This window comes from Hyalella azteca, unplaced genomic scaffold (assembly GCF_000764305.2).
Source record: "Hyalella azteca isolate HAZT.00-mixed unplaced genomic scaffold, Hazt_2.0.2 contig7818, whole genome shotgun sequence".
Lineage (NCBI taxonomy): Eukaryota > Metazoa > Arthropoda > Malacostraca > Amphipoda > Hyalellidae > Hyalella > Hyalella azteca.
Window position 1 is genome coordinate 1 of NW_025937932.1, and position 129,227 is coordinate 129,227.

At 38.0% G+C, this 129,227-nt stretch overlaps 3 protein-coding genes across 3 annotated transcripts; 1 reads left to right on the forward strand and 2 right to left on the reverse strand.

Annotated features, from left to right (window-relative positions):
- Positions 1-1,291: 1,291 nt before the first annotated feature.
- On the forward strand, positions 1,292-77,335 carry LOC108679124 (glycine receptor subunit alpha-4; the record flags this gene model as incomplete). Its single annotated transcript, XM_047881396.1, has 12 exons — positions 1,292-1,356; positions 10,579-10,680; positions 17,802-17,920; positions 19,126-19,208; positions 33,478-33,633; positions 57,078-57,445; positions 59,730-59,768; positions 64,233-64,376; positions 65,838-65,852; positions 66,417-66,455; positions 68,663-68,778; positions 70,679-77,335. Coding segments are annotated over 12 exons (1,271 nt in total), but the record flags the coding sequence as incomplete, so codon positions are not given.
- Positions 77,336-77,504: 169 nt separating this feature from the next.
- On the reverse strand, positions 77,505-91,378 carry LOC108679158 (condensin complex subunit 3). Its single transcript, XM_018167742.2, has 25 exons — positions 91,119-91,378; positions 90,529-90,858; positions 89,885-90,113; positions 89,355-89,491; positions 88,721-89,079; positions 88,174-88,369; positions 87,542-87,689; positions 86,991-87,124; positions 86,089-86,265; positions 85,749-85,973; positions 85,420-85,515; positions 85,006-85,161; positions 84,707-84,839; positions 84,104-84,327; positions 83,647-83,814; positions 82,912-83,056; positions 82,339-82,439; positions 82,099-82,170; positions 81,195-81,274; positions 80,449-80,640; positions 79,536-79,640; positions 78,843-78,979; positions 78,477-78,567; positions 78,074-78,166; positions 77,505-77,888 (listed from the first exon to the last, which is right to left on the reverse strand). The coding sequence occupies exons 1-25, from the start codon at positions 91,272-91,274 to the stop codon at positions 77,828-77,830; spliced, it is 3,945 nt and encodes a 1,314-aa protein (XP_018023231.1). The 5' UTR covers positions 91,275-91,378; the 3' UTR covers positions 77,505-77,827.
- A 7,676-nt stretch (positions 91,379-99,054) lies between these two features.
- On the reverse strand, positions 99,055-128,039 carry LOC108679147 (protein Hook homolog 3; the record flags this gene model as incomplete). Its single annotated transcript, XM_018167731.2, has 13 exons — positions 99,055-99,611; positions 100,298-100,369; positions 101,146-101,351; positions 101,773-101,945; positions 111,201-111,362; positions 112,191-112,324; positions 113,273-113,437; positions 113,693-113,724; positions 114,224-114,346; positions 114,698-114,869; positions 115,475-115,689; positions 116,669-116,749; positions 127,935-128,039. Coding segments are annotated over 13 exons (1,883 nt in total), but the record flags the coding sequence as incomplete, so codon positions are not given.
- Between the last annotated feature and the right edge of the window lie 1,188 nt (positions 128,040-129,227).

The following is a 129,227-nucleotide window of genomic DNA, read 5'->3' on the forward strand; positions in this document are numbered from 1 at the left end:
CGCTCCCGAGCAGAGGATTACTCGTTCTAGAGGGAACGCCGAGAACCATCCCCATGTACAACCTAGAGTTCTCGAATATCGAAAATATACCAAGAAATGATTATATTAAGAATCCGGTTGATTGTAACGGTTTGCTTTAAGATGTAATCACATATTAGTGGTAAAATGTGTAAATATTATTGGCATTAGGTTTAAGTTTCATTGAACACATACGGCGTACTTAAATTAGTAAATAAAAGTTTTGTAAACGGGCGTCTGACCAATGTATTGCTTGAGAATGTAAATTAAGAAGAGTATATGGACGTCAGACGATAGACTTGTGTTGACTTATCGTAAAAAAAAATACACTGTTCATAACATGTATCCCAATCAATTTCCAATGCTTAATAGGTGTGTCAATTTTCATTAATAGGTGTGTAAAGTTTCATTGGTAATAGTAGGATGTCAAATATGCTTATGGATGTAAATGTTGTTAAACGATAGACACCATTTTGTGTATAATTTCAAGGTAAACATACGGATCACAGGTGTATAGGACCGTTACTTGTAATATTTGGCGAATAATAATAGTGTATGCAAAGCGAACAGATATAAGGATGTATATATATATAATGGCTCGTCTCGTTTTTGTTGGCGTGGATAAGTGTATCCACTGGTGGGGGGAAATGTTGTGACCGCCACAACATGGTAGAATCGATTTTCTATTTTCGTTACTTACTTTGCGTTTCATTCTGTATATATATTTACCATAGCTGTATTAAATAATTAGTTCAGAGTGAACTGAAAAGATGGTTCTCGTTGTAATAGTTGGAAGTAGGGTTCTGGGTACGAGTTAGTAAGAGACAGGCTGTCACGTGTGAAAGTTCTCAAGTTTATGCTCCTCGAAAAATAAGTGTATTCATTATCCTTCGCGTACTACCAAAACTATCGATTACATTGGCTTTGTGGTGTGGTAGCAGCGCAGAAAATTGCGGTAGCGTATGCGCCACAACATCGTGATTAATAATTTTATTAAGCTATGTCATACAAACGTTCCTGAAGCTTCTCTGAATAATCCCACTCTCTATGAATCATGAATGTTTGGTACATGACCTTTCCATGAAAAATTAGTCACATTTTTTTAGATGCGCGGGATGAGAAAATTAGCTATATTTTTCACGGCATCAAATATGTATATTTAGTAGAATATCCAATATTTGGTCGTTACTAGTCGGGTCATCGATCACTCTGTTTGGATTTGAACGGCCGAGTTGTGACTGGCATTGAATTAATGCAATGAATTTCATTGCAGGGCCGCTCAGGGTGAACGTCGAAGTTCTGCTGCTGAGTCTCTCATCACCTGACGAGTCTAGTCTCGTGAGTATCATTGCTATTGCTGCGTTCTCAGCTGTTAATTGGGTTATTTATTATTTTTAATCGGTTACTATTGTATATCTATTGATGAATTTATACTATTGACTTTAGAATAAGCACGATGCGTATCGCTTCCTAACGATACTACCTATACATCTAAACGATACTACCTACACAATACACATCCTAATGATACTACCAACATATCCTAACGATACTAATAATGCATCATAACGATGCTACCAACACATCCTAACGATACCACCAATACATCTTAACGATACTACCAACACATCCTAACGATACCACCAATACATCTTAACGATACTACCAACACATTCTAACGATACTACCAATACATCTTAACGATACTACCAACACATCCTAACGAAACTACCAATACATCTAAACGATACTACCAACACATCCTAATGATACTACCAATACATCTAAACGATACTACCAACACATCCTAACGATACTACCAATACATCTAAACGATACTACCAACATATCCTAATGATACTACCAACTTATCCTAACGATACTCCCAACGCATCCTGATGATACCACCGACGGTTCCTAAATTATAACTAAAATCACTTGTAGTGATAATTTAGCATTTCCCCTCTGTAAATTGTGTTGACACTGAAACGTGCGCATATTTTTATTCACCTTCGTTAAGTAAGCTATAAATTCTTGAAGCTATACATTCTATTCTGTGTTAATACCACACATTCACGGATATTTTCAGTCATATTGTGATGCCTTTGGCATTATGGCGTGAGTTAAAATTGTAATTGTAAATTATTAATAAGTTAGTATCAATCGGCATCAACAGAGTGTAAAAACCTAAAAACGATTGAAATAATTCATATTAGTGAGAAGATTTCCAAAATGTTTCTATGTCAATTCAAGTTTCAGAAGCATTTCTACTATGTGCGTCCTCGTAACCATCTACACTCGGAGAAAACGAAAATCGAAATTCCAAAATTGTTAATTAATTTTCCAGTGACCAAACGGTTAATTATATATATATAGGGAGTTTGTTGTTGATGCGTCCTCTGTTGTGATCGGGCAAAGGATATCTACTTGTTTTGCTCTGTACCAAATTTTTATTCTACAAAATTTTTCAGAATTTATAGTCCTTTGAGACTCGTTGTGACGATTCACGACAATTAATTAAGATTTTTTATTAGAAAACAAGAGGCTATGTTTCACGCTTCAACGACACAACAATGTTATGGAGATGACCTTGGCCTTTGTGTTAACAACAGAACTTAGCCCTTGTGATAACAATAGAACAATTATGAAGGATCGTTACTGCAATGATATTCTCTAGATTCCATTTCGCAGGTCGACGTGCTGTAAACCATTCAACTAGTGTAATATGTGTATGGCGGAACACAATTTTTGTGGATTATTATCATTATTATTTTTTTTTTAGAAAATTGTTTCGCTTCTGATTTTACTAAAGAGGTTCGATTTATGTATGACTAAGTAATGCATAAACATAAATTTATTTCATGACTGTAATATGGAATCTCGTTCAACTGTGAACTTATTTTCTTGATTCTTTGAATTTAGTTGTTAGCGTCTTGGGACGAGACTGAATGTTATAGCTCCAACGTGATTGGTTGAGCTGCTCCTGGCCTCGCTACGGTGCGAGCTTATTCCTCTTGGTAGTCATGAAACGATGGAGAGTTCGGTCACTTTAGATTTTAGAATTAGTTTAGGATTATTAGATTTTTAACTGTGATTAGTTTGTCAAGTGATTAAAATTATGATGACCTTATTGTATTGTATTATATTATTATTTTTTTGCACTTAGAAAGTGTTAACAGTCTGTCTTGTGCTCTTTATAGGCGGGGTGTCGTGTTGCCATTGTTTTGGTTGAGTCGCCCCTTGCGGGCGAGTGGAAGTTGTGTGTGTTCAGTGGTGCTGGGTTGGGGGCGCATCGGTTTCGACTCTAAGTAAGGAGAGTCAAATCTGGGCTTCCAAAAATAAACTCGTAGAGAGTTTCATTAACGGACTAATGACGGCATAGGTGGAGTTCTTGGTTAGTTCCGGATTTTGGCTGCGTTGGGCAGTTAACAGCCGTTCCATTCGCGCCCTCGTTTCGTAGCGGATAATTACCTCTGCGCTCGAGTAAATTGTCAGCGGCTTATTGGGTGGCACGTACCCTTCAATAGTCGTACTTTTGAGGCGTAACAGCCACCCCGTTCCTGTGAGGTTGTCGGCATCGTGGTGCAGCTCATACCTGTATCCTTGCTATCCGCTTTTATGGTTCTCGAGTTTATTAGGTCTCATCAACATTGTACCCCTGAAGTTGAGATCCTGTCTCCAGGAGCTTTTGGACTTATAGTGAATAATAAATTGTGTGCCTTGTACAGTGGAATTTGTGTATCGCCTGAAGATCAGCAATATATTACGAAAGGTCCTTCGTGTTCATTCCTCCTCTCTCCAACGCAAGGGAATTTAGAGCCGGACAAAAGAGCGACTCTTTAGCCCTTGTGTTAAAACCAATACGGAAGTCACCACCAAGTCGGCACGCTACCCACAATTATTTCGACTTCGCGGCGGTGTTTCCGGTTACATGAAATGAAATGAAATAGCGGTTTCAGCGTTTATTAGGCCGTAGGCCTGTCGCCGATTCTTAACATCGCAGATCATTCACAGCATTTCGCGGTCTTGAACTCGCAACTCACTGCTACAATTCTACTGTGCTTAACCGCCCGGCCTCCTTGCCGATTCTGACCAGAAACTGGCGCACAGAGCTGGGTTCGAACCCGCGCCTCTCTGCGCCAATCTTGGTACTCTGAACTTTAACGAACTTTAACTTTAACCACTGAACTTTAACCTACATGTGCTTATTATAAAGTTCGAGTACGCCAGTATGACAATTTAAAGAAAATAATTGATCAGAATTCAAGTGATGCAGTACAGTACCTATTTCATATAAATAGTGTCCGATCACTGCATAAATTCTGTCTCCTATAAATTGTATAATCCAGTACAACCGAAGCTATCATCAAAGCTCTGATGTATTTCCTATTTATTGTGTACGACCACTGCAGCAGTACAGTTTACGCAGCAGTGCAGCGTTATTGTTTAACGTCGGCAATTGATGCTCACGCCACGCTGGGGCACGCACGTCGTAAAAGCAATAGACCGCCTCTATTACCGCGACGGTTCGAGCTGTTATGACCTGTTATTAATGAGACCCTGCACTATAATGGCCGTGTGTGGTTATGAATTCGTCGCTCTAAACAAGAGCCATTTGTCATCCAAGAGAATTGCGGCCGTGCGCTGCTGCACTGTCTTCCACCGCCGCCTTCATCATCTACGAAGCATTGATCGAATACGAGAATAGAAATGGTGCATCGGCCTTGACTTGCGCTGGGTTCTTTGTATTTGGTTTAATTGACTTTCAGAATTCATTGTTATTTTTCATTGAACATAATGTGATTCCATTCTTTATGAAATTATTTTATTTTAAACTCGCATAGACCAATACTTTTTTCATTACTTCGTTCTTCCCCTTTTTATCCTATATTTTTCCTTACTTATCTAAATACCGGTAGTCTTCATTGTGTTTCTTTGATCCTCGATTTTGCTTTACAGCGACTCCGTCGCTGTGGACATTAAACCCAACCATTCTTCATTCTTTATGTGCTGTTGTATCTACTACGTGATTGGTTCTATTTACGTCTGATTATAAATTTCCGGGATTCAAAAATTTATTAATATTAAATATCATACGCCTCAATTTTAAATACATATACGTAGAAGGAGGTGCGTTCTTTGGAGTGAAAAGCATCTACTATCACCGTTTTCACTTGCATCGTTGACATCTGCCGTCACTATTTTCAATCGGGCTTGTCATCCAATAAATAACGAAATGAGCTTTTTATTGGAGATCCGATGGGTCGAATATTAAATTTTGATCCCTGAAAAGTCGAAAGCTGGAAGAAGTTCTTCGCTATTCGCTATATTTTTACCACCGGCTGTCTTTCATGATGATGGTAAACTGAAGGTGGCTGAAGATTAGCAAAAAACGACGCAATGTTTCACTGTTTTATGGAAATTTAATTCACCAACATTGAAAGAAAATTTCAAGACCTTTAACTAATTCTGATGTAATGATAATTCGTTTAAAAATTACCGCACGTGTTATTCCTGCAAAACTGTCTCACAATTGATGCACAAATGAAGTATGCTATTTAAGGAATTCATAAAGATGGCCTTATCTATTGTAGTTTTATTGAGAGTCAGTATTAACGACGCATTAACAAGGCCCTGTATAAATTGAACCACTTTGCGTTATCTGTGCAAGCGGCCCAACGTTGCATTGATGCATTACACCCTTGAAATAACTTATTAGGCTTAGAAATATACAAGAATTAGCGCAGGTGTCGTGCTATGAACATTTGCAAATTATCAAAGTAAACACGATTTATGAGAATTAATTTTTTCTATCGTTACGCCTGACCGTGGCGTGAAATTATTTAAGGTTTGCGTGCCTGCAGCCTCATAAACGTTGACGCGTTTTGCTTTAAAAAAATTGTTTCTGCAAGCAAATTCCTGATGTCATGGACTGTTTCTGTCTGGGGTTACATACTTGTAACGAAAGTATGGAAGTGTGGCTTTAATTTAAGGAACCTGCATGTACGAAGAGTATGTATATTTAAATATATATTGTTTTTAAACAATACTCAACCTTGTTTATTGCAATCTTGAAATTTTTTTTTCTCTACGAAATTGTTATAGCTACTATCTTATAACTCAGCATGATGTGGCTCATTAGTTGTCAAACCAGAAACTTTGGTTCGAGTTTGTTTTGTTTGCTCAAAGGCAAACAGAAGCAAAAGTATGGTATGGTAATTTTTTCTCATGATACACTTGCAGAGATCAAAATATACGCTTATTCAGTTCCTGCTGTATTCACAATGGTGCATTCAGAAATGATTTGCATACATACTACAATTTGTGCATGCTACAATTTCTGTAGTGTCTAATAATCCATGCAAACTATCCATGCAAGTTTAATGATCATCTCATTCATCTCTTCGAAGATTTATTCAAAACAAGAATAATTTTTGGACAAATTCCAGTTAAAGTTCGCTCAAAGTAAGCAAAACATGATTACGAGTTCTGAGGCCTAATAATTTGTTGGAATCAAATTATAAGGCTTCAGCTTCTGCGCCATTAACAATTCAGAAAAGTCGTCTTTCTTATTGGTCCTGCATTTTGCAAATTTCTATACATTTCGTTGGCTGCATAAACTTATATGAAAATTTTAATACTTGATCAAAACATTGACTAAATTTCATCCCTGCAATTTAGGTATATCTATCTGAGTGAGGTGCTTGTTGTTGACGCTTGTGTATTATACCACTCGTGCATGAGACCGAAAGTTGTTATAAAAACGTTAATGAGCATGTTAAAAGCATGTTATTGCCTGCAATTAAAGAAACTTTCATTTGACTTGATCATAACAGTACATTTTTTTACTCATTATAAGACTTTAGAAGATTTATAAGAAATGACAAAAGTCATTGAAAAAAAAAGAGATTGATAATGCTTCGATCCAATGTTTTCCCTAATATTATTTCCGAAAAATCTTGCTTAGGCGAAACTTAAATTTCACATGTATAGCCAATCAACAAAAATATATAAATAGCGTTAATGAAATGGTCATTGGATAAATGTTCAAATTTATTAGTTTTTTTCTAAAGCGACATTCTAGGCCATAAGCACTGCCGTGAAATAAAAATTGCATGCAAAGCTATTGCCAAAGATAGCTCTTAGGCTGTCTCTGCCTAATTTAACGGCGGTTGTGTGCAAAATAACTAATTTTACTCGCCCTTACATTACCTTGGCGTCAAGTTACTCTCTTCTCTACTGTTATTCAAGGCTGTAACGTCTAATACGGGGTTCATAAATGAAGCTGTTGCATGCTCAAGTTCAGTTCCTTGCGCTTTTATCCGGTTACAGCCATCGACCGTGTTCAACCATTCATTCCTCGCCAGTGAAAGCAAAGGTAGCAAAGGAGTTTCAGGACTTGAAGGTTATAGCTATCATTGAATGTGAGGAAGAGGTTGTCAATTTGCCATCATAGCATCACGAATATTGGTTGTACGATGTTTGAACTGCTATAGTGTGGGACTTGACTGCATGTTGCTCAATTTTCTGCCAGCCTGCATTGCGCCACATGGCCTACAAGATTATCTTTATCTTTGTTTAGGCTCAACATGTATGCGTGCACGAAAAAGCATAGTACTGTGTATGTTTTGAAAATCAAATATCCGCATTATTTTAGTAGTGAGGATATATGCTATTTAGTTGCGCGGATAAATCAAATAGTATTTAGAATGCGAGAGAAAAAGCCTGCGTGAATGAAGTCTAAAATAATTCCAGAATTAAAAATCATGAAATGCTTTTACGGCCGGTATTATTTATAAAATATATCAGCCCGCAATCTACAAAATTAAATTATACTAAATTTATTCAAGTTTAATAATTTTACAGATGTTCTCTGAGATCATTCATGGAAGGAATTCTGTTTCAGGTTTTAAAAGCCATGTCCTATTATTTTAACAAACATAACAATAATACCAGCACTAAATCATCCACGAAAAATTTTACAAACTAAAATACAGAGAAAAACAAAGCAATTAGTTAACTAATTCGCCTTTGCTTTAATTTAGTCAATCTGAAATGAATCTCTCAACTAAAGCTATGTCTCATCTACGAAGTTGACAGTTAAGTTAGTTAACAGTTAGTTCGTCTTATCTACATAGATTTCATTTGTTTTATTTATTTATTCACACAGGAGCACACGTTACAACGAAATATAGAAGAGACGTGAAATAAAATAGCAAGGCTTTCCGGTGAATGCCCATATAGGCTGTAAAAAAGCTTCGCAGGCAACACAATAGGTACGAAACTCAATTCCAATGATAACAAGACGACGATGAGAACAAACAAGTAACAAATTTCTAAAATAATCAAAACCAAATTGACAAAAGCCTTAAAAAATTGATAACCGCATTTCACAATGGAAAAATCAGCATAAAAGAGTCAATATCAACATTACACTTGGTAAACAGGGTACAACTGCAAACATCTAGCCAAAATGCTTAAAACTTGCATAATAATCGAAGTCAAATTAATACTGGTTAAGGATAAAATAACGGAATTGTATTTTAAAAAACATTTTGGAGCAATCTTGTTGAACTCTTCTGGCAATTCGTTAATATATTTGACACAATTAAAAACGGTACCGCTTATTCCTATTTCTAAACGAACCGGTGTTATGTTAAATCGAATGTCCATGGTGTTGTGAGAATGTTGGAGAACACGAGTGGCGAAAGCAGATTTAAAAAGACGTTCATCATGTTAAAGTGCTCTCTATTCATGAATTTTATAAGCTGAAATCTGAACATATCGTCAAGTTTTAAAATTTTCGACTACCTATATAATTAGCCAGTGCATGACAAAGGAATATTATTGGTTGACAGTTAAAGTAAATCTTTTCCTGGAAGTATTAAATTTTAAGTTTAACCGTCGCCAAGATGCCCAAGAATATAAGTAATCAATCGGCTAATTTTAATAGTAATAGTTAGGGCGCGAATCTAAATACCTCATAAACTCCATCAATGATGACCCAATCAATCTTGTTGACGATTTTCTTTAAAAGATGCAATGTTTTTTTGTCGATGCACGATGCTATGCTAATTTTCTTTCACGCAGAAGGTTGTGAGTCTGAAATCAAGAGTTAGTAGAATTTCTTTTACAATCGACTCGACCGGAAGAGTTCTTTGGTAATCTTAGACAAAATCGTGTCAACTTGCATAAATTTAGCATTGACACTCGCATTAAATGCTGACGTTTAATTTCAATTTTATCAATATTTAACAGGATCGTCGATGATGTTTTTGATGTGCTTCTACAAGGGGAACTGATTAGCCGATAGTGGTATTGGCAAGTACTTTTTATTTCCAAATTTGGAGTAATTTCTTGTATTTTCTGGCCTTTTTTATAATTTCTTAAAAGTTGATATTTAAAAATAAAAATTGATGATTTTTCTTCTAACGTTAGCCTGATATTCGAAGTGGAAAATACTTACCACTACCGTTATCGGCTAATACTTTCCACGTCTATATGAACATTTTACGATCATTTTCATGGACTCGAAGTGTTGGATTAATTTTTCGACTCAATTCTTACTATTTCAGCTTAGGCGGTTGCGCATGTAAAACCCGATCTTTATTAGATCTTGAAAAGATTACTCGAGATTATGAGTCCAATGAGTTTGAGTCTATTTTGCCAGAAATGAAAACAATTATATACGTCAGCTCTATGATTACTATTTTATGAAGAAAATATTTTTTATACTATTTGCATGATCTCAATCTAACATGTTGTCGTGCATAAGCGAAGCGACTAATCGTTTCGTGTTAATGGAGAAACAATTACGAGTCCTCTCTCTAAAATTTAAGAGAGCCTGGACCTCTGTCACAGAGCTCTTGCACGCAACAACTCATCCGTATTCCTAAGCGCAAAGCTCGTAGAACATTTATTTGAAGCAATATTTGCTAGAGTCCTCTTTTAGAGCTCGTTTTCAGAGTGCCCATAATGGCGAGTACTAGCGAGGGTCGCATGATTGTTCAAGCTTTATTACAGACCCGCCTGCTCAAAATTTCTTGGAAACTCTGCTAGCTTAGAGAAACTATGAGCCAGCTTCTTCCAAAAATGATATGCGTTACTTCGGCAATAGGACGAAAATTTCAATGAGACATTATAGTCTGATGTCATACTTTTTCAGCTGCTCTGGAGACAAAAACTTGTGATTCGGTTCAGCCGAACAAAATGTTCATTCGGGATTTCGCCCAAGCATGAATGAAAATTGACGACCGGAATTGAATGTTCTTGTACTAAAGTGTCATGTACTTTTAGCTTAACAAATGTTTCTTGACCGCTCAATTCACGTAAAGTGAATTGACATTTCGAAAATAGACTATTTAATAAACATAATTTCGAAATCTATTGTCCAATTCTTCGCTGTGAGAAAACGGTTACGGCCTAAAACTCATTATAGGCTTTGCATAAAACTTCTCGAGAGAAGGAATTAAGGAAAGTAAGGAAATTGAGCAATATATTCCCATCACTGCTCTGAAACATTTTCAATTATGCCTATAACATCTCTAAACATTTTTGCAGAAATACGAAGTGGAGTTCCTTTTGCGGCAAGTCTGGATCGACCCGCGGATGAAGCACGACGACAACGGCCGCCATTCCTACCTCAGCGGCATGCATCATGTTGTGAGTCTGCCTCATAATTCTTTATTGCTTCTGCAGTGTCTTGTTCTCACTCAGCTTAATAATTTACTATTGCTTTTACGATATCACTTTGTGAGTCACCTTCGTAATTCGTAATTGCTTCTGCAACGAAGTAATTGATTCGGTATTGCGACTTGAGTGGTTTCAACGAAGCCTCTCTTCACCCTCTGATTAGGTTCTATTCTGTAAGACATATTGGTCCTGTTCTAAAGTCAGCTATTTTCATGCGATCGTTTGACAATAGGATAAGAATAAGTGTGTTTCTGATTGGACTCATCGTGATTGAGATGGGGAGTTTAAACGTTCTTTGTGTTTTGAGAGTTCTTTCATTTTAAAATTTGTATTTTATATTAATTATTTGTCTATTCAAATTGTATATCTTCGTTGAAAGTTAATATCACGGTTGATGATTTTTGCCATATAAGCAAGGATTGTGCCAGCAATCCTTTCCACACCACTTTCCTCTGAAATTTGTGTTTTTTTTTTAATAATTTCTTCTCATTCAATTAGTTCCCATTTCATTCCTTCCTCTATTTTTTGCATTAAAATTTCAGGTATTCGAGATTGGTAGCTGCATGCTGCAACTCTTTCTGTTGTCACAGGGTATTTCAACTCTCGTATAGGCTCGCTCTCTCTAGACGGCAACTGTTACGTCACCACTCGAATGATGTTCCTCTGTCTCCTCTCTTTGTGGCAGCATGTTGCTCTTTTTGGCGCTGAACTCAACTGTCGACTCCTCAGTTTCTTTTCCTTAAAACGCTTGTAGCCTCTGCCAGGCATCGCACTATATTTCGGCCAAACTGAGTCCAAAGTCCACGGACAACTGTCGCCTTCCATCGGATGCTCTAGTCACAAGTGGACCGCTTACTTTAATGATTTATTAGGTTGCCTTGAACCGAAGAAAAGAGCTATTTTGATCCTATCGGAGTCATTCAATATTCTAGTCTATACTTTATTTTAACTTTGATTTAACTACAAAAAGAGTTTTTCGTGCATTTAAAACTACGGTCATTTTATACATCGGTTTCCCAAACATCCCAATGCAAACACTCCGTATAAACATTTGTGAAAGAAGTCATAACAGAAGTTCATATCTGTGACTACAAATGCATGCACGTATTTTCTCATCTAGTGAGAAAAAATGCATTTAATTATTTCATGTGATTTATTAAACCCGCACAGTTTGTCGTGGTCATAGAAATGCTTTCGAAAATCAGAACGGAGCTATTCGGCATATAAGTGAAAGCGAATAAAGGCAGTTATGTTTATATAAATTATTTACTCTGAGGAAATGAAAAGATTATCAGTTGAATGGATTATTATATTAGGATTATTATTACGCATTTTAAGCCCGAAATCTAGGCCTTTATCTGAGCAGACTATTGTCAGTTCATGAACGAGGAGACGTGAATTTGGTAAAACCATGGACATCCTCGAGGAATGATGTGTTGGTCAATCGGCTCCTTCGTTGCCGGTGTTTCGTCGACGACTAAAGACGGAACTATTTCGTAGAGCCTATCAATCTAGTGCTTAGTTATGTTATCCGTTCCCATCCTTACTTGTGTCTATTTATTTTTCGCTTACTATTAATCTTATGTTTGACGTGCCCTAAAAGTTCGTTTGAACCAGACGCCACGAAAAATGCTTCGTATAACAATAACAATAATCATGAGACTGCAGTGGCGTGAATCATTCCATTGTTCATTAAAGCTTGCGTGACGTCTATCATACACCAAACTATGTTTTTCCCATAACGCAACTACACGTAGACTTGTGCTGGACATAAGTTCTCAACTTGGTGCATAAAATTATCTGCTCCGATTTCTGCAGTTGCTTCATTTAACGAATTATTATATAAATTTGCGTTTCGTGATAGCGTTGGCACCCTGAATTAGTCGGTATTCGTGCTGATGGAATCGCTAACCTCAAGAGATAACTAATCCCGCTAATGGATCGTTACTGCAGGGAACGGCTTACCGCACTGATTGTATACAATTTAAACCGTTGTTTCTCGTATTTTAATGACACTTGTCATGTTTTTTTTTTTTTTGTGGTAGAAAGGGAATGAAAATATAGAATCTTGGTGTCCATCTAGATTTGAGAAACTAAGTTAAATTCCCAAAAAGCAATGCCTACTTATTTTTGACGTAGTATTAGTTTATACTTTAAACTATAGCTATACGTTAAAAACATTATAATGTTTGAGCTGATATTTATCATTCCGGTGTGAAAAAAGTAATCAAGTTCTTATTTTTATGTTGCAGTCGTAAAAGACATGCCAGTCAATGATTTATGTATCCACACATTATAGGACATTTCTTAATGATAAAATATTCTCAGTCATTGGATAAATTACAGATCTTTTTCTAGTGTGGAAAATACAAGTATTGGATAAGTATTAATGGATGGACATTGATACAAACGAGTAGATGAAAAATGAGTGAATGGTGAGGTGTGATACCAAGAATAGGCGCTAGAATATTAAAATTACACGACTTCAAACAGGAGTGGAAGCAACATTATTTTGATTGAAAATAAATGGACGAGTCTTCGATGAACGATTTGAGAATCCTGACGACGATCCTTGATGATTAAAAATTCTCATCCCGGGAACTCTACTGAGTTTTCCGATGAAGAAGAAGAAGGCTAATTGTTCTAGGCTTGTAGTTGCTGCACAAGAAACAGCAGTTAGTGTCGTCAGCAGTCCACATATAGAGATAGGTACGTAAAAATGTAATTATATTTATTTGTTAATCATCCTTCTGGTCTTCTTGGGTACATCAATTTCGCATTTTCTGCTTCTAGCATCGAAAAGTATCGATATTGTGTATTATCAGTGTATATAACATACAACTTAGTCCGAAAATGTTGGAAAATCCTTTTCAGCTTCCACGTCAGCAGTAATGAAAACTTATCAACTGTTTCTTTCGCAACCGAGTCGGCGAGTGGGATTCTTTGTTCATTTGGAATGTAGAACATTCTTTGGTATTATTGCAGATTAACTACATCCAAAAAAAAGGGTGTTTTTTTTTAATTATATGTTTTTTGGGGTGTAGATTACGAATCTGAAATCCATTTTTGGCGGTCGGCATCGGAAAACCGATTTTTTTCGAGATACATTGCCACATCGAGAGATCACACGTAGCGCACGACATCTTGAATGAAACTTACCCGTTGCACTGCAACGGGTAAAGAAGACAAAAATGTTACCCGTTGCACTGCAACGGGTAACATTTTCGTCTTCTTTGTCCATAAATCTGGAGATACATTGCCACATCGAGAGATCACAACCTAACGCCAACTATGGATTTCAGATTCGTAATCTACACCCCAAAAAACATATAATTAAAAAAAAACACCCTTTTTTTTGGATGTAGTTAATCTGCAATAATACCCATTCTTTGCGTTTTAATTCACGCATTAAAGTAAACTATTTCGATCTGTTTTTTTCTCGCGAACTTGCAGTTATTCATTATAGTTTCAATTTACATTGTTAGGGGACAGGTTGTATATTTGTCATTTTGTATCAAAGAGAATTTGACGTGACCTTTGCCGAATTGCCATAGCTAGTTTAGTGACTTTAGTCTTGTGGTTGCCGTCGATGTGTAAGGTAAGTGTTGTGTAAATAGGAACGGTGAAAACTGTGGATATTGGGTTTACTGTCGTTCGTCATGCGTGTAAATTGTGTAAATATATGAGTAATTTTAATGGTTAGATTCGGTGCTTCTGATAACGATACAGTATTTATGTTCAAGTCGATTGTTTGTTAGATATTTATTCTTGTTTATTTATTTCCAGGAGTCTCAGTAAAAATGTAATACCTAGTACCTATTCTAGTCATCATCTCAGTAATGGTACTAATTCAAGTCATCAACTCAGCATTAGTCATAATCACATTTCAGTGCTAATATTTGCCAATAAAGATTCTCAAGAAAGCTTAGTTCTCACCGTGGCTAAACCAGGCTAATGGATGGACCTATACGATCACTTGGCTGAATAATGCATGGACGAAGATGTCTTTATTTTTCCTTCCTTAAGTTAAGGTGTGCATTAGTTCAAATTTGTATGACCGTTTTTCGGGAACGTCAGCAATTCCTTCCATTTACGTTCAAAGATAATAAGATTGTAATGATACTATATCTGTCATGATACTATATCTGTCAGAGATCTATAAATGCCTTCCGTGACTCGAGTAGAACGCCGATAGTTTAGACTTCGAACTGCCTTTACCTATGTCGAGCATTAATAAATTGTTAAATTGTTCCCCATTTTTTTGTCAGGTCAAGAACGTTATTTCGTTACCAGGTCATTAACGTTATTTCATTTCCAGGCAACTAAATAGCATATTGATTCTTGATTTGTGTGTGCCCAGTGCCTGGACAATTGCTGATCTTGCCGCGACTATGATGCTTGGCATTTTTCCAACCCTGCTAACTCGTCAGAGATCTTCTGTCATAATTTTGATTTCTAGATTCCGGCTCAGGATACCTGTGGCTGTCAGGGGTAGTCGGAACTTGCTTAGGCAAGAAATGTTCATGTGACTTCATATTCATTATGCTTCTGGACATTAAAACTACTTGGCTGCCGCTTGAATAAGGACTGTCTCGGGCGTGTCCGTGTGTTCTGAGATTTCGCAGTACATATTTTTCAATCGTGTAGTAAGCCAAATTCCATTTTGCAATAACTGCCGCAATGTTTACTCGACTTACTCGATTCGTGGTTGAATATTCTTAGTTTGAAAGTTTCCATTTTTGCGCCAAGTCTACTCGGCTATATTTGACTCATAGCCATTTAGTTTTTTAGTGTGGCCAATTCCCAGTAAAGATTTTTGCATCTTTCCCCGACATATATAAATGCCACAATTCCATTATTTTCTAACTTTTTTTTCAATAAAAAGTGATAACAACTTCAGTTTTGCTCAAGATTGTCCATTAGTGTGCGAGCACTGTGAAGTGGACATTGCATAAGATTACACCAAAGATGCTCCGTAGAAACTAACTTCCATATTCTATCGAGCAGCTTCTGTTTTAGTCATTTTCGTAGTCTGAAGTTAACGCTCTAAAATTATATTCCTAGTTGTAAATTTTTAGATCAACGTCCATGAAGAGATTTGATGAATATAAATTCTTCGAATAACACTTCGAATTCGGAGCGCATTTAGTTCGAATCAAGTTAGGTTCTCCTTGTAATTAGGGAATTGCTCACGCGCAGTGATTCTCCCTCTCCGGCTTCTCTAGTCTGCCATTGACTTGGTAAGGACAAGCTCATTACTGGCTAGAGGCCATACGCTGCACTGATCCCTTGAGTTAATTACGATGATCAATATTTTTCCTACGCTTTTTAAATATTTTTCATACCATGAAGACGTATTTCTTGTCAGTGATTAATGTGAGTTGTTCACACCGCCACTGATGCATTACGGGTTAATTAACGACTTACATCGTAATTATTTGAGTAATTTTTGTCTTCAGGTTATTTCCATCAACTCCCTCTTAAGATTTATTGCTAATATGGTCAAACCTACTCCTAGGCTGTAGGGATAGATAAAATTACGTGGCCAGAGCACGGGATGGATTGTTACTTTGAAATATTGTAACAAACCTTGCTTAATTTTAATTATTGAAGATAATAATTTTACGTCCATACCAACTTGGAAAGCAAGTTGCATCAATTAAGGATAAATTACTGTCAATCTCACTCAAATAATTTTAGATGCATACTAGTTGGCTATCAATCGCATATTCAGGATTAAAGGTTTCAATTAACTTGTGCAAATTTGTGACCAAGTTAAAAATAAATTTCCTTAAGACATGATATTTTTTTCAAATATTCCTGCTCATGGCAGACGGAATTATTTGTAGCAGGTGAATTTTAATGTTAATATCAACTCTATCTTTTTCAAATCATTTTCTTTCCTCGCGTGATGGAAATAATTATTTTGCTATATTTTTTAATGTCTAACAAGTATGAAATAATCAATGAAACGACGATTTTTTTAGCGAATTTATGTTTAGTAGCGAACGATGTTTTTGTAAATCCTATAGCTTGGTAGTCTGATCTAGGTATGAATAAATTCATCATAACAGTTTTTAGAATTTTAATTGTTTGAATGGTTTAATAAACTCAAGTGAAGTCAGACATATGAAACGAGGCCTGCGATCAAAGATGTAAAATTTGCAAGAGGATGAGTGCGTCTCATGATAATTACTGCTACCAGTTTCAGTTCAAGGTAAAGAACAAGGCTTTTTGAAAAGTTTTTTCTACCTATGGTCTAGTGTGACATGGCACTCGAATAGTTCATATGCCTGGAATTGTTCTATGCAACCTATCCGGATTCATCGATCGAAATCGAAAAGCTGCTTATGCAATCTTGAATCACAACTGAACTAACTCCGTTTTGACCGGAAATTAAAAATCCTCCAAATTTGGAAAAAAATGCTCTCCATTTTCCTAGTGCTACGCTCGAAATTCTGCGCTGTTTAGGCGCTGAAATCAACCGGGCAGCATCTCAGGCTAATTGCAGAAGCTCGAGTTGTGTCGGCGACCTAGGAAGGCAAGCACTGAGGTTATTTTTGAACTTGTGTTTGTACACCAATGAGGGCCACAAAAGGCGCAAGTTTCAACTTTCTGGAATTTGAAGATTTTCATGAATATTTCCAGCGCGCCAAGCGTTTTTCACGTTGAGAGGATGAGCGTTTGTGTTTATGTTGGCTACTAATTAAATTTACGGGAGGCTATCCAGTTTTGTATCTTGTTTATTCCCTGTGAAAAAATTGTGCTGTGTAGATTAAAAAATTTTGAAGTCCGTTTACCTTAATCTAATTGAATGATTAGTTTCGATTTGCTTATTATTTATGGGTCTCTAACGGCCTTAATAGCATTCATTACTCATTATTTATAATGCGTTACTATTCCAGTCACACTTTGTAAACTTGATACACTAAGGTGAAGCTTAAACATTTTCAAATTTCAACCGCCCTTTAAGGCGGAAATTTTTTCTTTGGTCCTAATGTTGCGCCGTTTGAATAGATTCATTGTATAACCCCTTTTCATGAACCGCGCTGCTTATCTCTTGAGTAATGAAAATTTCTACTTTTTTCCAGCATGAAATTTGGCTGCCAGACCCTTTCTTCATCAAACATGGCGACTTCAAGGAGCCTCTCTCGCCTGATCACATCGCTCTCAAGATCTTCAGCAACGGCACAGTGGATTACACGAGACGGTGAGTGACTTCGGATAATAATGCTTTGTTGATCATCGCGTTTTTCGATGATGCAAAAGAAAATTATTATTGGAAAACATCGCGTTTGGCTGCCCGGCATATTCCGTGCGTATAGCGGAATTTGAGGTAGGGAGAGAAAGATAGGCTTGTTGATAATCAGTTCTCTAATAATATCAGGAATGTTATTGCCAGAAGGCACGCCCTGACGACGCTAGCACCATACGCATACAGTTAGTCCGTGTGTTTGTTACTGTAAGCAAGTGGCTTTCAGCCCAACATTTCAGTTATGAATGTGACTACTTTTGAAAATAATGATGACAGTTGAAGTATTTTTCTCCAGCTGTTGCAGTTGCTATTACTTTTTTTACTATTAAGTGTAAAATTTTCAGTGCATTTTGACTGTGGGATGGATTGGTTGGAATAATATATAACCGTTGCAAACTATTGGTCTTTTTCAATCATTTACAGCATAAAAATCTCAGAAATGATGCGTTTATCTACGTATTCTGTTGGTCGCCACGATTTCACTGGTCAAGATATAAAGTTTACGATATTAACTTGAGGAACGAAATTTCTGCATAAGAGATACGTTACGGTGTACTTATAGGTTTATGTTGCAGCTCTCGTCCAACAGCGCCATACGGAGAGCTTTAACCGAATTATATATTATTCCTTCAATTTAGAAAAAATTATTATCTAGTCTCGTCTATGAACATGCGCCTATCAATATAAGGTAACGTTTCTTGATTTTGGTTGTTTCCATTAAAAGCTGTTGGGTCTAATTTAGACTACATCATTCTGGCTAAGTTCTAGCTTAATTGTCTAATGTCTTAGGCATTCAAACAATCAAATGCCAATCGACAGGGATCTTGCATGAAGTGTTAATGACATTACATTGATGGTTGTAATGAACATAACATTTCCCTAATCTCGCCGAACGCTGAGAATGTCACATCAATTACTTTCGCTCCACTGAAGACTGTATATCAATTTTCCCGTTGATTTATTTCTTAGAGTAAAGCTAATTAGATTAGATTCACAAACGCTGGACGAACTCTCTAGCCAAGGAGAATATTTGCAATATGTCTTAAGGGACCAAGTTGTCTTTCCTGATGGTAGCGCATTCAGCGCTCGACTGCTCCTGCGAAGCGTTGTCACCGAACGATGAGACTCTGATGAGCTCATTTCACGGTCTCTTCTTGCAGGCGTCACCTCATCTTGTCGTGTATCGGCAACCTCAACATCTTCCCCTTCGATGACCCCGCTTGCACCTTCTCCATAGAGAGCAGTGAGTATTTTTTCCCCTTCGATGATCCCCGCTTGCACCTTCTCCATAGAGAGCAGTGAGTATTTTGGCACGTGGCTAGAACTGTTTCCGAGCATATGCAGATTCGGTTTTATTGTATTTTTTTTATGTTTCCATAATTGCGTCGGGTGTGAAAAGAGATCATTTTCTTAATCAAGCTTACGATTCGCCCGTAGTTCCTTTGTTCTAAGAGGATTTCAGTTTAAATTTTTTCCCTAAATTTGTACTCGTCTACCCTTGAATGCATGCATCCTTCAAATGAGGATGATGATTTCAACTGAATTTACCTATTCTACTTCTCTGCACCTGCTACCCCTCCCCCGACGAGCATAGAAATTTTAATTATTGATCACCGCGTTTTCGCCATTTATAATAACAGTCAGCTTGGCAAACGTTATTTTCGCGCCTACTTTTGTATCTTCTACTGATTCATTTGAAGAATTTTCAATTGTTTCCTACCTCTTGTCGCTTTTTTATCGCGTCACATCTAAATTGATAAAATTTTTCTTTTCATGCACGTGATCTCGTGCAATCCAAACGAAGTTGCATCTCCTTACGACCCTCACGTCAGGCCGCTCGCTCCCAATGATTCGCGGCGTCGACGAGCAAACCAGACCGATCGATGAGACTACCAATCCAAAAATTCAAAGCATAAGATGCGCGCAACGCCTCTTGCACTTGTTGCGATTGAATGGGCACTCTCTTTTACAATCCAAGTCATATAGGTAGGTATTCAGAAATGCGTTTATTAAGACATGAATCTGATTGATTTGTTTGTATTAAGACCTGAATCTGATTGACTTGTATTCGTTAAATTCCATTTTACGGTTGTATCAATGTTTTTTTTTACTTTGAAACTCCATGTATTTGTAACTTCCCTCATAAATTATGTTAATTCCAACAGAAATATTGTCTTTGAATTGAAATTTGAATTATCTTTTGAAAGTAGAACATTTATATTTGCTTTCATTAAATTTAATAGAACTATCATGCTTAAAGCTTTTTAAATTTTTGCTCTGTGTTCGAGAGACAAAATTTTACGCTTCATATACGGCCAATCTCTTACAAACGAAAAATTAATAAGTTACACTAAGCGACAATGTATGTGTGGTTTAAAAAACGTTGTAGCTCGTTTTATGGTAGATACTGTGTGATTCATTCAATAACACTAGGTACGGTAACGACGTAATTGATGTCGAGCCTGGAAAAGCCTTCCTCAAGAATAATCTGAAAGTGCTCATGTTTTAGCGAAAATGAGTCGGCGAAATGACAGCAACTTTTTTATCGTAACACGAAAGAATTTTAAAACTCTTCCTAATAGTTTTTCTTGGCTATAAAATATAGCGATATGAGATTATTTCCTATAAATTTCTCAACCAAGAAGGACAATAATTTCAACCATGAACCATTCATTCTTGAAGTTTTTTGTTGCATATTTTAACTGTACGAGCGGCGAAATTACTGAGAACTTTAACTTCGAGCATGCGATCACATGATGATTTTTTCAAATGTTATACGACCAATTTCGTTCCTCATGCCTTAAACCAAATGATACTCAATAGATTCAAATTTTTAACATTTAGCCTTCATCAAAATTAAAATCATGTTGCTCGTTTGTAATATTGCCTCATGTTCTTTTGATGGCTTTGACACATAACCTGCATATACTTTGTCGTGCCAGAATTTTTATTCTAAGATAACTGACGATTTTTCTCTTCGCGAAGAATAAAGAATATCCGTTTTTTAGCTTCGATTGCACTCATTCACGCTCATTCCCACTTTTTTGCATTCAAGGACGCTCTAATGTAATGAGCGAACCCAGAAAATTCCTTAAATTATCCGTTGAATAAGAGAAGATGCCACCAGAGTAACGACCCTAAAATTGATATTTTTCGGACCGGCTTTTACAATTGTATCACTAAGACATTACTTTCTGGTCCGAGTTATGTACGGGGACGATATCGGATTTTAATTAGGTTGTAAGTTAATGCTGTCAGGCCGAACGCCCTTCGTCTGATATTTCATTTAATTTTACGAGCAAGTGAGAGGTCATGTCGGTTTCTCTTTGTCGAGAAAGGATTTTTTTTTTAATTCGGTGACAATTGTTCTGAAATTTCTGAAGTGACGCTAGAACCAGTTGATTTTATTTTGTAGATGAAAAAGAAATGAGCGATCAGTTCGTCGTTAAATCGCTCTAGATATTTAATTATAATTTCAAACGAATTTTTCAGGTATATTCAGATAATTGCTTTCACCATTTAAATGAAATTTTGTGCAAAATTTACGTGACGCGAACAAAATGCTGAGTAATTTAGTTGAATTCGATTGTGGATACTGACTGTGGTTAAGAAACGCAGCTGTGACAGTAAGGGATCCGTGCCGATAACCAATTCACTGGATGATCTTTGTTTTCAGTTCTTTTATTCACTCTGAGCCCAAATTTCGACTGAATTGCCGTACGAATCTGGATAAATTTTACATAAAATGCATTATTATTTATATTTCCGAATAAAAATTTTCAGTCGGTAAGTCGCCCTTAAATATTTCATTCAAAATCTGATTTTTCGGTAAGCAAATTCTCCCTCTTACGTGCCAAATTTTTGATCATGTCGCCGGTAATATTGGTGACATTGATCATCACAAGGAATGCGTTAAGAACGTTTCTCTTGACCTACAACCTGCAAGTATTCGATGATTGAAACGAAAGTTGAAGCATTGTTGTGCCGCAAATCCTTCATTTTTAATAACTCGTGGAATTTCGTAAGGCAGGTAAAGCTTTCGACGAGCGCATGTGGAGTTCATGGAGGAGAGTAAATCTCTCGGCTTTGTAGTCGGTCGCTCATTTTGCTTCATGAAGAAATGTGCAAAATTCTTGTTCGGTCGCACTGTTTTTTTTTTTCAATAAATTTGGGTGGATATCGTCTATATAGGGGATGAAATGCCCGGCATTCGGGACGACTCGGAAGCTGAATCGAACATTTATAAAACTGCATGGCATTCGTCAGTCAGCAGTAATTTTGTTGCTAACCTTAACGAAGAAAAAATAGTCTATCAATACCTAAAAATGGCTTTATAACGCGTGCCTCTGATCTTCAGAATAAGTCCTTCTAGCTGCGCGTTTATTTTCATTCAGAAAAACCCGCCACAGTGACAGTGACTGCTTGGTTTCATACAAAATTATTTAACTGTGACAGTGACACAAAAATTATTTGCCTGAGTCTTGATTATTACTTTATTAGCTCCATGTTAGGCAGTCCGTCTCCTTGCCCGTTTCTGTCACGTCACTGCGGGTAGCCTCATTGCACTTCTATGCTCGTTCCTATAGCGAGAGTGAATGTCTTGGTTTGTTGCTGCGCACTTAACCTATTCTTCGAGTCTAATTCAGATGCCATTGCTGTTCTTTCTAACCTTCTTTCAGCGCTCTTCAATTAAAAGATTATTGTTGATTATTTTATTATTTAATATAATAGTAAGCAATAATCTTGTGTATTATTTTTATTTGAGTATTTAATATCACGATAAACAATCTTATTATATATTATTTAATTATTAGAAGATTATTGTTTCATATAACGATGATTTATTTGGCTCTAGAAAGGTGCATATGCTAGCTTTATTTGCTTATTCTGAAGGTCCTGAGAACATTCTGCCTAACTCATTTCCCCTCGTTTATCACGGTGCTTTTAAGAAATTTGCCACTAATCGTTCGTTGCCTGGAAGCTGGAATCGACGTTGTATAAAATGTTGCGGGCCAGAGCGTAACAAAACCCTGCCCAAAGCACTTAATTAGGACTGGGGGTCCACCTCTGCTAGTGTTTCATGAATGTCTTTACTTGCTCCTGCAAATGATGCGACCGCTTCCCATATTTTTACCCTGAAAATATCTTGATAGAAACCGGAATGATTTTAGTGTTATATTCTCTTTGTGCAAAATACGGCTCAACTTTAACCTAAGTCATTGTAAAGCTGTTCTTAGAGGGTTGATTGATTCACGAACTTCTTTTCTCTTCCAGGAATGAGGTCACCAAACTAGTTTTGGATGTGTGACGTTGTGATGTCGTTTACAAGGGAAATACAAGCGACGTTGTGATGTTTAGGTGCTGTTGCTCTAAATCCGATTGAATTAATCCGCGTCGGTACAATTTTGCTGTTGGGTGACTGTTGATGCATGCACTATCACTTTTAAAGCAAAATTTCTAGTGGTCACCTTTTTCTACATGTATTGTTCGACTAACTGATACGTCAGAATTGTGTAAATCAACTTTCATGAGAAATTCCACCACTTAACTGTGTTATCTGCGATCAAACGGCCGTATGAGATATTGTTTGTTCTTGAGTTTTCCTATAGTTAAGATAACAGGCCGCTACTTGAACATTTCTGCTCGGTCGACAACCGTGACCATCTCGTGTATGATACAATCCTTCCAATTTCGAATAACCTGCAATGTAATAGTACGTAAAATCTCGCCTACTGGCTGGTTAGTTGAGATAATTCCCAATTTATGCATTCCAATCAGAGCAGTTGCATCATAATGCATTCTCATTCTTCTCACGTACTTGTAAATTTTTTCTTATTGTTCGCACCACTCTTTTTCTTTTTCTCACGGGATTATCTCTCAATTTACAAACTAACGGCTGCAAAAATTTCGTGGCCTGAGCCAGAGGCTGATCTCATCGTTTTTGGCTTGTCATGTCGCAGCTGCTACTTTAATTTCGACAACGATTTATGGAAAGATGCGCTTTACCACTTTTCTGACTTGAGTTGGCAACAAGCTATCGTATTGGCTGAAATTTCTAGCAATAGTTGATGTAAGAAGCATACCTTAGGGCACCTAAAGCATACTAAATATTTGAACATCAAACGTCAGTCCTGGGACTGTGACTTCCTTTTAAATGTACCGAAGTAGGTTCTGTCAGGAGTACTGCAAAGAAAGCGCTATTTGATCTTCCGCTAAAATGTGTGTTGGCGATTAAATTTTATTTTGGATGATTTTGTTGGGGCAATAGGATAGAAAATATATTTTTTATTTTGTTACTCATGTTTTTAGTACGAAGTCATCCTAACATTTGGAACACATCTTTAATGCTACTTTCATAAATCCGATTGATGTCAACATGCGTCACTCATTGTTTAGTTTGCTGATGCTCAAGGGTTCACGCACTCCGCTAAATCCAATTTGAAACCACCATGTTTACCTCGTTTAATCCGCACATTTTGGACTCTCATGTACCACTGCACATCGAGGTTTCTCGGTTCTACAACCCTTTAAATTACGGCTATAGTGAACAAATCTTTTTTCATCACGACCCTCATGGTTATTTTGAAACACTAACGCCCTTCTCCGCGCAAGGGCCACGTAGTGCCAGAGTTGCAAGTAACGCCGACTAGAGGTTTATCCCTATAAATACACCAGTACGACTAGATGTTGTAGGTTTTTCGACGAAGGTGCAATCGGAGCTTCAGTACGTTTCAGTACGGAGCTTCAGGTCGTTTAGCTGCATTGAATTCGTTGTACATAATGCCTTCTCTGAAAATTTTCGATTGATGATGTGGAGTTACTCTTCTGCAAATGTACCATTACTTTTTCGATTTGTGCATTTTTATTATTCGTGAATTACGAAAAATCCTTAGGAATTACGTCGTGACGTTTCGTGCTGTTTAAATTAATTTTACTAATTTAATTACTTTAATTACTTTACTTTGGAGTTTATACCAGTGTGGTTTTTTTTGACGTTGCAAAAAAAAATGCACGCATGTCGGCTAACTATATGAACTCAGCACGCGAGAGAGCAACACGCAACTCGTATCATATATCCATGGTATTCCCTCAATATGTTGTATTTCATTTATGGCCTGGCTTTGTTATCACTGTTCTAGGTCGGTGGCAGCGTAAAAATTAGACGATGTGAAGTTATTTTTGTGTCAGACTTAGACTGGAGAACATGTTAGTCAAATATGTTGGACTAAAAGCAGAACGAACGAAAAATAGTTTGACATATCATGCCGCTGATGTTTGTGTTTGCAATAGACCGCTAGGTGTTTTTCTTTTCACTTCTACAGCTTACGGAGAAAAATAAGGCTACTAATCCATCCCTTTTATTGATCAATATTCTTTTTACTAAACTTTCAGGTCGGTATTTTCCCTCGATCAAATTGGTTATTTTTGGCACATTCAATTTCAAATTGATCTTTCTGTGTTTATGATGCTTTGTTGTTCGATCAAGGTACACACACGGTAGACGGATTTTCCTGCGTGAATTTTAACGTTTATATCGGGAAGCATTGATGTGATTTTCATCCTTTGATTTAGGTTGTCATATTATCGGTGTATACAAATTTCGTACATGATGCCACCATGATCGAGTACTCGTTGTGAATTTCAGTATAATTTAGATTTTAGATGCCTTGGTTATCGTTGAAATGCGAAAAATGTTCCATATATTACCTACTCATTAACACTCCAGAAAAAAATTTCGGCGAATATTGCAACAAATTTAAAAACAATTACTACTAGCATTGTAGCTCTCTATTTCAGGGTGTATCTGAACATAACCATTCTAAAAGAAGATTTATCTATGTGTCATAGCGTCGTTTATATTTTTAATTCCGTTCATTTGTCATGCACGACGCATGCTGAGCTAGAGCAAACTTTAGTCGATACCTCGCTCTGACCATCATTTTTCATGCAGTGTGGTTCGCCTAACATGCACGATTTTATTATCTCTCGCCAACACGAAACTGTTCTATCTTCAAATTTATAGCCTCCATCTATTAATTAGGTGGCGAATCCAGTTAGCTTCGAGTGTAACGTTAGAACTCTTTCTCTATTTAAAGACGTCATATCGTTGACGCTGGATAGTAGAACAGTGCGTGTCAGTATGCTGCGTGGGGTTATAGAATAGAATAGAAGTGTCGACACTGAAGAAATAGGCCCTCGTTTGCCACATTTGGACCAGCAACGTGACCTCCATGAACTACTGCAGTTCTGAAGGTTGTTTAAATGAAACAGAATGCAATTTTTTCTATGGATTTAATCATCAGCTCTCAGCGGTATTCTCTGGTTGTACGAGTACCGTAAAATGGGGTAACTTAGACCGGCGGGGTAACTTAGACCACTTTTCGTTTTTTTAACAAAAACCCCCACAACTCAAAAACTATTTGACATAGAAAATTACATAAAGACTATGAGAGGCAGGAGCCAGCAATTTATGGTGAGTGAAGCTAGAGTATAGACCTGTATTTTGCATGTTTCAATTCAAGTTTAATTTAGCTAATACAAAAATGGCATCATTTATAAAAATAAAAGTGGTCTAAGTTACCCCATTTGGTATTAATGTTGAAATAATTGCTCGCGATATAAAAATAATGGTCAACATTGGTTTACAAAGAAAGTAAGAGCAATGTCTTGTCGACGTTGTAGTCAAATAAATGATGTTGCACGCACAATGTTGCAATTTAGTTTAAAATAGTGAAGTTTGAATACTAATTTTTTGTTACCGAACAGGCGTTCTGAATGGCTCTTCGAAAGCATTTAATTAATAAAAGAAATGAATTCATTACCAACGTTTGCACATTTTTCGGTCCCCCTACCATATGCTCTCCAGACGATGCATTTCACCGCTTGGGCGTTGCGACAATGCCGGATGATAAATTATTGACTTAACATTGTTTAATGAAATAGAAAGTAGAATAACCAATTTTTCGCTAAAATTTCTAGTCTAAGCAACGTTGGTTTAAGGTAAAGTTGAAATTTTGTTTTTGATCGTTGCTATCTGGATTTCGTTTAATTTTAACGTTGAAACTATAATGAAAATGTGATTCAAATCTCACAATTGAAAATCGAAGTCCTTTCAATGGGAAACTCCGGTTACGTGCCTCACTCTTTATTGGTCACTTTCCAACGTCAAATTTCAGTTTTGCTTGCTCTAATTTACTATAGCTGACATCAACACACAGAATCGTCATTATTTCTCTCCAAACACAGCGAAGGAATAAATATGTTTAAAAAATAGTTTCTTGCGTTTTAGATTAAACACGCTTTGTGAAACGGGAATCGTATTATCAAGTGATCTACGTTAGATGGCGTTGCTTTTTGAGCGTCAGATGGTTGAATTATGTTATGTTATGACGTAATGTGTCATGTTATGTCATAAAACGACTTGTGCGTCATGTTTTACAAATCAGTTGAAACGTCTTATATTTATGTCGTGGACAATATCGACCTGTCTTGGACAAATATTGAAAAGTAACCATAATTTTTTTAATAATGATCACGAAGATTATTCAGTTGATTATAATATTGCCAAAAATTTCTACCGATATTATTACCTGATTGATGAATTATTTGATGCCGTAAGAGAGAAAATTCGTGAGCCTTAAAATAGGGTTTAGACTCAGTATGACTTAATAAAGAGTATCTAGCTACTTTTTTCCTAATCTTCCGACCTTAAGACCGTTTTCCTATCCTAAACACCCGTACAAAATTCAGATCTTCTTTGCCAAATCTTCCGACCTAAAGACCATTTTCCTATCCTGAACACCCGTACAAAATTCAGATCTTCTTTGCCAAATCTTCCGACCTAAAGACCATTTTCCTATCCTAACCACCCGTACAAAATTCAAATCTTCTATGGCAGTATTCCCCTTCGGCATTTATTTTTTGTCTAGCCCGGCTCATCCAGCGCTGTTTTTTACATCCTCTTTAACTTCTTACTATTCTGGTAGCGAGCTCATTCTACGATCGAAGTTCCCGAGCATTGCTTCTTCTTTTACTGCAGTAAGACTCTAAGCGTTCCTTATGCATACGTTAGATGAAGGGTTTCGAAATTTACGCAGAATAAATGATGAAATGTAACTACACGTATAGTTTCATCTATTTTATATGTCTCTTCACAGAAATTAACAATGCAAGTATTCCTTCACATTTGTTTCAGCCAAATTCCTAGATCGTCAAAATAAACTTGGTTTATGTTGGACGACGGCATGTACATCGCTTTCATTCGTAAGTGATTTCTCTTGTTATATTTAACATTTCTTTATAATTTGCCCCTCTTATCAGCTCATTTGGCGTAAAACCAAAGCTAAAAAATTTGCTCATTATTCGACAGATGCAGGTGATAAATTGAAGTGTTCCAGCAGTTTCATTCAATTTTCGCTGCTTCTGACATAATGTTGTGGTATAAATACATGCCGTATAGCTGTGGTTTAGGGCTTTGTTGGTATTAGAAAATGCTTGTGTAAAAACATTGCATTGTTGCAGTTTTCAAAAAAATATCTATTACTCAATTTTTACAGACAATGATGCAATATCAATAATTATAATAGGACATCAATTTTTCAGTATCTCGTGTGTTAGTTTCCTTGACAATCATCAGATCAACAAAGCAGCATTGCCTTATTAAACTTTAATAGGGTACTGTTCATGTTTGTCCCTATACATGGCTGCGCATGTGACTGTTCACACCTTAATTAACTCCCCGGATAGTTTTCTCCTCATCTCTGGCAACCATAATTGATGATCCAATTATCTCGGATGAGAACCGCATGTCGTTTTTCATGATCGTTTGTCACCGCAAATTTTTCTCAATAGCGCCTGCAGCTTTAATATCATACATATTGCTTTAAGTAGCGGGATATTTATCAACGAATTCCAAAGGCAGCAGTTATCGCTTCGGATGGTCTAGAACAGAAAATTAACAATAGTCAACACGTGATAGTTTTAGCCACTCCTTCTCGTCTTGTTCCGCTGACCTTCTTATAATTTTTTGTAGCTCTATATTTACAGACGGATCTAAGAGGCCAGGGCATTTATCAAATCCTCTGAAAGATGCTCGGTCTTTTTTTTTTTTGCGACGTTGCTGGTCTGATGTCTCGATCGGGGTAAAGAGTGGAGCATCTGAAAAAAACTAAAGGTCACTACTGGGGGCAGTGAAAGCTGCCCACGCAATAAGTATTTTATTTAGAATTTGGCAGGAAGTATGCTGAGAAATGCAAGACTACTCGGTTTTCGTACGATATGCTCGAACTAGGACCGAAACAGCCAAATTATAATGCTCTGAGTGGTCTTTCCCACTCACTAACCTTAATGCACTGGGCAACGAGCTTGAAATTTTTGGCTTGAGAGGCGCTGGTGCTGGGACTTGGTCGGTTGAATTACACCAATTTTGGCTATCGTTGAGAAACTCAACTAGCTCAGAGTAAACTTTCTTAACTCACTCGAACTTGCTTCACGTTTTTCTCCCCCTTCTGCACGTTGATCTCAACTTGGAATTCATCATCTCTTCCTGCTTCTGTTTCAAACTGTGTTCTGTCAATAGCCATCATGCCTCCGGGTCCTTCCTTCTTACTGAGATTGTAGGAAAGGACACTTTTTGTCATCTTCTATTATTGCCTTGGCATCTGTAGGCATGATGTCTAATGGCTCCACAATGTCTGAGAGACTGGCTCCGTTTGTTCGCTAATTTTGTGTCCTATTACATTTAATTTTTTAGCTTTCGCCAAGCTTTGTAGACATTTGTGCGATGTTTTAATGAACTTTTCGTGACGCTTTCCTGTAATTTTTACATAAAATCATTTGTTTCCGATTTGAAGAAAGGTGATATTTGCTGCTGCTCTGATGTCTGTAGGAACGCTTTGATATTGCGAATTTGCGTCGCCGATGGCGGGTTACAGCCGTCCTTTGCATCTCTTCTAACGAAGCTGCTATATTGTCTACTGAATGAAGTGTAATCCATACAATGCTGTTCCAAAATTTTAGCTTGGACATTACGAATTCCAGTACAATTACTGCAGTTCTTGAATGACCAACTAGAGAAATGTAGATGCCCCTCACGATTATCAACACGTCGCAGCTTGTAGAGCAAATCTCCACAAAAGAATTTTCACCCCCATTGATCGATCTGCTTTTAAGTATTGTAAATTTTTCACAAATTTCGGCATTATTATGCTACAGAAGTAGCCAGATACGATGATATCAATGTGCTCAACCTGGTTAACAACTTGGCTCGCCCAACAATATTTGCGACCCACTACCTCGAATATCGACGATGTTCTAGATTGTTCATCCAGTCTCTTCTTGGAAACTCGAGACACTCACTGAAGCATTGAACTCAGTCTATACCTTCGACCAACGATGAGGCATAGACAGACTCAGCCACACTGCATGGAGTCCGTTACGTCTCTTTGATGATCTAAGAACATGATGTCTCCAGTGGTGCGTTTTAGACCAACGAACGCTCGGGCCATGAGGTTTTGATACTCCAGTGCAATGTCGTGCATCAACTGCATGCACTTGACAACAATAATAATAATAATTGACCCATAATTGTGCGTTACCAAGTTCAAGCGCGTTTTAAATGTTTTCTCCTTCCATCTTGTACATCGATTGGGGTAAATTCAGTATATGTGTAATGGTATATTCTGTGTTTCAAAATCGTATTCTGATCTGCTGGATATGCAAATTTGTTAACCAATTTTCTATTCTAAATTGGCTTAAATAGAAAGCAACATGCAAAATACCTCCTCCTTAGCTATCGCGAAATTCTTATTCATAAATGTTAATAAATGTGATTTATTTGACGGCTTGATGAATTTAAAATTCTACCTAGTGTATTCTTATTTCTTACGTTTTTGCCTGATCACCTGTGAGCCTAAATCGTCTTATTAAATGACCCGAGCTTCAGTTTAAAGTTTTTTAATACGAAGCCCCGGACAAAGCGAATGTAATTTTCTTTTTCCCAGCCCTCTTAAGGGAATAAGAATTTTATAGAAATGCCAACTGAAACGAAATGCTGAAATATTAAAATTTGACACTTAGGGAAAATTTTAGATGAACTGCACGTTGATAACAATATCACAATTGAAATATCACGTTGATAGCCGTATCACTATGAAGCTTTCCCGAATAAGTTGTTTGGTAAATTTTGCTGGAATAAAACTTGACCTAACCTAGTGCCTCAGCAGTTTTGTCTTGCGTAATACACAATTTTTCCTTTAAATATTTGTTATGAATCGTATTCATCAAGTGTTTTAAAAGATTCATTACATTAAGTATCATTTCGTAAAATAACTGTACAGACTTTCAACATATTTTTCGTAATATTTTATTATATTGCGTGTCCTTCCATGTTAAAAAAGTTATGGTATTAACAATGTCAAGGTTTTCAGCGCTTTTTTTACCTGGATCTTGGATGTAACCTGGATTTGCGATGTGCATGGCACGCATGCCAGATGTCGGCGAAAACACGAGGCGTCCTCGGCACTAATTTCCCTGAATTCTTCTTAAATTTCTGAAAATTAGAAATAATTATGCCCGATAGTTGTTGCGGCTGGCCAATTTTCGCTGGCCGTGTGCTAGAAATGTTTTGAATATTTCGGAGAAATTATATTACTTTGACCTCAGAGAAAATTATTTCAATTTTTACCCAAAATATGTTCATTTTATTGTCTGGAACCAACACTGTTTTCCTTGTTGTTTTTTCGGTTATGTGACCACGGCTGCGTACGTCCGAACGTCGACTCGTCAGAAGGAAGTGCTGTAGCATTCATAAGTCAACGTCACTTGCGTCAGCTTGGTTGGTTTATTTCAGATTCATTGTCAGTGGTTTTTACCAATGGAGCTGACGATTCAAGTGTACGAGTGCGAATTTTGATTTGAAATTGAAGAGAAGATGTGACTCATTATATAAAGCGTTGCATATTCATCTCATTCACGATAGCTCACCAAACCTCTTATTTTTCAGCAACGATTAGTTCATTTTTCAGTTGTATTCGTCCAATTATTAATGGATTTTCAATTATGTATCGAAGCCATTCATGGTCAAAACGCAACACAAATAACGAACGAAAACTTTGGCTTTGATCTGGTGAAAATGTGCCTCTCAATTTCATAAAGTCGGTTTTCATTGTGGAATAATTCATTGAAGATCTGTTGATGCGTGTTATTGTATAAAAATTAACGTAGCGTTACAAATTTCTCCAACTAAAATTATATCCAAACATCATGCGTCTCTATAGATGAATAGAAGGCCCCATTACATGCAACACGTTTTGTTTCGGGTTGGAGCCGTTATTTCATTATTTCAGAGCCCCGTTGCTGCTATATTGTTCTCCTTTGATGCCATATCAGCTCAAGAGGTAATGTATGCAATTTACTATGTTATTCTCACGAAACGGCAAACTTGATCCTCGATGCAATAAGATTGTGGGCTGCCGTACAATCTCGAAGTTCGACAAATGCTTCGACATTTGTCGGAGTGCCTTGGGGAGCAACCTTGTTCAATATTGTCTGGGAAAAACTTGACTGCAAAGACAGCGTATTATAAATATTCAAGCTCGGATATTTTATTATTCTGTCTCGCAATTTGGTTTTATTGCACGTCATTCCTCATCGGTATTTTGCTAGCGTCATCAAATTCCCTTTGCAGTTAAATCATTATCCTTAGATTCTCAAAAAATGCACCCAAGTTATGAACTGAAGCTATAATTATACGATGTTAAATGACTATGTGTTATTGCGGTCGATCGTGCTTCTGACGTTTTAAATGCTTTCGTGTAAGATGTCGACTTTTCATATTAGAAAAAATTTCGGTTAGCCTTTGGTACAGTGTAACTCCGACTCTCGAACGTCCTGCCTCACGATCAATTAAGTCGCCTCACGAACCGTCAGACCTAAGAAGAAACGTTCCACCATACGACCGTGCTTTCTTGTGCGACCCCGGGCAAAGCAGAAAAGCATTGGGTCGGCATAAAAAGTATCTATTTCTATCGAAAATAAATTGTCAGCATCGAGAAATATGCGGCCGGCTTGCGGGTTCTTGACTTGGCCAAAGAGTACGGCTAAAATAAAAGTACGATCTCACTCTCTTCACCTAGAAACGGTTCGCTTTCACGCCATTTCCAGTACAATAAATACGTTGAGAAGGTATCATTATGACAGGTGCGGCACGGTTTGGATTTCTTTCCATGATTTTAAATGGAAAATATGTTTTATGAACTAATCTTCATACGAACAGAGCGGGGAATCAATCAATCAATCAATCGTGAAGCGGGGTTACACTGTATTTTTTTCCTTGTGAATATCTTTTTGACTAATCCATTTGCTTATCTAACAAAATTTCTTCCCCAGAATAATTATAATACTCAAGGAATAACACCTAGTGAGCATGTTGTGGTTGTATAATGTCTCGAAATTATATTTAAGCATTTTTATTGCCGTTTATGTATAAAACTGTTGAATAAAAATTCTTGCAGAATCGTACGAAGAACACGAGCTGGTGTTCGAGTGGAGGAAAACTTTGGGAAGCAACTACGGCAAGCATTTGGAGAAGAAGAAGAAACTGAGCTCCTTGAACGCCTACATCATTTCCAATGAGACGCGGGTGTGCGAGACCACTTTCACGTGGAGAGGTGAGCTGTAACCTTAAGTTTTCCTTCAGGGATTTTTCCAAGCAGCTGTGCTGGGAGCGAGATTAAGTCAAACCCTTGCGTTTGCGAAGAGAGAAATTTGCTTTTCCTAAAGCTATGGCGGGAAAGATTGTTCTCCATATGCGGCGGCGGCAGAGGAAGATTGCTTTTCCTTTAGCGGTGGCGGGAGAGAAAGATTGTTTCTCCATCAACGGAAGCGGGAGAGAACTATGGTTTTTCCTTTAGCACAGGCGGGAAAGAAAGATTGTTTTTCCTTTAGCGGTTGTAGTAGAGAAAGACTGTTTTTTCTTTAGCGGTTGCAGTAGAGAAAGATTGTTTTTTCTTTAAGCGGTGTCGGGCGAGAACGATTATTTTTCCTCCAGCGGTCTCGGGAGAGAATGATTTTTTCCATAAGCGGTTGCGTGAAAGGAAAATTGTTCTTCCATATGCGGTTCCATGACTGAAAGATTGTTTTTCCTTAAGCGGTTGCGCGAGAGAAAGATTGTTTTTCCATAAGCAATTGCTTGTGAGAACGATTGTTTTCCACTAGCGGTGATGGGAGAGAAAGATGTTTTTCCATAAATGGTTGCGTAAGAGAAAGATTTCTACTACAAGGAGTGGCACGCCTATAGGAAGACGAGCTGCTGTAGCGAGTTCTAAATAAGCTCTTACGTGCAAGATGAGCTGAGACTGTGAGCTTTATGTGATGGATTACCTTAGCGATGAGATGCAATTTCAAGCTTTACAAGACCGATTGCGTCGGGACACGAGGCTTAGTTTTTTTTATCCGAGTGATGAAACGGATGCAGGTGTTAACAAAGTTAATGATTTAATTTTAAATACTGTTTTTTTTTTCTCTGGAAGTGAAACCTTAATTCACCATTTTGAAGCATTTCTGAGCAAAATGTGATTTTGAATTCTACTTGAATTATGATCGCGAACTTTTATGAGTGGTGCTTGTTCATTAGGTGGTAAACCCTGAAGTAATTTTGAACTTTATTTTAGCTCAACTTCAACTTGCTTCCCCACTTCGCTATTTTTAAATATGATATAAATTAAATTTTAGAGAAATTCTTTCGGCGACCGAAAATGTTGTAGAAATGTGTGTGCTTCAATTCTCTCTTAAGGAGCTACTTCATAGAGAAAAGAGCTTAAATAAGGAATGTATTGCGCTCACTTTCAAGCCAAACAATGCATGCTCCTTTCACTGGTAGTTTGTTGTGGGTAGTTAGGTTGTGGGTAAGACTAATCCTATTCTCGGTGTATGACGGTAGACGCAGTCTATCGATTTATCGCATGTGTTGAAGGGCTAACGCGGCATTAATAATTCAAACACTGAAGACATAACAGCGAACTGATAAGATCCATCATTTACGATGAATAAATTATTCAGGGTACTCTAAAAATAGCCTGATAGATTTTTCACAATTTCGTTTTGTCTTGACTCTTGCTGGTTTACAGGGCGTTGTATATAGGAATTAATTTCATGTAGTGCAGTGGTGGTCAACTTGTGTTACGCGAGGCTATTTTGGGAGGTACGCGAAAACTCTCGAGGGCATGAACAGTTTTTTATTATTTTTTCTACCCGCAAATGTATACTATACTGTAAACATGATAATCAGACAACGATTTGCGACTATTGCCCCATATCATCCTACTTGTCCCAGCAGCTTAATGATAAAAAAAAATGCTGCCGGACTTTGTGCGCTAATTATGAGAGCATAAAGTAAGATCATATGTTATTTATACTACGTATTATAGCTGCTAAAATTTAGAGGAAGTAGTCTTAGATAGCCGTACGCGACGACTGTACGAAACCTCCGAATTGTACGAACATATTCTCTTCACCATACCGTTGAGGTGCAGCGTCCGAATCTCGAAAAAATTTATTTTTGCTTAACTGAAAATTAAATTTTATTTATTAGGAAAAAATTTAATTGGCTATTGCATTCCGCAATAAAAATTGCAAATTTTAACGTTATATATCAATCGTGTATTAACTCTTGGTAATGAATACAATAGCACAGTTTTTCCCCATCTTTTTTTCCAAAATAACATTCAAATAAAGTCAACTGATAACGATTAGGTACTCGTTTCACTGATGTTTCAAGCACTTATTCACTTTATTTCACAGCTGTCTTGCCTGTAGCAGTCCTTCTCGGCGACTCGTTTTTATTGTCTAGTTAAATGCTTGTTGACTATAAAAAAAAGCTAAATAAAATTTAACCCGCCCAGTTTACCGTGTGCCATGGCACCGTGGGCGTGTCTGGCCGTTGCCGTGCAGGAATGATCGCTCAGAACTGGCTTGATCTTGTTCACGCCAGACTCGCGAGAGCCGAAATAATGCGACAAAAGCACCTCACGAGTGGCCCTCGCTCTAGCGCGCTACCCCAACAATCCATACTCGCTTGTCATAGTTAGGGAGGCGAGACTGAGGGAAGGATTCTGCGTCATACTTGAGAGGGAAAAGAGAGACTTGGGTGAAGGATTCTGCGTCATACTTGCGAGGGTAAAGAGAGACTTGGGTGAAGGATTCTGCGTCATACTTGAATGGGAAAGGAGAGAGACTTGAGGGAAGGATTCTGCGTCATACTTGAGAGGGTAAAGAGAGACTTGAGGGAAGGATTCTGCGTCATACTTGAAAGGGAAAGGAGAGACTTGAGTGAAGGATTCTGCGTCATACTTGAGAGGGAAAGGAGAGACTTGAGTGAAGGATTCTGCGTCGTACATGCGAGGGAAAAGAGAGACTCCAGTGAAGGATTCTGCGTCATACTTGAAAGAGAAAGGAGAGAATTGAGTGAAGGATTCATCGTCATACTTAAGACGGAAATGAGAGACTCCAGTGAAGGATTCTACGTCATGCTCGAGAGGAAAAGGAGAGACTTGACTGAAAGATTCTGCGTCACTCTTGCGTGCAAAAGGAGAGACTCCGGTGAAAGACTTGAAGCTTCTGAAGATGGCCTTCATTGCAGGTCCATGCAGTCGCATTGCTAAAGCAAAGATGAATGACGAACGATGAATTTTGAGACTGCCAGACTGTTGAGCGCGTACTACCAGTATAATTTCAATTCAATAGTATAATTTGGGTCGTTTTTATCTGCTGCGAGGCTAATGGACTTATAAAAGCTCCTGTGGTCATAAAAAATGAGGATTAGATGTGGTGAAGATCTAAGAATCATGTGGTAAATCCATGAGTCATAAATAAATCGAGATAAATTCTCGTGCAAAAATTCAATCGGTAAGCTTCGCACGGATAATTAATTTGACCAATGTTTTCGGTTATTTCCCAAAGTTTCATTTTTTAGGACTCGTTTTCCAATTTGTGAATTTCGCCAACTATATGTCGCATATTCACACAAGTCTTCATGATTTTTCTCTCGGTCGTTAGAATTTTTCCCTAAGAAGTTGTATTGCTAGGTGAACGAAATTTTTTTTAATTTACTTACGTATTTTTAATTTTCATCTGTTTGTTTAGCATATTTTTTGACCACTAATTTGTGCAAATGATAATTTTTTTAAAGGAGAGCGAAACAATGTGATTTCGTTGTAATTGCTTCTTTTTCGCTCGCCTAATAAATCAAAATCTTTAGCCATGGTCCCAGCTTCTCGTCAGAAATTAGATTGACGAACACAATGTAATTTTGATGCCCTTAGACACCACTACAAAAAATTTGAATTTTCTGCTGAAGTTGCTTAAATTGTATTCGTGCAAATAGGAATTAATGTAAACGAAGCTTATGCTGGGTGAACATGAATGATGCACCAATTAACCAATTGTTTAGTAGTCTAATGCTCCAAAGTTTTGGACCCAATGCCCTGATTTTTTTTTCTTCTTGCTTGTCTAGCGCGCGAAAAAAATGAAGGAAAAAAAACAGGAACCGCTGGACAGACCAATTGCGAACCAGATTTCATGAAAATTTACAGGATTTATCTAACGCTGTTGAATGGCAGGAGGGGAGAGTTCTGTTTGTTTGATCGAACTGATTGATCAGATTCCGTAAATCTAAAATGTGCCATTTGCTGTGCGATTTAGTGGGGCAAAATCTGTTCAAGCTCAATCATTAACCAATATAATTGGTCCTCTTCCGTACGCGATTCTCTCTTTGAACATGAATGTATGGAGGCGATGCACCACCTACATCATGGTTGTAGTCAAATATATTTCTTTTCACTGACTCAACTATAGAAATACTTTCAGACCATAGAAATACTTTCAAAAAGTTTGAAATTTTAACCGCATTTAATTAAGCCTTCAAATTTGCTTTACTTTTCTCACGTTCAACTTCTATCGTCTTTTTCATTAACTTGTTTGTATTTTTTACTTGAAATATTTTATTCTGTAATCGCATCAGTATTTTTGGATATAACTTGAAATATCAACGCTGTGGATATACACATGCGGAAATGGCTATACGATCACCCATTTTTTTCTAAATATTTTTTCTTGCAGAAAGAAGTACGGGATTCTAATAAAACGTGGTCAACCTACGTTGAAAAACTGTTCCAACGCTATACGAACAAATTTTTTAAATGTGGGAAGAAATGATGAAATTAAAAAAAAACCTAGGTGGAAACGGTTATAAGGCCAAGATATGTTTTTCTCCATTTTAGTATTTTTATGCAATATTTTCACGTTAAAAAGTACAGCACCATAAAGAATATCCCGATTTCCGCCATGTAGGGTACTTTTGGTGTACTTCTGGTGTAGTTCGGTGTGCTCATTTCTATTTTTTCTAAGTAAAAGTGATGCCAAAGGGGACAAGCCTCACAGAGGCAGAGAAGGCGCAGATTTTGGCCATTGCGAAATGCGGTAGAATCCAACATGATATAGAAAAGGAAATAAAACGCTCAAAAATAGTTGTACAATAATTTCTTGCTAATCCGGACGGCTACGGACCAAAAAAGCACCCTGGACCAACCCCAAAATTAACCGACTGGGATCTTAGGCCGTTAGGCGACTGTTTTCAGAGGCTTCTAAAGCTGGCGCTACCTCTACTTATATAAAATTGGCCTCTGCAGTTGATGTGACAGCACAACGCATCCGTCAGATATTGCACGACTCGAAGAAATTCAAGTACATGAAGCGGAAAAATGCCCCCTATGCTTATACAAAAGCATATTATCAACCGACTAAAATATGCTGAACAAATGTGCTTATTGGTGAGGGATGGGACAAGATTATCGTTGATGATGAAAAAAAGTTCAATCGTGATGGTAAAGTTGGATGGCAATGCTGTTGGCAAAACCTGGACGGTGAGCCTGAATTCTTTTCCAAGCTGCAATCTAGTGGTGGTTTGGTCATGGTTTTGGGTGCGTCTAGCCGAAATGGAAAATCAACTTTAGATATTTTACGTACGAGACGGGATTCCGAGATTTTTTTTTTAGTTTTCAACATTCTTTCTCATGTATTTTGAAGAAAATTTTTTTTTCGAGTAGCGTTGGAACGGATTTTAAACTGAGATTAACCTCGTTTAATTAGAATCCCGTATTTCTTTATAATGTAAGAAAGAATATTCAGAAAAACTAGGTGTTCATATGGCCATTTCCGTAACTAAATGGAACTATCGATGCTGTGGACATGACTGGAACCATCAACGCTGTAGGTATTACTGTAACTATCGACGCTGTGGACATAACTGGAACTATCGACGCTGTGGACATAACTGGAACTATCGACGCTGTGGACATAACTGGAACTATCGACGCTGTGGACATAACTGTAACTATCGACGCTGTGGACATAACTGTAACTATCGACGCTGTGGACATAACTGGAACTATCGACGCTGTGGACGTAACTGTAACTATCGACGCTGTGGACATAACTGGAACTATCGACGCTGTGGACATAACTGTAACTATCGACGCTGTGGACATAACTGGAACTATCAACGCTTGGACATAACTGGAACTATCAACGCTTGAACATAACTGGAACTATCAACGCTTGAACATAACTGGAACTATCAACGCTGTGGACATAACTGGAACTATCAACGCTGTGGACATAACTATCAACGCTGTAGAACCTAAGGCGGCAAAGGCGAAAAGTTCCAATATTGAGTCGCTTGTGTACGTACTCGTATTTTTTTCCAGGCCAAGAAGTCTTCGTGATTGATGACCAAAGAATTGGGATGCTATACCAAGCCGATCAAGAAAATTAGGCTTCACCACTAAAAGCTGCGGTTATTGTTTGCTGCGGAACAACATCATTAGGCTTTGAACTCGATTTTCCGCTCATGATTTTAATCCAGGATTAGAGCTGAAGCTAGATTTCAATAAAATTCTACGACAAAAGTTTCCTGTATTCCGTCTAGTTCATTAATTTAATTTTTAAATTATTCGCTTGTGTTATAAAATTTAAGTTATTCTTTGTGATTTATTTATGATTATGCAGCTGCCTTTCTATAAGAATAAAGCCTAAATAGACTCATTTCCTACTCGAAAATCTTCTAATTATCTCGGTTTTTAGTGAGGTGTATTGTGGTGGAATTCGAATAATTTTCAGCTGATTCACTGGAAATCAATGTGAATGCTTCAAAAAATGAAATATCGTCGAATGCTTCTGTGTGATTTATCTCAAGCAACATATAGACCCTCCGATTCCATATGGTATGTTCCAATAAAATAAGCATTTGAGATTTTGGATCTTTTGTGCGCAACCAATTCTTGTTCTAAACATCTACCATATCGAGAACAGGTACGGTACCTAGATGATCGTGACTCGAATATATATGCATATCAACTATTCTTCCTTTAAATTTCATCCGTTTACGGAATACATAGTTGCTATTAACCTACAGCAATGGGAATCTCTTTCAATGCTGCCAACCTAACTGGGACGCGGCAGATATTTACAAGTTTTATTCACAGTTGAATTTTCTTCATCGCTCTGAGCGTAAGCAACTCCTCTTCCACTGTTCAACCTGTTTACCTTGGGCAGTCGCATGCATTTTTAATGGAGCATAATTAATCGAAAAATTCGTGTTTTTGAATTAGTGCAGTTCTCCCTAAATAAGGGTTTGATATTATAATTTATTTCACTCGTTTCGTTTATCTCTATCCATCTTGTTGACTTTTGCGTGCTATTGCGTAAAAGCTACTTTTCCAGGGAAACCTGTTCGTTGAGAATCTCGGTCAAATTGAAACGACTTCAGCTCCTTTTTTATATGACTGAAAAGACAGGAAACAATTTTCACAATAATCTTTGTATTGTAGCATGCTCTTAACGAAAATATTAATGAAAATATTTGGAAGCGTCCAGTTTTCTAGAATTAATATTATTTTCTCTATAAAGTTAAATGGATAGGGTACAAACGGTTACCTTGTCTCCGAATGCTAGCTTAAATATTATTGAAGGGAACATCGCGTCTTACCGCCCTCGACATTTTCTGGTGCTCGAGAAAGAGAAAGTTACGCCTCCGGTGCCCTGCGTGGAAATATTTATACGCTCTTCTTTTTCGAGCGGTTCTTGGAATTTATGGGACGGCAAAGAAGAGGAGACTAGCGCTGAAATTCTCTTGAATGGGAGAACACGAGAAATACAGAAACATGGTTTAAAATTGTCTTTGGAAAAAGATATGATCTAAATTCAAATTTTGGTTAAAGTTCGGTTATGTTTTATTTAAAAAGGGCTATTGGAAATAAGATTTAAAAACCTTGATGCATATCAACTTTTGTACTTCTATTATTTTGACATGATTATTTCATGCTATCATTGTAAAGGGTAATGAAATCAAATATTGGATTTTTCATTAGTAGGAATATTTTTTCTTTTAGCATTAATTTTTAAAAACTGGAAAATGTCGGCAAAGTGTTATTGATTCCATGTAAATTATAATTTGATATGTGACACATTAAGAATTTATTTTTTTTAATTTATTCATGTTAAATGATTAATATTTTTATTTATGCATATGTTGCGAATGTTCTTTTAAATTTGTAACATGTGGTGTTTCGTACGTGTAGGCAAGATCCGTCTTGTCTACACACACCGTGGTGCCTCTATGAGGTGCTGGTGGTGCCTCTATGAGGTGCTGGTGGTGCCTCTATGAGGTGCTGGTGGTGCCTCTATGAGGTGCTGGTGGTGCCTCTATGAGCCTATGAGGTGCTGCTGGTGCCTCTATGAGGTGCTGCTGGTGCCTTTATGAGCCTATGAGGTGCTGCTGGTGCCTCTCCCTCGCCAGCCTATATGTACGCCGGTCATCTGAGACTTTCCGCCCTGTTGGTGTTGAATATTTGGCGCTTGCAAAAAAATTTTATGTTCGAGTCCTTGCTCCTTGATCACGGAGAAAAAATGTAAGATTATAAGTCTGGTTAACATTGTACGAGAAAATCCTAAGGTTGTTGCGAGACAGAAGCATGTCTTATTATTACATGTTGGTTCTTCGTTGTGATCGAAACAAACGTTGATAGACACTGCAATTTGATATGTTTAATAATTAAAGACAGCAATTGCAGTTTGAATTTTTTTGTTATTGTTCAAGGTTAATTGCAATAATTGCCTTCTTTGACGCCTGTTCGGTATTCAATCAATGTCAATAGAACAAGATTCAAGTGTATTTATTTCGTTAAAAGACCTAGCGTCTTTATAGATTACATTACACGTTTCTAGTTGAATCTGTCAGAAAATTTTTAATTTGAACTTTAGAAGAGTCTTCGTGTAATTTCAACTGATGAAATCTCGTGCTTCTTGTCAGCAAATTTCCTTGAAATCAGTTGCCATGACAACAGACTATCTCTGTTGCGACATTAACTGGATTTTCCTAGGAAGTGATGCATCTGCAACGTGCATCCTCCATCACGCATGGCTGCTCAGGTTGTAAAATGTATTCGAATTGGCGTTGAATGACAATAATTACTTTGGTTTATTGCTCTCGGAAGGGTGCAAGAATGAAGGTTGTAAGGTGCCTTGTCTGTCGAGTTTGTCTTAAGAATCGTCGAGTGCCAGTCGAGAGATGGCTCATGCGATGCTCGATGTTGGCTTAAACTTTTGCTTTACCCAATACGTATATTAGATAATATACTCATAATATAATACAGTAATATAATAGCATGATATATTTGAAATAATATGCTCATTACTTATATTAAATAATTTATTATCATGATTAACGGTACCACTTTTTAAATTCGTAAAATTTCAAGTTTTTGCTGTGTAATAACGTGAAATGGCTAAAATATCAACGAAGTGTTCTGCCCGAAATTTGTGGTTGTGGCTAGTAGAAAGTAATTATATTGTCGAGACAAGTTTATGCCGTGGAAAGTGTTTTTTAGGTAAAGAAATCGGTGTAGATCTGAGAAGCGCGAGACATTTCAGCTAAAAACTTTCGGTAACTTCATTTTATTTCTTTGTACACTGTCGTCAAATATTTTTTCCGTGAAACTTGCTGTGAATGTTCATTTCTGAGTCAAACGAATTATTTCATACAAGTCATCGAAAATTGACACATTACACCCGTTTAGTTGATACGAAAACATAAATTCGCCCTACCACGACTGTGAACAAATAATTATTTATCCCTTAACTTGTGCTTGAGGTGATGGGTGTCCTTTGAATTAGGCATGGTATTTCTAGCAATTTGAACAACATATTCATTCAAAATTTTTAGGTTTCTATAATTCACTTGAGTATTGCGATAATATTCAGATTTATACTTTATGCATCTTAGTTTAAATTTCTACTTTTTACTTGGAAACCAAATTTTCTGAAAACGCTTATATTCGCACCACTCGTGTTGACGTTCATAAAATTAAGACGAGCCCACCGACAGTCTGTAAGAATTGACTACGCTTTCGATCGGGAAATTCATTGCAATTTAGAGGAGAATAATTGTTCATAGTTTACTCATTTGTTCAACTAAAATTCCCGTAATATGACTTGATGTATTTATGCCGTTATTCGTGGTTTATTTTGTTTAATTGATATCGGAATTCAGGATTGTCTTCGAATAGTTACTTTCAAGGTGATGTTATTGAGCGTTGGTTATTCCTTGTCGAATTTCAGTCGGTTCGAGCAAAGAAAATTTGACTGATTTACTACGCGCTACTTAGCAAGACGTGAACAAATGCCGATGCACATGTCGATGTCAATTGTCTTGCAAGCAATCAGCTTAACAATGAAGCCTTACCATGCAATCATCTAGAGCTCTTCTTTTTAAGCCTCGGGAAGACGAATCGTTGTCGTGATGACGAGGTGACCATCCCACTTATCCGAGTATTGAATAGACCTGACGCAAGTTACACAATGCAGTTTTCATAGAAAGTTTGTGATCAATCATTGTGATCTTGTTTCGATTAACAGCAGTTCGGTTCAGTGTTGTGCATGCCCAAATGTTGCGAGTTTTTCGCTCGATTAAAAGATTCATGCCGTTCAACCTGCTTAAAACATGAAATGATATCTTGGATATCTCTCTGCAATAGAATGAGTATTCATAACTGTATAAATTCAACTCGAAAGTTTGTTATAATTTCGCTATTATCAGTTCAGCCGTTTCTAAATAAGGATTATTTTGAATGAATCGTCTTTCGTGACAGTGCCACTGATCGATCAGTGTTTGACCTTGAGGCATGAATTGAAAGCGTCTTTTAACTGAAAATTTTATTACCATAACGTCAATGTGGAGCTGGTTTAGTCCAGTTCCTGTCCTAATGTTGACATTCCAAGGCTAGTTCGAAGAACCGATAATGGATGTTCTTGCAGAGTTGGCTTACGTGCTTTTCTCGGTCACTGGAAGCGTCCTATGAGACCATTAAATAATTTTCAGACCAATAATCATAATTTAAGTATGATATTCCATAATTATTTTCTGTGTGAAAATTCCGCTGAGAATTGTTTGTGTGATGTGCTGTCTCACAGGTCCTGCCGGAGGTTGGGAGCCATGGTTCTTTCAAGCTCTTCTCATTTCACAGTAAGATTAGGAATTTTGGACATCATAACCTCATGATCAGGGTTCCAATCGACACTTTGTGCTGAAGACCTCACCGTCGCTGCTATACGTTTTCTTATTGCTCTTTTATATTCACGCGTTCAGTTCCAAGTGATGGATCAAAGTGGCACAAAGAGCTTCACATTCCACGGCGTACATCGATTTTCTATGAATTGCACGCTATGAATTTCTATGAATTGCACGCTTTCACGTAGATATTAAATATAATGATTGAATGCCTTCATATGTCGAACAAATAATCACTAACGGTATCACTTAGCGAATACAATATTTTTGCGTTAATTTATCTTACTTTGATGAAGCTTGAACGGGATGATTGCTAAATTTTTTAAATGTAATCTTTTCACTCGTACATTTTCAGAGTGTACATGCGCGGGTGTAGAGAGTGTGCAGTATATCTGTGTTATAGTTGTGAGTTGGAATTCTGATTTGTAGTCCAAGCATTCGAATGCGTTAAACGTACGATTATGATCATGATGCTGAGCTATGCATATTGACCTGACACAGAATTTCACCTCGATCTACTTATTTCAATTCATGGTTTTAGTTTCTGAGAAAAAAAAATTGTCCAATTTTGCTGCTGTTTATATTGTTTCTGATGCTGAACTTCAGACAGGATCCACAGCGAAAGTGACATACCTTCCAACTTCGTTGATTATGCAAATTTCGACGATCCTTTCCGGAATCGTTGATTAAGCGTATTACGACGATCCTCAAGACGATTTATCGATATAACGATACTTGGAGTGCAACCTAGTTTGGATTCGCAACGGATTATTTTTTCTTAATTAATGCGTTCAAGTAAGTATAATTTGTTTGGTGAGACTAACATTATTTGTCGTGTAATTCCGAAGCGTGCCCGGACCGTTCTCGTTTCGTATGATGATTATTACCAACTTGAATAGCTATAAATATACTTGAATTACATCACTCGTTTCACTATTCAGGATAAATATTTGTTATTAATTTTTCCGAAATTTCTTTTACATTTGTTTCGTAAACATTATTTGATAATCAGACAATTTTTAAGGAATGTTTGAGGTATTGATAAGTAATTAGGGTGATAATATAGAATATTCGTAATAGCTACTTCTTTACCACGAATTCAATACTTAGAAATTCCTTGCATGCGATCGAGTTAATCAAGTGTAGAGTTCAACCATTAGACAAACCTATGCTACCGGCACGAAGAGAATAGTTACGAAGAGATTTCTAAAACTAGAATAAATAAAAGTTTTAGGTTTATAGATTGAATTTCAGGAGCCCTAGATCGCAGCTCAGAGCCACTTTCGCTGCGGTATTGTCCTATTGACAAATAATTAGCTCGATCTGATGTGTTTTTTTCATACAGTCCAAAAATATTTGCTAGTCGATAATTACAAATTCTATTTCCGATTTCTATATGCGTTGGGTTTAAAGTTTGAGGATGCCTAATGAAAAGCAGAGCTGCAATCCTAATGATACTAGATTTTAGAGCTTCCATGAACAAGTCACGAAAAGTTCAAGATTCGGCGACAGGCCACATCAGGCCTACTCTTTAGCGCCGACATCACAATATGCTATGTTATATTTATGTTATTTCATTAACAACGCCATCTTGAGCAAGTACGATATAATGTGGAGCACTGTGTCGATTCGTCGGAGTCACGTGTACGTTCCCGCATATGCACCATTTCATTATGCGGTTTAATTTTACATTATTACCATTCATTTCATTTTGGTAGAAATTGTACGAGTTTAACATATGTCATGAGTTGAATAGGTAAATGAAGAATTCGCTCCATCTAGAACTAAAACACAGGAGTATGCTGAAATCTAAAGCGAAAATTTGTTTTAATGGCCCTGAAATGAACCAAGAGACGACCGTGGACGTTCATTTTGTTTCAACAAACTTTATATCTCCCAATGCCTTGAGTTAGAAATTATGAAGAATATACTTCTATTTTAGTATAAAATGATTTATTGGTGCGAAACTCGATCGCATCCTACTCGCAGCTACTTTAAGCAAACTTTGCCGAACGTAATAAAAAAACACTAGGAATATTTGATCAATTTAGAACCCGATCATTTTATTTCAACTGAAACAACAGTGAAGTTTTTGGTGCTTCCGGGAAGCACCTTGCAAAATTGTCTTCGCCTTTGCGCTCCCAAGTTGATGAATCCTGGTTCAGTTTATCGATCAGGGTCTTTTCAGTGATTGCAGCCTGAGAGCACGGAAGCGCTGTCTTGTCTCTCAAAGATGACACTCGCTTTGTTTCTTTTCATTGGACGTGCTCTCTAAATTTTTCACGACAGACGTCAATGTGGTATCTTCCTTTTGAATGTTTTTCGTTTAAGAGTCAGAGTAGTTGTGTAGGTACTTTTTATACACGGTATTTTTCCTGAGTGATATTATACTTCTTCGATACGTAATTAGTAACGCTGTTCTCACTATAGGATTTCTTTCAGGTGCTATTTTAAATAGTATATGTTTTATAGTCGTACGTTTAATGCAATTTTGCGCGAAATTAATTATGGAATTTTCAGGGCATTCAGAATAATTCATTGCAAATAATATCTAGCCTAATGGCATTGTAGCCGTTGGCCGTTCATTTAAGTTAGGTCTTTGTCTGACATGTTCTACTAGAATTCATTTCTCATTAATCTGCTGGAACTGAATTTATAGAGTAAAACGTTTGACCTTATTTCATTATGTTTCGCTAACTGCTTTTTAATTGCTTATAGTTGATTGCTTTGTGCAGTAATGATTTTTCCATTGCAAGACGTAAAGGTTCGAGTAATATTCACTGTACATTTTCCGTTACAGTATAGTAATCTCTGCTTAATTCTACATTCAGGAAAATGCCACGTTGTTTAAATGGTGACCCAATTCCTTGCTCACTGAACGAGCAAAGAGCGGACGTAGCATTGAAGCACCTTTATTTAGTCGTCCCTAACTGGGTCAGGATGACCCACAAAAGCACAATGACTTGCATTGACCATTTCTCTGAATGTTTTGTTCAAATGTGATGTAAATCTATGCAGATTTGTAACAACTATCAGTTAATTAAAATTGAGCATATATTTCTTGACTGGTAATTGAGCATTTATTTGTTGATATATTCAGCAAATAATTGTGACAGCTTTTTTTGTGTGTGATGTTTTGTTTTAAAATTCACTCTACAATGTCTCGATTTACTTCTGGATGACACAACGAGAGGCAATAAAAGCTAATCTTTTCAACTATAAGATAAGATACAAAAGATAAACTGTCATATCAACTACGGTGATAAGACATAACTAAAGAGCGAAAAACTTGCTCTTGCTGTGCAACCTTTTTTCCCGTTCTCTCACTAAAAACTCCAATGTTTTGTTTCGCCCGACGCGCTACATCGGGAGCAAGAAGTTATAGCTTTCCATTACACCTCGTTGTGTTTTCCCTTGAATTTTTTTATCACTTTGCGTTTGCCGAGGGCCTTCGAGAAATGATGCTAATTCTAGAAATGGCTATTCTCGTCGCTGAATTATGGTTTTAGTGCTGATCGGCATCGATAATCGATTGAAGTACTGAGTTAGAATTAATTGATTTGTCACGTTCGTATAGTAATCAGTCTTTTATAGATGAAGCGTTAATTTAACTTGTAATACAGGGTGTTCTATGTAAAAATTGCAATCATTTGTTCCTTCATAACACTGTCGTAATCCATATTTACATTTAACCTTGTTTTCTCTCTCATTCAAGTCGCTAAGCATAGTCAAGTGAATACCATTCGATTGCATACTAATCTTAACTGCGAATATTTATTTCATTCACTGCAGATTTTTAATTTCACTTGTTGAACATGATTTAAACAAGGAAATTTTTCCAAGTTTATCCGTCACGGATCTCGCGGTCTCAAGGACTGGGATGCAGGTAACACCTGCACCCCGGCAATCGTTGTGATGCCGGGATGGTGTGTTAGCATTTAAAGTACACGCTAAATTAGTATTGTATATATCCCTTCTCCGTCTCTTGACGGTCTCGCGTCCTCTTGTACGAGTACCTTTATTTGTTGTTCAACTGTCGTTAATTCGTTTTCTCTACGAAACGGTAAAGTTCGGAGAGAAACGGTTTACTGAAACGAATGAACCGTTCAGTAAACGAAGTTTACCGAAACTTTTTTACAGACCATTTTACATTGAAATGTTGGAAAATATATAATGTCAGTTTACACGTGACGTTTGACCGTCGTTTCCATCGTACCAGATATATTAATCTGGTATATTTTTTTGTATTCAATGGAGAATTTACGAGTTATAGCACTTAGGCTTCCACCGAGCTAGTACTATCTACCTTGTGAATTAAGCTTTACCTGACTTCAGATAAGAGCTTCTCTTGAACTTATATTCTATTCTTATCAAACTCTTCTGTGTTCAAAAATACTTACAAAATATTTGGCTTCGAATACTTTAGCTTCGAAATTGTTACGAGCGGCATGAACTGAACGAAAATACTATTGAATATATTATTCGGTACTGCGGCATTTTTCGGCTGAAAATGTTTGTCATTACTGGTTTTTGGATTTTTTTTTTTTCAGTGTCGATTTTTCGGTGTCTTACTATTGCATATCGTATTTTTAGTCGTATTTTAAATTATTCCTCCTTTCATATATGATCGGAGGCAAAATTATGTTTGCATGACAGTATCATATGAGTTTTGCTAAAACACTTCACAAAGTTTCGCTTTTGGTTAAGAATCTCCACTGGAAGTTGTTTCAACCTGATCATTTAACACGTATGGGATCTGAATAACATCTGAAAATTCTATTGTTTCCATTTAATACCTTATTTAGCATGAATTAACTCTCCCCAGCTGTAGTCATGTAATACAATTTACCACATCCCGAGCGATTATATAGTGGCTAAATTTCTTCCTGACAGTTTTGAATTTGCCACTCTATTCTACTAACCTTTGATGCCAGCTTGTGCTTTAATTAATCTTCCGTCGCATTTATTGTTCTCAAGCCAGTCCTTCATCAAAATTTTGTCTTAGAAATAAGCTAATCTATTCCTAGCATCTTTGTTTCGTAGCCACCTTTGCTTTCAATACCCGAGAAAGAGTTTTCTATTGTCGCTGAAGCCCTTGATACCGCAAGTCCTCGACTAGAAGTCTATTGTCGGTATAAACAGCGCCCCCTTCCACCAGGAAGACTTGGATGCTACGCCTCCTGTCGAGTACCTCTCGACAGGCGAGGCGTCGTGTTTATTTTCACGCCAGTGTTCCAGCACGAGGCTCGTTCAACCTTGGCTAATCTTGATACAATGCTGTCGTAAAATGAAAAACCCATGTTTTTTATGCTATCAATAAATAAAAATTTTTTAATTGAGAGCGCTATACTGCATTTTTTGGCGTGTGTGGAGGAAGAAACCAGGCAAGGCAGTTACTCACCAACGTCGTTACTGACTTATGATTACTCGATTATTCACTTTGCGCATCACGATATTTCTATCAACATTTGGGTTTATCTAAAAACTTGCCAATTTTTACCCTGACAGCCCTCAAATCAACTACTCTGCTCACGTGACGCGCGATCATGCTGCGTGCAATTCTACAAAATTGTCCAATTTTGTGTACAATTTTTGCAGTAATGCAACTTAGAACCAGAAGTACAAGAAGTGACAAAACAAAGATTTTATCTCTTGCAAAAATTTGCAGCAAATAGTTTCGACACTCACATGAAAAGCTTCTGAGTAACTTGCTGGATCGTCCTGTAATAGTCTTTTGGGAGCAGCCATTTTGAGTCAGCAACCGTAATCAATTATGGAGAGGACGAATTGCTGCAGCCGGAGAAGCTTGGTGATTTCGACTTTATCTCGGCGAAGCTGGATTAACGTCTGAGCTCGTCGTTCTCAATTTGGAAATCGAGATATTTTACTCGTTTTTTTATCAGCTGGTATCGGGATAATTTTCAAAATAATTAATATAGGTCTGCTGTTTTGCAGTCATTTATGGTCAGAATTAGGTATGATGTCTCATCTGAAGCCGGTTTGGATGGAGTACTGAATAATATATGGAACTCATTATTCATTAACCCAATACATTTCCAGGTAATATTGTTGAGAAGCCGCTTGTTTGAGAACAGAATATCCTCAAATGACAGTCGTTTGACTTGCTTACTAAACATTCAATATACCATGCAGCGCTGAAAAACGTGCTTGAAACGTTTATGGATAGGAACTACTATGGATAAGTTTAATGCATTTTGGCGGTATCCACAGTCATGGCAGCCAAGATTTCTGAAAGCCTGCTGCCGAGCTGCGCGGTGATTGATTATCTGACGTCGGGCTAGAGATTGATTGTCGCGTTAGTGAGTATATCATATTTTGCCTGACCGTGAATTCTTGTTTGCCGTGAAATAAATCATATCTGGTTGGCCTATTGTCTTTGATTCCAGAGTGCGCTGTGACAGCTACTGTTACGAGGTATACGAGTACAGATCAAATTCAGTTGGTTTAAATGAATTTTTTGGAAGCCGTTTTGAAAATCGTATTATGATAGGTGTTGATTTTAGTGATTTTTTTAGTTTAAAGTAATCTTTTTGAACCAACGAGATGTTTGAACAAACGGTAAATTCAATTATACGAAATGGGAAAGGGGGGGGGAATTCGCAGCTGCGGCTCGCTGTTAATTCCCACCCTCCGAAAATACGGACATTTTAATATAAAAAATTGATGCTGCAAAATTCTGTTATGTTCTGCATCACAGTCTAGGTTCTGCATCACAGTCTAGGTTCTGCAGCACAGTCTAGGTTATCATTTTCTGTGTTGATTTTCACAGAATCTTGTATAATGACTCCTAGTCGGTCTGCTGTAAAAATTACAGCACCAAACGACCTCACCGCCAAAACAGTCCCACTTAGTAATTTAATTGCTCTTTGTAGTCAGAATTTTCTGGCCTATGCGATCATGCAATGGTTTGGCTGATTCGCTGGCTATTAGTTTCCCGATACGGATAGTCTTGTATCATCGACTATGGCGTGAAGTCTTAACGATCATCAATTTCGGCGCTGGTTCAGTTTGTAAATAAATTTAAGCTGGCGAAACTTGCAGTACTTGCATTGAATTGCTGAGATAAGATCGTTTTTCATTAAGACTTTCATTTAAAAAATTTCCGTTCATTTTTCACTAAATCAAAATAAGAAGATAAGGCACAAGTTAGGATGTGTCGTGCAGGAGAACCAGTCGTGCACTTCAGCCTGCTCTAGGATTCTTCCAATTCCCAATCAATACCGGAATGGTGATTGGCCGCAGTTGTATCATAGGCACAAGTTTGCCTACAGTCACAAATACTTGATACCAACATTCCTGGCAAAATCGATGAAGTTTACGAGTGCTATTGTTCGTTATTGTGTAATAGAATATTATCGCGTGAATAATTCTCTACCAAAACAGTCAATATATTGACCTTTTTTATGCATCAACGAAGAAAATTATTGTTCATTTGTCTAGTATTATCACGGTATCAAGTCTGATTGACAGGTCTAGAGTATCATGTACGATATTTGCGGGTCGTAGTTGTGATTATAAATAATATGTAAACGTAGGCATGACGATTTAATGTAATCCTTAAGTATAAATATTCTTTTGCGGTTAAAGTATTAAACATGATAGTATTACTTGATTTGTAGTGCATTTTCTCATTTATGGAAAAAAGGCGCTATTGTGGTAGTCATGTCCGTCTGTCTGTCCGTCTGTCCGTGACTTCACGTTTTCGTCGACGAGAAAATGCGCTCGCAGTCACTCACTGCAGCGAGTACCGAGTTAAATTTTTTGTCTATTCCATTTCCATCTCACGGAAGATATTGCGTGGAATGGTGAATCGTGATTTTTACCGACATTTCGCTTCTCACGTACCTGACAAATTTTACTATCTATTTAATTGGCTGCCGAAATGCATACGTATAAGTGGTTGTACTGCACACGGTCTGTATTCGGTGTTCACAGCTAATCGATTGAGAATACACATTTTCAATCTCGCGTTAGGGCAAGCGCTTGGTTCAATGTTCGTGGCCAAGCCTTGTGATGTCCTATCTATACTCTTGGCTTTGATAACTTATTTGTTTCTTTGTTTCTGAATTATTTGCAACATTGTGATTGGGTCGCACGTCCTGGTTAATTTGGTTCAGTAACTTCGCAAAGAGACAGTTGAAAAGACTCTCCAGATTCAAACTGAGTTACACGTTCACTAACAAACCTTGAGACAAGGGCAGCAAGATGCGACACTACCTGCCAACACTTCCTCAGCCAGCGAGAAATATGTTAAACTGAATAAAAAGCAAAATAGTGTAAATTCGACTAAACGTATATACTTGATACATCTAAGAAGAAGGAAAATTACTATATCCAACTTAGACACAAGGCTACACGAAATTGGCGTAATTGGTGATATAATACACAAAAATGTAGTACAGAAAATTTCATAATTCTACTTCAGTATGTTTCGGATGCAGCAGTCTCAGATCACGATGGATGGCCGCCTTTGACCATCGGGCATCCGCCCTCATTTTGGCCTGCTGATGCACGATGCTGTTGCTTGCTTCTCGCCGCTGGTAGTGGTGCAGGGGCGGTCAATCAACGATTGTGCCCAGCAGGAACACGCCTAGTCGTCTCTTGAAGGTTTCCAGAGTGAACTCACCCTTTCGTAGATCCTTTGGTAGGACGTTAAACAGCCTCGGCTCTGCCACGGAAAGAGATCGTTCCCGCAGGTAGTGAAATCTGACTACGGATCTGTTACGTAGTGGGGGAATCCTGCACAGTCTCTCCCTTCTCTCGTTATAGTAAGTTTCAATCATAAAAATTTCGCTTTTAAAATTTGGCGCCATTCCGATAATTATTTTCAATTTGTACACAATGACATCCCTCTCCTGTCTCCCCTGCATTGAGTACTAGCCCTGGCGCTCCATCCTCCCCCCAGTAGTTCAACTCTTCCATCCCTCTGATCCTGGAAGTGAAGGTTCACTGAACTTCTTCCAGTTGCCGCACTGCGCCGAGTGTGAACGGGGTCCAGAGCTGGCAGCAGTATTCAAGGAGAGGTATCTCAAGGGCTATGAACAGAGTATGGTATAATCGGTTCCGCTTCCCTTGCTCTGAACGTCCGCCAGATCCAGCCTATCTGCCACCTGCTTCTTGCTGTTATTGCCGCTATGTGATCGTCAAACTTGACCTGAGTATTCATCAACACTCTTAGATTGCAAACGAGTCGCTTCTCTAGTTCTCTTCGATTTCCGAGCGGTCAGGTGCCAGGTAGCGGTGCTCAATACCAATTCTCCCGCTACCTCTGTATCTCAGAATTCTACCCTACAACAACATTATAAAATATTATTTCTGGTCATCGATGGATGTAAGTTATTGCTTTTGGTTTAATATTTGTTTTTTTAAGCGAGTGAATGGCACGATTGAAGTGATTAAAAATAAAGTTAATTTATTGTTGAGTATTAGTAAAGAAGATATTTATAGACAGAATTTTCTCACTAAGTGCTGTCATTTTTCTGGTGTTCACCGTGTTCTCAAATTACATTATTGCTCCTTAAAATTTCTGGATTGATGCTTCAATGGCAGTGCTCACAATCCTAAATTCTACCATTAGACGCCCTGTTGTGATGTACTGCTATGAGATGAAATTAAAGTATTGTCTGCATGAAGATTTTATTATTACAATGTTCAAGTTGGACGCATTCAGGAAGTCAAGATTGTTCTCAATGACCTTTGAGATTTACTTCCTATTGTATGCAATGAGTTCAGATATTCTGAAGCTTATGTTCGCCGTGTTACTTTTTCGATACTTTTATCATTAAAAAGTAAAGCTTTATTGAACCTCACTTTTATTTCGTAGTCGCAAGCCATATTGGTGGATGGTGAAAAAATGTATCCGGAATAATGCATGGCTCAGTTCCTCAAGATAGAACTTTGAAAGCTGAATTTTTCTGGTTTTGCTTGCCGACAATGGTGCAGGTGTGAGCAGCTAACAATTATTTAAATCGCTTTCTCAGAAACCTCGATCGTTTGGAGAAAGAATTCCTTTATGCCTCAAGGTTTAGAAGTACGTCGATGTACGGTTAATATTTTATTTCTGTCTATACTAGATGTTAGAACGACCAATACTCTTGTTTAGATAGGCTTCATTGGAACGCGGTTCTTTTTATTGCCGAGAGCGCTTGGCGTCGATATTTCTATTCTCAATGCGGCAAAAATTATTTCTACTACTCTGACATGCATGAGACTGACTGCATTTCCCGATGAAGTCTCTTGCAAAAACTTCGTGAATTTTTATGTCGTGGCTGCATGTTCCTTCATGTCGTGGATTTTCCCTTATTTGTTTAAAAATTTACTTCTTTGTAGGTAGCATGCTTTGAAATTCTCACGACGTACTGTCGAGTCATTCTATGAGCGTTTTTCTTTCTTTGTACCGATCGAAGCATATTGAGATATTTTATCATAGGTATCCATTACTAAGTTTAAAATACAATTTGGTTTGTGACAACTTCTTCATCACGGTTATATTTATTATTAGAAATCGATAAACAGACATTTTTCATTTGACTATGCTGCTGTCAATAAGGAATTATTCGTTTACAATCTATTCGCAATGCTTAGATTTTGTCTAACAATCCCGGATTACTCGTTATCTGATTTTTTAGAGAAGCGAAAGTTTTCATGCATGATAAAATTGCTTGAAACAAAAATCTGCACAATCGAATCCTTTCACAACTACAATTTACGTTACTTTAATCAACTGGTTGTAATTAAAAAAGCGATGCATGGCTGCTAAAGATTTCTTTTCCGTTCCCCGCACAAAATTACTTGACAATAAAGCACATTGGTCGTATCATTGTATATATTTTCAATTATATTTCACCTATCCGTTTAAATTACTGAAGGTTCTCACGCGTCACTCGTTCACTTCAGTTAACAATTGCCAAACACATTGTGAATGGTTTCTAGGTTGAATTCAACTCAGTGTTGAAAACTTCTTTTTAGATTCCCATAAGTTGTACATCATATCAAGAACTGTTAACTTTGATGCTGTCAACGCAGAACAGGGTTCCTGTTCCTTGTTAAGCTTGAGACGTCCAAGAAAAAGGGAAGCTTTAACAATTGCATTACGCTTATCAGAAATAAATGTATTAACTCATGGTGTGAAATGAATTATTGTAGTCTTCATTTCCTGATGATTTATTATTATAACTGCGAAGTTTATATTTCTCAACTGTTATTTGTCAACCCGCCTGCATTGAAAAAAAATTTGTAGAGCCTTCTACACAGCTCGCGGCGCCTGTGTACGCATCTCAGTTTTGGGTTTAGGTTGCTGTGTGGTTGGAATTCCATACACTATAGCACATATCTTCTGTCTCTCATGTGAGCCCAAATCTAGCGTAAGCAACGTCTGGTACGAATGTCCATTGCAGTTTATCTGCATCCCTGTTTCATTTATGTTGCTGGCTAAATGTCCCTTTTTTGGTTGGGTTGTTTTCACCCGTTCATTCGTAGTTTCATTTTCATGTTAAACTGTCCCATCTTCGTTTGTTTGTCACCTTCATCAGGTGTGTAATTTTTGAACTTCCGCTTTTTGTGTTAGATGATTTCCTACTGATTCAATTTGAAATGATCGAGATCTTTAACGTGTTAGTGATCTTTATTGTGAGACTTTCGGTGCAAGATATCTTCGAAGTTGATGGTCTATAAGCCTCGTACAATACCGCCGCCGCCGCCACCACCACTACTGCTTTAGAACATGAGGAAGACGCCAATGCTTATCTCAAACCAAATTGTTACAAAATTCATACATTTTTCTTAAATTAAATTTTTTTACAACGTGTTCTTAAAAGAAATCTCATTTGAAAAATTTTTTATAACTGGTTCTAGTACACTGCACGGCAAGGCAGCGTGAAAGTTGCTGCCGACGTTGTACGTGTATGTAAAACTATAAACCAAGAATTGTGAAGTAATGCATGTTGGTTTTGTAATGTGCTGATAGTCTTTGCTCACGTCTGATAACTACCAAAATTGCAGCTCTCGTTCGATGCTGCACCATTCGGTCAATTTTCGTTCTCTCGATAAAGTAATGCAACAAGAAGAAAACGATCTAACAAAACCGTTGGTTTACGCGTTTTAATAATTTCAATTCTGGAGATGCTAAAGCTCTTGGGAAAGATGTTAAAACTGGTCTTCCTTTCCAGCCATCTACATCTTGATTGATTGTTAGGTAAATTATGCTCGATAAACAAGATACGCTTAGTAGTAGTCAAGCAATTGTAAAAATTAGAAATTTTAGGACAAAATTAATCAATTTCCTATGTTCAAACCAGAAAACTCTGAATTCTCGTTTCAACCACGTTTTCTGGAAAAATAATTTTTTGCTTAATTATTCTAATTCTAATCTTGAATTCAGGATATCTAGTCAAATTTAATGGAAGTTTGCTCGCTAATTTGTGACTTAGAAGTTTGAAGATCAGTTTCTAATGTTGGATTTCTTCTTTTCAGAAAAACACAGTTGCCTCCAAGTTAATCTGAACTTCACTCGGGATGATTCGTTCTACTTCAGCACCGTATTTTCCCCGGGCATCATACTAGTGACGAGCTCTTTCATCACATTTTGGCTTGAATGGAATGCTGTTCCTGCCCGTGTGATGATAGGAGTGACGACAATGCTCAACTTTTTCACAACATCTAACAGCTTTCGATCTACTCTGCCTGTTGTGTCCAATCTGAGCGCCATGAATGTGTGGGACAGCGTATGCATGTTCTTCATTTACGTCTCACTTCTGGAGTCCGTTGTCGTCAACAATGTGGGCCGAAAAAGGCCTAAACACAACATGGTTTACATGCCAGGAGATCACGCCGTTATTCAGGTACGCGTGTCTTCTTAGCATCGTTCGGCATGTAGTGTCATGAGCATATTGATTTTGAATTAAGGTTGGTATTTCAATATCTTTCTCAGTTGTTCAGCAGATGTGCTGATGAACGTTGACTTGATGCGAACATGATCAAATATTTTGAGTCATCTCTGAATGTTACATTGTTTATTAATGTCTTCTTGATTTTGTACCAATTTTTTCACGTTATTGGAACACGCATACGAATTTTGTCAGCTTTAATGATAGTTTGATTTTTCTATTTTTGACAATACAAATAGAATTCCGTTTTCTGGTTAGTAAATATGTATAAGTTCAAGGAATTTTTTTTCGTGTAATTGTAGAATTCGTTTCGAAAACTGTACTTGAGTGTTGTTAGATTTATGAGTTGGACGCACAACATTCTTACATCTCTATTGTCTCGAATTGCGATTTTCAAATTGTTCGTCGATCCAGCCAACCAATTCTGATTTGGTTTAAACTAGGTAACGTGGTAAGAGGAAGGTTAACTAAAAAAGCGGTGAATTGTGTGTGAAGCGTTTACCCAGTCAAAAATCGAGTGCGTATCAACGGTGGTTAGAAAACAATCATTTTGGAGATCTATTTGATTTTTCGACGTCTTCATGACCTCTATACGTTATTTGGCCGTCTGACAACTGTCACTGCGAAACGTTTTTGAACTCCGAGGCGCATCTAATTACTTGCCAACGAAATACCGAAAAATTCCCATGAAAGCCTGTCGGAGACAAACTCCGTGATCAGTTGCGAAATCAATATTTTATTGAAAAACTACAATATCGAAATTTACAAGTTACCCTTAATTAGTATAATAGTTATAAAATGAATGTGGAAAAATGGCGGACTGACCTGTGTGTCTATGCCGACTGACAATTTGAAATTATATGAAGGTGTACATGATATAAATGAGGCTTCGAAAATCCTTTAGAGACATGAGACCGAATTAGTAGCATATAACTATAACCACCGGTATATCGGACTGGAAACCTCGTATGCGAATCTTGGAAGAAAATGAATGGATGTGTGATGACTTTTGTCATATTGCTCAGCTGCTCCATTATATTATAGAAGTTGTGCATCCTCATGCCGTTGTACTACGAGATCTGCACTGCGCACAACTGTTCACTTAAACTTGAGGACATCGTATGCTTGCTGGAAAATTCTCTGTATGCCTGAACAATGAATCGATATCAAAATTTATTGGAAAACTTGCATTTTTAAATTTTCTAGGTATAGTACTATTCACATTTTTATTCTCATGACACTCTTTCAGATGCAGGGTAAAAAGTACAAAATCTCTACGTAATCAAATACTTCAATATTTTGATATAACACGGCTTGGCGAATTTCCTTGGTAATATCCTTGCTTTCACACATGTGTAACATTCATACGAAGATAACATTTAATTTTTTAAGCATTTTAACATTGCTGCAGTTGTATTAGTAGCAACATTGGAAATCACTCAAAAATCGCAGTTCAATAAATAAAAAATAGTTACGTATGTCACGATGAGGTAGCACCTCGCAATTAAATAGTGGCTTGAATCATGTTCAGTCTCGGATCAGATTCATACGTGATCATTACGAATGTTTTCGGTGGAACTTTAAATGTGATCAGGTAGCAACCATGAAAACGTAGAAGCTCCGAAACTGGAGAAACTGAGAAGAAAAATACTGAAAATAAAATCTCAGGATGCAGTGCGGCCGAAAACAGTAGCTATAAACATACCCTTTTTGGAATGGTTTTGCCTGCGATTATATTTTTTGCCATGGAACCTTTTTCTGAGACCGATGATATACGTATCATGTTTGATTTGTGAGAGCATGCACTCGTTTTCTCTTTTTTTAGCGCATTTTCTCATTTATGGAAAAAATGCACTATTGTGCTCGCCATGTCCGTCCGTCCGTCTGTCCGTCCGTCCGTCCGTGACCTCAAGTTTTCGTCGACGAGAAAATGCGCTCTCTGTCACTCACTGCAGTGATTACGGTACTGAGTTATATTTTTTAAACGTACCTTCATGTACGGCTCCGCGAAGTCCGCAGGCACTTCTGTACCCGTTTTTAGCGTTATAGCCTCTCGATTGTTACGGTCTCACGCTCTTGATAACCAGTCATGGCTTTAATCCTCGAGAGCCACCCAGGATTTTTTACTGTGTTTGTATGTCTAAAAAATAACATAGACTTCTTGATATTTAGCAATCGAGCTGTGGCGGCAGATTTATCCTCATTTAAACTCTGACTAAATTTTATTTTATTTTCACAGTGCATCCCTCAAGCCATACACCGGATCGGTCTGAGCTTGGTGAGCGGCTTGGTAGGTGACCAGAGATTTGAGTTTACGCGTTTTGTCGTGAAGTTATTGAGTCATTTCCTTCTATTCTCACTTAGCGTACACATTCTTTCTCTCCAGAGCTCGTCCACACTCGGTTAAATTTAAGCGAAAACGGCCTAACAAAATCGGACACGGATACAGTCACAAATTTTATTGATGTAAGCACAAGGTCTATCGTTTTTTATAAAAGCATTTCTGACTTGAAGATTTAAATTTGTATACTTGAATTTAAGTGTGGACGCAGCTTTTGATTGTCACGCCGTGAATTGTTTCTAATGTGACTTGTATGTAAATTTCAGTATTAGGTTATTGTTTGTGTGTTGGTTGTCGTAAGTTGTTGTTCACATGTAATTGAAGTCCAAGTATCTGCCATCTTTGTGGTGTGCACTTTAAGTCTATGCTCCGTTAACCATCCATATTTTCTCAAAATTCTATACACCTTTAAACAGTCCTGTTTAGTAAGTAAATCTTACTGAGACTATACGTCACAAGATAAAGTTTGTAATTCAATCTTACCAATGCTCAATTTCAACATTTTCAATTCTAAACACTTAACTTATCCATGTATTTTTAGTTATCGAATACGTGCGCATTTGCAATTGTGTTGTTCTTGGTGTGAACAGAATTGAATGATTGAACTATGCAAATCGATCGGTACATGCTGAGGATAAGGTTAATTGTATAGCTTGCTTATTCAACATCTCAATTGTCACGCAGATCTTTGGAAAACTGTCGAAAGAGTTTTGAATAGAATTTAAACAACAAATGAGATACCATTATTCTCGAGATTATTTGAAATTTATGTAGGCGCTAAAAATAAATTTGGCTGATTAGAATTTCAATAAGAATTGAGTTAGAATTAGCACCTGGATAATTTTGAAATTTATTTTTGTCATGAAAACAAGTCTTGCTCGTTGTACATATTCACTTCACACTTCTGGAGTATTAATATTCTGAGCACTCGGTAATTTCATACTGTTTACTTCCATAATTTCTTCTGGTATGAAACGCCTTCAACTTTTACTTAGCACCTATTTTGTCACTGCTTACAAGTATAACATCACATGTGTGGAGTTCTAATTGATCCCTTGGTACAATCAAATTATGAAATTCATGCCTGTATAATTTTGCGCACTGTTAAGTTTTCCATTAGATTATTGTTCCATGTTCTACAGCACCACACTGTCGAGTATCATTAAAATGGCGTTAATATAGTTCTACAGCTTCCGTTTCCACTGGCATTTGCTTTAATAATGCAAGTTGGCTGGGTTTTCTCCGCTGTGGCTTCATATACTGCTGCAGAAACAAGCTTTGTAGTCTCGGCGCTGTGTTCTATTTAATGCTTTTGAAGACGAGTCGCTATTTTAGTTTAGGATACATTCTGTCACTTTAATAACGAGTTCCTATTTATAGAATATAACTAATGCCCAAAGTGGACAACGTTGCATCAATTCTTACATTTTCCATACTGTGCTTATTTTATACCTCCCCATAAGCTGCATTTGAATTTCTGATTATTTTGTTCTCCTTTGAGTTAAAAATTACTTGATCAAATTTATTATCGTGTTGCTATCTAGGATACCGTACTCAGTTTATACGTTCACCGCATTGCAGTGCTTCCGATAGAACTGCAGTGGTGCTGTCGTGAGTCATGGTGCACTTAGATGTAGTCTGCTCCGTGACATGCAAGTACCCGACTTCAGCGCTAGCAAATAAATCGCCTTTCACAGTCACCTCCATTCCAATTCCAAGCACGACTTTAGCCTTTAGTGCAGCACAAACTTCCTGCAACCTTCCGTTAACACAGACGCAGGACTCTACAGATTCGTTTGTTGTAGAATGCGCGTGACGGAAGAGTTCGGTGTCGGGGATCTTTTGTTTAAAGGAACACGCTATGCTGCATCGTGGTGCTGTATATAGATTTTGCTTTATAGTCTATAATTGAATGATTTTTGTATCCCACGATTATACGAATGTTCAGGTAAAATTTTAAAACATTTGTTAATGAAAACTAAAATATATCTCGAGCTCTAACACTTCAATTCGCTGAGTTCGGTGAACTATCGAGTTCGTCAAAATAGTGAACAAATTTTTAATATCAATCACGAACTTGACTTACCCAATTCTTTAATGTATATATTTTAATTCTATCCTTCAAGTTTTTCAGACCAATGTCGACGGTTACTTTTCTACTTCTCTTTACAGAAGATAATTTGGTGACAAATTTTGTTTTCATGCCAATATTTTGCCATGAAATATTTTTTGGTTCTCATTCTATCATTTATATTTCATTTATTTGTCTTCCTCATTGCATTCAAGTTTTGCGATCCAAATCAGAATTCGGACATGTTTGTGAAAATAATTGTTACTTTAATTTTATCATTGTGATAATCAATGTTAGTCATCGCACTTATAATTACAATTTTAATTTTTTTCCCCGGAATATCGCATTACGTTCAAAAATTTGTTGTTTAAGAAAGAACATGGTCAATTCGCCTGAAACGAGAATTTCTTCTTGATTCTTCACCAGCTGCTTTTTATTGTAACGATCAATGGGTCTCACATCTCTTACTCTTGTTCTTCCCTTCTTGCAGTGCTGCATCGCCAACTCTAAGGTTGAAAGTGATGTCTTGGTTTCAATTTTCTGTTTTACTTAGTTTGAAACTCGGGTTGAATTGCATGCAGCTTCCTTCTCATTCCTCGAGTCAATCGACCAACCTTCATTCAGTACATTTTAGCATTTTCAATATAATATATTTAAAAAATGAATTTTTCAAGTATCAAAAAACTATTTTTCACCTACAAATACAAGATGGAATCGGCGCTTTTCATTGCTCCAATTGTGCACTTTCCTCCTATTTTTTTGCAGCTAATGTCCCATGCAGTAGTTCAGAAGCGCACTGACCGCTAGACTAAGCATTAGAACAAATTGCGTTTGTGTCTTTATAATTTTTTGCAAAAGCATTGTTGATCATTATAATTAATTTTACAATCGTATGCATTTTCTCAAAAAGCTTCAAAATTAAGTGATGCATTTTTCTTAAGACGAATTTACTGATTTTACATCTACGAGGTACCTTTTTTTTATAGACGAATAACCGGGCTTTCCATCCTTTTTTGTAATCGTTCGGAAAATTATCGTTCACATATCACCTTATTTTCTCTTATCATATTCCCTTGCTTAATCTAGCTTAATTTTTTTCCAAAATGCGCTGAACTTAAATAGAATAACGAAGCTTGAATTTTCATAATTCTGTAACTAAATTATTCTGTTGGTCGTCCTGTACTTCTATAATTTATTCTGATGCCATTAGTAGCCAAGATTTGTAGAAAAAGTATTTTCAATTCGACGCAAGAAACTCGCTCGACGCGTCGCTTCTCAGTCGTATCTTGATTATAGGATTAAACCGAATTATCATTAGTTGCCCTATTAACACTCAATTATTATCATTAAATAATTATGTTGATATATCAGTTTGTCAGCATGCACCCAGTTTAGTGTTCATTGCATGAAGATCGCTTTTAATTGTGCAGCATTCGTGAATATATTAATTTGCATGCACGAGTAATAGTTTTAGTTAGTCGCTGAAAATAAATGTAAACCAAACTTTTTCCATTTCCAATAAATGTTTCAAAATTTATACCTATCGTACAAATTCCTTGCGATGATTAGTTGTTGAACATTTTTGAACTGAATTAGTTTGAATCTTAGCCTGTAAAAATTGTGCCCATGGGAATTCTTTGCTGCTGTACAACATTTTAGATTTTTATTACATTTTTGTACTAAGTCATTCCGTATGAAGTCATCTGCCAATTTTATTAAAGATAATAATTTTTCAATAGATCTTTAAATTTACTGTTTATGTTTAACTTGGTACAAACTTGAATAGTTTATTATTTGATACACGATGACTTGTGAACTTATATCGTTCATTTCGAATTTCAAGTTGCCTGAGTGCGTTCTATATTATTTAAAATAATGTGTTTCTAGAATTTGAATACGAACGGGTAAAAATTTTCTTATCTTTAATTCATTATATTCCGAGCATTTTAATTTAAATGTAATCATCAATTTCTTTCTTTAGATTATTTTATCTTTGATCGCTTGTACGGTCACAGTTTCATGCAGTGTTTGGGTATGCCTGACCCAAATTAAATTGTTCTCAAATCTTCGGCAATTGAACGATGCCGATAAAATGTAACGATTTTTTGACTAACTAAAGAAGCTGTGCAGTTGATCCAAGCTACTTTATATTGTGCACTTCACCAAAAAGATATTTCTACCTCACTTTCATTTTTAGTTCGTTCGTACACTGATTAAGTCACTTGATAATATTCAACTTGATTGATAGTAAGCATGATGATCTTGTTTGTCACTAAATGAGGTTTGGTCGTCACATATCGGTGACGTCGAACACAAACGCTTTATTGCAGACTGTACGCAACAGAGGCACTAACGGCCATACTCCGGGGTCTGCGGCCGACACTCACGAGATGGTGACACCAGCGTGCGGGAATTGTGACAGCGCACAAACCTCAACCGCAAACACCAACAACTGCAATGCTCCAACTACTGAGGTGACTGCCTCGTACCTGGTCTGTACTGAGTTACTCTATGTACAGGATTTACTTCGTTAGGGTACGCACACAGTGGAAGCAGGTTCGCCCGCGCAGGCAACCTGCTCCAACCTGCCACAAGAATGAACATAGGATAATAATGTAAGTTTTCACAGTGAAAACCTGTACGAATAGGCTTCTGTATTCTATGGTTTCAGGCGCCAGCCTGAGCAGGTAACCAGCACGCTGGCAACCTGCTTTCACTGTGTGCGTACCCTTACAATGCATTTCAGTTAATAGCTAGTCGTTAACCTTTCAAGTTATTCAAATGAAATTCTTACATTTTCTAGAACAATTGCATTACAGTTTTTTAGCATCGTCCATTATCATGTAAATTGTTTATAAACTACCAGTTGTTTCTTTCCCCGTTAAGGTGAATTTCGTGAAACTTGTCGCATGTTAATGCGAACAGTTCTTCGTTTGTTCATTGCTTGAAGGTAACTTTAATTTCTTTGCATTGGATTTCATGCCATGCAAGTCGGTGTCGGTGGTTCTATGCCGAGTTCTAGGATACAGGTTTATTCGAAAAATTAACCATTACACTACAGATGAAATTATTGGTGAAAATATTCATTGAAAGTTTCAATGGAGTATTAATAAAAAACAATGTTAATCTGAAATGGAATGGAATGTAATGTTTATCTGAAATAAACATTCCCACTTTTTTCATCATACTTCGTAGAAATTACTTTACTTTTTTTATTAATACGCCATTGAAACTTTCAATGAATATTTTCACTAATAATTTCATCTGTAGTGTAATGTTAAGTTTTCGAATAAACCTCTACCCTAGTAAACTTTTGGTGAGCCGAAATTTATTCACATTCAAGATTTTAGTGCCAGCAGAGAATCACTGCAACACTAAAGTCATGACATGCGAGTATCGGTCTCATCACGAAAATGGTATCATGCCGGAAGTGCTAGCGAAATTTCCCTTCAAATATTAGTCAGAATTCATGTCTTAACGAATCAAATCAAAATGGACGTAAAACCTGAATGAACGACCACTTTCAAATTTACTAGCCAGCATCGGAACGATATTCTGAAATAAACGATTTTGTTAATTTCATGGCGATATATTCGTTTCGTTTTAAGAGCATAGGGAGCTCCGCCCCAAGAACTGGTCGAAATTTAACATACATTCCATTATTGATTAAGAGAAACGTGTAGATTTTAACATACACTTAGGGGGAAAGGTAAGGATTTGCTCTTATATTGACATGTTGATACATTTTTATTGTACATTTGGAAGCGATGAAAATTTTTCGCCTATCACACGTATCGCTCATAAAGTTTATGAGCGTTTCGCTCAACCATTAGTACTCGCTCATAAATGATAACCGAGAAATAAAGCTCCTCTTTGGCGGACTTTTAAGTTCTTCTTTAATTTTATTTTCGAAACGATTCCTTCCATGCTGACAGGAGCCCGAGACTTGCGTGAGTCTAAAAAATGTTTTACATTCCCGGTATATCGAACAACAATATCCACATATTCTCACTTGTATAGAGGGAAACTCGTATATATGCATGGCACTATTGGGAACCATCTCAACAGGTCCGAGCACTTGCTTGCTCGCTTTTAAATGCATTTCATCGTGCTTAATTGGTGCTATCGATGAAATTGACTCGATGTTTCACTCAGCATTTAGCTGGATGTGGAAAATTCGAAAGCCTACGACGTGCGTGTTAACGTCTCTGCACAAGTCCCGCCTGCTAACTCGTCATGCATGATGTGACTTGGGTTATTAATTTTGAAAACCTCAATTTTATTAAATATATGTTGAGAGTCTTGTTTAATTAATGTCAATAGCTCACAAATAAATAAGTAGAATTTAATTTCTTAGCTTTTTTTCGTTGGTACCATAGTGGCATTAAGGCATCGAAAGAGTCGATGTGTCTCGATGTATAAGCTTTTTTTGGGAGATTTTTTTTTCATGTATAACTGCGCTGTGCTTAAATGTTTTTGAGAATTATTCCGGTATTTTTCTCCCTTTATCGCAGGAACCAAAGGATGTTAGTCAAGTAGAGTACACTTTTCAGGTAACTATTTCTACGGCAGATGTACTGTATTGGCACTTATAGATTCTACAGACTGAGATATTTCGCACTCAGTGTATAAGTTTAGTTATATCATTTTTGGATGTTATCTGCATGAAATCTATTATGAAATTTTAGTAGTTATAGTTTTATCCGTTTTGAAGAGTACAGTTTTTTTTTATTTCAGATAACGTTTCAGTCATCAATCGATTTATGACATCAGTGATCTCTGTAACGTCTAATGTAGTTTCGTAGATATTTTTCAACCCTATCCATACTTGATTAACAGTTACAAACAGTTTTGTTAATGGATTCATTTAACAGGATTTTATGTGATGCTATTATTTCAGTTTCGTGAAATCGTTTGTCTGATATTTTTAACAGTGTGGGCTAAGCGCTCGAAGTGCGTGCATGTTTTTACATGGCCAACTGAAACCTTTACCTCTAACAGAATGTGCATTGTGCATGCTACTTTTTATGCGATTTTATTCGCAAAACCCCCTTCCACGCATAGAGTAATTGCAACAAAGTGTTGAGTGGAAGTTGAATAATGACATGTTATCTCTAATTATTTTTGTAATGTTGTATAGAGCTACAAATCTTTAATGAGTTTGTTTTTGCTACCCGCATTATTTTGATATTTAATTGTAAATGTTGGTCGGAATGAGAATGTTGTGCTAATTTAGTTGAATTTTATGATTAGTGGCTACGTCGTTCAGTGTGCGTAAATAACCTGTATGAATTTGCCAAGGATTCCTCTGATATGTTTTTAAAATTGAGAATATAGTTTAACTTGTCTATGGAGATTTTGATTAAAAAACAAATTCATAAAAGTTAAACCACTTTGACGCTTGTAAATAGACAGTAAAAATAAAATAAATAAATAAAAATGAAAATATTGCATTTTTATGCATTTTGCACCGATATGGTCCTGTCGCTTTTCGGTCAATTAAAGTTTCATGTTAGCAATAAATTTGGGAAAATGGGGTGTAATTTCATAATAAAAGATAAGTATTTTTATTACAGATGTGGCGAAAAAAAATAAATGTAATAAATCTGCTACTTCATCACGACCGTAAATTTCTTACATGATGCTAAGCTAACTATCTACATTAAGTTCCATAATTCGTTACAAACGCATGAAATGTAAAATTTTTTGTTGTTTTCCTGAAACTGTAAATTGTGTAAATAGTGAGAATAATGTTTAAAAAAGCTTAATTTCATCCACTGAAGGTAACTTGGTGACTTCAATGCTAAGTTTCGTGAAGTTTAACAAAGCTCTCAAATTACGAGTATTTTATCGCAAAGAAAAATGTACAGAAGTGTAATAACATCACGAATAGCGTACCTATTCTATGTTGAGAATACTTGCGTACAAGTGTACGCATATCTTCTTTTTGATATGACAACTTTCTTTCGTTTTCAATAGCATTTACGAATAAGAACGCGTTGACGTTGATAAATTTCTTCCAATGAAGATGTTTGATGTTTTTACATCAAGTGAAAAATTTATTAACGAAGTAACGAGGTTCTTGCACTTCTACGTAGGGCTGTTAATTCAGTATGTGATCATCTCGTGTGAAAATGATGTGCCACCATAGTGATGACAAAGTGATTACTCTGCGTCGTATCTGATAACTTGAAAAGACTTAATGGTACGCACATTCTAAGTGTAGGTAATTCGTTTTCTATGTTTAAGCTTAGTCCTATAACTGGAATCAATTACTTAATCACCTACATGTAATGCGTATTTTTATTTGGGACTGACTTCGCGCGCTTATGTTTTTATCCGACTAAACAAACCATTTTTTAAGAATAGAAAATACAAGTTGACCACAATTAAAGAAGTTTATGGGCGACAGGATTATTCATGAAATCAAGTAAAGTTTTGTTGGAAGGTAACGTGCGACTACTGTGAACAGTTGCACGAGTATCAAATTGCGTACGTTTGAATAAAAGTTACAGTAGTGTGTTTTATTCTCTTTTTTTTTTTTCATTTCGACCTTTGCCATAGAGCTTGTATATCAAATGGATAATGTGTTGAAATTTGTCACATATTAATGTTTTTAGCGCATTTCTCATATATGGAAAAAAAGGCGCTATTGTGCTCGTCATGTCCGTCCGTCCGTGACTTCACGGACGGACGAGAAAATGCTCTCTTTGTCACTCACTGCAGTGAGTGGTACTGATCTAATTTTTTTTTCTTACAGCAACCTCCACGCAAGAACAACCCCCCTCACCCTATCCGCGTGGCCAAGTCCATCGACGTGATCTCGCGCGTGGTCTTCCCCGTAGGCTACGCCGTCTTTCTGCTCTCGTTTTTTGGGTACTATAAAGGCTTCCAATGACAGGAGGTAGGACTTCCTGAGGTCTGCCGCCTCTGAGACCTCCAGTGTTTTGCACAGTGAGGGATGCCGCAGCCTTCATGATGCTCCTTGTTTTTTGAAGCGTATGTTAGGATTTCGAAAACTTTCGATTAGATCATACGTTACCATAAATCAATAATTTTTAATGCATGTACAGTTTTTAGAGTCTTTGTGAATTCATTTAAATGCTTGTGGGCTGAAAGCGTATACCCGAATACAACTCTGTATTCATTTAGCATTAAATGGCACTGTAAGCACTATCTGAAATGGAGAATTGATAGTTACGAAAGATAAAGGGTGCATTTCTTTATGTAAACATGTAAAAAATATCGCTTGTTTTATAATCACGCAAATTCTAATTGCTTTTACAGTGTAACGTCACTCAGTTTAAATAAATTCAGTCGATGTTTTTAATCAAATCTAATTTCCTTCAGAGCTTTGACTTCTGAGTTCTAAAATAACTTTCTTCCTTATAGGAAAAAAGTCCTTATGATGCACATTGTTTTGTTCCGGCTTTCAGATGTACTTGCTCTCGTTTATTTTCATATTTTACTAGCTCATAATCAACTTATAAAAATTGTAGCGGGCACTGATCGTTTATTTAACCGCTAACATCCGGAAACGACGCTCGGCTCTTAACTACTTAATGAGAAATAATTTCAAGCACGTGAACAATTTTATGCCATTGTTGTACCGAGATCTCGTCAATTCTTCTGCAAGCCTAAAGTAATTACCTCGAAATACTCTATCATTCGTAAAACATCAAGTGCGCAATGTTTGCCTTGTGATAAATGTAACATTCAATATATAAATGTCCATTTTCTCAGATAAGTATTCGAAATTACTTGATTATATCTAGCGCCTGTTTTAAGATATTAGTTGTAATTCTTCTTAAATTACGTGACCAATTTATTATTCAGGTAGTATTATCCTACAGGCTGTCTGGGGACAGCTCAAATATGAATGAGTTTGGCATGTGCTTGTTTTTGGGAGCACTCGGTTTAAGCAGTTTTTAGGGCTGTTTTTCTGTCTTACGCTTGTCAATTATTGCATCATTTCTTCCTGAATTGAATCATCGCTATAGAAGAGCCTATTTTAAAAATGATATATATTTCACTTTCACACGGTAAATAGTTGAGTTTCATAAATCTGCTGACGAGATAGTCATTGGTATTTTAATACCCTATCCCTATGAAACAAGTATAAATTTTCGACTAAAATTCAAGAACCTCGTCAGAGGTTTAATTTTAAACCAGTGCTTTCTCTGCTATTGCACAGATGTACTGGAGTGTTAGTTAACTCTTGCATGAAACATGTATTTGTACTTCAATAATATTAAAGTGGTTGTCATATTTTCACACATATTTTTGAATACTCGTGCAGGCCATGTATAGCTTCATCGCCATGCAGGCCTATATGTGCAGGCAATATATAGCTTCATCGCCATGCAGGCGATGTATAGGCCTATATGTGCAGGCCATGTATAGGTCTATAAGCTCGTCTCTAATCGAATTTTCTTTGGCCAGTTTGACGTGATGGACTGGAAACAATGCTACATGGTTTTATGCAATCAGACTTGAGCAGTGCGGAATGCAAAAGTGAATACCTTTCCATAGTGCAAGTGTAATTGTTGTTTTGATGCATTTGCAATTTCACTAGTTACTCATTTGCATAATTTAAAATTCTCTCAAGATGCAAATCAGTTGCTTCTCTTCAGGCGAAGAATAAGCTAACTCGATTCCATTTTGGTTATTTTTTTTATTTCCAAACAGTTTGATTAATTTTCGAAGTTTCCTTGATGATTTATTAATTACAGGAAGTTGATTATCGTATGAAATTTTTAATATGAATTTTTTTCAGATATCGCACTAAACCCGTTGTTTAGTGGAAGCGCCACCACCTGCTAGTGGAAACCAAGCTTCTGTTATAGCGACGGTGGTGGTGATGGTGGAAGCTCCCTCATCGATGACGCTACCTAAGGATAAAATGTGCTCTGAGCAGAACAAATTGTTGATATCTTATAAACATGCTCATTATCTGAACCTGTTTTCTGATCACAAGTGCAGTGTTGACTCCAATATATGGTGATAATGAGTTTCTTGTTTCGAATCAACGAAACTCGCTCAACGAAATCGCCTATCTTATTCAGATATAAATTAATCTTTCCTTTTATCCATGATTAATCGAAGCACGTAATACGTAGCATGCCCAGTTGACATTTTTTAAAGATCCATAACAAAAGTTTTATGTGGTTTCGGTTGTATCCACACGTGACGCACCCTATTCCTTGTAGAGTTTGAACTGCATATTGTCTCCGCAACTTATTCGTCTCGGTATTGATCGCATATTAATGTTTTTATGTAAGAAATTCTAAACTAAAACAAGCAAGAACTCAACCGAAGCAAAGCCTATACTAATATTTATTTTAAGCGTACCAACGTGCATCTTTTTGGGCGACAATCTAAATCTACTATGCATTTTTCTTCCCATTTGCTTATGCTGTCCAGGGTTAAACTTGGAGTCCTGAATGCTAGTGTTTATTGCTGTATCCAACTGAAGATGGAAGTTATTATACATTAAGATTCTAAGTGCAGCAGTAATGAGGTTGTGATTTATGTAGCTTGTGACCAGAAGTTGAGGTAATTTTCAATCATTATTACGTCACGATCTCACTTTTTTTCAAAGTAAGATTTCTAAAGTCGGATTGAATGTCTTGGTTCAGACATTTTTTGTGATAGAAGCTGAAATGTTAGTTTGAATTGATAAGATTTTCATAATTTTTGAGAATCCTGCCGTAGAAAAATTAATAGAAGCTGGTCTCGGCTGATATTGGGATTAAGATTAACTTAAATATACGTGTTTTTGCACCAACGTGGAAGGCGGCACTATGGAGTCGAAGCTGTGTGGAGTTCCCAAGTTTTGGACCACAAATGATGGCGTAAGACGCGTCAATCTCATGTTCTTGTTGCCTTTATACTGCACTTGTTCTCTATAAGATTAGATGAAGTTAAGGCAGTCATGCGAGTCGCTGTTTTAGGAAATCCGTCGTTAGATTGCGCTAGCCATTCATTTCTTTCCGGTAGGAAAGGTTGCGCTAAGCGCAATTTATTTCAACATTTTGGTGTCGTTTCTTCGCTCAAGTTTCCATTGCTTACTAAAGTTTCGAAATAATTAGGCATTTTAGAGCTCAAACCTTGTGCTTGATACCTTTTTCGTTTCTTTTCGTTATTGCTCCAAATTTATTGGCACGTGGCTAGGTTTCTCAGTGATCTTTTTTTTTAGATAGCATGGTCAGGTTTAATTAATTTAGTTCGCTTTCAACACGGTATCCATTCGCATTTGTTAACTTTAGATTTTGTGCTTGAAATGATCGATGCGAGCGATGTTTTCATTCCATATCTAGTCAAAATATACATCAATTAAAAGGGTTAAAGCGAATTCTTTGTGATTTTATAGAAAGTCATCTAGTCCTCAGAATTTTTTAAAACGCTTCTAAACAGTACAAATGTTATCGTTTACTCGGATTCTATTAACGTTATTTGTTTTTAAGCTTTATTGTCCCGATCATATAATTAACTCATCATAATGTACTTGTCTATCGTGGCCTTAACATAGAATTGAATGTGAAAATTTTCAATCATCAAAAATTTGATTCAATTTCGATTCACAGGTCGATGTCCTCAAAAAATCCAATTGCGAAAAAAATCCAAAAAATCCAATCTCAGATCGATCGCTTCAAGTTGTATTTCCACTTGAGATCACCCAACTAGACTGCTTATCTGGAGCAGAAATGCTTGGCACCAATTTTATAATCCTCATGGATTGCTGCTATATTGATCACTATGATCAACGACATAAAATCTTCCGTTGCGCAAGCTTTTTAAGTTTCCGTTTCTATTCAAAACCTCAAAGAAGTTGGATTATAAGGCGTTATTCGGCTACGCAGGGTTTTAGGCAGTTGTTCGGTAATAACTTTAAAACTATTTATTTGATAACGTTATACAGCAGAGCCGCTACGAAGCTTTTAGAAAATTTTAAGTAAGTTCCGACCATTATTGCTAATTTAATCTTGAAATGAGCAAAATTAAAACTTTCGGTTCGGATGATCTAGTGTAAATTTTAACATCGAGGGCGAAATTTTATGAAACAATTCGTTCACATGTCTCCCAATAAACACGATTAGTGATACATTCGAATGATTAATTTTAATTAAATTGCTATTAATCTGTTAATTATGATGTCATTTATGTTGTGTGATTGTTAGTTTAGTTAATAGTCTCGTACAATGATTTGGCGCAATTAGAAGCGTCTACGTATACGTTTAATTTTACCAAGAATTTCTGTGATCTTTTCATTCCACGAGGCGGACCAATGGCCAGGAAATATTCAACAAAGAACCAAGGACATGGCAGAGTTGTTAGATTGTTAGTGCGAAGATTCGTGTAGTTCAACAATTGAATATTTAAGAGACTGCAAGTGTGATGAATTTATTGTTGCGTCCAAACAATAATCTGAACCTCTAATCGAAGCAGTTTATTTATAGCCGTTTTACTGAACATAGCTTTTGCACTTTGATTAACGCCGTAGATATGCCGCGTAGAAGTATGATGGTATTTTTATGGGCAATAAAAACTTAACTTGTTAAATCTAATCATCGCGGAGCTACTGTTTCCCAAGCTTTCGTCGTATCCCGGCGTTGACGCCTTATGTGAATACGTCTGTATTGTTGTACTCTTATTGTATATTAATCATGTATTCCTATTATACTACTAAACAAAAGACATTAAACCAGCATTGTTAGTTATCTGCTTCTGCTATAGTATCGGAGAATAGTTTTGATTTCAATCACGTTAAAATCACGATCTGTAGTAAAATTAGTTTAATATTGTTAAAGATACAACCAACCATGATTTTATCCCAATTGGCATCTTCCGCAAGTTTCTTTCTAGCTCGCGATAGTGAGCATATCTTCATCTTCATTCACTCATGAAAATTGTCGCCAAATTAACGTGCGACCTTGTGTGATTGTCATCACTGAAAGCCACCTTTCAATTTTTGAGAGCTCCTACTATTTGAATCACTTTATCTTAAGGGATTTAGTTCGGGAAAATCTCAGCCTGTTCGATGACATTTTTGAGCGGTTGACTCTGAGTTGATTCGTCCACAGGCCCAATTGAAGCGTTATTCACGTGTGACGTGAACCGCACGCACTGTCGAAATATTTGCTTGTATTTTCTTTTCTAATGGACAAGTTGCGAGTATAGACTTTTTCAAAATGAGTTTATATCAAGAGCTGAGTAGAAATATGATTCAAAAGAAACACATGAAAAGTATCGGACGAAAAATGCTGGAAAACAATTTTACCAAAATACTTGATGTCCAGTCTACCTTTTTCCAATTGATAGTATTGTGTAGCAAATAAAGGTTTGGCTTCATTGTATCAGTATTTTTACCAGTATAACTCGACTACTGGCAGGGTGGCCGAGGGGTTAAAGTTCTTAACACCAAATTTGGAGCGGTGTGTTGTGGGTTCGATACCAGCAGCAACTGTGAAAATTCTGTGATTATCAAAATCAGCGACAGGCCAGATGGCCTTACCGTCTACGCTGACACTTCGCTTACTATATGTTATTATTATAATTTATAATGAAACCAGTTTTCGCCGTTTCATGTAAATTTGCTATGTGACTTTTACGGTTTGAAATTTCATGGTATCCATGCATTCACTGAAAAAAAGAAATGGTTTTCCTCTGAATTTACGCCGCATGATTATAACTGATCCCCTAATAATTGATAAATTCAGGGCAGAAGTGTTAGAACTAACACTGTTTATAAGGTCTTGATTGTGTTTTAAGAGATGACATTGACAATATTTTATTTGGGGGTGTTTCAGGACACTTAATATGGCGGAACAAGCCTTGAACGACTCGATCAGAATTAACAAGTTTTTTCCACGAAGAACCGTTTTACTGGAACATCTACGAGCACTGGGTATAATTTTCAATTTGTTCATTGCTTTTTCTTTAATTCTTAATATTTGATGTTACATCAAAAAGTCAGAGAATCATCCCATAGCATGACATCACAGGTTGTATTTTTTATCATGTTACTAATGCAGACGATGATTAGAGGTATGAATATTATGAGAAAATTTCGATTTTTTCAACAAATATGAACTGTAATTTGCTGAAAGAATTTCCTTCATACTTAGACTCTCGACTGTACACTCGAAATCTGACGAGACTGTGTTTCGTCAGACTGTGTCAGATTTCGTCAATACTCGTTTGAAAACATTAATTCCAGTGTTTATGAAATGAATCAAATTGTGAAGTTTAATTCGAGTACTCTCATCGGCTGACTCTCGCGATATGTTAAGCCACAATGATGTACGTTTAATTATTTCTCAGAGGAGCTATCCGGGAATTATCCTATGTAAAAATTGTTGCTGTGGCTGCATATTATGCTTATTTTTAATTGCTTATTGTTCATAGGTAATTCAGACAGTTTGTCATTGTTTATCACTACTTTGTTGAATTTATGCTGTAAATATTAAACGTAGTATTCATTTGGACATTTGCTATTCAAATATTGCCGCAGCACATCCAGCTACTGCATTCGCATTGGCTACTGGCCGATGTATGACAATATAGCAGCACTGTTGCAACGAAGTCTTGTAGCAATTTAGTCAAGCAATGGAGGGAATTTTCATCCAATATCTTCATTGCTCTTACTTTAAATTATAATTTATCTGTACCATGAGAAGTTGAGGGGCTGAGTGGCCTTCAATTCTCGTACTTATATTTTAAAATTTAAATCAATAACCTTCGATATATTGCATTCACATAACTGTTTGTACGAAATTATTGAGCTCTGATTTGACTAATTTGTTCTTTAATTTGGCTAGTCTTGTTCAAGGAATGACTGTAGAGTAGATGCACGCTTACTTATCGTGATTTTAAGCACCGCACAATCGTATTCACAATTAGGCTAACGTAGCGTTACTAAATAGTTATATGCTGATCGCTTAAGCAGCCATTTCTCAGACCAGAATAAAGATGCCAGTTGTTTTGCATGTCTCTGTTGGTTCTTGAAAAATAATCTCTTCCATTTCGTGTTGGAAGGAGATCCAATCATCTTCCGAAACTTAGCATGTGATGTACGCCCGACAATTCGATCTTTCACTGGTGGTACACATTTCAGACCAATGAAGATGAGAATTGATCGAGACTAATTCATAAATGTTAAAATTTCTCGGAATATTCTCGATATTTCCTAATCTCATTACAAACCTACAACGATCAGTACTCTGAAGAGTTGAATTTTGAGAATGTACGTCGATAATAGTTCTTGTACACACAAACTTTAAATTTCGTCTTGACTCTCATATGGTTGGTTACTGGTAGGGACGTGTTACCGTGATTATGTACATAGTGTTAAGTATTACCGAAGAATTATATTTTACTCGTCATTTAGAGTTTATCACAATATATTCAGAATAGGAAAGAGATCTTTCTATGCGTTTGAGAATAGTGCACAAGCCAATTTATCTCGTAGCGTACTTGCGCAAGCCGAACGATTGTGGGCGAGATCGTTTCCCCAGTGCTTTATAATGCTACTCGCAAGTCTCTGCAGACAATTGTTGTTTGTTTCTAAAAAAATTCGTAAGATGTTGAGAGTATTACCCTCTATTAATGTTAAATTTATGAATTGTTAATAATTGCAAGGGTATTAGGTGTTAGGTTGGTACCTTTTTTTATCGTTCGGCGTTGAAACTAAATAACATTAATTCCTTGCTGCCACATTTTATTCTATTGCTTCCGTATTACCTATCTTGACTGGCTCAACAGGCTATGTCAACATTCATACATTTCATTTCTAAGTAACTATAGTTCTTTATCATTTCTTGATGACGAAGCAGGTTGCCATCAATTTTGTTCTCGAATGTTGCTAAGATATAGCAGACTCATTTTTTCCCGATTTTTCAAGCTTCTTAGCCTAATTATATCGCTCATGCACCATCACCGTACTGTACCTCATTTTTCCGATTGTCATCTTCATCATTATTGTCCAGATGCGGAATGGTTTATAACGTCAATCGTGAACGAGGAACGAGATTTCCTAATGAGCAAGATATTTTGGCACTAATCGCGTGCTCATGGAATTGATTTATTCTAAAATTCGCGAGTCCTTCCTGTCGTTGATCACCGTAAATAAAAATGATTTTCCCAATGGATTAAATCTTGTTCGTTCTTTGAAGACATTTAGTCATTCGTATCATTGTTCATGGTTGTTGGAACTGCAAGAGCTAATAAAGATACAAGTTTGTTCAATATTGTGAAGAGTTCAACATTTCAGTTAAGATTAATAAGGCCACTGTTACAGATCAATCGTGGAGTATTATCCGTATTGACAGCTGTTCTTCAGTATTCCCAACACCTTGTCAATTTCTTGAATTAGTAGAAACTGTACTTGGATATAATGAATGATGTATATACTTTTCCATTAAACCCCTATTATGAATAACAAAAAATTAATTTCCTCTTTGACGGCGATCGAACTAAGATATGCTTCGAACGTCATTAGTCTTCGACACCTTTAAAAATGAAATTAAATTCAGCTCTTCGTAAATGAATGATCAAGGCCGGTATGCTACAGTTCCGACGCTGTGAAATTAAAACGCGAGATAAACGTTCCAATAAAGGTTTATTCATTAAAATTTAAGTGTTAAAAACCGATTATTTGCACGTGGTTCGCAATCTTACACTTTGATTCAAATACTGAAATATGCTAACTCGAAATTTCTTCGAAAAAAAAGTCGAATCTTGAAAGCCTAATGGAAGTTTAAGATAATCGAAAAACTGTTTAAAATAATCTTGAATAAATTACACAATAGAATAAAGTTAAATTAGACAACGGGAAAGATGCTATGCATAGGATCAGTGTCGCAAAGGATCGCGAATTGAATTGTCCTCAACAGTATCCTCAGCATTACTTTTCACCACTGGAATGTCAACGAAGTCGGGTCGAGCGAGTTGAGCGACCTGAGCTTGCTTGACTCGACTCGTTTGTCCTGAAAATAAAATTTCTATTAACCGACAGAAGAACGACAAGAAACCGGTAAATGGTCCAGGCATTAAGAAATGATCGAGCGTAATGACTGCCACAAAAGAAATGAGCTTCGACGTTCAAACGGTTTCAAGGAACATCAATTCAATGGATTAAGCTTCAACTCGATGACAGTAAAGCGTGACTTACGAGCGTTGAGAACGGCGATTACTGGCATCCGTTGATGCGTTGGACGAGCGGGAAGATCGCGTGCTGATCGAACTGCTGGCAGGGCTTGCACTTCTGTGAGGAAATCATCAACCTTACTGCATGCATGTAAAGCTTACAAGGTTGTCGACCAATTACCCATTCGTTGAATTATAGTTTATTGACCTCTGAGGATTTTTTTATTGGTACAGGCATAAAAAAAGTTTTCAAATAATATTCATCACGACATATAAACGAATCGGCTGGCAGGAGGGAAAATGCTTTCAAATTTTGTGTCATATAAGTATTGAGCTATATATCCATGACGAGGTAATGTTAATACACGTTATATTCCCCTCAGTAGCCCACATTTGTACCGATAATAAAACTGTCTTTTTGAACTTACGACGAGGGAAGATTTTTAGTTCTCCGTAGCCTCTTGACGGCAGGACGCACTGGCGAAGAGCTACTGCCGCTGCTTTGGGCTGAGTTGCTCTCTGGTTATGCGAGACGGTGTAAGCAACAATACAAAGTTCAAATTCTGGATCATGCTTGTAAAGATATAAGGATGCAGTGAATGTAAGATGTTCATTTTCAATTCATTGTATCCAAGCAGAAATTTAGAACTTGTTTTGAACAGACCTTCAACAGACATGGGTTCTCTTGGTGATGGAAATTCATTCTCCTATAGCAATTTTTTTATTCGAAGCCTTTGTCACACAAACTCCATGTAAAGTTTCATCAACCAAAAATAATTATAAAGAATTCTTGCCTTCGCTCTGATGGGTTGACGTTATTCTGGCCTTGCGGTTGTCCGCCGATTTTTGAGTCGCGCTTCGTTTGCTGGAGACAGCCGGCTCCGAAGTGGTTGCGATTTCTTCATCGGTGGACGTGTCAGCAAGCGAATACCTAATCCCCAAAATAAGTTATATTTAAGAGTCATACACTTCCAAAAGTACGGCCTCAGTCGAGTTTTCATTACAATTTCATCCCATTAACTGATGGCGAACTCCAGCATTTTTAGCTCGAGCCCGCAGAGACAGGCAGAGCTCGGCAATTTTTGGCACAGGATTGGCAATAGGAAGTATTGATCGCATGACGAGAGAAGAAAGAGCTGAGAAGGCTTAACATGCATTTTTACTTCAAGGTAATCGGAAGTAACGAAATTCAAATGTGCATGCGCAAAGAGTATTGGCGTGGAACTAAATATGATTGAAGATAGAATTATAAAATTTAGATATATAAAATAATTTACAAAAATATCATTGAGAAAAGATTGATGTACAACCGAAGTGTGTTTACAAATGAATAAGCAATAGATTATGTGTTTTCAAAAAACTAATGGTGCTCAGTTACTGGGATATCGAGGAAACACGAGCTATGGCAAAGCTTAAGAATGAAATTTTCAAACGGTTCATCGCAAATACATAAGACGGAGCAGGAAATCAAGAGAGCGTCGACTGACCTCACAGCAGCTCGTCTAGACCGTCGACAGGCCGCAGAGACGCGCTTCGTGGCGCTGTCCTCGCTGGCAGTGGAGCTGTGCCTCGTCGCACGCCTAGTAGGTGGCCTGTGCATTCATAAGTTCTTATATTATAACTATGTTCATTCATATATTCATAACTTGTTCATAATGCAGCTACATTCAGATTTACTCGGAATTTGACTTTTAAGTTTCGGCAAAATACATTTTATCGAGCGAGAAAAGTTACGGGAGATAACCAGTTAATCAACCACGTAAATTTAAGAGGAGATGTCTCCTATTAGAAGCACATATTAATAAAAAACTGGAATTTATACCTACAATGTCTCTGCATTTATTTATTAACAATGCATACGTCGACGCCGTTTGGAATAGCAAGTTCCTTTGCCGTGCACTGAAATTGATAGAATTCTGTGTAAAGTTCATTTATGCAATGAATTAATCAAGCGTGCAATCGCATTAACCCTCTTGTGACTGACGGGACTTCTCGGTCCCAAACCACCATGAATATCATTGGCGACGGTAAATTGATACGAGATGGAAGGGTTAAGAAAACTGCCTTAAAGTTCAAATTTACGAATTGAATGAGATCGTGATTAAATTTGTGACAAAATAGATCATTAATAGTGTATCTTAATATATTGTGATACATGGCTACTTTCAACAAGACTTTGACGTTCGTTCTGCATTATAAGATACGAGTTTTTGTCCCTCTTGCAGTCTTCTCTTTATGCTGACCATCTGTGCTCTTATATACATAGTGCAGTGCTACCAAGAATCTAAAGTACTGATAGTCAATAATCCGCTTGAATTCAATAAATAAGTCCGCTTGAAAATTAGATTACACTCATTTTCCAAACAAAAACTGAACCGAAAACGACTAAAATGCACCCACCGGGCATCTTGTACGATTTCACTTCCGTCGGTAGCCAATTCTTCGTTTTTCTCCGGATGAGAAACAGGAGCCGCCGCGTTAGAAGTTGAGCCGGATGTAACGGCTTCAGAATCTACTGCAGTGTTATTGTGAGCAGCGGGTGAGGACTGTTTTTCGGTTACAGTTGTTTCTTTGTCATCCCACTCGCCCGACCTGCAAGAAAATAACGAACGGTTCGTTGACTGTTCAAAAACACGTCTTCAGGATATACATCAATAATGTCAATCGTGATTTTATTTGCATAAATAGTAGGTGTAAATAAAAGGAATACCATTAACTTTCAAAATTGTGTTCACCTGGGGAGAATAATGTTACTCTTTAACACGTTGACTACGATTGCTTCATCTTGTACTATTATTTCATTTTTGTACTTTTTTTAAGCAGGGTTGCCAGACGGTCATTTTTTCCGGACAAATTCCGTGATTTAGTTTTTCTCAATTGCGTTGGCCGGCTTAAATTTATGATAGGGGTACATCCTAATTAAATTTTAAATACTGCAAAAAGAAAATAAAAGGAATTTTCATAGCGGAACCTACAAATATACTAGTATACATTGAATTATCGGCCTTTTTTGGCTTTTTTTGTTCTCGGATTTGGCCGATTTTAGGCAACCTAAATTATGTACCACTACGTCCTGGAGAAATACATTTCGTGGTACGCATATGTACCAATACGTAGTCAACGTGTTAATAGCCTAATAAACTCACAATTGGATCTCCTGGTTGGACACGGCCAGTGTATCTGACTCAGTCGCAGCATCCTCTTCGTTCTTCACGGTGTTCTCCGGCTATGACATGAACGAAAGCAGAAATGAAATCGCAAACGTGCTTATGTCAGGGGGTTATCATTTTATACAATATGAAAAAAATAGTAAAACGCTAAGCGTTATCATTTGAATATAGCTTGCATCAATTATAAAATTTAACTGGAGTTAAAATGGGACAACTATGTTTAAGAAGCTTCATTTTCTACAGGGGTGATTGTGACAACCATATTTGATAATTTGCAAGTTAAAATCAGACTGAAGAGATCATTCTTAAATTCAGGAGGAAACAGGTGTACCTTATAGTCCATGTGCAAACCGAAGAAAAGGTAACTTTTTGAGTAGATCCTCCAATTTATACCTAAATTAGGTTTCATATCATTGTAAATCATTAGATATTCAATAATTCAGGTGTCCATTTCATTGAAATTAATCATTTTTAATCGGAAATACAATTAACATGGATTTTCATCAACTAGAACCTCAAGTCCAAGAACAAAATTGTGTCCGGTTGCTGACGACGCTCAAATAACAAAAGCCAGAGTTTTTCCAAGTCAAGTTCTTAATAATCTAATATCTAGTGCGCGGGTATTGAATACCGTATAACGGAATAAAATAAGTAATCAAATATTTAGTTTATACAGGTTATGCTGACATGGAAAGGAAACTCGACTGGTGTATACAAGTCAAATCACAGATTTGAAAACACCAAATACAGACACTGACAAATTTTCTGGTTCAAAAAGATTATATCTAATCAACAGAACAACAATTTACTAATTGCGAAAATAACTAATTCAACTTAAATCGAAGTAAAATCTTGCTCAAGTGAAACTTTCATAACTTACGTCTGTACGAGAATCTACACTGGAGGACGCTTTCTCTTCAGGACTGGCTGCATCTCCAACTTCAGACTCAACCTGGCAAGCAGATCTCACTTAAGAACGGCAATTGAAATTTTCCTCGAGCCATCGGGGTAACCACTTTTCTTCAATAAAAAAAACATAAAAATATAACTCGTTAATATTTAAACTGAATACATAAAAACGGCTGGGAAATGAATTTCAAATGCAGGAACTTATAAATACCTCGCTGGAAAGTAAATCTGCACGGCTCTCGGTTGAGTAAAGTTGGCGTTTGCGGCGCGCAAATGTCCCGTCGATAGACTTGCTGCACAAACTTGAGCTCTCTAAAATATAAGTAAAGGAAGTCATTAGTTCAGGCAAGCCATCAAAAATGCGTTCGCTTACACAAGCAGTGAATGCATATATATTATATGATTATGATAATGCACAGATAAATAGATTTATAACTTCAATATTACTTGGCATGATAAGTAGCGGAAAAAATAATTTCTTTTGATTTTAAAATTTATTTCAAAGATTTGAAGAAAAAACACATTTCGGTTATCTGTCTTGATAAATGAATAAAACCGCCGTCTCAGCACTATATCTAAAATTTTCGGAAAACATACATACACCGACAATATTAAACATAGTCAATTCATATTCCGATAAAGAAAAGTACCAGACGGCAACGTTCTTACGAATTCAGAGTATGTGAACACGTAAAATATAATGAAAATAACCGTTAATACAACATTAAATTTGAACAACCATTAATAAATTGCGACTAGATTTGTGACTCAGAAAGCAACTTACCATCAGCAGCACTGAGACGCTTGGACTCGTCAGCCGGCGCGGGCGTCTCGCTCCCTTGCTGTGCTGGAGCGCGCTTCAGAAGCTCCGTGACTGACAGCATAAACTTCTCCAGAGGCGTCATCAGGGTGCGGTCACCACGCACCCGCTGTCAGGTAGTCAGAGGAGAATTGCAATACAATTTGAATAGGGAATAACGGTACCTATTGACATGGCATAGATCAAAACTCGAGGGAGACTATGGAATGCAGCTTTGCAAATTTCGTTTAATCTATAAGTTCTTATGAATATTTTATTTGAAAATTAGTTATTAATTATTGGCAACTATAAACAGATGCCAATTCATGTAGGTACTTCTATGATGCTTGGAGCGCTGTATCGGCAGGGATTCTTCATCAATGATCAAAATGAGCAAAATCTATATACAGTTCTGCACAATGATTTTCTCCAACGCATCATATCGAGTTATGCGTGATCTCAATAAGTTAAAAGAGCACTCCACAGCAGAAAAACCGCTTTAAAAATATGAATATTTTTTAATTAGCAGCCTTTAAACAGAGTGGCAGGATCTTCGAAGCCAAGGTATGAAATGAAATATAGGATCAAAAAGCAAGACAAAATAAGATAACTTCCTTAGCATGCCTCGTAACGTGAGGAAAAGTGAACGGACAAGGTTTGTTAAAATGACTGAAGCAGCTACAGAAAATGTAAATAACACATGCCATATATTTGAGTTACCTTCATGAGCTTTGCCAGAAGAGTGTGCAGTTGGCTGAGGTTGGTGTAATTGTCGGGCGTGAGACTAAGCAGCCGCAGAGAACGGCAGAGGTGATGCGTTAGACTCGAGTTTGGATGAGCCAGCATCTCTCCACACAAAGTGAACACAAGAGCGTCGTGTACGTTTGTCTGCTCACATCAGTTAAAACAAAAAAACAATCAAAACATTTTTCCTGCAAAAATTATAAGCAAAAATGTGTGTTCAAGCCATGAAAAACAGCTTAAAAATTTTCTTACGGAGGTTAAGTTGTTGGGCGCAAAATTTTATGAACTTGCATCAGAAGTAACCATGTAGCAATCATATAACCAGGAGCGATAGTTGTGACGAATTTACGAAAATCACAATTGAATGACATTACAGAAGGAAATTGAAGATACATACCATATTTAAGTTTTTCCGAGTCATATAACACAGCACCTGTTGAACGTCCTTGGAGACGATGGCAGGACTGGTGATGCTCAGCAAGAAGCTGCACACGTCATCAAGGTCGACCTCATGATAGGGCGAGCGAGGGCTGGCTTCAGAGAGAGTGCGTAGAGTCCGAAGAATTGAGGCACTCACACACTCCTGGTGAAGGCCGCCTTTAGACGCGTAAACTGGGAAAAACGATCCCAACATTTGCCGTAGCTGCGTATCTTCTTCTGCAATAAATAAAACATGTTGCTGCAAAGAGAGAAAATAGATTGAACGCTTTAATAGCACTTATAACAGCAGACACAATATGGTTCTTCTAATCAAGCCTAAACTGGTACTAGTGAATTAAGACGCTGCCTCAACCCTTCAAGATATGTATAATTTATCAAGATGTTTCTCATAGCATAATTAATACATGGTTCTTAATGACATTTACTTGGATCATGTACAAAGCGTACTTCAACAGCATCTTTTGATTCAAATAACAAGTTGATCACCAAAATACAGCCAGCAGAACAGTATTTTAGTGATTAACTGAGGGGGAGCAGTCAGTAATGGTAGAGCAGTCAGTATACAGGCGTCATTATGAGTTTATTGAGCACGTACCAGTGAGGGGGTTGTACCACAACAAAGTGAGTTGGGATAACAGTTTCGGGCACTGCAGACGACTGAAATTTAGGAGCTTGCACAGCCCCAAGGCTACGGCATTACGAACTTTTCCATCGTCCTGCTCAAGTCGCTGCACATAGACATTGCATTAATTAAAACACAATATATAATAACTCAACCGTAACACTATCAGATCGAAAGCATTAATTTGGGTCACATTTTGTCTCTGCACTTTACTTGATACAAAAGGTAAAGTTGTAGGTAGTGTTGATGTTTCAATAATTGCTGTTATTCACCTCGGAAAGCACAGAGACGATCGCATCAGCGTCTTCGAGCACCGAGCTCTGGTCCTCTTGTTTGCCTTTGAGGTTCTCAAGACCGTGCAGCAAAAGCAAGTCAAACACAGCCTGCACGGCAGCAACCTGAATAGCCTCCGTGTCCACCTGACTGATCTGAAAAATAAAATAATTGTCAATGATTTGACCAGGCCGCGAGATCTCAAATAAGCTTCTCAAGGTTAATTCTGACAATAATCATAAGAGGGTGGGAAGAGTCTCACTTCCCACCCTATGGGACAGCCCTCTTCAGGATGCATACTTCCGGGCGTCCCTCCCGTCATTTGCCCACCTCCCTTCTGAGCAGTCTCTCGACGTACCTGAGTCTCGACACGACAAACAACAAGAGTACAATACAAGCATAGTCAACTATACCTGAATAAACAGTGGGAGATGCTTGCAGGCGAGATCCTGAGAGATGATGCACAGCAGAGCCAAAGCCCGCACCGACATCTCACGCACCAAGGCATCCTGGGAAGAACAAAAATAGACATGATGATTGGAGAGATAAACTAATATTGATTTCGATTCCAGTAATAAAATGCTTGTTCGGTCATAAAAATAAAATGATTTTCTAGCAAATCTTAAATCATGAAGCAAAAATTAGCACAATTTCATCAAAACGTCCGGATTAAAAGGCCTCATTTGACGAAAGTTAATCGATCAACTTGCTGATCGTGCAAAGGTATTGTGAAGAAACTTGCCTGGTTTTTGAGACATGGCAGCAGGAGATTGTCATGAAGAGAGTGCAGCGTGGGTGACAAGACGTTAATATCAGGATTGCGCAGCATCTCACAGACGATGGTGAGGCAATGCGAGAGCATCACAGGGTCTTCCTCCTGCTGCTGGGTCTGCTGTTGAGTTTGAGCCTGAGTGGTCTGCTGGTTTGCATCGACTGTCTCAACGGGGCTGGAATCAGTTTTCTCCTTCTGAAAGTAAATCACCAAATTGGTCAAAAATGTCTCGTATTTTTACCTATTTCCGCATTTACAATTGAAGCCTTTGTTAAGTTATGTTCAATTTTAATCTCTAGATTTCACAAACCTCCTTAACTTTAGGTGTCTGTTGTGGTGTGATGAGCTGCTGCTGGAGGGCTTCATGCTCAGACTGTAGGTCCTTGAGTTTCAGTTTTAGCTCCTGAGCGCGGTCCAGATCCAGGCTCCTAACGCACTCTTCGAGCGCCTCGCGCAGCTCGTTCAGCTGCACTCGAACTTTCGCCGCCTGTAATGGTAATGAATTAACTTCACTTTTTGTTTGAGATGAAACTTCAGAACAATTTCAGTTCAAAGGTAGTCAGAAGTGGTTTTGTTCGATGTAGTAGTTGCCAAGAAATTCATATGAATTGAAGGTAAAAGTAAGAGCAAAACTAGTCAAAACAAGTGTGCAATTTATAGCCAATTCATGATGACGTGTTAAGATGAATTTGGATCATTAAATTTAAAGAAAGTATTTAGGAAGTAAGTCTTCCCGGAACTGAAAATAACACATGAGCAATCAATGCCACTTGAAGTAAAGTATTTGGCCACATAGAAAACTTTATTTTTTTCAAAATAGGTACCTTTATTCAAAAATAGAACGACAAACAGGCAACAAGAAAATCTTTCGTCATATCTTTAAAATTACATATTTTAACCAGAGGATAAATTACATGGAATAAAACATGGATTTCTTTATAAGAAAAACGGTTCGAGTATTGCACATATATTTAGATAAGATTTATTCCCTCTAGAAAGTACCGTGCACAGATCTTGGAGCGGCTATGCTAGAGCTACAATGAAATGAAAATATAGCGAAATAGGAGACCTTCGAGCGGAATTCATTTGCCTTGCCAACATCGTACAAACACATAGCACTTGCAATAGGTACTTCATCCACAGTTTTTCAATCTCAGCCCAAGTCATCACCAATATTCTACTGACGTTTCGTCATTCCTCCATCATATTTACCTGAATTTTCTTGGCTCTCATCTCGTCCTCAGACATGGCGGTCGGCTGGGGTACGATCTCAAGCTGTTCTTCAGTTGCTGTCTTTGAGGCACTATTGCCCTCTTCGATTTCTTCACTAACGGGCTCTCGAAAATCTGCCAATAGAAAAAATATATATTCTCGATTTTTGTAGTGCCTCTGTTAAAACGATTACAATGGAGCTGTTCTATAGCACCTCAGTCATAAATTCAAATTTACAATTTTTCCTTGCTTTAAATGGCAGAACTTAGCAGTCGAGCACTATTTTCCATGATAGCATATATATTTAACAAAAATTTTATCAATCTAATCACACAATAATGGACAAGTATTCACCTGGTAAGGTTTTCAATTGGACACCCAATCATGATCGCACTTCAGAAGACACAAAACGCCTTTAGAATGACGTTGACAACACTAATGGTTTGAAATACTGAGGTAAATTCTTCATGAGACTAGAAGCATTGCTGCAATAAATTGTTAAATCTTCGCCAGCATCTGCACAAACATTAACTTTTGAAGCCTCGACTGACCTGAAATTATCTCTGCCAGCTGCTGCACCCGTGAAGCAGGCGGGTACAGACGACCAAATGCTTCCACAAGAACAGCAATGGAAGCTTCGCCCAGATTAGGGCACACTAGCAGCCGTCGGACCATCTGTACCAATGATCGGCGACCAACCTGGAGAATAAAATCTCAGTAATCAATGTACACCACGTAAATTAAAACCACTCCATTATTTAGGATTTAGACTAGTATCCACTTACCAATAAATATTAGACACGCGTGGCACCGGATGAGATGGCCCACAAAATGAATAACAAACACTGCAACTCTTTGATAGTCAATAACATCATCATCAATACAGCTGCCAATCAATAACAATAACAATGTAGCATCAATACTGCTGTTTATGTCATATGAGATATGAACATCATGTGAGAATATTAAAATTACATCGTAGCAAATTAAATGAAAATTTATCAGGTACATTGTGTTCTAACATGTGACAACACCATTTTTAACAAGCCTAGGATGTTTCCATGTCCAACCTAACCTGTTTTCCCTCCAGCAAGAAATAATAACAAATTATTGTTCAAATTACATGCCAGCTCACCGTTCCCTGCCGGTGTGGCTCTGTACACTTTGGGGCGCACTGGCTCACCTCATCAGCAAGATCGTAGTAAGCTGTGATATGTACGAGTTGCTGCAGCACAAACTGGCGCTCGAGAAGCTGCACAGCAGCGGCGTGCTCATCTGCCACCTCGGCTTCAGGACTCAGAGCATATGCCTCCGTGTAGCGACAGAATACACTCAGGTCAGGTAGTATAAAATCAAGCTCCTCATCAGCTTCTTCTTTCCTGTGCAAAAGGAGAAAATTGTCAATTGTGTTGATCAGCTCTGAGCTCACACGCTCACAAAAAATGTATTCCAAAAGGGTTGTTGAAGGAATTTAGTGCTTCAAGCAGAAGATAAATAGATTATGTCAACCTTACAAAGATAGGTACTTCATTTCACACATTTCACTAATTCTTTACAAATTCACAATAAAACGACACGATCGTGAGTAAAATGCAGCTTCAAATTATACAAGATTTCATCTCTTTCAGAGAGCGTATGATAGTTTGTAATTAAATGCTGGACAAACCAACAATGTTCTTTAAAATTAACAATGTTAACTAAACTAACAGTCCAAGTACACTGAGCCTCACTTCAAGTGCTTTGCCAAGTTCTTCCAATATAGGGCACTCTCTGGTTTGAGCTTATCAAGGGGCAGCAATTTATCATCATCAAGGAGGTCAAATCCTTGAACGAGCGTGGCAGCAGGTACATCCATGAAGACTGCATCCAGAGCCATTTCAGCCTCCTTTGTGAAAGCTTCAACATCAAGACAAGTGAGCAGATCCAAGACACTGCTATTCACAAAACGTAGCCAGGAATTGAGGAGGTTTTTCTGCACTGCAACTCGGACCACATCACTCCGGTCGTTAAGTCCCTCAGAAAGCAGACGTACGCGCTGACTGATTTGAAGGGACTTGATGTGTACCTTCTGGGCCAGCACAATGTAGGCCTGAAAAATGATCATGCATCACTGATAGCAAAAATGTCTATAGAGAAGGGCAACTTAAATTAACTTTTAGCAATTTATTCAGCATCAGACCCAAAAAATTTCCCAAGACAATGATAAAAAACACAGAGGACGGAAAATGGATATAAAACTAAAGTTAAATTCATGCAGTTTATCTACACAGGTGACCTATCGTGATCTAAAATTTGAAGTTCCAAGTGTATAAGAAAGGCAATTCAATCAGGAAGTTAGTGCATTGCCTAAGTTAGTAATCCCACCTGACGGCGCACGAGGTTGTTCTTGTCTCGAGTGCGCTGTAGGACATCAGGAAGAGTCTGGAAGTTGAGGGCTGTGCAGCAGAGAGCAGCACGTCTCACTTCACTGGCAGGGTCCATGGACAGGTGGTAGCGGTAGGCTGCACGTTTATATTTGTCACAACTGTATTTTTGTGATGAACATAAAACTATACAACTTTAACATGATAATAATTTGGAAGAAATCTGTATGCATGAAATGATAAACAGAATAGTTAGTCATGAGATAATACAGTATATATATATAATTATTTTAAATTCAGTGACAAGTTGTCAAAATAATAATACAAAAAAGGAAATATTGTATGAAAAGTTACAATACAAATACCCAATGAATGAAAAACCAATTTTCATTCAGCTAGTAAATAGTACCTATGCATAAATTGCTACTGGTAATTTATACATATTTATATTACATTTATTTTTAAAGCCAACAATACTTCATTACTTTTTTTAATAGCCTGACTGGCACAACATCAGAATAAGAAGCTGACCTTTAATCACAGGACAATCTTTATTAGTAGGATCCTGGAGTCTGTTGAGAGCATGAATAGCTTGCACCCTGACAGCAGGCTTGCGGTCCATGAGTCGCTCAAGCATGGTATCATATATCGTGTTGAAGAGGTCATCATCAAGGCTGGCTGACTTGCCCATGCTATTCAAAATGCGGTTAATAAGCTGACATACACGGTAACGCACAGCTGAGCTCTGGGCCTCATGAATCTGGAACAAATATTTTAGAGCATATAAAAATTATTGCAAAATATATTTTTCATGAATGATCCTAACCTTAGAAATAAAATGTTTTCTCATGTATTTAATTTCATAAAAAATGTAATCGTGTATTTAATTTGTAACTGTGAATTTATCAATTGTTAGAATATCTTCAGTGCAAATTTTCTAACATAATTTCTACAATCAAATCATTTTATCAAATTGAAAAATTTAACCAAAACACATCTCCCAAATCCTTTAACTAGACTCATCAGAAAAAACTTTCAAACAGGTTAAATGTAGTGTCTTTCCACCTTTATCTTTGTGAAAAATTTAATCTTTATGAAGTGAAATCTGAAATTTGAGACCTATTTTAGTCTGAATGACAGTGGACGCAAACTGGCTTTTTGGTTTCTACTCTTACATTCAAGAGGAACTGGAACATTTTGATCAGAAATTCATCCACATCATTGTCAACCTCTTCTTCTTCTTGCTGCTGCACAACAGTGGAATCTTGTGAGGATGATGAAGAAAGTTCCTTCTCCTTGTCCAGCTCTTCAGGAGTTTTGCCCAAATCTTTCTCATTGTTGTGGTTGGATTTCTCATTGCTTTTATCCTCTTTCAGAGTTTTATCATAAGTGGTAAATGTGGCCACAAATGAGAGGCATCTTTCCACTTGAGGATGCTTCTCTCCCACAACAAGGCACACCTTTAGGAGGTCCACAAACTCACTGAAGAAAATGTCAAAGTTGGTCTGCAAAAGAAGAAAAAATTGTATTCTGAATAATTAAGAAATACAAGAAGACCATGTAAGTTATTGCTCAAGCAATTTGATAAAAATAAGATACTAATTAGACGTGAGCAATAAAGCATCTTTCATGAGCATGAGAAGCACTTTTTGATATATATATACTAGAGTAGGTACACAAAAAGTCATAGCTCCTCTTATTATTATTGAATATTTAATTATAAAAGTTGTTGCATCTGGAAACAAATTATACAAGTATTACTTACCTTATGGTAAATCTTTGTGAGGTGGACACATAATTTTGAATGAACAGCCAGAGTCTTTTGAGCAGCTTCAAATACTTTTTGCAGACTGTTCTGGCCCAGCTTATTTTTGACAGTGGTAGGAGCTGGGCCAGCAACTTTGGCAGACTTGGCAGTCATAGTTGGAAAAATACTTGGTACACACTCATACAATCTAAACAAGTATATAAATATCCACACACTAACTAAAATGAACCAAACAAGAAGTATTATCCCCCTTGTCTGAAAAATAAATATAAAATAAATAAGTCATCATATCGAATATGTATGTAAATGACGCACAAATCCCATCATAATCAGACCTGCATTTGTCATCAATAGAAGGCCTTGCCATACCATCTACATGTCTATCTAACATTGGCAACAAAGCTTTCCCAGTTGCCGCCCCCAGAACCTAGATCAATCTGCCAGCTTCCATAACATCCAGCTACTTTCTTGCAGGGGTTTTGTCAATGCCTAGAGATGGAACTATTTTGTAGAGCCTGTGAATTGAGTGCTTAGTAATTTTTATCCAATCTCATCCTTTCCTGTGTCTATTTATTTTTGGCTTGCTATAAAACTTATGTGTAATGCGCACTTAAGAGTTTGTTTGAACTTCAAATTAAAGTTCATTGTAGAATAATAATGATAGTAATGATATTACATTATTTGAAATATTATAAAATTTAGCAGTTTCTGTTTGACCCTCCAGCCCAAAACTTTTCAGCCAAGTCCAAAACATCTTTGTGACCTTTTTCCCTACGTTTGAAATCTCCTTGCCCTACAGTGCACTTTTGTTGACACTTGACAATTAGATAGGAAATAAATAATTCATCTAGCAAGAATCTTGAGGCTTCAAAAATGGAAGGAAAGCTCTTGTTGCAGCTGAGAAGGTACATATATTCCATGACAGCTGTACAGCACTGATCAGTTATCAGTTAATTTTTTAGCAATCCCAACTGGAAATTTCATTTCCCTGATAGACATACCAGTATAGTCAGATGGGGAAAGACAACCAAAATCACCAAAAAGCATGTGGCATCTATCCCATGAATAACTGAAAAACCCTGAACATATCACAAGTATTTGTGCAATGGGCTTCTATACTACCTACAGCTCAGACTTTCCCAACTTATAGTCTTCTGTACAGAGCAAAAAAAGGTAAGCCAGACTGGGATAAGCCAGGATCAACTGGTAATTTAGACTAATTCTTATGTTACAAAGTTTTTAATCAAAGGATGGACCTGATATTTAAGATTACCTATCTAGAAACACTTTAGTTAATGAAACAACTTGCTACTGTTTTGTGTCGTAGGAAGCTAACTTCCATGTAAGTCACATTGGAGCTAAAAAAAAAATTAAAAAGCGTGAAAATTTGTACAGATACATTAATTGTTTTATACTGTGGCAGGCATTTCTGCCAGAGTTCCAGTTAGGTCCTAGCCAGCTAATCCAGGAAAACATCTACCTGTAGCTGTAGGCTGGGCTGGAAAAGTCCAATTTTTTTCTGAAATATTGCAGCTTTAATATCTAGACTCCTGTGTTTGGTATTTTTTTTTATCCGAGACGAGACAACAGGCTCTGTCCCGGTTCGCAATAAATACCAGGACAATTTTCAGCCCTCCGTAGGAATTCTGGGACGATACCAAGACGAGACGAGGCTTTCCGGTTAAATAGGTACCTTAAAATTTCCCGGAATTTATGGCCATTTTAACAAGACGAATAAATTAATGATATGGTGTAAACTTTGGCTTACCATCATACATTTATACAGAGCTGGGCAACGCTACTTTGAAATGTAGTGGCCGCTACCGCTACATGCTCTAAATGTAGCGAGCGCTACTTCTACCGCTACATGCTCTAAATGTAGCGGGCACTACTTCTACCGCTACAATTGCTTAAATGTAGCGCCGCTACTGAAAATGTAGCGCGCTACTGCCCACCTCTGGTAACAACTAACATGTTGACACTAGTAAAAGGCTGAGGTTGACAACATTATACCGAAATCTTTCATACAGTTTTATTCTGTAATTTATATTATATATGTATCATGCTGGTTTTTAAATACCGTAAAATGGTGTAACTTAGACCAGCGGGGTAACTTAGACCACTTTTCGTTTTTTTTTAACAAAAACCCCCACAACTCAAAAACTATTTGACATAGAAAAATTTTGTTGATGGGCATTAAAGGCCTAATACTGAGGCTACATAAAGTTCAAAATGACATAAGAACAGGTTCTTTTGAATAACCTATGGATTGCCACCATGCGCAGTGGCGCTCACCGCTCAGCCTCTTACTCTTAGGTAGTAGAACTTTTCAACTTTGAGGCTAGAGCTAATCTTGACTGTGAATATTGATGCTCACTTCACAAAACAATGATTCAATATAGTTAAAACTATAAGCTTACTAGTACTACTCACTGCCCATTGCCCAACCTTCACTTAAAATTTTTTCAATACATAGTAAGTAAGTTATCACTTATCTCATATCTGTTTGACTGTTACTGTTAAAAACAAGCTAACAATCTACCTACATCTATTTCATAAACAATTGTAGGTACCTTAAGTCCTCAACTAATTGTGAAAAAATTTCTAGCATGAAGGTGTGAAGCTGTTTGGGTTGGTAGCTACCATATCCTTAAGCGGTTAAGCCTACTTGTTATTAGGTAAAAATCACACTCAACAACTACAAATCCTTGTTCTGGCAGACCTGCAAGTGCCAAGTGGCATCTCCTCATTCTCCTGTCCTGTGGGCTGTGAGCCTGTGTCATTGACAGTTTGACACTAGTAGGACTTGTAAGAAAAAATCTCCTATCTGCAGGTAATGCAGAAATCAGGTAGGTAATGATCTATAGTTGGGATTTTTAAAAGCTCCACAGTCCACAATGAACCTTCATGTGTAAATTTAGACTTTCTGTTTACTTGTAGTTGAGGCTAAAAAATAACAGGTAGTATACTCCAGAAGGCAGAAACCCCCATTGAAAGTTTTCCCAACATTTTATGATTTTCAGCACAGACCGTGGCCAGGGAGAGCAACAAAAGCTTGCTTTGAAAGCTGCCAAAAATTTTAGCATGTATTAAATTCCTTTCCTTGGAGGTTTCCACGTCTGACGGTCTGATGTACCTATTTAATTACTAATCAACCATAGCTTCTGTGCTCAGTCCTTACAAACGAATAGGCCTAATAATAATATGCTCAAATTTTATTCAAGTAATTCTTTTTGAATTACTCTCTATATTATCAACAAACAGCCAATGGTATCATAATTTGATTCACTAAAATTGCAATTAAAACCAGTTCTAAAACCATTTATTATGCGAGATTTGCGCACAAAAATTTGTGCGCTGCCTGTAAGTTGTAACTGTACAGACACTCAGACAGCGCGTCGCGGCGTCGGATGCGTCGCGCCTCAATTCAAAACTTAGAATGGGCGCAACAGTTTAGCATCCAAGAAGCTTTCGTATCGGTCAAGTGAAACTAACAGGGACAGGCGTATTGTCAATACTCGCTAGCAGGTTCTAAGGTTGAACTAAAACCATGGTAGGACCTAAGCACTAACGCTCAATGCAATAGAATCTTGTTCAACAATTGGAAACCTTGTTCACAAATTCTGTTTCATAAACTGTTACAAATATTCAGCGATTTGACGAGCTGCAGCCTGCAGACACAACACGACGAAATTGATTGTTTTTGATTTTTCGATTCAAAAAGTTGTGTAAACTTCTTGTCTTAACTCCACTGTCAGTAGTGTTATAAATGACACAGACTGTTCGAGGCCCGCTAATGAAGTATTCCTAGACTCTATCGTCAATGATAAGCGGACTCTTTTTAGATAACAGCATGTGTTAGAAATGATTTATGGGTTAAAAATCATTGGAGAATGACGTATTAACTACGTGGAGTAGCAGTTTTTGAGCTGAAGCTGTGTTTGTTTAAAGTTCGTGTGGTGAGATGAGTCAATTGACTACAGCTGCTTAGGTGCGAGGATAACAATATCTATAGCTTTTAGATGGTTGATGTTGGCTCAATGGCTGATTTGAGCGTTAATTTGCTGGTCTATGGCTGCGCACCCAATGATAAATATGTCGCAGCGCAGAGATTAACGAAACTTCGCTAAGTACACGTAACTTTTCGTACTTACGTTCAAAAAGTTACGTATTGCCTAAGTCAGTCAAAATTTGGCATTAACAAAACTGTCTTACGCAAGACTCATCTGAAAAGGTATTATCGAAACCATCCAACTAACCGACCAATCAGAGGCTTCGAATTTGCCATTCCTAGCTCCTGCCTCCTGTCGATTCAGTTCGCAGTGCGCGTGGATGAAAGGAGGTTTTATGTATTGTGTCAGCGTCATCTGCGTTGACTGACTAGGGAGCATATGGAGAAATGAGTGAGACATTGTCTAAATAGCAATGACAACGCCTTGATTGTAAATTTTTGCAATCAAGGCAAAAAATTACATTTTTCCCATTCAAAATTTGAGGACTTTTTAGAGAGCTACCAAAAATTTATAACATTTTGTGAGTTGGGGTTCAACTATCAGCGGAGAAAGAAAGGAATTTGTGTACGTAGCTAGAAAAATGGTTGGCTTGTCGAACTCCACTTAGTTTTGAATCAAAAAGTCATGAAGATAACATTTTAGTGAATGATCATAAAACTCTTAGATACGAATATCAAGATTTGCTTGGAATTATAGCACAAAAGGAAAAGAAATTAGCTGGCATAACTTAATTGAAATTTTTTTCTAAAAAAGCACCGTTTAGCACGATCACATATTATGCCTATGTTGAATCATTGACAAAATTCTGTCACAATTCACCGTGTTGCAAGTAAATCAATAGTTTTATATTGCTTCGGCACACTCAAAACGCCTACGTAACTCCACTTACGACACATCCGAGCAGGCGTAGAGCTACGTACGGCTTCTTGTACGTAGCTTCCCGCGCAAATGTTTTGATAATACCACCGCTAGAGTTACTTCATATCAGCACTTACGCCACACGTAAGTCGCTACGTGTACTTAGCGATGTTTTGATAACCGGCCCCTGTGGCAGATGTTTTCGGCCTTCGCCCTTCGAAGTCTGTGTGATGACCTCATTGAAGTATACGGGTATAATCATGAATTATACGAGGCTCAGAAGGATTAATAGAATTAAATTTTAATTCTATTATTATCTTTTAATTATTAAAACATCAACCAACACCAGGGGAAACGGCAATAAAGTTAAAAAAACTGCGTTTCAACATATTCTTAAATCATCTGTTTAAACCACTAATATATCATGGAACTGAGGTGAGCATTCACTTTCGGTTAGATCTGTGAAGGCCAGCCGCACGTCAAACGTTTATTTATTCGAAAACTTAAAATTCGCGTTTTCTTAGGAAGCCTCAACATTTCCGAGTCAAAATTTTGATTCACCCAGATATCTTAAAAGGCTTAAAAAACATTCAATTAAAATCTTCATCATACATCATAAAGAAACACAGGGACAAAATCATAGATATTCGATATAGTTAATATGATGCCTTCGCCTTCACATGTCAATCGAACCGTATTTGATCGTATTTTACAACTCCAGTGTAATTTTCTTCCACAGAGAACAGGTTACAAACAGTGAAAATTGGTGGGTATTGGTTTTATTAAGAAAATTTGAATTCACAGCGTTTTTCGGCAGGCGTACCTATTGTCTGTTTGGCATACATTCAAGCATCTTGGTGCATTTCTGATTTTTTTATATATTAACTTCAAATGTTCATCGGTCTAAACATGTAGGAGTTCCGTTGTGTATGTTTCTGTGATAATTTGTAAGGCGCTCTCCAATAGGAGGTATTTTATGTAGATATTGTCACGTTATGGAAGGATATAAAAATAACTACCTAAGAACAAGTACAGCCGAATCGAACCACAAATAATTTTTTTTCTAGCCCAGCTAGCGGTAGAATTATATAAATTAGACCATTTTCGCTGCAGCAAGTATAACAGACAGCCAATATATTCACGATTCCGTATCGTGTCCTTGAGAAAATAATACGTTGTTATGATAGCAGGAAACCCTTACATTTAAAAGTAGAAGATGAGAAGCGGACGTTTTATTCCATCCAATCAAAGGAATCAAGAGGTGAAGAGAGCGAATTGATATTGGCTTTATCTAGGGAAGTAAAATCAAAACAGACGGGTTAAAATTCATCATATTAATGTTTTGTGTAAATATCAGTCAAGTGAACTGTCATACTGAATAAAGTAATCTGCAATAAGCTTGTCAATTTCATGAAGATAATTCGAAACGACTTTCGACAATTCTCACGCAGTGTCCATGACGTTCCCGTCGGTAAAAAAAAACGTTTAGAAATTGCAGAAACGTTAGAACGAATTGATTCGTTTCAAATACAGGTTTCAAAACTGTCGTCAATTCAGTGACATTTAAAAGTAGTATTAAAATTTGAAAATTATTTTCCATCGAATATTCAACTGCAGCCAGATTTGAGTTAACAGCCTTAGATATAAATCAATAAGTTAAGTTCATAGGTCTAGCCGGTAAATAAAAACAAACGTGTGTCATTAATAGCTTTCTATCACGCTCCCATCTTAACGAATACTTCATCAGTAGAATATAAATAGAAAACGACATACTCCACTCATGGATCTCTACAAGAAAAGCTTGAGTGAACAAAAGAGCGTCAGATTTCCATCAAGTGGAAATACATACTTCAATACCAGACTTGGCGCTCAGCACTAATTTCACGTCACAGCTTAGAATACCAATAAATCCTGAATAATATCAACCAGGATTCAATGCACTTTCCTTAATAATCGAGGAGTTCAAACACGGCAGATAACAAATAGCATCCAAGCGTGAAACTATGCAAGATGATATAGTGCCCAGAAATTCAGCAATAAAATAACGTCACAAAGCTACAAATGATGATTGATGGAAACTCAAGGAAGTTAAAAAAGCGCAGTGTCATGCGGTGAATTCAAGGCGAAATAAATATTAAAAACAGGGAGCATGAGTTAGGTCCTATGAATGGTGGTGGGTCTCCAGGAGAAGGCTCAGCAGAAGCGTCCTTCGTCAAGTCCTCCACTGCTCGTCGAACCTCTGTAGGATACCATAATTAGAATTATTATGACTATTATTAATATACGAGTGATTAAGATTATCATTGAATCTTTTCAAAACAAAATTGATGTCTACCGTTCGCGGATGAGCAAGTTTTCATAAAATTCCATGTTTCAAACATTCATTCACGTAAAAAATGTAGAAAAATACCACGCCGGTAATCAGTTAACATAAATACAACGGTCAAAATAATAGAGAAAGAGTAACCAATCATAACAAGAGATGTGCTCGTCATGCTGCCTTTTTTCGTTAAAATCAACGAATAATCCACAGAAAGTAATTTTTTCCATACAAATTTCACTAGAGTGAGCATACAAAATACGCGAAGAAATTACACGAATCAGTTCATTAACGAATTAGGTAAATAGAATTTACAAAGGAAGAATAACATATTGTAAGTGAAGTATCTGGTTTGAATATTATACAAGCATTCAGAATAAACAAAAAGATTGAAAAGATCGGCAAACCTGAAGCCAAGAAAGCTGCAGTGTCTAGGAGCCGTAGAATGCGCTGCAGGTAGGAAAAGAAATAATTTAATCCAGCGATTGAATACAGAATTGCGAAGCAGCAGATAAAATTCATCTTTCGTCAGAAATAAGTAACAGTAGATTAGGGAAGAAAAATCCCAAATGGCATTGAGATAAAATTTACGCAGCTCTAGGGAAAATAGGTGAGTTTAAAAGATTTGAGTGAAGATTATGAAAAAAATCTGATCGAAACAGACTGTGTCACTGAAATGTTTAGGCTAATAATAATGATTCACTCACCCACACATCAAAACTAAAATTCAATGTGTAGTGGAGTCAACTGCATCTTCGACGGATCGTCCGCTTTCAAAATTCATAATCAAGTACATAAACATTAGCAGCCGGAAGCATAGACTTGAACCAGGCACTAAGAATGTTATTCATAGTTAATTTTGACTGAATGCACTTGAAACAAGTTAAGTTTCGTGCAATGATGGTATGGGTTAAAAATCATTGGAGTATGGGTTAAAAATCATCGTTCATTAAGTAGCAGTTTGTGAGCTGAAACTGTGTCGGTTTAATGTTCGTGTGGTGAGATGAGCCAATCGACTCCAGCTGCTTAGGTGCCAGGATGACAATATCTACAGTGTTAGTAGCGCAACCTGTTGCCTAGAAACAAGTCAAGTTTCGTAATGATAATGATCAAGTAGCGCAACCTGTTGCCTAGAAACAAGTCAAGTTTCGTAATGATAATGATCAAGTAGCGCAACCTGTTGCCGACGTTGCTGCGGCGCTGCGGGGTTGCGGTGCGAGGTTTGCCCAGGTAGTTGTGGCTGCCGCTGTCCACTGCCACCAGACGCTGGTTGATCATCTGCCGGTGCATGTTCATGCCCTGCAATGCAATAATACCTCAGGAATAATACAGTAAAATAATATGACATAAAATATAAGGAAACTCTGCAAGGCAAGCGAGGAAATTGTTTCAGCTGCCGGTGCATGTTCAGGCCCTGCAATGCAATCATTATTCACGAATAATACAGTAAATAATACGACGGGAAATTTAAGGCAACTATGCAACATGAATAACTAATAAGTGAATCAGGAGGAATAAAATTCATTGGCCGGGTCAGGTTCATGCTCTGCAATGCCATCATTTGTCAGGTAAATATACTCAAATAAATCTGCCGTGTAAAATTTAAGCTATTACTGCAAGACAAATTAGGTAGCAATTCAGGAGGAAAAAATTTGTCGGTTATGAAGGGAGAGAAGTGTTAAATCAAATTAAAAAGAGAATGAAAAATAGTTCTCAGAAGACAAAATGACAAAAGAATAATTTGAGTAAAGCTTATAAATAAAGCAAAACTGATCAAATTTATTGACGTAATCGCAGTTGAGTTGAAAGTATTATTAGTTATTTACTGAGACACTATAAGTTACAGATTGAGATTTAAAAATTCAATTGCATTATAAGTGAATAAAGCTTTGCACGCGTGGAGACTCACGAATAAAAGTCATAGATTGAGATTTAAAAATTCAATTGCATTATAAGCGAATAAAGCCTTGCACACGCAGACTCACGAAGTTATAGAAGGCTGAAGTGATGAGCTTCTCCTCGGCCTCACGCATCGATTTCGCCTTCTCAGACTCTCTCTGTTACGAACCAAACACAGATGAAGCTTAAGACATTTATAATCAGTTATGTTATTGTTGAGTTAATTCGCGGTTGAGTTATTGTTTAGCGAAATAAGTTTCTGGCGCAACGTTACGTCAGACTCAAAGCATCGCTTATGAGAAGACAAAAAACAAACCAAGCCGAAACGTGGAGAACGATATTTGTGTCACGAACCAAATACAGATGAAGCTTAACACATTTATAATGAGCTAACAAGCGAGGCAATTTGAAAACTTGCTGCAGGAATAACTGAAGGGATTTAAATTTGAAATTTAACAAATACGTTGACGATACGGATAATATCAATACGGGCCTCATTCGCTCGCTTCGTCCTTTAATTCATTTCATAAATTTCCATTCAAAAATGTATTTATTTCATAAATTAAATTTTAATGGAAACTTGAATCATCAAATTTTGTCACGAACCAAAAACATTTTTTTTTACTGAAAAAGACTAGAAAATGTATTTCGAAGCTCACAATAATAAAATATGACGTGAAGTAACATAAAATATTTCATACAATAATGAAAGTACAAAACACGAAACTTCCATTCTTGCTTGGTAGAATAAACGCTCTCATTGAATATTTATCGGCATAATAAAACTGCATAAAGAGTTTTTCGCACAAATCCCAACCTTCAAACACAGGATGAAGGTTAGAATTCTAACCTTACTAGACGTAACTATTTCTAAAGATTAACATCGTTTAACGATTAGATAATGACTCCATATATGTGAACACTCATAAAGTACCTGAAGATTCTCGATGTGTTTTTCCTTTTCGTAGAGCTGCTGTCTGAGCACCGACACGTCGGGCACGAAGCTTGGGTTCAGCTTCGGGTCCAAGGTCTTAATGACGCTCTTAGCTTTACTAAGATATTTCTTATAACGCTCCTCCATGGCTGCCATCTCGCCGTCTTTCTTCACTATCATCTCACGTAAAGCTGCCACCTCGTCAACTGATCACGAACGGTAAAAATAAACTTAAATTTAGTCTACGTCGATTAGACTACGACTCTACGTTAACGGAACATCGCAGTCGCGTATTGAGATGAGAGGAGGGTAAATGTACGTAATGGTACGATACATGCAGCAGAGAGGATGGGAGACAATGTAACGAGAATACAAGATAACTTGAGATAAGGTACAAACGAATCGAGGGATTACCTTAGAAATGCATTAACCATAGTGTTAGAACACAGTGTAGAAAATTCTTATCTTTCATGAGTAGATAAATGCTGTCGGAAGAATATATCAGGAGGATAATTCATTATTATATATGACACTTTACTAATTGAAAAAATGTCGAACTTCTTATCGGGAAAATTATTTAATTTTGATTAAAAAAAAACAAGTGTAGGACTGGGTTTTCATACTCACGTTTCTGCTGGAGTTTCTTCTCCAGGTCCCTCTTGGCCGCATCGTTCCATGGAGCAGGGCTAGCGGTAAGTGTGGAGGCCGTGGATGGGGTTGGAGTAGAAAAACCTCCACCAGTCGCACCACGACTTTCCTCCACTTCGCTCTCCAGCTCCATGATACGCTGGTTCAACTTTCTGATGATACCAAGCAACTGCACTTTCAATTTCTGCTCTATAATCATGCCTCAGGTCCGTTACATCATAATCATCAACAACATTGTTCAGGTTCATACATAATAGTATAACTGGGGTGGTCACAGTCTCGGCCTCTAACCAACATTTTACAACCAAGGCACTCCGTTTTCCGGACGTTTTGAACATAACTCACTTCGCTCTAGCAAAAAAAAATATATAACTCAGTACTCACTGCAGTGAGTGACAGAGAGCACATTTTTCTCGTCGACGAAAACGTGAAGTCACGGACAGACAGACAGACGGACGGACGGACATGACGAGCACAATAGCGCCTTTTTTCCATAAATGAGAAAATGCGATAAGGTAGAGTTAAGGTGCGGTTGAGTTTTTATTTAGCGAATTAAGTTTCTGGCGCAACTTTACTTCACACTCATAGCATCGCTAATGAGAACACACAAAACAAACAAAGCCGAAACGTGGAGAACAAGATTTGTGTCACCAAAACAGAATAGTTCAGTAATCGGTAATATACAGCAAAGTGGGAAATAGTATGACAACAGGCAAAAAAAAAATGCCCAGAATGACACCAGAAAAAAACTCGTTCCTGCAAAACACCAACATCGAGGTATTGAGGCAGGAGTTCCGAAAAAAATGTAGGTTAGCAACCATGAAATAATGAGTAATTCCAGATTATTTCAAACATGTAGTTTGTTCCGTAGATCAAGCGTCCCGGTTAATGCGCAGGCCAAAGGCAATGAAAATAAGACAAAATGAAGGGAGGGGAGAAGGAGCAGCGTCTGAATTAACGGAACCATAAGTCCAGTTGAAAATGCGTTATGTTTCTGAAGAGTTAGCAAGTTTTGAAGCAACATTTTTTCAAGTTTTGAAAAAATGTTGCTAACCATTTTTTTAATCAAACAATTTTTTTTAACAAAAAACAAAACAACAAAAAATTTTTTTAAGTTTTGAAAAAATGTTGCAAAACATTTTTTTAATCAAACAAATTTTTTTTTCAAAAACAAAAAACAAAACAACAAAACATTTTTTCAAGTTTTGAAGCACATGTGCACACATTCATTCAATACTTGGCAGTAGCATTCGCAAGTCGTAGAAATATAAAACTTTTCGATATGATCGATCTTAGAACTTTTTTCTTTGTTGTAATGTTGTTACTCCGATTCCTCAAAGAAAAGCTCGACATTAAATTTACAAAAAATATATGAGCACGCACAGGAATAGAAAATACTATTTAAACAAGACATGATTGCTAATAACTTGATAAAAGTATTAACTTGACGTAACTATTTCTAAAGATTAACATCGTTAAACTGATTAGATAATGACTGTATGAACAAGTATATTCATCAGAACAAACGAACGTTTGTGAAGATCAAAGAAACGATCGATTGAACAAAGGTCAGGCGCGAGTAGAAAACGTGTGAAGTGTGTAAATTCGTCTTCCATTGTTGCTCTAAGAAAAAAAAATTAAAATTAGCTTGAAGTTAATTAAACAACAGAAAATATTTGACATGCGTTAAAGGTTTGAACATGCAGCCACATTTATTTGAATTAGGTGTTCCCAAACTCGCGTGATACGTGAACACGGCTATGAACATTCCAAATTTAGGCATATTTTTTCATCAATAAATTTATATCACATGTTTGCTTAAATCGCAAATTAACTAAGAATTTAAAAGCAAAGAAAAGTCCACAAAAATTCATATCTTTATAGAAAACGTTTTCTATAAAGATATGAATTTTTGTGGACTTTTCTTTGCTTTTAAATTCTTTTTCATCAATATATTTACTACCTAAAATAAGATAATTTTGGAACGAGTTGCAGCTTCAAACACCAAACTCCAGTGGTCCATCGTTAAATATAAACCGTTGACTTACTAATTGCGCCAATTATTAGCAGATTGCGTAAAAAAAGGCTAAATATTAACGGAAAATGTGTACTATTAGTGGTAAGCGGCAGGTCTCAAGTGCAATACAGTGACTGTACAAAACCATTAGTGATACTCGATCACAAAAAGTTTGGGAAACCCTGATCTAAATAATGAAAAGCATTAGTGAGATGTTAACACGTTTAATAGCTTGTCCTGACACCGAACCACACAGTATGCCCCAATATACCTGAGAATTAGCAGCAGTACGAGTCGGACAGAAATAACTAATTTCATGACAATCGAAAAACCTGATAAAATCAACGTTGAAATTTCAATAATTCCACATAAATGATAAATACAACAACTATATTGTCTGATCATGAAGCAATATTTTCGTACGTCAGCCAAAACAGAAGAAGAATAAAGCGTAGCAAAGATACGAAGCGTGAACACCAAGCCACCGAAAATTAAAGCTCCAATAAACATGCACCGATCCCGCCCAAGCAAAACACAAGAAAATTATAACGAATTTCTCTGATGACTTGATAGTTTCGAGGTAAATGAAAGTCTTTTTATGATTTTTCACTGTATTCTGGTAAGGCCACACTAGAGTTTAAATAAAACCCTTATAAAACTGTATCGAGGCGGTTATTACAAATAAACACAAAAATACGCTATAAATGGCTGGGATGGACATACAGATATGAGGGATATTTCTAGCCACAGCTATTTGCATGCCATCTGAAATAAGACGAGCGACAACGCATGGTCGCATTTTGCTTTATCTGTTATACCTTACTAAACTTGGAGAGTAATTCTCATAATATAACATAAAAAGCCCCACTATCTCAGAAATTTAGGATAACATATCAGGCTCATGTGGTAGGATTTTTAATAAAAGAAAACGTAAAGTCTGGCGAGATCAGAGTTTTCGTTTCGGTAACAGTGCTTTGTTTATGTATAATCAACAGTTTCTGGCTTTTGACATGTGGTTTTAATTGTGATGTATGAACTATCTGAAGGAGGAGTGGGTCTTAAGAATTAAATACAGCGCACGAGTTTGTTCTGGGCAAAGATTTACAAGGTTTAAATATGTAGCTGACATCGTCGTGGATAAAATGTCGCTGATTCATACGTCAAAGAACTTAAACTAAACTAGATGATGAGAAACAAAGTATAATACCTACTTTGACATTAAAAGTACGATATGTTTCGAAAATTTGAAAGAAATCCGGCATTTACAGCGTAAAAGATAAAAAAAGTTTTGTCATAACTTAAAACACATTGAGGCCTCAATTTGACGTAAGAATTTGAATGCTACTCGTACAATCCTTCAGGGCGAAGGGAAGCGAGTGCTATATCAACCACCAAAAACAAATATTTTACGGTGAACTGTTTTTTATAGTTAATAGTTTGGCCACTGAGTTTTACAAATGAGCTTCATAAAATTATTCATTAAATGATGGTCCCGAACCGTTACAAACAGGGATGAAAACATAACAAAATACAAACAAGTAAGGAACGATCTACAGGAAACACATCTGACATCGGTCACAACTACGATGTTTCATGTCAAATTACTACATAAAAATTAATTTGAAAGTCCAAATCAGAGAAAAAATTACATGTAATTTTATACGATGGTTACGATTGACAGTGAATTCCGAAAACGGCCTAGGCTATACAGAGCAAACAATAATACAGAGAATATAGAAAATGTCCTTGGTGTTGCTTGGGCAGGCGGTGAAAAATACAAGCACTTAATACAAAAAACTACACAGCGGTACAGAGATAAATTTTAGGCTACATTATGTGTACACAATTATATACCTCCCTCCCATTAGACTTGCTTTCATTTCTTTCATACACGGTATCGTGTAAAATCGCTGACTCGGGTTCGTGCACAGCTTCAAAAACGTCCGCACACAAACCTCCGTCAGAATAATTAAATACTATGAGTGTTTTAAGTTCATGAAACTAAGTCTAATAGAAGATGGTGATTCAAGAACTTGAAACAGGTTATGATTGATAGTGGATTTCCCGACTGGATATAATCGTGGATTCCAAGATCATCTCGATCGTAGTCGCCGGCTTCACGGTTGCGATGTCAGAGTGAACGCGTCTAATAGAAAGGCTTCATAACAATGACACTATGCCAGGTATTATCAACTTCCAATTGCACTCACTCTCTCGCGATGAAGGTTAAGATAAATTTTTTTGCGTTAAACATCCGCAGAGAAAAAGTCGCAAAATTTTCGTGCAAATATCGATCGAACAACACTATTGGTGTCGTGCGCTCTGAGATCGCAATTGTGAAGCGGCGAACACAAGCATGAATTTCAACCGTAGCAAGGACAAACATAGAAATCACGTGCAGATAAATGCATCGCTGATATTAAACTGAGTAAGCAGTGTAGTGCGCTGCAATTATGCTGGGCGTCTTAAAATTTAAAAAGATGATTCCAGAGAAGAATGAAAATTGTAATTAGACCCTTTAAGACAAATTAAGCCAAAAATTAAAGATTCAAGTGGATGACTAAGTATGCAAAGACATCGAATGCCAGTGAGAAGAAGGCTCTACCGTGTGAATGGACTCAGCAACAAGCAATATAAACTAATGGTATACCCTGGGAACTTGATATAAATCAAAAAACGGATTTCGAGACAAGATTTTCTGAGATTTTTTTCAACACGATTACAAACTTTTAACCCGAAACAGTCATTTAAAACTTGCCGAATCTCTGATAATCAAGCCAAAAATTTTTTTGCCAGAAAAATTCCCTAAAAAATGTTGTACCGAAATTTAATATCACGACATGCGAGGTGTGCAAAAAACCCTAAGCCACAGAAGAATAGCGCAACGATGTCCCCATAACAGTGCAAGGTGCAGGTAATGAATGCAAGTTCAATGCTTGCCATTTGTTCTGGCGTTAATCTCTATAGAAAATAATAGTTTTGCCCCAAGCAGTGCAGTGTAGCTTGTAGCTCGATCAACTTCATATCTGGCGTTAATCTCTATAGAAAATAATAGTTTTGCCCCAAGCAGTGCAGTGCAGCTTGTAGCTCGGTCAACTTCATATCTGGTGTTAATCTCTATAGAAAATAATAGTTTTGCCCCAAGCAGTGCAATGCAGCTCGATCAACTTCATAACTTGAGGCAAAAATGCGTACCAACACGTCTACACGATAAAATAGCGCGTCAAGGCACAAACGAGGGAGAGGAAAGTCGAGAGTATAGCAAATGAGTGCAGTGCGTGTGATAGTACGGCCGAAAAGATAAGTCTGCGACATCCTAGTGACAGGATAAGCAAAACATGAACAGAAGCATCACCAAAAACAATGAAGTAACGCCTACCAGAACGTTAAAGTACAATAGCTACGCCAGTATCAAATAATGATGCTGTTGTAGTGTCAACAACAGCATGAAGCTGAAATGATGAAGAGGGATCTTCATCATATAAGAATAGGGAGCATCAGTTAGGCCCTTTGAATGGTGGTAGGTCTTTGAATGGTGGTAGGTCTTTGAATGGTGGTAGGTCTTTGAATGGTGGTAGGTCTTTGAATGGTGGTAGGTCTTTGAATGGTGATGGTCTCCGAATCTTCCTTGAAGATTCGAAGACAGGAAATGTAAACCGTAAGACGTTAATTATAATTCAGAGTTCCTGATCATCAACGGGAAAGCAAAGCAATTATTCTTTGAGGAGAAGATTTCACATTACGATACTCGATCGAAGGATACACGAAAGACCCAAGAGCCAGGATTAGTTACAAGACGAATAGACTGAGTTTTCTGCACCAGGGGCCGTACTTTCAAAACTGGCTAAGTGAACGTAACTACTTACGCTATATTTTCTTGTCTATGATTGGTGGATTTGGCTTGAAAGGCTGTCAATGATTGGCTGATGAACTTACGATCTCTTAACTTTTTTTTAAAGTATAGGTCCAGAAGACTATATGCTTTACGCCGTCCAGTACAATAAGTAACAATTATTAGCTGCACACACTTTCCATTCAGGAGGGGATATGCCAAACAAGGCCCACATCAGTACCGTCAACTGTGCTACATCCGTTACCGTTTTATGAATGGTTAAAACTTCTGCACTTGAAGTGCTTGAAATAAAATTGTGTTGGAAATTGTGATGTATGTGATAGACAAGGACGATTCCTTCATCCATTTGCAACACTAGAATTATTGGCACACAAGAATACTACAGAAAACTAAACTACTACACACAGGTAAGCATTCTATGGCAACTAAACATCTATGATACAAAAAGCTAAGCCACGACGGTAATTTAAATTATTTAATAAAAAAGCTCCCGTAATATGACAGAAATAGCTGGGAAAAATATCGCTGCGGTTCCTATGAGTCCCGGTTTAAATGGCTGACGTAAATTCGATTACCTTTTCTATTCGAGGACAGGTTTCTGATCATCTTAGAGCTATTGCACATTCGAATATGACTAGCGGGAGGAGGAGGGGGGCATAGCGATCCGAATTGCTTGCTATATTTATTTTTATTTATTTAATAAGAATGGTCAGTGCGGTTGAATAAAATAAAATGTAGAGTGAAAACAGAGGAATAGATTATCATCGGAGTTTAAGCTAAAAGAAATGAGAAATGAATAAAAAATGAGAAAATAGTAAACAAATAGGGAAGAGTCAAGAAATAGAGAGAGGAGAAATGTAAGCGCGTGAGGTTCAGTGTTTTCTCATTGAGTCGGTGGATTTGAAGCCCTAATACAGGCGATGGATAGGAGAAATTTAGTGACTAGCAGGACCACTGATTAGGACAAGACAGCCATGCAGACAATGGCTGTACGCTTGCGTAACAGACATGAGGGCAGCAGATATGGGTGTCTCTTAGGGGGTACAGAAAAGAAACATGGCAGTGAAGGTTTCCGTGGCAATACTTTTGACTGTTCTGTTTTTTCGCTTCTTTTTAAATCGCAACGATGCTTTGAATGACCGGTCTTGCTCTCTGATCCTATGAGTAGTAATCGATGAGAACACTGCCGTCTGAGTTTTAGGTGCCTTATCGACAATGATGTCTTCTTCTTGTATTTTCGAGAGGCTGTTACGTAAGTGTGGCGACACAAACTTAGACAATGACAACGGGCTATACTTAGACAATGACAATGGGCTATTCTGGTGACGATTCGAGGCTTTATAAAGCTCAATCTGCTTCATTTCTTCTTGCGTTACGAACCGATCATAGACATCATTATTGTGGTCTGTGTTATACTCGGCCAGGTCCGTGTCGTTTGCGTCATCGTAGCTCACTGAAGTATACGACTCGGAACTGACGAGTGGAGCCCCGAAGGCGCCGGACACCAGGCGTTGCTCGAGCGTATCTTCGTCAGAATCTGACTCTATAAAAGCCAAGGCGATCTGCTGGTTCTGATGAGGCGGCGATAAGGAATCTATTAGCTTTGGGCTGGAGAGTTCAAGGTGAGTGAAGAGGGTTCCGGAGGAGCATTGAGTGATATCGCTGGGTTTTTTAAGCAGCGGCGTAGATTTGGTAATTCTCAGTGAGGCTGAACGCCTGAAACCTGAATGCTGCTGTTCTTCTTTACCAGGAGGATGAGGAGTTCTAGGGCGCGTCAGCAATGAGTCCACAACAACAGCAGGCTCCTTGAAGCTCACATGATTGCCGTTCCTATTGGGAGATTTGCTTATCGGGCGCACCACGGTCACAGGTTCAGCATCTTGACTTAGGTTGTGCATACCGAAATGTGTCTCTAAATTGAACGAGCCTCTCGAAGGTAAGGGGGAATTACCAGCCTTTGATTTGACCGAGCAAGAATCTACAACGATGAAATTGCTCTCTATGCTAAGCGAAGAGGGATAAACTTCTCCTAAAGGCTTGTTTGTTGTCAAAGAATATTTGGGAGTTGAAGGATTTGATTTCATCGGCTGGACCTCCCGTACGAAACCTTCAACTGGAGAGTTTGTGAGGGACATAGAGGCGGGTTGGGCCCGAGAATTGGCGGTGGGATGGCGGATGGCGGAAGCAACACCTCTAACAACCGACACGGGCTTGCCGTCTTTCTTGCAAATTCCGTTGAGCCCTGAAGAAACTTCTAAGCCATTGAAGCTTAAACAAACTTTCATCTCTGACGTCTCATCAAACGCAATGTCTTCTGCAGATATGCTCGATTTGTTCTTAATAAGCGTGCTGGTCTTGATGGGATCCATTTTGAAGTCTCGAGCGTTAAATTCGGTTTTCTTTTGTTCGTCTTCGTTAGAGAAATGGTGGCCATTGGCATATGAACGAATCTGATGGTTCCTCAAGGAATCGTTCGACGAAAAACTAGCACCAGAGGTTCTGTCCGAAGACCTAGCTCTTCCTTGAAAACTCTCAGACTGAGACCTACGAAATTTAGGAAGTATTTGTTCTTCATCGGAGAGGCTACTGTAACTGCTGGGACTTGGGGAAAGTGAGGAACGAGATGACCGGTTTCTTGTAACTCGAATGGGGATGCGAGGCGAGTTATGGGGAGTTGGGGAGTCAGAGGGAAGTAAAGGTCGGAGACTAGGGTGTCTAGTAGACGAAGAATTCACGCAATCATTAGGCAAGCTCCTGGTTCTAATTTCAAATGAAGTAGACTGCGTCTGATTACTGTTGTCGCCCCCACAGTGATGAGACGCAACGGAAGGTGAACGGCAGCAGTGTGGACAGTGGCAGAGATGATGATGCAAATGTGTGTAAGATGACCCAGAGACATTCGACGCGGACCGACCCGACGCATAGGGAAGGATGATGTCAGAAAGCCTATGTGAAGAACAGTCCTCGGCGATGGCAGGGACGATGGGACTCATGCAGTCAAAAAGACCCGATACCCCCGAGTCCATGGTGGCCGGTCCGTCTTCGCAACTGCTCGGGGAGGTACGACAACATCCACTGTCTTCTGTACTGCCTACTCCTGCACACGACGGCACTTTGAACTCGTGGATGTGGCGGATGACGAGGTGTTGCGTGCCATCGCTGCACGGACGAGGCGGTTGCATGTCCGTGATCTCACGCAAGCCGTTTGGCGGCGACTTCGAGACGCCCGTGGGTTTAGAATGCACGTAAGGGCGAGCAGAGGAAGAAGAAAAGGAGGTAAGAAAGCTAGAAAACAGAGATGGTGTCCTGAGAATGAGCAAATCGGAATCACTAGCCCACTTAATATTTCTCTTTAACAGCTTAATCTTCTTGAAATCCTCTAAGTTAATGAAGGCGTCTATGAAAGCCATAGGGGATGATGGTGATGAGCCGATGAGTGAGGGAGGTGGGGAGACGACTCGTGTCGGAGTTGGGGTGCTAATCATCGAGTGAGGGGAAGAAGGGGAAGCGGTGACCCTCTTGAGGTGGGCACCCCACCTGTTCTCAGACGAGACGCTGTCATGTCGCTCCTGCAGCTCAGCAAGCATCGCCTGCAGTACAGGGGCGCTGCTCGAGGCTCCAGCACCGCTCGCTGAACCTCCTTCAGCCTCGCGCTTCTTCAGCTGCTCGTTCTCGTGACGCAGACGCACCAGGCGCTCCCTGCCATCAGACGCATCAATTAGGAGTGTGCATCAATTAGGAGTGTGCATCAATTAGGAGTGTGCATCAATTAGGAGTGTGCATCAATTAGGAGTGTGCAGTGTGCATCAATTAGGAGTGTGCATCAATTAGGAGTGTGCATCAATTAGGAGTATGCATCAATTAGGAGTGTGCATCAATTAGAAGTGTGCATCAATTAGGAGTGTGCATCAATTAGAAGTGCACATCAATTAGGAGTGCGTATCAATTAGCAGTGCGCATAATAACGTATATAAAAAAGCAATAATACGCATTATTTATAAATCATTTAAAAATTACTTCTAGTGTAGGCAAGACTCAGAAGAATTACAAAAATAAAGAGTTCATTACAACAATTCGTGAAACAATTATTTGTAGCTAAGACAAAACCTACAGGGAAATATTCGAAACAATCACTAGAATACACGGAGTGTATATCAGGTCACTGTTGAACGATAGCACAAAAACCCTAGCAGTAAGTGGAGTTATGTCAGGAAACTGTTATTATATATTTTGTCTATTACCAAACTGGTAATAAATAAAAATTAAGATATTGAAGATATGAAGATAGACATTAAGGAATATAAAAAAATGAATTTGAAGCCCGAACCGTGCAGGCAGATGAACTAACACATTGAAAACATAAAGAAATACATTATATTAAAATAATATAATGTTATTTTAATAATAATATAATAATAATATAATATTAAATATTATTAATATTAATATTAAATATTATTTAATGATATTAAATATCAGGCTTTAATATAATATTAAAGCCTGAGCCATGCAGGCAGATGAGCTGACCAGAGTTCCTGTGGATCAGAGCTGAGCAGGTCAGCGCTAGGGCCGCTGCTGCGGTGACTGGGAGACTGCGCTGAGTTGAGGCAGCGCAGTTCCTCCACGTGCTCCTTCAGCTCATCACGCTCCTGCACCACGCGCTGAAATGCAGCGAGACGAGGGGTAAGTTATACTAGTCATATAGTAGACTGGTCACTAGTCATATAGGAAACTAAGTCATATAGTAAACTAGTTAGAAAACTATAGTCATTTTGTAATTTTAAAATACGAGTCGCATCAGTCATATAGTAAACTAAGTCATATAGGTAGTAAATTAGTTAAAAAAAATAATATAGTAATAGTAATTAGTAAGTAATAGTAAGTAATAGTAAGTAAATAGTAATAGTAATTAATAATATAGTAATTAGTTAGAAAACTATAGACATATAGTAATTTTATTATATGAGTCGTACCAGTCATATTGCAATTTTAACATTCACTGGATAGATTGGCAGACTTTAATATTTATTGAAATTAAATAAGTATCCTTTGCAAACATCATAGCCCCCCGTCATCCTTCCGGAAAACTTCGTACTATGTCACATCACAGAACTAAAAAAAACACATATTTTATATTGTTAAACCTACCCGAATGAATATATTTGACCGTCAGTGTAACCGCAAGCAACGACTACCTACCATTAAATCCATATAATAATTCAAATATACAAATTCAATACCGTCAACGTCACAATTTCCCGATACTTCCAGACACCTTTTTCCGTGATGCTCTTCACCTGTGAGTGTTTCGAGTGTCTTACTACCACGAGCATCAACTAGCATCACATTATGACCAACTAGCATCACACTGATTAAATGTATCTAATCTAATGAATGATTAAATGTATCTAATCTAATGAATGATTAAATGTATCTAATCTATTGAATGATTAAATGTATCTAATCTATTGAATGATTAAATGTATCTAATCTATTGAATGATTAAATGTATCTAATCTAATGAATTATTAAATGTATCTATCAAATGTATCTGTATCAAAATATACCAAATTTCATCACATATTATCTCTATTTCTCCAGCAACTCACGTCCTTCTCGACAGTGAGGGCTTCCAGTTTCTCGTTGAGCTTCTTGGAGTCGAAGGCGTGGCGGTCGGCCTTCTTGGTCTCTTCATGGAGCTGCTGGCGGAGCTCGGACACTTGTTTCTTGAAGAGCTCCAACTGCGGCCGCCACGTGTCGTTCTTCTTCACATCCTGGTAGCAACATGAAAGTAATTAGGCTGTTGCACGCGTAGCTAAAGGGTGAGTGTTGTTTCCAACACGCGAGTGATTAGGGCTGCAGTACGCGTAGCTAAAGGGTGAGTGTTGTACTGCCTTGACACGTGCGAGTAATTAGGGCTGCAGTACGCGTAGCTAAAGAGTGAGTGTTGTACTGCCTTGACACACGCGAGTAATTAGGGCTGCTGTCTTTCTTCAGTTCTATTGCGCTACATGCAGCACCCAACTCACCTCCTCCAGCTCGAGGATGTGCTGCATGCAGACTCACCTCCTCCAAGCTCGAGGATGTGCTGCATGCAGACTCACCTCCTCCAGCTCGAGGATGTGCTGCATGCAGACTAGTGTAAATCGGGAGTGTTGGAGGTGTAAATCGGGAGTATTGGACGTGTAAATCGGGAGTGTTGGACGTGTAAATCGGGAGTGTTGGAGGTGTAAACCGGGAGTGTTGGAGGCATAAATCGAGAGTGTTGGAGGTGTAAATCAGGGGTTTTAGAGGCATAAATCGAGAGTGTTGGAGGTGTATACAGAGTGTTAGAGGTGTAAATAAGGAATGTTGGAGGTGTAAATAGGGAGTGTTGGAGGTGTAAATCGGGGGTTTTAGAGGCATAAATAGGAGTGTTGGGGTGTAAATACGGAGTGTTACAGGTGTAAATTGGTGGTGTTATAGACGTAAATCGTTTGTTTTAGAGGTACGAATCTGGGGAATTGCTCACCTCGCGGCATCCACCACACGACACTCACCCCCCACAACGCATCACACACCACCCACCTCGTCCTGCAGAGCGTGTGCCTGGTCTGCCAGTCTCTGCAGCTCCTCCGTCCTGGCCATCACCTCGCCGCGTTCACGGTCAAGCTCGTCAACACGACTACGATACTCGTCACGAGCTGCAACCCAGACATACGGGAACAATTAATTATATGCTTAAAAAGTTCTAAAGAATGTTGTGCTATATAACAGTCACTAACGGCAACCCATACATACGAGTGCAATTAATTATATGCTTAAAAAAATCTGAAGAATGTTCAGCTATATAACAGTTACAAAGGGGATCAAACTGCAAAAGTGGTCCAACTTTGTGGAAGTAATTTATGTTTCCATCAAAGTTGAAAAGATATCGACAACATTAGGAGTTTCTATAGATGTGGCCAATCAACAACATCATAAGAAACGACAATAAGTATGCTATAAGGTTGTACATATAAAAATAATAACTGCATCAAGGTACAAGTGCTCACATGTCTCCATCTTGAAGAGGTCGTCCTGCAAGGAGTCTATCTTCTTCTTGAGCTCCTTGTATCTTGACATAGTTCCTCCCTCAGCGCCCTCGCTCTCCAGCCCTCCTAGCCGCTCCAGCAGACGAGCGTTCTCGTCTGCCAGCTCCTGGCGCTTCTCCGCCGCGTCCGCCAACTGCCGGGGATAAAAACCAAACAAGTTTATAATTAACAAATTTTAAAAAGTAAGTTAAGATTTTATGTCGCTGAAACGTTTTATAATCGCAATCGCGCGAAAAGAGAAATGTGGTCGTATTTCTCGAAATAAATTCTAAGGTACGATATTTTTTGAGGTGCATTTATTCTACCGGTACATCTGAAGGTAATCGCAACACAAGTAATCTGCTCTCCAAGGTACCTCCATCTGATGGATGTACTGGCGTCGACATATAGAAGTACCATAATCCCCAGGTCAACACTCTCCCGAGGTCCCCACTCTACCGGAGGTCCCCACTCCCCTGAGGTCCTCACTCTCCCCAGGTCCCCACTCTCCCGGAGGTCCCCACTCTACCGGAGGTGCCCACTCCCCCGAGGTCCCGACTCTCCCGAGGTCCCCACTCTCCCGAGGTCCCCACTCTCCCCAGGTCCCCACTCTCCCCAGGTCCCCACTCTCCCCAGGTCCCCACTCTCCCGAGGTCCCTGCGAGGTACCTGCATCTCGGCACGAAGTACTTGCACTCCCCAACCCACGAGGTCCCCACTCTCCCGAGGTCCCCAGTCTCCCCAGGTCCCCGCGAAGTACCTGCATCTCGAGCTCCATGACGCGGGCGACGGCCTGGTCACGGGCGCGGGTGGTGGCCTCGAGCTGCGGGAGGACGGACCGCGCGCTGGGATGGAAGCTCGCTGGTCCCGCCACGTCCGCGCCCGGCGACGTGTCGCGCATGAACACAGACTGCACCGTCGTCATGACGACCGCCTGCACCTCAGCCGCCATCGACATGATCGTCTCGATGTGGCCTGCGTGAGGGGCGGGAGATGCATAAGAGGCGTGAGGGGAATGAGGGGCATAAGAGGCATGAGAGGCATAAGGGCATGAGAGGCATAAGAGGCATAAGAGGCATGAGAAGCGTGAGGGGAATGAGGGACATAAGAGGCATGAGAGGCATGAGAGGCATAAGAGACATGAGGGGCATGAGAGGCATGAGGTGCACCATAACACCAGAAGCGGGATGATGACCAACGTACGGGGCTCGTAAATACATACCGTATATTCGTTTTACTCATTAAAATATCAGTGTTAATAGTTAATAATAGTATGACATTTTATCAATCCTACACGATGAATACTGGTACTTAAGACCAGGCATAACTTTTGATATACTCCGATAATTTGGCAAATGGACTTTCACAAATAAATCCGTTTTAATTAAAAATTAAAAAAACGCACTAGAAAGAATATTTTGATGATCAAAATATACGAGTTCCATCGCACATGCCCCCTACAGTTCATATCCTCTCGAAGTTGCAAAACCATATGTATGTCTGCTCATGTTCACCTAATTTTTATTTATGTTCATTTGCCAATTTATATTTTAATTCCTTCACTATGAATTTTTGTTTGCTAATTGTTTGTTCTTGTGTTTTAGCTTTTTTAAATGACGATAGAGCTGGACTGCGAAACGTTTTCTCTCACAAGAAATACTGAATTTTTTGGCCGTTTTCTTTGCCTTTTGGATTCTAGATAAACTTGCGATTTAAGCAATCAAGGGATCTTAATTCTTATAAGTATATGTAATAAAAAAAATATAACTCAGAAGTTACAGCAGTGAGTATCAGTGCGCATTTTCTTGTCGACGAGCACGAGAAGTCGCGCACGTACGGACGGACAGACAGACAGACGGACGGACGGATATGACGAGCACAATGCGGCATTTTTTCCATAAATTAAAAAATGCGCTTTAAATATACAAAATACTATAAATTATGCAGGACTCACGCTCCTTCTGGTGGCAGTTGATGGCGCATCCCAGGACGAGCTGCAGGAGACGGGCCACTTCCTGGGGGTCAGCGGTCTCTCCTGCAACACAGAGTGCATTCCTCAATGACCATAGCATTATTAAGGTTGCAATATGTTTCTTGTTATTTTAAAGCATGCTTTAAATGCACGCCTTTTGTTGTTTGAAATTATAATGAAAATTCTTACCGTTTGTAATTACAATTATACTGTAAACGAAAGAATTACCAGCACAACACATTCCTATTCGGTCTCTCCTGCAACACCGAGTGTATTCCTTAATTAATGACAATAGCATTCTTCAGGCTATAATGTGCGTCTTGTTAGTTAAAATTATACTTTAAATGCAGGCTTTTTTTGTTTGAAATTATAATGAAAATTCTTACCGTTTGTAATTACAATTATACTGTAAACGAAAGAATTACCAGCACAACACATTCCTATTCGGTCTCTCCTGCAACACCGAGCGCATTCCTTCTTGACAATAGAATTATTTAGGCTACTATATATGCGTCTTGCTATTTAAAATTATACTTTAAATTCAGGCATTCTTTATTTAAAATTATACTATAAACGATGGAATTACCATCACAAGATATTCCTACCCGGTCTCTCCCGCAACACCGAGCGCATTCCTTACCAACCGTCGCATTATTCAGGCAATTAACAATGAGCATTCTGTCATTTCAAATGATGAGGTAACACTGAAAATGAAGGCACAAAACATTAGTTCCCCTTCTGTTATAGAATTAATATACAACAACATTTATTATCTTAAATCTGTATATACGTGACACTTTACGTGTTTATCTTGAGTTTCTCTAATAAAAATAGTTATCATTTTGATCTAAAATACGTATAAATGCAATACAAAGAGACGGGCCATGAATATAAAGCTCTTAAATAAAATGATCGTGGCATATCATGATAATTATTAAATTTAACTTGGTGATCATGTTCATTGTTCGATTAAAATAAAATACTATGATCGGGATTTGGTATTTGAAGAATCGAAATTGCGGATATTAAACGAAACAAATTTTCAGCTTCGTAAACTCATTTATTGATACTGCCTTAAATAGCTACTGTACTTAATTTGAATGGATTGATGAAAACGGAAACCAACATAAAAACAAAATGTAACAACAGAAACATAGAAACCAGAGTGCAACATCAGCTTGAAAAACCAAGCCGAATTACTGTTAAAGCAAATTTTTTCAAAGAACTGGGATCACAGCTAGGGGAAACGGTGCAGCGATGTGGTCAAGCCTGTTTTAGTTAAAAGATTAAGTAACGGCGAAAAATGTAAGTAAGGAGTTGCAGAGCAACGGGATATACGCCTGGGACGAGTTACGGGTATAAACTTGGGAAAATCGAGTACAAAAGTACGAAAGAGGAGCGGAATGCACGAAATAGGGGGAGGGAATAGAGGGAGGTAATAGGGGGAGGGAATAGAGGGAGGTAATAGGGGGAGGGAATAGGGGAAGATAATAGGGGGAGGTTATAGGGGGAGGTGAAAGTGGGAGGAAATAGGGGGAGAGAATAGCGGGAGGTGATAGGGGAGAGGGAATAGCGGTAAGTATAATGAGGAAGGAATAGGGGAAGAAAATAGCGGGATGTAATAGGGGGAGAGAACAGAGAGAGGTAATAGGGGGAGGAGATGGCAAGCATGTGGAGGGAGGAGGTCTTGGCATTTAGCATGAGCGGTTGGCCTCCAGCGAGAGTAGCCATGATGTCACCTCACCGGGCGCGAGCCAGTGTGAAAATCATCGCAGTGTTATCGTCGGCCATTCTAATATTCATTTTTTATTATTCATAACGGCTCATCCACAACGAAATTCGCATGCGCACATGCATCTTTTTCGTCCCACCAGCAAGTTTGACTCTAGCATTGATCTAACATAAATCCAAGCTTGAACGGTGCATAATTTGCACTGTTGCTCGGGATCCCAAGCTTCGAGGACTACATTCGTGTCGAAAAAATCTGATCACAAAATGCATCTTACCGACACATGGCGCCCAAATTGCAGCCAACAAAGTGGAAATGAAGCTTCAGATATTCACGCCGATGATCGCCTTGAATGTGTTATATGATGCAGTAGCATTATCATAGCATCATCAATACTGGTTTTCGGTGGGTATAAGCGACAGCACCTAGCTTACACTAGCAGATACGAACCTAGTTCCCTCGCTAGGCTTCAAGCAGGTAGGTGCCTAGCGCGAAGACCATGTTTCTATCAATACAGTAATGCAGCTGCCTATACACTAAGAAAAATAATTGGGTCATGTTGTCAATTAATGACACACTTTCCGTGTGTGGCTTGATTGCAAACTGAGTCACAGTGACCATACAAGCTAAAAAGTACATCGCTATTTGGACAACGTCTCGCTTATTTCTCTGAATGTAGAAAGCATTATGTAGTACAACCATCTGATCCTAGTATCCTAGTGTGGGGATATTGGTATGAACCCTCTGACCCTTCAGTACAGATAATGAATGAACTAATAGCAACGTTGCTACGGATCTACCGAGACTGCTTTTGAGAAGTTTGTATGATCGAACCTTCCAACTCTGGTGTAGGGATGTTGGTATGAACCTTCCAACTCTGGTGTAGGGATGTTGGTATGAACCTTCCAACTCTGGTGTAGGGATGTAGGTATGAGCCTTCCAACTCTGGTGTAGGGAAGTTGGTATGAACCTTCCAACTCTGGTGTAGGGATGTAGGTATGAGCCTTCCAACTCTGGTGTAGGGATGTTGGTATGAACCTTCCAACTCTGGTGCAGGGATGTAGGTATGAGCCCAACCTTGACCCAGCGCTGCATGCTCGCTCCTCCGTTCACCCAGTAGTGCACTCGTCAAAGTTCCGCGAAAATGAATACTTAATATTGGTTCTTTATACACTCTTTAAAATTCACAGTGTTCGTCACAATAATAAAGTAGAAGAATTTCGAAAGGACCAAATTGGAGTTCGTGGCCATTTTTAGCTTACAAATTGATTCAAATGATACAGTAAAAAATTTTTTAAACATCACATAACCTTGCAATAACTGCATTTAATTAAGGCAATTTTTCGTTATAATTGTTATCTGGTGCGTACGACATAACATGGACATTGGACACGCTTATCGTAGAGCGTACCTATCCAAGATGAGCATCCATGTAACTCTCGCTTCTCAAGAATAACAGATAGATCGCTACACTCCGATACGGTAGCTCCTATTACGGACACACTACCGCGCGAAACAAGTAACGATCCATTCAGAGAATGCAATCTGGCCGCAGACACGACCTTCGAGCATTAATATATATGCTGTAGACACAGTGGCGACCTTTCATTATCTGCAAATAAATGGCGAACACAGCAGCGTTTTTCTACTCACGAACTGCTAACATTGAGGCTTCCTGTCATCCATTGACTTCAAACAAGCTACCAGGACCGTCGCAATGAGCCAAAAGATATACGGTATCTGCATACCATGCACAACACAGAGCTCAGCAGTACTTAGGACCCAGCAGTTTTCTGTGATCAGCAATACCAAGCACTCAAAAGTTCCAAGAAATCAGTAGTTCTGAGCACCAAGCAAGGCCCTGGACCCACATGTACCCAGCGTCCAGCAAAGCCCAGCACTTTCATCACCTCTTGCAGAGGTTGCACCACCATCTCTCCGCATCCTCGGCGCCGAACAAGGCACACTTCATTAACCTCAGTAACCTGGAGTGTGTCTAGGCAGAGTGGGATACCAAGGGGCCGTTATTACTGCAACTGGAAAATTTACCCCCAGATTGTGTAGTGCCACGTGAATCTGGACTAACTGTGGTTAATGGGGTCTGAGAGATTCTGACCAAATCTAGTCATTTGGCATTGTAGCATATGATTATTAGACCCAAGGTAAACTTCGTAATATTAGGTTTTGCTATTCGAAATATGAGGTTTTGCTCATCAACATAAGCATCGTTCTCCTCTTTATTGAGCGGTTCGGGACAACAAATTATATAAAACAAACCCACGTGTGTTGTATCATGTTCTTAATTTGAAAGTCGTTTCTCTTTTCAATAGCACTTCTAAAATGCTCGTCTCCATATCGATGTCTGCTTTAAAAAACTAAAATGCTACGAAGGGATATAGAAGTAAAATTATCTTCTTAAATTCTGCACCGACAATCAAAATGCATCAGCCAGCCAGCGCATGCAGCTACTGCCTCTATACCCATAACACATCATGGCCAGGTAATCGAAAGCCGCCACATGGCCTACGGTCGGCCGCGTCTGATCCAGAGACGATTTTGAATTGTGGTCGCAGGGCACCGCGGGCGTCACGACAACACGTCGACGTGACGAAAATTATTAGCCACATTTTTGGAAATTCTTCGTGCGAAACACAGGCGACGACCCCGACGCCGGCAAGAGATGAAGCAAGACGTCGAGCGCATGCAGACAGGTCACCAGCGACCCAAGGTCAGCCATTCATCCACAAGTTATCCACACGCGTAGAAATGAGTGAGATTTTGTTCGAAAAGCGATACAATTTTTGCCTTCGGGGTAGGTCATCCTGACCCAGTTTGGTCCCGCAAAAGTGAGTATCTGTGCTGCGCCATTTCTCTATTCGAGCATTGCGGTAGAAAGTGCATCACAATTTGGACTGTATAAGTCTTTCATTTTTCCGTAGCGCAACACCGATTTCGTCATTATCCTTCTACCGCCGTATATATGTCACTCTCCAGGAACATGACTTTCAACTTGAATTATACATAAACTGTTGAGTGTAGCAACCTGAGGACGTTTGTACGCAACAGAGAACATTTTAAAGTTGTCGTACGTGGCGGCAAATTATACGTAAACTGTTGAGTGTAGCAACCTGAGGACGTTTGTACGCAACAGAGAACATTTTAAAGTTGTCGTACATGGCGGCAACCATCAGTGCAAGTTATTTTGCGCTCACTAGAACGTATATATCCTTTTTGGGAAGTATATAGGCTTGTGAAAATATTGTTCCGATTAATCGTGTCAGGCGGTAGAGGGTTAAGACGGTCAACTGCAGTACGCATCAACCATGGATACGGTCATCCATTTAGGCAGCTGTTATTGGCATTTAAGCGTCATTGAATTTGTCTGCATAGGTTAACACTCGCATGATTTTGGATAACATTCAAGTTGAGAACGGAATGTGTCATGATGGGTCAGAATACCGATTGGAATCCTCGTGCTATTGGGGAAGGGTCAACCGTGTTTGCTTCACCACCAGTCAACCATGAAGGCATCGGTCGATTGGTGGGAGGCCTTTTAACGGCCGCTGATAAGATGGGGAAAAAATATTTACGATTCGAGAACAAAAGCATTAAGATGATTCAACTAGTAATATTCGCATAGAACTACTGAGCACTCGATTACAAACTTGAAGTAGTTTTCGGAACGCGGTAATTTTTTCTAATTATGTAAAAGAGGAATAAATCAGGGGAAGAAAGAGAAGAAAACATTTCCCAGGCATTTAATCCCAATATTCGTTTTCTCATCACGTACGAACCCAGCGCACATTTGCCCAAGATCATCGAATTTGTGTGGCGTGCCTCTTCCTCGACCAGCCATCCTAAATTGCAAGCGTAAATTAATAACCGTACTGTGGCTAATACGCCTGGAACGTGCATGGCCACTCGGTGTTCCAAATAAGCGGATGCTTAATATTGAACCTCTCCGTATCCAAAGGCTTACCATATACGACTTCAGCTCCGTATATACTCCACCATTCATCGACCATGATTTACTCGACACGCCACTTCTTTGGAGTGTTGATAGCCACTTCTGACGTAGGTCAAGTGGTAATCTTTCGAACCTTTTAGAAGTTGCGATTTTTTTAACGTTGACTCTTTTGGGAAAAGTAAGGTCAAGAGTTAGTCAACAGCAAAGCGATGACGTCATCGTTGGAAGCAGCTAAACCTTCCGTTTGTGAACATGCATACAAATTCAACACACGCAAGGCGAGAAGAAAGCAAGACTCCATTTTTGAATACAGAATTACTATACATTACCCATATGCCAATTCAAATTTCTATTTAGAGTGAAAAGGCAATATTTCAGTAGTATGGTATCGTAATGAAATTTTGAATTGATGCTTGGATTTTTATTAATATTCAAAATTATTTCTGGTGGTTAACATCATCATAAGTACCTACTTATGTGATCAAGTAAACAAGTTTTTCGTTTGAAAAATGGGAAAGAGATTAATTCCACGGCATCTAATTGTGACTGCAGCTTTAGTTAACACCCGTAACACAAATTCCACTATTTGTAGTGTAAGAACACGTTATTTTTTCGAACTGACGATTACTGCTGGTAGTTTCGAGGCTATCAGCTGAAAAAATTAGGGAAAAAAGTGGCGCCTAAAAATGATCGAAGCCCAGGTAAAAATGGTTCCACAATATTTATTAGAATTGAAGAGTATAATTTCAGTTTGCTTATGGAAATTATATATGCGCGTTGAGAAGTACATCGCAAGATGCAGCGAGCAATGCAAAGAACTTAGAACGCTCTACAACTTCCTAGAACTTGACTGCACTTTGAAGCAACAGTTACACGCGGGATGAATACTGAAGAAATTTTCTATTACGGATGATATTCAAAGCACATATGAAGCATTAATAAGTTATGAACAGCCATGCACGGAGCTGGCATTCAAAGATTAGTCTAAAATGTTTTCTTATTAACTTAGTTACACTTGGTGCGCCAATTGCAACTAGTTTGAAGATAATTACGCGAATGCCGTCACCTCGATCTTTAGTGAGTAAATGCTGAAAATTAGGAGAGTCGTTAATTAAAAGAACGCCTTTGACACTCCTCATCTTGTAAACGTAGCTTCCATTACCAACTGGTATCAGTTTTAGTTCAAAGACACACTAAAAATGTGGATTTATTACAAATAAGAAATATGTTGTGATCTCCATGCATTCTATTAGAACCTAGGAGTGAAACAGTAATTAGTTCACTCTACCACATTAGAGTTTATTAACATCTATATCACCTCCGAATTCTTTTGGAAATGACGGACCGGCAATGCAGTATAGTCCACGCTGGAATTTATCACCAAGCCACCATAAACCCAACTTTCCGGCATTTCCCAGCCACCGACGGCAGTTAGTGCGCCGGCCATAAGCCGGCCGTGATTCCCGACACGGTGGCCAGGCAGTCTGGACGACTCGACAAGCTTGAAGGTCGACGGGCGCTTTACCGCCCGCCACTTTGTCGAGCGGTCGGCGAGGCCGAGTTGCTGGCAACTGCAGTGCGATGAGCACAGCCGACGAAAATTTTATTTGGAATCCACGTCCAAATAAAATAAAATTGGACTCCACATTTTCGTGACTTCACGGAGCTAATATCACTAGACTGCATCTCATAATTAACACGGAGCTAATATCACTAGACTGCATCTCATAACTAACACGGAGCTAATATCACTAGACTGCATCTCATAACTAACACGGAGCTAATATCACTAGACTGCATCTCATAACTAACACGGAGCTAATATCACTAGACTGCATCTCATAACTAACACGGAGCTAATATTAGACGGCATCTCATAACTAACACGGAGCTAATATCATCAGACCCAGTCTCAAGACTCACACGGGTGCCAGGCAGACAGCGTCTCACGTATCGCAAGATTGTCACGAAGACTGAGCCTCATGAGCCTGCACCTGATTCCTGTCATGGAGTACACATTATGCGAGTCGAATGCTGTCTGTACCACACATACTGCGTGAAATGCGGTCCGGACCTCATATGGACGAGTGACATTTGAATTAATGTAGATACTTTTAGTAGAATCTACTAGCAGGTCGCGACTGGCATGCTGTCTCGGATGAATGATTGAGATGAGGTATCTATAGCGTCGGTAAAGGCTTTTTAAAGAACCGTTCAAAGTTTTCCGTCCGATTACGACGTAGATTGCGCGAATTTCCTCAAATACTTGGTAGCTGTCATTTTCGTGACGTTACAGACCGAGTGTGAGTAATATGTGTACAGAAATAGCCTTATTAAATAGAAGACGCCAATTGAATGAGAGCTAAAGATACTAAGATTTAAAAGGAGCCAGTCAAGAAGAATACTAAAAATGCTCGAAAAAAAACTTTGGGAGAAATAAACCAAAATTGGAAGGAGGAAGCGCCCAGGTAAGGAAGGTGACCCACGACGTAACCGGAACTTCCGCCCAGCCAGGCAATCAGGATCTTCCAAGTCTCGCTTCCTCAAACCACTGCACCCAGTTGATATCAATTGCATTAATTCATTTGAAATTAGGCATACGCTAAATCCAATGGTGCATGGGCTTAATGACTCTCATTGGGAAAATTTTAAATTAGGGGGACATTTTCTTATTGTTATATTGCAATTAACCTATTAGTTGTAAACCTTGATTTTGAATATCGATAAATTTGCGATGAAGATTTATTGGAGTTGGTTAGTTGGTATGACTTCACAAAGTCTATAAGGAAAATTAAACAATGACACTATATATTATACGTCGGCTTTACCATATTGAATTGCAAAAATACGAATGCCACCAGAATGTAAAAAGCCGGATCGCCCTCCGCCCCTTTTGAAAAAAAAAAAATACTTAGAAAGTCACGTCAGTAATTCACGGAAATTAGGGAACCGCACGCAGTCGGACATGAAAGTTGAGGAGCTCATGTGTGGTCTGAACCATGCAATGTGCAATAGACCCTGTGTCAGGTCTGACCGCAGCAGAGGTGTTGGGTCTGATGGTCCAAAGCAGAGGTGTTGGTCTGATGGACAGCTTATGGATCTCACTTGAAAACCCGAATCGTCATTGATGATTGCTTTTTGTTCGGATTTGAAGATCAGATCAGTTAGTCCATTGCAATAGGATTGGTTATGGTAGATCACATGATAGCGATCCATCATATATGAGAGATGGATCATTTATGATGGATTGCACAGCTTCGGCGCAGTAAGACAGCTTTGGTAACATGAAATCTTTTATAAAATTATTCTATTTCGTTATCACTGTAGAAGCACGCCAAGAACTCGACGATAAAGAGTATAATTAATGTCAAATTCGCAATCCATCATCTTCCAAACGATTAAAAATCAAATTCGCAGCAAAGCAACGTTAATTGTCTGAAACCAACTTTCCATATATAACTTAAGGCAAGGAATCATTGGACGCATTACACAAAAAGCAATAAATTCATACACAAAATATCAAATTGACACGAGTCAGAGACCGGCATCGGAACGGCTGAACGACGCACGTCAAACGATCGGTAAAAATAGCAACTCCGTGCGTGCTGTACGAAACCACTGCTTTTGCACTGACCGACTTTCCCCTTTATTTTAATTAGACCATCCATTCAAAAAATGCTGCACATTCCAGATGCATTTCTCGTACTATAGGAATTTACGCGGAACTTTGATTTATTTATGAAACACCAAATAGAAACCGCTGGGCAATTTTCTATACATCACTTCGATTGATTTAAGCATGAAAATAATGAGTGTGCACAAATGGCCGGATACCACCAAGAAAAAATATTAAATCAGCGTCAACAGCATAATTAATTAAAATTCGGACTCTGCGTTAAGGACTATTCAATAATAAATCCCATATGATGGATTCAAACATGTGCATCAACGTGATGAGAATAACTTTGTAAAGTGCAAGGCTCACGTCAATGGCAAAATCAGCACGCACCAATGCTACGTGACGTACAAAAAAAAAGAAGAAAAAGCTTCTCATCAAAAACGACACGAAGTCCAAACACTTAGCCACTTTCCCGACAAGTCCAGCCCGAACTTCCTTCCTCGGCCTTGTTTAACTACACGCCCAGGCCGCCTACTCATAGAAACTTAACGCTCGTGATCACGCGCGGCTGAATATTTTAACTAAAGTTAAATAGATGGGTTAATTCTTTTTGATAATAATTTTGAGTTCTAAAGCCAGACATGACTTTGAATGTCCTGAATTTTCTAGAGTTAATCTCATCATCATAAGGTGGAATCGAATGTCGGTTATTTTTCGTAGTCTGAAAATATTGATAATAAGTAATCTTAGCGCAAGAACACTTATCTCGATTATTGGCAACTTCAGGGTGGGTTTCAAGAAGTACAGTGTTGCTCAAAATTTAAGTACTTTGCTAGACATGCACAGAGTATCGGCGACTGATTTGATATGGGTGATTGCGAAGTACTGACCGTACTTGATAAATTCCTTAACTGAGATTTACTCATTCAAAAATATACAGCTAGGGCACCAATTTGACAGATCACTCCTCAAGCTGCGTTGAAGTCTCCTAGCACCCTAACCGAACTTGAGTTGACATTACCCTGATTGCTGCATTAGTGCAACAGAAACTCAGAGGACAAATAAATTTAATTCCTATGCAATTTGGCTTGTTAGTTAAAGTTTTGAAATACTAGCGAGGTTTAGATATGTCTGAAGTCAATAGTGCGACTTGTAATAATCTAAACAATCCAGTATAATTCGAAAATGCATTCAATAAACAAACTTTGTTGTCAAGTACAATTATAGAGAACAAACTTTTGGCTTTTAAAGCTGATGAACATCAGATACATGTTCATACATCACAGGCATTAATATTGCATATGACGTAAATAAAATACGAAATGCTGTCACTAACATGAAAGTATCTGAAATGCGTCGTTAAACAGGCGACTGTTCAGGAAAGTGTCAGAGACCAGCTAAATCACAAGTTCAAAAAATTTAGAGAATAAGAACATAATAGCGAATGTTACATGATTTTGAAGCAACATCATAGATCAGGACGGTCGTTGGCAACGGTCAGTGCAACGTACGGGGAGGCTGACTTATAGACGAGACTTGCCTGCTAATCCCTCCTGTTTATATCGGCGCCTGAAGTCTGACTGCTGGCCCTTCATATATACAAGATTTTTAACGCCTTCATCATCATGAGATATTCTTCGTAATAATAACATAATTACAGCAAATTTTCATCAGCCTAACATGAATACCTCGGAAAAATAGCCTTCTGTTATGGTAAATTTTACACTTGTTTTGAAAAATTTTCTGATGAGAAATTATTTGAATGATGAAAACGCCATAAAAAAAAACGCGCCGTCAGCACACTCACCGAGACGGTTGACGTCGGGTAGGGTGCTGTCTGCACACTCACCGAGACGGTTGACGTCGGGCAGGGTGCTGTCTGCACACTCACCGAGACGGTTGACGTCGGGCAGGGTGCTGTCTGCACACTCACCGAGACGGTTGACGTCGGGCAGGGTGCTGTCAGCACACTCACCGAGACGGTTGACGTCGGNCGCAACAGCTCTGCAGACGCAACAGCTCTGCAGACGCAACAGCTCTGCAGACGCAACAGCTCTGCGTCATCCTGAAGGTCACACGCCGTGCATTTGCCACGCACGCCGAGGTGTCAGCTATTCGAAGAAGGCTGAGGAAAGTAGAGACAGTTGGGGTGGAACGGGAACTGGGGAGTAAAGAACAGGGTCCTAAAAGGAAAAATTAGAAATGCATGAGATGAGAATGAAAAACCATGATCTGAAGAAGGATAAACTAGCATGATAGGAAAACTGAACGAAGGAAAATGTTCTGCATTTCCGACTTAAAACAGAAAGAAAGAAACTCTAAAGCGATAAGTGAGCACATAGAAAAGAGATACATTATGAATTGAAGCCGGAAGTGAAATGTTATCAAATTAGTTTATTATAGAGAACAATAAACACTCCACTTCGAATGAAGGCATATCTGACATCATAATACCAATCATGTTAAGCCACTAGCTGTAATGCTAATAAACTGACTGCATGACGAGTGTATTATATCCAACAGGGCGAAGAAGTGTTGGCCATTATGAGACCAAAGCAATAAAAAATTTGGCGACCTAATGTTATTATTTGCGGAAAATGTACACGTCCCGATGAAGCTCTTATACGTCATCAAATTTGTGAAATAATTTTTTCATCATTTCGTCGTTCAAAAATACGAAATAAACAGTGTCCAAAACATAATTTTAAAATAACTCCCATGCATGACTTGTTACGGACACAAACCTACCAGATACCTACACGGAAAATGGCGTGACAAAGAAATATTCCGAGCAAATTGCCCGGGCATTAAAGCAACACGGGTAATGTTGGTCATTTTTACGTATAAGGGATAGGCCAAGTTTAACGAGAGATGCCCGGCAAGGAAGAGTTGGTCCAGAGTTCGAAAAAGGAACCGTAATATCAAAACTTGTTAAGCACACGTAGCGGCTGATTATACATCTGTAATTTGTGGATTTCGCTTCAAAATCCGTCAATGATTGGCTGACGGTGTTGAAAATTTGTAAATATTTTCAATATTTTAGGCCCGAATGGAGAAGCTAGAGAGGCGAAGCTGCTATGAAACAAGCCGAGCAGACCGGCGAGGTCAGTAGACTGCCCGGTGTAGCCGGCGCCAGCACGAGTGCCCTGAGGGCGCTTGTGTCTGCCTCTACACGCCAGTGATGTGTCTGCCTCTACACGCCAGTGATGTGTCTGCCTCTACACGC

Excerpts from the sequence above, each read along its gene's own strand:
- LOC108679158 (XM_018167742.2), bottom strand. The coding sequence starts at position 91,274 with ATGACTGCCAAGTCTGCCAAAGTTGCTGGCCCAGCTCCTACCACTGTC. Across the intron at positions 83,815-84,103 it reads TCTCCAAGGACGTTCAACAG|ACAAACGTACACGACGCTCT; the intron begins GTGCTGTGTTAT and ends TGATGTGAGCAG. Across the intron at positions 78,568-78,842 it reads GTCAACCCATCAGAGCGAAG|AGAGCAACTCAGCCCAAAGC; the intron begins GCAAGAATTCTT and ends TCGCATAACCAG.